We start from the raw sequence: 121,653 nt of genomic DNA on the forward strand, positions 1-121,653 counted from the left end.
TAAGTCTCGTATTCACATTCTATTCAGAGACAAGCATTTCAAATACTCTGAATCACGATTCAGGGGTCCCTCAACAATCCATATGATCACCCACAAAACTAATTTCAGTTTCCAGAAAACTCAGAAAGCGAAGCATTTCAAGCAAACATGGACCAAAACACAGAAAACCCAATTGAAGATCACTTTATGCAACTGCGAATCTAGGTGAGGAGCCTTTGGTGATGGACTCAGCGTCAGATTATACAGAAAAACTTCTGAGTTATGACTACCCACTACGAATCTACAATACATGAATTTTTTGTTTGATTGAAATTACGTTTTATTTTCAGAAATCGAAGAACTAAAGAAGAAAAACACAAACCTGGTGGAGAGGTCAAATTGTGAGAGGTTGATTGAGACTTGAGAGATGAGCTTTTTCGATCCGTTGAGATCAGGCAAGAGTTTATTGTTGACGCACTGGAGATGACGAACGACTTCGAGGGGGGTAAGAGACGGGGAGGCTGGAGGGAGGTAAGAGAGAAATTAGGTTTTAATCAATATTACAAAATTGCCCACGCTTCCTTCCGGCCTATTTGACGCTTCCAATTTGGAAGCTTGCGCTTCCATATCACTTCCAAACCACTTTTTTCTCGGAATCGCGCTTCCAGCCGCTTCCGGCGCGCTTCTGCCTCTGAAGCGCGAAGCGCGACTGCAAGCAAGCTTCTGTGCTTCTTAGGTTTTCTCTGCCTCTCTCCCAACATAGCAATCTAGATTGTGGCACAGGTATGAAAATCTTCCTCTAAATCACGAATTCATCTTTTTAATTTATTGACAATCCCCTCAACCTGAGAAACGAAAACAATAAGCCAATTGAGAAAACATTCGATTTTTCGAAAACCCTAGTTTGAAATTTGGGGCTAAAGCACACCAGCTCTCCATTTTTCTTGCAGAATGGTGTTCCAAATGATGTCGAGCAGCTATCCAGGTTGTGAAATTTTGCTGATTTGTTGTTGGGTTTTATTGAGATTTGAGAGGAACTGGGTTTGTTGCAACTAGGTCATAACATCTATGTTCTCGGAGTTTGTTGGATACGACGTATCATTTGTTTGTGGAATTTTGATTATTATGTTATGTATTCAAGGAAGTGTATGTATGTTTCAGATCTCTGGAGAGTTGCGTTCGATGGAGCAAAGGCAAGGTCATCCAAGATCTCTGTCTCAATTTGAAATATGTGGAATGTGGTGGAGTTGAAATCCAGTTACATTGGATTGATCTTCCTGGTTCCACGAGCTTATCCCTCTCTGTATGTATGTTTCTATCTTATATATTATATGGGATGCTTGCAAGCTTCTGCCTCCTCTCGAAAAATTGATATCAAAATGAAGTTATTTTCGTTCAGCTAAGGTTGGTTTGTTCATATTTATGTATTACAGAACCAGCAATGTCTGTACTTATTAGTTTAATGGTGGTTTTCAGCTTGGAGCTCATTAAGTAGTTTGAACAATTTGGGCTCTTGTTATCATAAATATTGAGTATGTTGCATGTATCCCTTTCATATGCTGCTGGGTACATCTCAAGCTTCTAGCTAATTCTCAAAGGAGACTATAGACCATTTTAATTAATAGGCCTTCTTTATACAAAATGCAAGTAGTTCATTAAACAAAAACAACAGTAAGAATGCTTCCTTGCTAATATTAAGTTTGGTGTCAATTCTAAAGTCCAAAGTAAGAATGCTTCTAGATGTACTACCTTGTTGAAACATTGACTTGGCTAACAATATATATAATCCCAGGAGACTGGGCTTAAAGTTCCCAACACTGTATATAATCCTAATTCTTGTTTATTAGGTTTTTGACCCAGTTTTCTTAGTTTCTTGTGTTGTTTCCTTGTAAACAGTATTTTACTTGTGAGGATATATGTTGTTTGTAAAGTTTGTACTTGTGAGAATGTATTTTTGAGGTTGCTAAATGTTGTCTCTATTGAATCTTACTGTAAATTTTATTTGATTTGCATGATTCAGTTGGAAAAGAATATTGTACAAACTAATGAAGAAGGGATTGCTAACCCTGTGAACCGGAAAACATGAGAAAATGTGTGTTGTTACTTTCTGCAGTACCTTATGCAATTTTGTGATTTTATCCTCTTTACAAAATTTGAGTATATATTCTGCTTGATTCTTTTGTTGATTCTGCAATTGCAGATTTCCGGGCTTTTTAGAGTCTTAAGAATTCATATCATCGAGAGTGATATATATGATAACTGAAGGCGTAGGGTGGTCTTCAATGAATTGATTGAGGCTTTGTTTATTTTGTAATGTTGACAGGTAAATGGGGAGGGTGTGACTGATTTTATAAGGTCAGTTGTTTTTGGCCACTAATACACCATCACACAATTTTATATTGAAGTGTAGCAAACAATTCGTTGGTTGTAAACGTTTACAGCACTATATATATAAATACAATTTATCTAACATACTCATAGACAGTAATACACATTAGACATTATTTGATTTATCTAACATTATTTTTTGTCACAGTTTCTCATCTCTTATGGGCTTATGGTTGCAGTATATTGAAGATGTGAAGGATGTGAAACTTAACTTCCACTATAGAACCATTAATAAAAGGTATGTTCAGTTGTATGATTAATTTGTAATGTTCCTTACCAGACTAGTATAAATCAGCAAGAAAGTGTTTCTTACCAGGTTAGAGTATTAGAACAAGTATATCTGAAGTGTTGTGATTCAAGTGTTAAGGTTTAATTAAATTAGTTCTCCTTTATTGTTTATAAAGAGACCTCTTTTAGGGAGTGAATGTAATACTGGATATTGTTGATGTATTATTGAGTAATAGAAGATTTCGATAGAAAATATGAGATTGTATTATTTTCTATCTTGATATTTTTATCATTTATTGATGTAGAGTTTGCAATTTAGTCCCTACCCAAGGTGTGTAACGACCCTAAAATTTCGAGCCTGAAAACTCAAAATTTCAAAGTCGTTAAACATCAAAACAATCTCAACAAATCGAAATTATTTAAAATGCCTCAGCGGATCATCTCTGAGTTCAAAATACAACTCAGTCAAACCGATTATTACAAACCAAATTTATAATTTGACATTACATAAGATGGAAATGTAATAATCCTCACAAACTCTCACAAAGCTCACAAGTAAATCCACTCCAATTCTCACACACAAATCCACGCTAGAAACCTCACCACAAACAGGATACGAACGACTTCGAGTCTCCGGAGTCGTCACTCAATCTCCACTAATCAGCACCTGCAGAATTATCCCCTGCACCATCGAATTGGCGCACCGGGACTGTAAACACAAACCCGGTAAGCTTATAGCTCGTATGAGTAAAATGACAATATAACTCGCATATCAATATATACGAAAAATCACAAATCAACAATTATAAATGCCCTCATGAGTCAATGGACGGCCCATCTGGTTGTCCCAAAAATATATGAAATGAAAGTGCTCATGAGAAATCGGGCAACCCTTCTGGTTACCCAAAAATATTTATAATACTGGCACTAATGAACGCTGGTACACATCCGTTACCCCTCACGTAGTACACCGCTGATATTGGGTAACCACCCGCTACCCAACATCCAAAACAATCTGAGTACTCATGAGCAGATAACCACCCGTTACCTCACATGTAGTACTACGGCAGACAGACTAGAGCTCTAACTGTATCGTAACTTTCGCCCGGACAAAGGCTAGGTTCCGACTTGCTAAACACGTACAATAATCTCACATCATATTGTACCAAAAATCAAGTCCGAAGACAAATCACATTTTTAACAATCTCCATGTTAAAATCACGTACAATAATCTCACATCATATTGTACAAATCAAAATCACATGCTCGATAAAATCTTGTCATCAAAATGACATCATCACAATAAAAATCATAACAGTATATTATATAGCAAACTATATACATATGTATTTATTTACCATTTATACAATATATATATATATAATCCACTATATCTTATACATGTTATAATTTTATAAACACGTCCGAAGACAAAACGTTTAACAAACTCCATATAAAAATTTCATGTTCGTCATCGAAATGACATATTTCAGATGAATTCATAACAGTATATAATATAGCAAACTATATATATATATAATCCACCATATTGTATACATGTCGTATTTCAATATTTAAAACTCTTGCAAAATCTTGGAATCACCGCAAGGGTAGATTTGTAAATATGTGAGATTTTACTCACCTTATCAACTCGAGCGTAATTCCACAATTACCGAAGATATTTCCTTTCCTTGATTTATTGATCACCTTGAAAAGATAAGAAGAGAATTTAGAAACATTTCGTAAACCTTTAAATGCCGAAACAGAAATAATCGGTTACTGTTCAGCAATTTTCGGTTTTACGAATTTATTATTACAGTACAAATACACAAATAATACGTATTTCTATACGTGTACATACTGTTTACGTATTTATGTACGTACGAATACTATTCAATGTAAATACTGTCTCAGTAAATAAAAATTACTGAATTACCCTTCTGAATTTACTTTTTACATTTATTGAATGTAATTTAAATGTACATTTACCGTAAGTAAATAAATTTTACATTTACCGTAAGTAATTAAAATTTACATTTACTGTACGTTAATATAAATTACCAAATTACCCCTTTTTCGGAAACACTGTTCACACCGCCGCACGTGGCGGCGCGTGGGGGTGCACGCGCCACCTCCGGTAGACCGCGCGTGCCGCTCACGCGCCGACACCCACCACGGCGAGCATCACGCCACCGCCGGGTCCAAACTCTTTTCCTCCTCCTCCTCTTTCTTCCCACCACCTCAGATCCTTCCTAAGCTAACCCACGCACTCCCACGCGCCGCCTCTAGGCGGCGGTAACCCCTCATCCTCCCACACCTCCGATCTTCTCCAATCAAACCACAAATTCATCAACAATCACAACCAACCATCAATTACATCAATCATACCTTAATCAAAGCTAACACCTCCGATTTGACGTCGTAAAGGCTCGGATCGCCGGTAGTACTTAAACTCTTCGGGAAGAACTCAGATCGATGGGTTTGGCCTCCAAGTTGAAGGCAGAGGGCACCAAGGCGAGGATCGGCGTCGAGAAGCCCTCCTCCGTGCTCGTGCGTCGCCGGAGATGATGGTTCGATCAGACTGACTGTGTTCGGTCCCTGTGAGTCGCGCCGAGCTTCACGGTGTCGCTGGAGACCGTGCCTTGCTCGGGGAATGGTCGCGTCGTGGTCGTGAGGCCGCTGATGCCGGTGGTGAGGACCACGTCTCCCTGAGAAGGGAGATCGGTGGTGAAGCCGAGAGGGAGAGAGCTCGGGGAGAGGCGAGAGAGAAGAGAGAGAAGAGGGGAAAGAGTGAGGGGGCGCGGGGTGAGGGTTTCCAGAAATGGAAACCCTAACTCCTATAATTAACTATTTATACTAGTTTTCAAATCGGAAACTAACTTTCGACGTTAATAACTTCCACATCCGATGTCCGATTCGAACGTGTCACATGTCCACACACTCGTATCGACGAGCTCTACAACGTTCGTGAAGGAAGTTTTCACAAACGATCGACGGAATAAAAGTCGATATATACGTTGCGGAAATGTAACGTTTTTCTAATTAAATGTTCCGAGAACGTTCCCGTTTTTTTCGTTTCGTAACATCGCAAAACAATCAAATTCGTTTAATTGAATTTCGCAACTTTATAGAATTCAAATCAAACCAATTATTGTTTTGAAAATTAGGATTATTACAAGGTGGGGGGAGCCAAAAGTAATAAAGAAAAATCAAGCAATGGGGATATTTATATGTCCCCAATTAGTGAAATGTATTTGCATAAATGTATGTATTTGTACTCTATTTTGTGGTATGAGAAATTATGAGACCCACACTTATATTTGGTGACACTTAAATTAATTGTTCCATTTAGCAATAAGAACACTAGCAAAAGACACATTTTAACATAAATGTCCCTATAGCTCAAATGACATAAATATGTCCCTATAGGTAGCAAATGAGACATTTGTTGTAGGAAAGGGGCTGACCAATGTAATTAACATTGACAGATGGAGAATTTCATTAAAATTAAAATTTAGAATTGAACTAACTTTATGTCATAAGCATAAGACTGGCATTACCTGACCTGTGGTTTCGTCAGTGATACTTCACGACACAACCACACTGTAGAGGGAACCTGAAGCTTACAAAAATGATGAGGCTGGAAACAAAGAACCTCAACCTACATCCTACCTTGAGGGAGAGGATATGCAATGTAGTGGAACTAATTAAACAAGTTCAGAGGAGCCTAGCTATATGCATGCTGAATTTTAAACTGTACACAATCAACGTGAATAGAAAAATTGGATTGAATAATTTACTCAGTTCATCAGTAGTTTTTTAGATGATAAAATCGAAATTATTCCACATCAAAGCATAGTCAATTAAGTGCAATTTTTAGTGTAATCATTAGTACAGACCAACCGACGATTCAGAATTGTATTTCTCTTCACGTACAGTTCATTATTGGCATGGTCAGTTTTAATTTTCAGGATCGAAAAAGATAAAAAGTGCGCATCCACTTACTTAACGTATAGTTCAAGAGTTCATTTCCAAAAAAAAAAAACGTATAGTTCAAGAGTTAATATTATTGAAGGATGACAGACAAGCCCCTCTTAGAATACTTAAATAGAATTTAAAACTACTGTTAATTAACTTTAAAGATTAAATTCCGATCCCTAATTTGCATTTAATTTTACAATACCTCCGGGCTCCATCTAACATTCTAACCCCTAACTGAAAACCAATTATTTAAGTTTATTATGTTGCATGATAAAACGTTCAAATATTAATTAATATTATTATTTTTCAAAATAAAAAATAATAATAGTGTGCTTCAATTGTATTTCTTTTCAAATTTTAGTATTGGCTTGGTTAGTTTTAATTTTCACGGTCAACAAGTTCTATTAATAATAGTAGCTGCAATTAGGCATTCACTCAAATGACATATAATTCAAATATTATTATTGTAATAACCCGAATTTTTAGAAACTAAATGTCGAGTATTTTCAAAGTGTTAAACTTGTGAAATTAATTCAAGACGACAATTGGAGATTTGCGACATTTTGAAACGAAAACGGAAACGTTCTCGGATCGTTTAATTAGAAAACTTAACGTTACCGCAACGTATAGATCGACTTTTATTCCGTCGCTCGGTTGCGAAAACTTCCTTCATGAAAGTCGTAGAACTCATCGATACGAATTCGTGGACACGACATGCGTTCGAACTGGACGTCGGACGCGAAAGTTATTAATGTCGGAAGTTCGTTTCCGATTTTGGAAATAGTATAAAAGTAAGGAGAGGAGATTAAAAATCAGAAAATCATATTTTTTCTAAAAATCAGCTCGGGTACTGTTCATCCAACCCAAAAACCTTCTCCGGCCGATTTCTCCACCATCCGACGTCGCATCGTGTCGTACCACCTATCAAACTGACGGGCTCGACGAGCTCCATCTTTTGGGCTACGCCTTGCACTCCAGCGACAACCACACACGGTGTAGCAATCGCCGGAAGTTACTGCTGTGGCGGCGTCGCCTCCTCCTACCATCATGGCTCGAGATTCTTGGGGGATTTTGCTTGTCTCAGTCCCAGCAACATTCCTGTAATAACCCTAAATTTCAATACATTATTTGAATTAATTTGAGTGCTCTAAAGACATGAATTTCAGTCTAAATAAATATGATTGTTTGCAAGCGTTACGAAACGGAAACGGAAACGTTCCGAGAACGTTTAATAAGAAAACGTTACGTTTCCGAACGAACTTATCGACTTTTATTTCGTCGCTCGGTTGTGAAAACTTTCTTCACGAAAGTTGTAGAGCTCGTCGATACGAGTTTGTGAGTATGTGACGCGTTCGAATCAGACGTCGTATGTAAAGGTTATTAACGATAGAAGTTAGTTTCCGATTTGGAAAGGGGTATAAAAAGGAAACTAATCAGAATAGGGTTTCCATTTTCAGAAACCCTATTCTCTCGCATACCCGCGCCTCCCTCGAACTCTCTCTCTCTTATCTCAAGTTCTCCCTCCCCCTCCGAAACGATCGATTGGCGATCTCGCCCTCCGGTGCACCGTGAGCCACACCGCCGTGCTCAGAAGGATCACGCGACCTTCCACCCTGGGCACCGCGCGACCTCCCCGCAGCAACCTTCAGGCTCACCACTGCTCGAGTCGACGTCGCCGACTTCTCACGCATCACCGACGACAAATCGTGTTCCATCGTTCGAATTAGGTAAGAAAATTAATGTAATCGAATTGTGGTTTGTGATTGTTGGATGTTTGGGTTGATTTGGGAGAATTTTTGGATTGATTGTGGAAGAATCGGAGGAGGAGGAAGGGGAGGATTACCGCCGCCTAGAGGCGGCGCGTGTGAGGGCGTGGGGTGGCCTGGAGGGGCGTGAGACAGAGGGAAGGAAGAAGGGAGGAAGGAGGATGATTTTGGGGCGGCGGTGGCATCACACGCGCCTTGGTTGGCGTCGGCGAGTGAGCCCCACGCGCAACCTGCCGGCGGGTGGCGCGTGTGCCCCACGCGCCGCCACGTGCGGCGGTGTGACAGTGTTTTCCGATAGGGGTATTTTGGTAATTTACTTAAATGTAAATGTAAATTTTATTTACTACGGTAAATGTAATTAAATTTTACCTTCGGTAAATGTAAATATAAATTACTTTCAGTAAAAGTAAAAAAAGTAATTTGTAAAAGGTAATTAGTAAATTTTATTTACTGAGATTGTATTTACATTTAAATAGTACGTATACGTACAAAAATACGTATTAATATTTATACGTACAAAAATACGTATTAATATTTATACGTACAGAAATACGTATATAATATTTATATGTATATAAATACGTATTAATATTTATACGTACAGAAATACGTATCTAATATTTATACGTACAGAAATATGTATATAGTATTTATACGTACAGAAATACGTATATAATATTTATACATACAGAAATACGTATTAACTGTATATTTGTACAGTAACCGTGAATATTAACACTGAACAGTAACTTCGTTAAACCGAAAATTGCTGAACAGTAACCGATTATTACTGTTTCGGCATTTAAAGGTTTACGAAACGATTCTAAATTCTTTTCTTATCTTTTCAAGGTGATCGTTAAATCAAGGAAAGGAATTATCTTCGGGAATTGTAGGATTACGCTCAAGTCAATAAGGTGAGTAAAATCTCACTGAATTACGAATCTACCCTCGTGGTGATTCAACATTTTGCAAGTGTGTTTATCAAATGAATTACAACATGTATATAATTTAGTGGACTACATATATACAGTATAATGGTAATAAGTATAGATATATATATAGTTCATTAAATTACGTACTGTTATTAATTCATTAAAAATAGTCATTTCGGTGACGGAAAATTGTGCATGAGTATGTGATTTAAATGGTACAATATGATGTGAGAATATTGTACGTAATTCTTCAGGTGTTTATGAAATATGACATGTATAGGATATAGTGGACTATGTATATATTGTATAAATGGTAAATAAATACGAATATATATAGTTTGCTATACAATATACTGTTATGATTTTTATTATGGTGATATCGTGAAAGTTTTAAAACGTACAATATGATGAGTGATTATTGTACATGATTTTATCACGGAGAATGTTAAAAATTGTGATTTGTCTTCGGACGTGATGTGTGGTACAATATGATGTGAGATTATTGTACATGTTCGGCAAGTCGGAACCTAGCCTTTGGCCGGGCGAAGGTTACGATACAGTTAGAGCTCTAGTCTGTCAGCCATAGTACTTCATGTGAGGTAACGGGTGGTTATCTACTCATGAGTACTCAGATTGTTTTGGATGTTGGGTAGCGGGTGGTTACCCAATATCAGCGTAGTACTGCATGTGAGGTAACGGATGGTTATCTGCTCATGGGTACTCAGATTGTTTTGGATGTTGGGTAGCGGGTGGCTATCCAATATCAGCGGTGTATTACGAGAGGGGTAACAGATGTGTACCAGCGTTCTTGGTACCCGTATTATAAATGCATTGGGTAACCAGAAGGGTTACTTAATTTTCTCATGAGCGTTTCATTTCATATTCTTTGGGACAACCAGATGGGCTGTCCATTTACTGATGAGGGCATTTATATTTGTTGTTTTGTGATTTTTCGTATATTTTGATATGCGAATTTTATTTTGATTTTACTCATACGAGCTATAAGCTTACCGGGTTTGTGTTTACAATCCCGGTGCACCAATTCGATGGTGTAGGGGATAATTCCGCATGTGCTGATTAGTGGAGGTTGAGTGACGACTACAGAGGCTTGAAGTCGTTCATATTCTACTTGCGGTGAGGTTTTTAGTGTGGACTTGTGTGTGAGAATTTGTGTAAATTTTATTTGTGAGATTTGTGAGTGATTTGTGAGGATTATTACATTTCCATTTTATGTATGGATTATAAATTTGGGTTGTAATAATTGGTTGTCTGAGTTGTATTGAGAACTCAGAATTGATCCGCTGTTACACTTTAATGATTTCGATTTATTGAGATTATTTTGTGTTTAACGACTTTAGAATTTCGAGTTTTTAAGCTCGAAATTTTGGGGTCGTTACAATTCCCACAAAAGGAATCGAGCCAAATAGAAGTGTAAGTACCCGAATTAAAATTTCAATTTCTAGGGTTTGTGAATAGTGCCGATTTTATGTTCTTCGTTGTTTGGACTGTTTAGACTCGGATTTAGACCTTGGTGTCAACTAGGAAGTTGTTGGAAATGTTGTTTAGGTTGTGGTGGTGAAATTTGGTGATGATTGGTGGCGGTCGGTGAACAGCAACGCCGAATGAATAGTATCCGCATGAATAGCGATCTGTAACAGTAACTGTGAATAGTGATCTGTAACAGTAACTGCGAATAGTGATCTGTAACAGTAACTGTGAATAGTGGTTTAGTAAAAACAGTGATTAGTAAACATGAACAGTGTTCCGTGAACAATGTTTTATGAACAACATTTAGCTGTGCTGAACTCGTCACCTGATATTTTTAGTATCATTTTCTAAGCATTTATCGTGCTATTAGGTGACTGACGAAACGAGTGAGGAAATTACTTTCAGGGTCGTGGAAGTTGCACGCAGGAAAGAAGGTGAGTAAAATCTCACATATTTACGAATCTACCCTTGCGGAGATTCAAGATTTTACAAGAGTTTTTAATATTGAATTACGACATGTATACGATATAGTGAATTATATATATATTGTATAAATGGTAATAAGTACATATATATATAGTTTGCTATATTATATACTGTTATAAATTCATTGGGATTTGTCATTTCGATGACGAGAATTAAATATTGAGCATGTGATTTAATTTGTACAATATGAGGTGTGATTATTGTACGTGGTTTTAACATGGTGTTTGTTAAAACGTTTTGTCTTCGGACGAGTTTTGTTTTCGAATGAGTTTTGTCTTCGGACGAGTTTTTGTCTTCAGACGTGTTTATGAAATATGACATGTATATGATATAATGGATTATATATATATATTGTATAAATGGTAAATATGTACATATATATATAGTTTGCTATATAATATACTGTTATGATTTTATCGTGATTTATGTCATTTTGATGTCGAGATTTATATATCGAGCATGTGATTTTGATTTGTACAATATGATGTGAGATTATTGTACGTGATTTTAACATGGAGATTGTTAAAATGTTGATTTGTCTTCGGACTTGATTTTTGGTACAATATGATGTGAGATTATTGTACGTGATTTTAACATGGAGATTGTTAAAATGTTGATTTGTCTTCGGACTTGATTTTTGGTACAATATGATATGAGATTATTGTACGTGATTTTAACATTGAGATTGTTAAAATGTTGATTTGTCTTCGGACTTGATTTGGTACAATATGATGTGAGATTATTGTACGTGTTTGGCAAGTCGGAACCTAGCCTTTGGCCGGGCGAAAGTTACGATACAGTTAGAGCTCTAGTCTGTCTGCCTTAGTACTGCATGTGAGGTAACGGGTGGTTATCGGCTCATGGGTACTCAGATTGTGGGATGTTGGGTAGCGAGTGGCTATCCAATATCAGCGGTGTACTACGAGAGGGGTAACAGATGTGTACCAGCGTTCTTGGTACCCGTATTATAAATGCATTTGGGTAACCAGATGGGTTACTTAATTTCTCATGAGCGCTTATTTTCATATTTTTTTGGGACAACCAGATGGGTCGTCCATTGACTCATGAGTGCATTTATATTTGTTTGATTTGTGGATTTTCGTATATATATTAATATGCGAGTTACATATTCATTTTGCTCATACGAGCTGTAAAGCTTACCGGGTTTGTGTTTACAATCCCGGTGCACCAATTCGATGGTGTAGTGGATAACTCCTCAGGTGTGGATTGGCGGGAATTGACGGACTGTTCAGAGGACTTGAAGTTATTTAACTCCAGCTTGTGTGAGGATTTTGCGTGACTATCTTGTGAGGTTGTTGTGAGGATTATACATTTCCATTTGTTATAATGTTGAATTATAATTTGGTTTGTAATAATCGGTTTGACTGAGTTGTATTTGAACTCAGAGATGATCCGCTGTGGCATTTTAAATGATTTCGATTTCATTGAAATTGTTTAGTGTTTAACGACTTTGAAATTTTGAGTTTTTAAGCTCTAAATTTTAAGGTCGTTACAATTATTACATATATTTTTTCAAAAGAGGGATGGATCTGAGCCTCTGAGGTTAGAGCTCTGAGGATAGAGCTCAGATCCAATCCTCAACTCATGTATTGAATCAACACTTTGTAATACGGGGACAAAGAACCAACACTTGTGCTACATGAACAGAAGCGTTAAGAACCTCGAAAGGTACATTCTTGAAGAGTTATTATTTTGTTATTGAAGCATGATTGAGGAACACGCCAAGCTTGGGAGACTTGAACTGAATTTTCATGAGTACTATAATTAAAGGTTAAATTCCTCAAATTTGCAATTAATTTTCAATAAATGTATACCAACTAACATCTAACTGGAAACTAAGTATTTAACTTATTTAAGTGAACTTATGTTTCATGATAAAATATTAATAGTGTTTATGGGGAAGTAAAATTGTCGATCACCCTTTATTTGTCCATCTTATACCCACATTCTAGATTAATGTCATGTGTCTTTCTTTAACTATGATCAAACTATGGTTATATGTATAATTTTAATAATAATAAATTCTATTTTGTTTTAATTTAATTTTTTGAATAACTTTTAGTTTTAATTTTAATTTTAATTTACATTTTATTTTTCTATATTTTCTGGGTATCCACGCCCTTGAACAACACATATGCAGTTCCTTAGCCTCTACTAAAAAATGTATGTACTTTTGTATGGATCCTTACTTTTATGTATTAGTCGTGGTTTGATGTTATTTTCTTACTTAATACATAATTCCTTCCATGCATCATTCAAAAAAAATTAAAAATTAAAAAAAAATAGACGGGAGAACATGTTTGATGCAACCTTGAATGAAGCTCAAATATAGAACTTTGTCTGTAGGCATGGTTCTTGAGACAAAAATATCAGACTAGCAAATGGTTTTGCATAAATGTGAGTTGAAGTTAAAGTCAAATTTAAAGATTGGTTAAAATTAAAATTAGAAGAAAATATAATATATTGTTGTTATTAAAATTATATATAGATAATTATGGTTTGATCTTAGTTAAAGAAATACACATGTCATGAAATTATGAGGTGGAAATAAGATAAGCAAATAAAGAGGTAGTCGGAAATTTTCTTTCGTACTTTTGAAGTTTAGCCCACTTGGTGGTGGTCGGTGAGGCCAGTGAAAAGTCTCAAACACGTACCGTTTCTTAGTGGTTGGTGTTAATGGGTTGATCATCCAATCTGGCTGTGATTGGCATTTGAACTCATGGTAACAGATTAAGAATGTAATAACGTAAACAATGCAGTAGAACAACCAATTGCTGATTTGCAGCAGTATCAACTGACTCGAGCATCGATCATAATACAAAATGTAGCATGATTTCATTGATTTGCTAACTACAATAGAAATTAACTGCCCATGGCTACACCGGACATCACTATTAGAAACTGGCCGGCACTCTTACGTAGAGATCCACTTCCGGAATTAGTCCCAAATTAGAAACAGATCCACTTCTAGATCGACATGGATCGAAATTAATATGGTCAAAGCGATAACAACGATCAACTGTGTCGGTGAACTGCCATCTTTATGAGTAGTACACTAGTACTGGATCGACTTGAGCAATCACCAAGATAGTAATGTCGATCCAAGTAAAACTATGCAAGGAAGAGACCAGGAAAAACATTTCTGATATTTCATAGGGTATAGTCGGTATACTCGATAAGAAATTTCAATACGTTAGAGTATATGTAGTAAAGTTAGGTCTGTGCATTTATATTTGTAATAAATGGTTGAAAGGTGTGGAATAATCTCCAAAACTATTTTTGTGGTTTGATTCATATCCTTGCACGATAGTCGCAACTATATATGTGCGTCTCTCAAGCTCACTTAATTACGCACTGTCTAGATCTTCTTATGGCTTCAGTTGCGTCTCATTCTAATGTTCATCTTATTACTTCTATTTATGAAAATGAATATGGCAACCATCCCAGTAATCCCACTGCAGTTGTGGAGGTTGAAACCGTTGCTAGAGGAGATACGGTAGTGAGAGAAGATTCCAGTCAAACCCGAAACCATATAATGATTCCACTGATCGAAAATGATGATGGAGGTCTCTTCTTGACATGGAAAGATTTGTGGGTGAGAGTAGCTTCAAATATAAATGGGAGAGTAAAGCATAGCAGTGATGCAAGAGGCTACAGATCAATCCTCCGAGGGTTAACCGGTTATGCAAAACCAGGGCAACTCTTGGCTATAATGGGTCCTTCTGGCTGTGGCAAATCTACTCTGCTTGATGCTTTAGCAGGTATTGATGTTTTGGAGCTGTCGATATATGCATGTATTGTAATAACCCTATTTTTCAAAACAATATTTGGTTTGATTTGAATTCTATAAAGTTGTGAAATTTAATTAAAAGGAATTTGATTGTTTGCGACTTTACGAAACGGAAACGGAAACGTTTAATTAGAAAAACGTAATGTTACCGCAACGTATATATCGATTTTTATTTCGTCGCTCGTTTGTGAAAACTTCCTTCACGGAAGTTGTAGAGCTCATCAATACGAGTTCGTGGACACGTCACGCGTTCGAATCGGACGTCGTACGTAAAAGTTATTAACGATAGAAGTTAGTTTCCGATTTAGAAAGGGGTATAAAAGGAAACTAATCAGAAGTAGGGTTTCCATTTTCGGAAACCCTCTTCTCTCTCCAAAACCCGCGCCTCCCTCCTTCTCTCTCACCTTCCCGAGCCTCTCTCCCTCCGAAAACCCCATCGTCGGCGATCTCCATCTCCAGGCTGTCGTGTTCTTCACCGCTACTCCCTACGGCTTCGCGAGGTCCACCTCACTAAACTCCAAGCTCGCCGCACCGCGCATCGCCGTCATGAGCTTTGTCGAGACAACCCGAAGCTCGGAGGTTACCCCCGCCACACCTCGCGTCTTCGCCAGCGAAGCAAGGGCACGGAGGAGGGCATCTCGACGCCGATCCTCGCCTTGGTGCCCTCTGCCTTCAACTTGGAGGCCAAACCCCATCGATCCGAGTTCTTCCTGAGGAATTGAAACCCCACCGGAGATCCGAGCCTTTCCGATGCCAAATCGGAGGTTTTAACTTCGATCAAGGTATGAATGGATGTGATTATTGGTTGTGTGTGTTTGTTGTTCAATTTTGGATGGTTTGAGAATGATTGTGGAGTAAGATCGGAGGAGAGGAGGAAATGAGGAACACCGCCGCCTTAGGCGGCGCGTGTGGGAGCATGAAATGGTGTAGGGGCAGCCTTGGGCCGTGCAGGGGTGGAGGAGGAAGAAAAAGAGAGATTTGGGACGGCGGTGGCGTCGGACGCGCCTTGGTTGGTATCGGCGCGTGGGACCCACGCGCTGCCACAGTGGCGCGTGAGCGCCACGCGCAGCCTGCCGGAGGTGGTGCGTGAATAGTGTTTCCGAATGGGTAAAAATGTAAATTTATTTTACGTACGGTAAAAATGTAAATTTAGTTTACGTACGGTAAGAATGTAAATTTATTTTTACGTACGGTCAATGTAAATCTATTTTACGTACGGTAAATGTAAATATAAATTACTTTTAGTAAATATAAAAAGTAATTTATAAAGGGTAATTCAGTCATTTTTATTTACTGAGACAGTATGTACATTTGAATAGTATTTATATGTACAAAAATACGCAAACCATATTACTCGTACATAAATACGTATTGGATGTGTATTTGTATAGTAACACATGAATAGTAAATACGTGAATAGTACACAATGAATAGTACTCAGTGAACAGTCAATTCGTAAAACCCAAAATTGCTGAACAGTAACCGATTATTACTGTTTTGGCATTTAAAGGTTTACGAAATGTTTCTAAATTCTTTTCTTATCTTTTCAAGGTGATCAATAAATCAAGGAAATGATTTATCTTCGGAAATTGTGGAATTACGCTCGAGTCGATAAGGTGAGTAAAATCTCACATATTTACGAATCTACCCTTGCGGTGAATTCAAGATTTTTACAAGAGTTTTAAATATTGAAATACGACATGTATATGATATAGTGGAATATATATATATTTGTATAAATGGTAAATAAGTACTTATATATATAGTTTGCTATATTATATACTGTTATAAATTCATTGTGAATAGGTCATTTCGATGACGAGAATTATATTGAGCATGTGATTTGAATTGTACAATATGATGTGTGATTATTGTACGTGATTTTAACATGAAGTTGTTAAAACGTTTTGTCTTCGGACGTGTTTATGAAATATGACATGTATAGGATATAGTGGATTATATATATATATATATTGTATAAATGGTAAATAAGTACAAATATATATAGTTTGCTATATAATATAATGTTATGATTTTATCGTATTTATAATGAGCATGTAATTTTGAATTGTACAATATGATGTGTGATTATTGTACGTGATTTTAACATGGAGATTGTTAAAATGTTGACTTGTCTTCGGACTTGATTTTTGGTACAATATGATGTGAGATTATTGTACGTGTTTGACAAGTCGGAACCTAGCCTTTGGCCGGGCGAAAGTTACGATATAGTTAGAGCTCTAGTCTGTCTGCCGGAGTACTGCATGTGAGGTAACGGGTGGTTTTCGGCTCATGAGTATTCAGATTGTTTTGGATGTTGGGTAGCGGGTGGTTACCCAATAACGGCGGTGTACTACGTGAGGGGTAACAGATGTGTACCAGCGTTCATTAGTACCCGTATTATAAATGTTTTTGGGTGACCAGAAGGGTTGCCCGATTTCTCATGAGCAATTCCATTTCGTATATTTTTTGGACAACCAGATGGGCCGTCCATTGACTCATGAGGACTTTTATATTTGTTGATTTTGATTTCTCGTATATATTGATATGCGGATTATATTTTCATTTTACTCATACGAGCTGTAAAGCTTACCGGGTTTGTGTTTACAATCCCGGTGCACCAATTCGATGGTGTAGTGGATAACTCCGCAGGTGTAGATTAGTGGGAATTGACGGACCGCTCAGAGGACTTGAAGTTATTTATCTCAAATTTGTGTGAGGATTTGGTGTGACTATCTTGTGAGGTTGTTGTAAGGATTATACATTTTCATTTGTTATAATGTTGAATTATAATTTGGTTTGTAATAATCGGTTTGACTGAGTTGTATTTTGAACTCAGAGATGATCCTCTGTGGCATTTTAAATGATTTCGATTTCATTGAGATTGCTTGGTGTTTAACGACTTTGAAATTGTGAGTTTTTATACTCGAAACTTTGGGGTCGTTACATGTATATTAGTATATATTAATATATGTTATACCGGGTTTTTTGGTTGCGGAGGTCCGCACCAAATGTTTTGGTGCGAATTTCTATTTTTACACCACTTTTTGATCGAATTTCTTTATCTCCACGTCTAATATCTATATAATATTATTTAGATTATCTATGTAAATTTTCAGCTAATTTAGTAATGATAGAGCGTTTTGTTAAAACGTCTATAATAAACCCTGTAAAACATCATCGTTAGTATAGAATAAGCAGGGATCGTTCTTTCCGGGGAATTGAAGGGAACTCTAAACTTTTAGTGTTAACAAATAATGGGGGGTTTGAGATTGATTATTAACTACTAAAATAAAACCTAAATTACTATTTACATTATCGACTTCTCTTTAACAAACTTAAACCAAATTTACCATTACACCACATAATTACAAGTTCGAACCTATCATGCATTCTAATTCGACCAATTACATACTTTTTAGACACCAATACAATTAGAGCCTTAGGGGATCATCTAATCATGCAAGATTTCAATTAACATTTAGATTGACTTAGGGCCTAATCTAAATTTGCATGCAATCAAATTCAATAACACTTAGAGTAGAAATCAAACAATATTACATTTAAGCACCAAATCTTTGTTGAAGACATGTTTCATGTGTTTAGGCGTCACCCACTATGGTTTCACATGAAAATTTCCAGAATTTTTATCACTTTTAATCAACACAAACCGAACCTACTTAGGGCATGATTCAATATGTGTCAATATGGTTGATGAATCTAGCACTCAAACACAATCTTAGGGAATGCATCCAAGCACTAAATTCATATGCACATATCTGAAAATTATCTAAAAGTATGAGAAGGATGATTAGAACACAACAATAGAAATACAAACTTCAATAATTATAAGAACATAAATTTGGTATAGTCTAAAAAAAATATCAAATACAATCTGAAAATTCTAAAACAAATACAAAACCAATATTTCCACATAAGTAACAACTTACAATCTTCATAGATAAAGAATTGTAGATTAACACAAATAGACGAAGCCATGGAAATGAGTTGCGAGAATCACACGTTGTAGGAACCTTGGAGGTGTGTCTTCAATAGTGAAAATCGGTGGAGATGATGATAGTTTTGGGGTGGACGACTTGGCTAATTTGTGAGGGAAATTTATGGTGGTGTTTTGGTAGAGTTTTGGCTCTTGAATGCTAATGAGAAGTTATCATATTTGAGAGGTGAAGCCATCTATATATAGAGGAAAGATTGAGGGTTTGAAATTGCTTCTTTCTTCCTATAATAATGCCATGCTTTAATCCCTTAAATCATGGAAAGTTTTATTCCCTAAAACATGTCATGCTTTAATCCCTAAAACATGTCATGTTTTAATCCCTAAAACATGTCATGTTTTATGTCTTTAATGATCATCTTCTATTTAATTGTTGCATGACCTGGCTCTATCTTTTTTTCTTTAATTATCTCTTCAATCCAATCTGAAAATAAGAAAATAAAATAAGTAAGAGATAATTAGTTTCAAAATCTAACAAGGATTCCTAGGCAAACTAGGACTCTAAACCAATTATGCGTTTTTAAACTCATGTAAGCACAAAAATGCATTAAATACCGCTCAAGACTCTTATTACGACTCAATGACTCAATAGTACAACAATAAGGGCTAAGAAAAGTACAAATTGAGATAAAAACATGTTAAGAATGTCACACAAAGTGCTCTTATCAAGTAATCGTTAAAACAAATATTATCTAAATACTAGATGATAGAGATGAGAAAATTTGATCAAAAAATAGTAAAAAAATGAAAATCCGCACCAAAACTATTGGTGCGGACCTCACAGCTAACAAAATATCATATGTTATACGCTTGATTATATAGGGAGCCGATGTTTTGTGCGGTGATCGTGAGATTATCTGCATGCTAGCATCACGCTCCCTTGTTTCAAAAAAGAAAAAAAAAGAAGCATTTGATCTTTTTAATTGAAGTTAAGAGAAACTTGCAAGATTTGTCCATATATATATATACTTGGTACAATTCAGTCAACTTAATTGGTATATTACAAATAATTTACTTGCAACTTTCATAGATTTTATTAAAATGAATCAAATTGGACCGAACGTACATTTGTTTTCGTTGAATACTGCATTTTGTTTCCAATAGTAAGAACATCTCCAACAATTTTAGCATTTTAGAGAAAAAGAGGGAATTTGCAGATTTTTGGCATTTTCTCACTCCAACAGTTTTTGCATCTCATTTTCTAAAATAGAGAAATTGATGAAAGAGAATGATTGATTCTCCAAATTTACAGCAATATGCAAATATATGGAGATAATATTTGTAATAAATTCTCACACATCCCAACACACAATAAATGATTTACTTGCGACATTCATAGATTTTATTAAAGTAAATAAATTGTACCGAATAGTCGGCTATTTTGTTTCTAATAGCAACTTAAGAATCTGATAAAAAAATCCAAGTTAAATTGTCTGCAGGTTATGTGCAAATTTAGTTATAACTTACATACATGATCATGTACACTCAGGTAGGTTGAGTTCAAACACAAGGCAAACAGGGGATATCCTTATAAACGGATGTAAACAAGCACTAGCTTATGGAACTTCGGTACGTAATTAAAGTAGCTATAAAAACTAACATCAATTACTTGAACACAAGGTTAACAATATTGATGATGATCAACTATGTGCCTCTGTATGTGTTATACAGACATATGTGACACAAGATGACACTCTGATGACCACATTGACCGTGAAAGAAGCTGTATACTACTCTGCTCAACTCCAGTTACCTGATTCAATGTCTCTGTTGATGAAGAAAGAGAGAGCACACATGATAATTAGAGAGATGGGTTTGCAAAACGTCATCAACACGAGGATCGGAGGTTGGGGAGCCAAGGGCCTCAGCGGTGGCGAGAGGAGAAGAGTCAGCATCTGCATTGAGCTTCTTACACAGCCAAAACTTCTGTTTTTAGATGAACCAACAAGCGGACTTGACAGCGCTGCGTCTTACTATGTGATGAGAAGAATCGCTGATCTCTGTCATAAACCGCCTCAGAGGACCATAGTTGCTTCCATCCATCAACCTAGCTCTGAGGTCTTTCAACTCTTTGACGATCTTTGTCTCCTGTCTGGTGGTGAGACTGTATATTTTGGTCCAGCTTCTGCAGCAAATCAAGTAAGTTCGTCAACTTCTCTCAATTGATAATTTGATCAATAATTAGTAACTACAATGCCCTGATTTCAGTTCACTATAGTTTTTTTCTGCACGTGGTTTTCCATGTCCAAGTCTCCTATATCCATCAGATCACTTCCTCAAGACCATAAACAAAGATTTTGAGCTGGTAAGTGTTAGAATAATTAGCTGTTAGCCTGATTAGCATAATTAAAGGAGAAAATCATGGGCATGATTTCCTCCGTGATTTGTGGGGAGTAGGTAGCCCGTGATTTGTGGGGAGTAGGTAGGTTAAAGATTGTTTATATAGAGATTACAAATCAAGTGTAATAAAATTAAGTGTGAAATAAACTTTCTATTTGGTATCAGAGCATTGCTCTGCTCTTTCTGGGTTTTTTTCTTGTTTTTACGTTTTTTGGTTTGAAGCTCGGCTGGTATCTTTCGTGGAGCACTGCCATCCACAACTCCTTCATTCAGCCTCAACTGCCCACACGTTGCGTGGAGCACAGCTGCGTTTAGCCCTACTGGAGCGCTGCCCACACGCAGCCCACACGCAGCTCTTGGTGGTTTTTAGTTGTTTCTGGGTTCTTTCCTCCTTCGAACCGTCGAGCCACCCTGCTATCGCTCACCCTCTGAAACTTCAAGGCCGCTGCTGCTCGCAACCTCCGCTCGACGACCTCCGCTATTCGGAACTCCAAGGAACCCGCTCGACGACCTCCCGACTCGGAACCTCCGCTCGACGACCTCCGCTACAAAGGACGATACCCCCGGGCTGACTCTCTACGACGCCGAACCCGCCGTCAAGACGTGGACCCCCAGTGCTGCCGCCGTCGACCCATGAAGCCCCGGTGAAGAAAAGGAGGTCGCAGCAGAGGAGCGCGACGGCGGAAATTTTTTTTTTGACGAAAACCCGGTCCTTATTCGCCCGACCCGGCCCGTCTTCGTCTGACCCGGTCCGGCCCTTATCCATCCGACCCGACCCGAGACCAGGATCCGACCCGAATTCTGTTAGTGTTTGTGTTGTCAGTGTAGGTGCACTGACAGTGCAGGTGCACCCGCGACAGGTTCAACTCCATTTTTATTCTATTGTGTTTCCGCTGCATCAATCCTGATTGTTTCTTTTCCAATGGGTTCTGGAGCCGGCACAAGGCGTTCTCAGTTCTATTATGTTCCTTGCTCTTATTGTCATGATACTAACCATGCTCGGGCAACATGTTGGAAGTTGTATCCACACCTTAGGCCTAAGCGGTCTAATTATCATCCCACGGCAAAAGCAGGAGAAGCAATACCTGCTGCATCCATAGCTGTTCGTAGTAAAATTGGTATGGCTTTAAATATTTCTAACTTTGTTGGTTTTGATACATGGATTATTGATTCTGGTGCATCTGATCATATGACTTATGACAAATCTTATTTTACCGTATTATCTCCTCCACTAGTACCATATGTTACTAATGCTAATGGTGAGGCATTCCCCGTATTAGGGAAAGGGTCAGTTCACATTACTCCCACAATAGAGCTTCACAATGTGCTGTATGTCCCTGCTTTATCTCATCATTTGATATCAGTTCCCCAATTGAACACTGATGCTAAGTGTTATGTGACATTTTTTTCCTATGTATGTGATATTTCAGGATCTTCTCACCGGGGAGTTAATTGGTCGGGGGTATCTGAGGGGCCGGTTATTTCATCTTAATCCGACATATGCGGGGGAGAAACCAGGGGCACAGTCTCAGACTGCTTTAATCTCCACTTCGGACAAGCTAAGTGAAATTTGGTTATGACATCGTCGCTTAGGGCATCCATCTTTTAGTGTTATGAAAAAATCTATGCCTACTTTGTTTATTAGTGTGGATGAGTCACTTTTACGTTGTGAGACATGTGTTTTGGGTAAAAGTCATAGATCTACATATTCCCCTAGTAATTCTCTTAAACGTACCCTTCCTTTTGACTTAATTCATTCTGATGTTTAGGGACCCTCTAAAGAATCTACTGTGTCCGGGATGCGGTATTATGTGTCATTTATTGACGATTGCACCCGTCTTTCGTGGATTGTTCTCCTCAAAAATAAAGATGAGGTTTTTCCAGCTTTTCGTGTCTTCCATACCTCTATCCAAACACAATATAATACCACCATTCGAGTTCTTCGTTCTGATAATGGGGAGGGGGGGAATATGTGAATCATGTCTTTCAGGAGTACTTTAACACAAACGAGATTGTTCATCAAACAACGTGTCCTTACACACCTGAGCAAAATGGGGTTTCTGAAAGAAAAAATCGTCATTTACTTGATATGGCTCGGTGTATCCTTTTTAGTGCCCACATGCCGAAATACCTTTGGGGTGATGCTGTCATTACTTCCGCCCACCTTATTAACCGTCTTCCATCTCGTGTCCTTCAAGGGAAAGTTCCCTATGAGATGCTTGCATCTCATGTCTCATTACCTTCTTTTCATAATCTTCCTGCTTGTGTTTTCGGTTGTGTTGCTTTTGTCCATCTTCCACCATATCAACGTTCTAAGTTGGATGCCCGGGCAGTTAAATGTGTGTTTGTTGGGTACGGAGAACATCAAAAAGGTTACCGGTGCTATCATCCTCCTACTCGGAAATACTATGTCACTATGGATGTTACCTTTTTTGAAGACATGAGTTATTTTCCCTCTTCTGATACTGCTCTTCAGGGGGATAATTCATATTTTGAAGAGTTATATCATGAAGAGGGGGAGACAAGTGAGACAGTCGATATGGGAACAGGTTCCGTTGAGATTACCAATGTGTCAGCCACACAGGCACCATCGGAGATCGTCACTCAAGAGATTCAAGCACCAGAAGCTGCCCCTCATGTCTCCCGTACAACTGTTTATACCCCTGACCAACGCTCTCCTGGTACAGAAGATCACTCGTCTGAGGTTAGTCATCCTATTGAGACCAATACTAGTGAGGCTAATAGTAGACAATATGTCTTGCCAAATAGGTCTACTCGGGGTCAGCCAACAAAAAAGTATGAACCCACCCTTCAAGCTAAAGCTAAGTATCCTGTGGCAAATTTTATGTCTACAAAAAGATTATCTAAGTCATATGAATCATTTGTGAATCAAATATCTACTGTATCAGTACCTAACAAAGTGCAGGATGCATTGGGAGATCCAAAATGGAGGAAAGCCATAGAGGAAGAAATTGAAGCATTACAAAAGAACAAAACTTGGGAGCGTGTATCTCCACCACATGACAAGAAGACTGTGGGATGTCGTTGGGTATTTACAGTAAAGCACAATCCAGATGGGTCAGTAAGCCGGTACAAAGCACGCCTAGTAGCAAAAGGATTCACCCAGACATATAGCATAGACTATGATGAGACATTTGCACCTGTTGCAAAGATAAACACCATTCGGGTATTACTCTCTCTTGCTGCTAGCTTAAATTGGCCACTCAGACAGTTCAATGTTAAGAATGCATTCCTTCATGGAGAACTTACAGAGGAAGTGTACATGGATCTTCCGCCTGGATATGTGGCCGCTTCTCCAAGTAACTTTGTTTGCAGATTGAGAAAGTCTTTGTATGGTCTTAAACAGTCACCTCGTGCTTGGTTTGGAAGATTCTCACAATTTATGAGGAAAATTGGCTACAGACAGAGTAATTCAGACCACACATTATTTCTCAAACATTACCAAAGGTAGGTAACATCCCTAATTATATATGTTGATGATATGATAGTTACTGGGAATGATACTGTTGAGGTGGATAGATTACAGAAACAACTAGCCACAGAGTTTGAAATGAAGGACCTAGGTACACTCAAATACTTCTTGGGCATTGAAGTAGCCCGGGGAAGTGATGGTATCTATCTGTGTCAAAGGAAGTACATCCTTGATCTATTAACAGAGACCGGTATGTTGGATTGTACTCCCATTGATACTCCTATTGAGCAGAACCATCAGTTAGCAGAATATCCAGATCAAGTTCCTACTGACAAACCTCGTTATCAAAGGCTAGTTGGACGCCTGATTTATTTATCACATACCAGACCAGATGTTGCGTATGCAGTAAGTGTAGTAAGTCAGTTCATGCATAATCCAAGTGAAGACCACATGGATGCTGTTGTAAGGATTTTGAGGTACTTGAAGTCAGCTCCAGGGAGAGGAATAATGTTCTCTAATCACAATAATATCCTTGAAGTTTGTGGCTTCACAGATGCAGACTGGGCTGGAAATATTACAGATCGGAGATCCACATCAGGGTACTTTACCTTTGTTTGGGGTAATCTTGTTACATGGAAGAGTAAGAAACAAAATGTGGTAGCTCGATCTAGTGTTGAAGCAGAATACATATGTATGGCTCAGGGAGTCTGGGAAATGTTATGGCTTAGACATCTGCTACAAGATTTGGGCATTAACCCGAAGTGTGCTATGCAGATGTACTGTGACAACAAGGCGACTATTGATATTTCACATAACCCTGTGCAACATGATCGTACAAAACATGTGGAGGTTGATCGCCACTTTATAAAGGAGAAGTTAGATGCGAAGATCATCAGTTTTCCTTTTGTTCTTACAGAAAAGCAACTTGCCGATATGCTCACAAAAGGAGTGTCTAAAAGGATTTTTTATGACTCACTTAGCAAGTTGGGCATGGTCGATGCCAACTTGAGGGGGAGTGTTAGCATAATTAGCTGTTAGCATGATTAGCATAATTAAAGGAGGAAATCATGGGCGTGATTTCCTCTGTGATTTGTGGGGTGTAGGTAGGCTAAAGATTGTTTATATAGAGATTACAAATCAAGTGTAATAAAATTAAGTGTGAAATAAACTTTCTATTGTAAGCATTCTTCTTATCACCTTTCTTGATCTGCTAGCTAGTGGCGGACTGTAATTGTTTGACTAGTAAATACAGAACGACAACTAAACCAAAAATAAAGTATATTGTAATCACAAGAAAATTATACACCATATATAATATTGACTGGTTCTACCTTTTTTTTTCAGCTCATCACACTATTACGAGTATCTACGCAGACACATTTAGGAAAGATAAAATGCTTGAAAATGTGGAAATTTCATGTTTGATTGGCATTTTGATACCTTTTTATGATTACATTTTGAATTTGAAACTAATTAGCTTCCAAACTAATTTCAGTAATTTGTACTCATACATTTTGTTACTATTATAAGGCAAAGAGTAATATTTTTTTCATTCTACGTGTATCAAGTAGCGATTTTCACAAAATGCTTTATACGCACATGCATGCAGGAGATCGAGCGCGGTTTAGCAGGAAGGACGCCCACGGAGGAAGCCATTCATACTCTGATGCAGTCATATAAAACTTCTGATATCTATTGCCAAATTCAGAGACAAATTGCTGAAATGTACAAGAAGGTAAGCTAAATAAATATGTGATGATCAATTAGTTCGTTATGGTCGACTGTTCCATACTTCAAAAAAATCGCATAAATGCCTCAATTGCAATATCAGCTAATAACTTTACTCTTCTGTGAATATACATGGAATACATTAAGGATTGTGAAGCATTAGAAGAAATAAGTCATGCTGGCTTTCTCACACAATGTCTCGTACTTACAAGGAGATCCTTTGTGAATATGTACCGAGATCGAGGCTACTATTGGTTGCGCCTTCCTATATACATAGCCCTAGCTGCCAGCCTCGGCACAATCTATTATAATCTTGGATACACTTATGAAGCAATTCAGGTAAGATATTGATGGAAAGATATAAATGATCGACTTTTTCAATTACTTGTACTAGGATGTAGGTTTGCATATATAATTGCTTCTGTCATTGTCATCATCAGGGGACTCCTCCCTGAGTCCCTGAAGCAAGGACTAAAATTTCAGCGAGAACGAAAATATTGAGGATAAAAAATTTGGAAATATCGATGAAAATTTCAAGGAAATTTTGATTTAAAAAATAATTAAGTAAATTGATGAAAATTTATATATAAACATGAAAATTTTGAATGAAACTTTTGAGAAATGTTTATTTGATCAATTATCTACTATATATCATAAGAAATTATTATATAACTATTAGTTTATAGTGAGTTATAGTAAGTTGAGGTGAAATAATCGTCAAACATTATTAAAAATTTACTTATAAAAAATATATATATATTTATCTAAAGGGAGGCTAGGTCGTCAAACTTTATTTACATATGATATATTAAACATGAAAATTACATGAGTGATTTAGAATCACATAAATGATCTATGAGGTATAAAATTTCACTATCTTCATTATGTCCTTGAATGAAACCTTGAGTATATTGTAAATAATAGTCATTAAATGATATCTCCTTATAATTTTGCATATACTGACTTATATGCCAACCATAAGGGTCGTGAGTGATTGACTGTGAATTGTGGTACTGGTAGTTCACGTTCGGATCAAGTATTTTTCGACTTTGACCATAACCATAGCTTTGTGAAGATTGTGCATCAGATTGTGTCCATATTTTTTTTTGGATAAGTGTAGAGAGGAACAACGTCCTCCTACGAAAATTTATTGAAAAGAAAAAAGATACAAAGAGGAAATTCAACCAAATGTTTTTACTTGATTGTGATCATATGTTTTCACTTGATTGCATCTCATTATAGAATACAAATGGTGGATAAGACATGTTGAATTTTCCCCATAAGGGTAAGGTCCATCATTGCTTCCTCCTAGACCAAAGAAGTTCAATTCTAGGTTTTATTTCAATTTTAGGTGAATATTGAAACATGAAATGCAATATATAATAAAAAGAGCCTTATATAACAATAAGTTGGTGTAGTATAGTTGATTATAACTTTGTGCTTGTAAAAGGATAGATCGGAGATTTGATTTTCCTAACTAATGATTATTTTATTTTATTTGAAGTTAACATGACACGTGGCGATATATGATAATATCGGGAAATTTCGAAAGTTTCCGGATATCTAGGGAAATTTCAAAAAATTTCATCGAAAAATACTTGGTATGTAACTGATATATCCATATGCCGAAAATGGAAATTTTCGCTAAAATATCGAGGAAATTATGAATATTTCGGTCATTGCCCTGAAGCGTATGATATAAACCCTGCAAAGGTTTCAACCCCATCTCCGATATATGATCGATGTATCAAGGAGAGTTGGGGAATTTGTTGCCGGAATTTATTTGCTATTCATACACATGTTTAAACAAATAAGAATGTCATGTATATATATATATATATATATATTCTGTGTCAGTTTGTCCCCGATTGGGCTATTTAGTTAGGGTTAATCGATCAATCAGGGAAAAGTTGCAGTAGGTACCTACACGGAGAACATAAATCATGCTAATTAATTAACAATTTTCTTCACCAACCTAGCTACGCCTATGAACGTTCTTCTTCTTTTTTTTCCTTTCTAAGTTATGTATGTGTGAATGTGTTTGATATACATTAAATTGTTTCAGGCACGAGGCTCTCTGCTAGCATTTGTGGCTACATTTCTAACCTTCATGGCCATCGGTGGGTTTCCTTCCTTTGTGGAAGACATGAAGGTATATATTCAACTATTCATACCATCTTCTGGCCACGATCAAACTAATAATGATCCACATTCCTTAGGAATATAAACATCTAGAGTCTTAAAAGACTTAAAGCATGACGTACGTGTGTATAAAATTCACTTACATTAACACCCATTAAATCACCTAACTTTTTCCTGATGCGAACTTAATTAACTTTGAGGAAAAATTATTTTGGTGTTACTGCATACAGGTATTTGAACGTGAAAGACTGAACGGCCATTATGGTGTTACTGCATTCGTCTTCGCCAACACATTTTCTTCGATGCCTATGTTGATGTTGGTTTCACTGATTCCTGGAGCAACAACCTATTATGTTGCTGGACTTCACAGAGGATTTGGGCACTTCTTCTACTTTGCTGCTACTCTATTTGCTAGCATGATGCTGGTTGAGAGCTTGATGATGATAGTTGCGAGCATCGTGCCGAATTTCCTTATGGGCATAATAACTGGTTCTGGATTGCAAGGCATTATGATGGTATGCGGCGGATTCTTCCGGCTACCAAATGATCTTCCAGATCTTGTGTGGAAGTACCCGTTGTACCACATTGCCTTTCACAAGTATGCATTCCAGGGCATGTTTAAGAATGAATTTGAAGACACCACATTTCCGAATGCTCATTTTAGAAGCGGTAGCTCTAAGTCGCTTAGTGGCGAGAGCATTTTAAGAGATATATGGCAGGTGGAAATGGGTTACTCTAAATGGGTCAATCTTGGTGTACTGTTAGCAATGATAGTTCTGTATCGCGTTTTATTCTTAGTTATTATCAAGATCACTGAGAAAGGAAAAACTATGACGTTAGCTCTTCTATCCGTGGCTCCCAAGCGAAGAATGCGCGTATTGGTGGATCCCTCCTCTATTCCGTGGCTCACGTCTATAAATTTTCAGTCAATTTGGTAATTGTTAAGTCACTCAAAACTGCGGTTTTTATTATACACATGAACGGTTTAAGTTCGGTAGATTTAATATGTTCATTGGTTTAACTTAGTTAGATACCTTAACAATTACCAAATTGACTGAAATTTTATAGAGGTGACCTATACGTTATTACCTAAGAATTGAACATGGAAGAATTGAACAGGGAAGATGTTTCACAACTTGATTAAAATGTTGATAAAAAATGAAAATTCGTACTTTATCTTAAAGTACGGACATCCACACCTGAAAACTTATATATATATATATATATATATATACATATATCTTTGTTTCTTCTTCTTTTTGGGAGAAGAAGTTGGTTGCAATTAGCTGTTTAATTTCTGTTTATCATGGGTGCATTTATATTGCATGTGGAGATTCATGAGGATAAGTAGCTGAGCTCCACCCAAACTATGTATGTACCTAAGTTACTGCCTACCCATGAATTAAAAGTCCTGAAGTAGTGATCACTAAAATAGCATGGTAGTAACTAGGGGTGGACACGGGTCCATTCGGTTCGGTTTTGGACAAAACCCATAACCCAACTCAAATTTTAAATTCGGTTCGGTTCGGTTCGGTTTTTCTATTTTAGAGACTGTGACCCACAACCCAACCCAACCCGTACGGTTCGGTTCGGTTCGGTTTTTTTTTTCGGTTTTACCCGTATGTAAAATACGTAATATTATATATTAATTTTAAAAGTACAAAATTTAACATAAAGATGAAAAACTAATAGTCTAATGATTATTTCATACCTAATTGACTTATGCCTCATCATTTAGCCCGTGGATCTGAAAAGCTCGCCGAGGCCCGCAAGCCCGATGGGTTTTTACCCGAAAACAACACTATTATGTCATAAGGGAAGACCCATTACCAATATGCGAACACTAAAAGTCATTTGCATATATGAAATCACCTAATTTTTGTCACCGATTGTGTGCGGTCGCACCAAAAAATTCCATTTGGCAAAGCCCCGGTCAATGAGGATTTTAATGTCAAAACGCCTTTTTTCTTGACCATAAGTATGGACGATCAATCAACATCCAAATCGGACGAAATTTTTACGGGTTCCCTAAATATATATACTGATCACATCTGCTGGTGTCGATCGACCATATTTCGAACTGGAGTTATCGTTTGCTGAAGTGTCCACTAATGTATCATACCTTTATATTAGATTTATAATAAAACTATCGCATTATGAAGCGACTATATGAAGTAAACTTTTAGGGATCGATCGACACCATCCGATGTGATCAGTATATATATTTAGTGACCATGTAAAAATTTCATCCAATTCGGACCTAGTTTGACCGTCAGAATTTCCGGTAAACTGAAAACACCACTAATTTGTCCTAAAGGAGAATCCATTACAAAGATGCGAGCGCCGAAGGCCGTTTGCATATCTGAAGTCACCTAATTTTTTTTACTTATCATGCGGGGTCGCACTGAAGAAATCTATTTGGCAAAGCCCCGGTCAATGAGGTTTTATTATGTGAAAACGCCTCTTTTTTTGTTGACCGTAAGTACGAACGGTCAAACCATGTCCAAAATGGACGAAATTTTTACGGGGTGCCTAAATATATATACCAATCACATCTGCTGGTGTCGATCGACCATATTTCGAATTAGAGTTGACGATCACCTAAGTGTCAACTAATGTATCATAACTTTTATATTAGGTTTAAAATAAAACTATCGCATTATGAAGCGACTATATGAATGAAACTTTTAGGGATCGATCGACACCAGCCGATGTGATCGTTATATATATTTAGTGACCCTATAAAAATTTAATCCAATTCGGACCTTATTTAACCGTCGGAATTTTTGGTAAATCGAAAATATCACTATTATGCCATAAGAGATGACCTATTACAAATATGCGAACGCCGAAAGCCGTTTGCATATCTAAAATCACCTAATTTTTGTTACTTATCATGCGGGGTCGCACTGAAGAAATCTATTTGGGAAAGCCCCGGTCAATGAGGTTTTATTATGTGAAAACGCCTCTTTTTTGGTTGACCGTAGGTACGAACGGTCAAACCATGTCCAAAATGGATGAAATTTTTACGGGGTCCCTAAATATATATACCAATTACATCTACTGGTGTCGATCGACCATATTTCGAATTAGAGTTGACGATCACCTAAGTGTCAACTAATGTATCATAACCTTTATATTAGGTTTAAAATAAAACTATCGCATTATGAAGCGACTATATGAAGGAAACTTCTAGGGATCGATCGATACCAGTCGATGTGATCGTTATATATATATAGTGACCCTATAAAAATTTCATCCAATTCGGACCTCATTTAACCGTCGGAATTTTTGGTAAATCGAAAACATCACTATTATGCCATAAGGGAGGACCTATTACAAATAGGTGAACGCTGAAAGCCATTTGCATATCTGAAATCACCTAATTTTTGTTACTTATCATGCGCGGTCGCACTAAAGAAATATATTTGGCAAAGTCCCGGTCAATAGGGTTTCAATATGTGAAAACGCCTCTTTTTTAGTTAACCGTAGGTACGAACGGTCAAACCATGTCCAAAATGGACGAAATTTTTACGGTGTCCCTAAATATATATACCAATCACATCTGCTGGTGTCGATCGACCATATTTCGAATTAGAGTTCACGATCACCTAAGTGTCAACTAATGTATCATAACCTTTATATTAGGTTTAAAATAAAACTATCGCATTATGAAGCGACTATATGAAGGAAACTTCTAGGGATCGATCGACACCAGCCGATGTAATCGGTATATATATTTAGTGACCCTATAAAAATTTTCATCCAATTCGGACCTCATTTAACCGTCAGAATTTTTTGTAAATCGAAAACACCACTATTATGCCATAAGGGAGGACCTATTACAAATATGCGAACGCCGAAAGCCGTTTGCATATCTGAAATCACCTAATTTTTGTTATCTATCATGCGCGGTCGCACTATAGAAATATATTTGGTAAAGCCCCGGTCAATAGGGTTTCAATATGTGAAAACGCCTCTTTTTTAGTTAACCGTAGGTACGAACGGTCAAACCATGTCCAAAACGGACGAAATTTTTACGGGTTCCCTAAATATATATACCAATCACATATGCTGGTGTCGATCGATCATATTTCGAATTAGAGTTGGCGATTTCATAAGTGTCAACTAATGTATCATAACATTTATATTAGGTTTAAAATAAAACTATCGCATTATGAAGAAAGCAAGACGGCTAAATAATGCGCCTCTTATACATTAGGTCAATTAGGTTAGAAATTATGTGCGCCTGTGAGGCCGACCACACTATTTTTTTATTAAAAAAATAATAATAATGTAAAATTATAAATATGACAAAATGATGTCGTTTTGTAACGTTGACCATTGACTTCGGGTTGTTCGGGTCGGTTCGGTTTCTAAGGGACTGAACCCAAAACCCAACCCAAATGGAATCGATTCGGTTCGGTTTTTTTATTTTCGGTTCGGTTTGATTCGGGTTTCGGTTTGTTCGGATTCGGTTTGGGTTCGGATCCGGTTTTTTTTCGGTTTTCGGGTCAGTTTGTCCACCCCTAGTAGTAACGTATTGTTTCTGCTCGGAACTGAAAAATATATTGTGTGAGGTCGTTCCGTCGTTCAGCAGTTCAGCTAATATTAGCACATAAATAAAGTTCCAACTTCATACTGAAATACATGCTTCAAAAATTCCAAAACGAAAACTCAATCATGTACGTTTTTACTGCTGACATTTTTTGTGTCTAGAGACTAGAGTCCAGACCACAGATTATTGGATATTTTCCATTACCTGGTTTTCTAGATCCTTTCACACGTTTTTGTTTCTTTTAATTTTGTGTAATATATATGTTTTTAGAATGTGTATGTGGCTATCATTCTGCCACGTGACCCAGGTGAAGGTTTACTAGGTGAGTGGAAGAATTTTTGGTAAAGGTATAACATACTACGTAGTTAGTGCATGTGATGTTGATTATTTATTCCCCAATGGATAACTTGACAAACGAATGCAGGCAAAAAAATAATAGAACACTCACGGGAAGCTCTATGGTTCTGAGAGAGCTGAGGGTGCATAAATTACGACAGAGACGACATATATGCAAATCATGTACAGTTCTTCTTGAAGCTCAATTATCAACACGCAGTCCCATACATAGAACAACATATTCTGATAATCAATCAACCTGAATACCTTTTGCCACAGGCTCCCACAGTATATCGATCTGATACACAATGAGAACCACCCAAATGAAAACATAATACAAATAACAGACGATAATTAAGTAAAACCATGAAGTACTTTTACTTCCAAAGTTTGATGATGAGCGGATCACATACGTACGCACATGCTATTATTACTACTGCCAAATATTACTGAAAACCCTAATTGAGCTTTAAAACCCTCGAACGACGTCGGGGAGACTCTGCAGCTTATGAAGGACACTTGAATCCATCGGGAGGAGTCTTCCCACAGTCGATGAGGACCTGAAGAGCAAGGGGTATGATGATGTTGATGTTTAGGAGCTTAAGCCTGATGGTGGTGCAGAGGCAAATGGCGGCGTCCAAATCTAGCAGTCCTCCAAGCACAGGACAGCAAGCATCTTTAGCACTACCCCCAATTCCGACGTGAATCAGCCCTCCGAGCACATCAACACAGGCCCCTAGCTTGAGAGCGTCGATGGGACATGTGTCTTTTGGTGGCGGAGGTGGATATGGTACTACTGAAGGGGGTGGCGGAGGGGGATATGGCACTACTGAAGGTGGTGGAGGAGGGCAGGGTGTTTCTATTGGTGGCCGCGGTGGCGGGCTAGGGTACACCGGTGGTGGGTATTTGGGGGGCTTGGGAGTAATTGGTGGGTACACAATTGGTGGTTTAGGGATGAAAGGTGGATGCACGATTGGCGGTTTTGGGATGAAGGGAGGGTGCACAATTGGTGGTTTTGGGATATAGGGTGGGTGGACAATTGGTGGTTGTGGGATGAAGGGTGGGTGGACAATTGGTGGTTTCGGGTAGTGTGGTGGTTGTGGTGTTGGTACATGGGGAGGTTTCACATGCGGTGGCTTCACTGGTGGTTTGGGAATGTAGGGAGGCTTCACGTGTGGCGGCTTCACCGGCGGTTTGGGAATGTATGGAGGCTTCACATGTGGTGGTTTTACTGGTGGTTTGGGAATGTAGGGAGGCTTCACATGGGGTGGTTTTACGGGTGGTTTGGGAATGTAGGGAGGCTTCACATGGGGTGGTTTTACGGGTGGTTTGGGAATGTATGGAGGCTTCACATGCGGTGGTTTTACGGGTGGTTTGGGAGTGTAGGGAGGCTTCACATGTGGTGGTTTTACTGGTGGTTTCACATGTGGTGGATGTGGTGTAGGGTGAACCGGTGGTTTGACATGAGGAGGATGTTTCGGAGGGAACTTCGGAGGGTATGTCGGTGGAGCACAGTAGGGAGCGTTTGCAAGAGAAGGGAGAAAACTTCCCAAGTTCAGAATCAGAACCAAGAGCAAGGCCAGAACATAGCTCGTTCCCATGTTCAATGCCTAGTTTAGAAGAGAAGGGTAAGCTAGATACTTGAAAACTGAGACCATGCAAGCCTTTCTTTTATAGAGTTTAGATCGATATTGTATTGTGCATGACAGAGTGAGAGTGAGAAAGTTGCCAATCATACTCCTGTTCCTTTCTGGTGAACTTTGTAAAATAACATTAATTAACTTCTGTGCATATATTAGTTTTTGTCAAATTATCATGATTTATTTGACCTAAAAGTCTCCAAAGTCCAACGTGAAGATCACAGCTAGCTATCCTTATATTGGTTTCATTTTCGAGTCAAGTATAGCAACTTGTAGCTACAGTTAAGTTTTGTCCAGAAAAAAATTGCTACTTTAAATTTTCGGACAAGAAGGAGAATCAAGAAAAGCTCGACTGGGATAGAGTAAGTTTTAACACGTAGTGGCTATTCAGCCCGTGATGCCAAACATGCATGCATGTGAAACTTTCAGTACTAACCAGCTAGCTAGCACACTTGCATATAAAAACTGGGTCTGAGACTGTGAGGGGAACAAAACGCGCTCAAGATTTTTCTACTTGAGGTTATGGACGGATTTTTTCTCCATGCCATTAATCGAATAAATCGACGCCTTGAATAGATCTAACCTCCTCTCTAGTCTTAAGTGTCACCAAAACCTAGAATAGACGCATGGGTTTGTATTTGGTGTCGACCAATAAACTCCAGAATTATAGTCAATTGTATAATTACAGAACTGTTCCTACAGTATTATCATACTTTCTCAATTTGAACTATACATGAACTTATAACAACTAGGTGAATTATAGTTTGCCGTCCCAAACTTTTACGTGGTTATACCCAAGGTTCAAAATATCGGTATCGGGGATATATCGTTTTTTTTTTTGAAAAAAATGAGATATCGGGGATATTAAAAAAAATATCGTTCCTCTTCCGAAATTATTTATTTATTATTGAATTACATACAAATAAATATAATTATTAATTTTATCTACTACCAGAAAGAGACTCTAGGTGCTTGAAAAGATGCACGTTGGTCAACAAAATTACAATACTTTGCTCAAGACCTACGAGCCATATAGTAATGGTTAACATGATAGTCATATATCACTTTTGAGCTACTAATAGTTTCTCCGAAAATGGGATAGTAAGGATAAACTCAACTCGATAATTGATTATAAACATCTCCAAATTGACCATAATTGTAAATAGAATGACCAGATTGATAGTTGACTTCATGTGATTCGTTTGACATTTCACTGTGCTATGTGCCTAAACTGATAGAATCAAAACTTAAGGCAACTGAACTAACATCAAATGAAATATTTTGATCATCAATGGCTCCTCTTGTCCTCCTACTGCACCTATTTTGCTGTTGCGCACCATGACCGCCTGCTCTAGATCCATGATTCTCATCTTGGGTAGCATGATCAAAATTACTTTCACAAGTAAACTGCTCAAATTCTCCACCTACATAAAATTGTCTATATTCAAACCTTATATCTCTACCACCACCTTGTCGACTTCCACCACCATCACCACCACCACCACTACCACCACCACCACCATCATCATCACTATATAAACTATCTGGAGTTGCTACACCGCCCCACATACTAGCATTATCAGAATCATCTCCCGGGTCTCCAACTTCATCAGATAATACCTTGTTTACATCAATTCTAAAATCAGTTACATTTTCTACGATATGTGGAGGAGGGTTGTCATTTTCAACATCGAGGTGTGCATGCATAATCCAATCATGAAGAAGATCAATGTCATTCTGAAGACGGTTCTTTTGCTTTGTATGAATAAGAGCAAAAGTACTTTACTTTCTTTCACAAGCAGAAGAGGAAGCCTTTTGTGCTAAATACGCATGTCAAATTTCAGTATTATCATCATTCCATGATGAGTTTACAGGTTGCTAGCAATCTATAAAGGTATGAGGGAACTTCTAGGAGACAAAGACTACAATGTGACTCATGTTTTCTTACTTTCCCCAATAGTGCTTAAGGAGAACACTCCTTATCTAGATATTATTTGAGAGGACGTCAAAGAGATAAAGATTACTACTCTTTCTATATTCCTCGAGGAGAACACTTGTTACTAAAATTATGGATATTCTCTTATGATCGTCATGAGAGTGTGAGACTATGTTGTGACCTTTTATTTTGGATTCTCTCAAGGACAAGGAGAGCACTGGTCACTGATATGGCTTGACTTTTAAGAGTTAAGACTTGAACTTTCACTACTCATCTCGATATCTTTTACAAAAAATTAAAAATTAGCCGATTGAATGGCTACTCTTCTAGTTTTATTTTATATATCTCTCGAGGCTCGAGGTGATTAATTAATCAAAAACTCCAAATTAAGGAGAGTCCGAGACATCCTCAAGATGAGTTAAATTTTTTTAAGTGAAAATTTTCAAATATTTCTCTAAAATATCGAAGATATATCGGATATATCGTAAATATCGGAGAAATATCGGAGATATTTTATGTTACTGAGAAATATCGCAGATACGGGAACAAATAAGATATTTACCCCTAAGATATATCGTTTTTTTTTTAAAGAGAGATATCGGAGGATATATCGGAAATATCGGGGAGATTTTGTTCCTTGGTCATGAGAGTATGAGACTATGTTGTGAGACTTGTGACCCTTTATTTTGGATTCTCTCAAGGACAAGGAGAGCACTTGTCACTGATATGGCTTGACTTTTAAGAGTTAAGACTTGAACTTTCACTACTCATCTCGATATCTTTTACACAAAATTAAAAATTAGCCGATTGAATGAATACTCTTTTAGTTTTATTTTTTATATCCCTCGAGGCTTGAGGTGATTAATTAATCAAAAACTCTAGGTCAAGGAGAGTCCCAGACATCCTCAAATTGAGTTAAATTTTTTTAAGTGAAAATTTTCAAATATTTCTCTAAAATATCGAAGATATATCGTAAATATCAGAGAAATTTTATGTTACTGTGAAATATCGCAGATACGGAAAAAATAAGATATTTACCCCTAAGATGTATCGTTTTTTTTTTTTTGAAAAAGAGAGATATCAGAGGATATATCGGAAATATCGGGGAGATTTTGTTCCTTGGTTATACCAGATAGTGGTCATAACTCATAACCGATATAATCTAGAAATCTGTACGTTGCATATTCTCAAGGGGATTAGGGGAGGATACGTATTCACATGCATGATGCATCTTCAAGATATCGAATCTCCATGTTTTCCGATTGCTGATTGCAAATGTCGTAGCAAAACATTAGGGCTGCGCTGTCATGTGCAAAACCATATATATATGCGCCTGCAAAAGAACTTACAATGGAGGATATAAGATTTATGAAATCATATCTTCTCATCTCAAAGTGAAGGCTTTAATTATGCAAACATCCCCATCAACTTTGATCAATCATCATAGAATTCTTGCCAATTAGTTAAAGGAGATTATCCTCTTGCATTAGTTACGACTTTATTGAGGATCCGAAAAGGTCCATCAACGTACGTTTCACTCCAAGCACATTGCGATATGTCTAACTAAAGTGGCTTATGGTATATAATTTAACTAGTTAATTGCCAAAGTAGCATGTATCACACTAAAGTGTAAGTACAAAATATGGTTTGATACTTTGTCGTATCACATATGCTTGATGTTCATCATACATGTTTAGTAGCATTCTTTAGTATGCCGTATATGCCTTACAGTAAATAACATGCATTGTGAATATTTTTCAGCACATCTAGCTAGTATGAATTGACAGTGTGTGGATCATGCCATCGTACGTAATGTCAACTTCATCCTAATGTACCAATTAAAATGGTGCAGGTATAGTGTACATGCATATGCACATTCCATTATACAGATATTGAGAGAGGAAAACATGGAGATAAAGACTACTTCACTTAGCTTTCAATTCCGTATAATATATTCCACATTCAATATTGGCAATTAGACAAATTCATAGGACCCCATCAGATTAAAGTCCGACGACTCTTTGGGAAAACCATATGTGTATGAGAATCAAAATTGAGATTGTCCGTCTTTATTTTTCTTTAGTCTATTTAGCTCGTACTTAATTGGATTTTTGATATATGCTCGAGTCATCCGTTGTAGAAGAACTGGCATCCATCAAAACCTGCCATATTGATCATAAAAATAAGGACTTGTTAGAATTCTTTGAAGTTTAGATTTTATGTCCATTTCTCCACAATGCAACAACCTCTTCCCCCACTTAGAAAGAGAGATAAAACAATTCAAATGTCGGGTTAAGAGTAACTAATATAATGCCCAGAGTTTGGCCACAAATCTATTGAAAAAGGCTTGAGATCAGTCAGATCACAATAATTTAAGTAATAACGAGCTAGTTTGAGCTTGTTTACTTGCTCTTGACAGTCCCGTAATTCCAGACACGCAAGTGTAAAAAGAAATGGTAAAAAAAAAAAAGTGAGTCGAACGGTCGAACCTATTGGCAAAAGATAATGGAAAATGATATGGATATATATACTGTGACATGCCAAAACCATTCTGTAATTCTATTTTTTTTCACCACGTACACTATCATATATATATATATATATATGAATCCAGAATGCATAAAAGAGAACCCTAATTTACGGGTTCTCTAATTGGGGTAGGAAGAAATTAAAAAGTAATTGAAGCAGCTCGCACGTCCAAATCAAAGTGCCAAGAGTTCCATAGTTTTCAATGCGAGATATTATTTACGCGTTAAACTTTGAAATGTGTCAAAACGCCGAAGTACCTAACGCTTTTATAATCACCAAATATCCAAATCTTAACCAAGCCAGGATATGATCTACCAAACCCTAACCGGTCTGCCAGATTCTTATCATGTATGTATAAACCTTTAAAATTGGGTACAGAGGCAGCAAACGTATCTGGGTTTTCTATCCAACACTCCACTTGTCCCTTATTATACTCCCTAACATGTAGTTTGGTATGGAGCTGTGTGGTGTCTGTTCCCTACAAATTCCTGACCTTATTTGGGTTATTTGGTTTCTGGGGAATCCGAAACCCTAAAATTAAATACACATAACGACGATGCCCGTTGACAATGGAGACTAATAATACAAATGAGAAATGGGCCTGCATGAATGGGACTTACTTGGATCAACGGTGACCAGCATGGCTGTCCCTCCAAAATCACAAGTGCCTCCGGCCACCTCTTCTCTGCCAGTAACTGTTGAACGCATACGATGCGTGGGATAGCAATGTAGCGGGTTGGTAGCACACTAGCACGATCCATTGGGCTGGATCGACTTGCAGTGAGTGCCTGACCCACATGCGTAGTCCATGGCTGCCTGGACTATGGGATCGGGCACGGTCGGCTTGGCTACACACCACACCGCAAACTGGGGCTTCTTTGGTGGTTGGGTATAATTTTTTGGTCCAGCTGGGGGGGGAAGGGGGCTGTAGGGGAGGGATTGACTGCTGGTGGGTCTAGTGGGCTTATGGGTGGAGTTGGTGGAATTATGGGTGGGCTTAGAGGATTGTTGGGTGCAGTTAGAATGATGCAGGGTTGGTGTGCGCTAGCCCCATTTTGAGGTGGGTAAGTTGGAGATAAAGTAGTACTAGGTGGTTGTGGATACACACAATAGGGAAGAAGAGGAGGGAGAGTTGCAGAAGGCAATGGGTTTGGTGCTGGTGATTCAGAAGGTGGAGAAGAGAATGGAGAGCTGCCTTGTACTACTGGTATGTCTATGTGGTTTGTTACTATAAGGTTCTTCATTGCTTGAGTAGTACTTCTGTGTTGTTCTGCTTTCTGGGTTTGTGATAAACTTCTTGCATCTGTTCTAAAACAATTCATAGAGAAAGTTGTAAAATTTGATCAAAGTTTGTAATTTTTTGCAAAATGTTGAGCTAATGATATGGGTGAATGGTAGTGGAGCAAATTTCTTACCACATGGAGTGCTTGAAGTTGTTGTGGAAATGAGGATGTAGAGGATTAGTATTAGGGACTCCATCCAGGAAAAGCTAAACTGATGAAAGCTGAAAAAAACCCAGAAGAACTAACTGATACTTGGGTTGATTAAGTCATCTCCCAAGCAAAGACTTGGGTAATAAATAGAGGAGAAATGTAGACGAAAATAGTAACCGAGGCTGAAGCCATAAAGTGAAATGATCAACCTAGAGAAGGTAGTAGATTCCAGATTCCTTTGTTCTTACTTTCTAGTATGACTAATATTTGTGTACAAGTGAATTTTCTGTCTTTGTGTCTTCCTTTGAATATACTCTTGCTTGGCAGTGGAGAAATATGAAAATTGGAATTTTCTGAACTTTATTTTGCTTGTTTTCTGCTCAAAGAGAACCCTCTCCCTTTTCATTGTAGGTTCCAAAATTTTCAACAAGATTTATGTAAAACTTAACCTAGAGAATTGTGGAAGCAGCTATATACTATCCTAGTAGTCTTGTTTAGCTCCCGCTCCCCTCTCAATAGTTTGAAATTTTAACGTATTTAGAAGATCAGCATGGTATGCTTCAATACATTGGATTTATACCGTAATATGCTAACATATTAAGATGAGTGGATACAATACATTGAATACGATATGAAGTTAGTGCTAGAGAGGTTAAATGGAATTTCAAAGTGTACATATGATGAGAAATACAATACTACCACCGCCCTGAACTTGAGAGTTTGAATCTTGGTCACATTTTACATTTCAGGAATCTGGGGTCATGCTTGTCTTCATACTTGACACCTAGGAGGTATTGTAAATAATTTGAAAGATTTGATACACACATGTGCATTACCACTCACAGACTAGGTAATTTGGAAAGAAAGTGCTTAAGAGACTTGTTACTGATTAGTATTGATCAAAGCTAATTGAAGCAAAATGTATCTTTGTTTATGCACTTTGCATGTTTTTAAACTAGATTTTTCTCCACATCCACTTGGACCGATTTTTAATGTTTAAATTAAGAGCAACTAACTCGCCATAAAAATACCGAGACACTTCCACATTCAACATGGAATCCTTTGCTGCATCTTCTTTTTCTTAAGTCCTTCACTTGTCAGGCTCAGTATAGTTTGTTTGTATTGTTGTGGATAACTTTGTAATGAAATCTTTTTGTCAGCCTGTTGATTTGTTGTTGGCACAGCCCTTGTCATCTATTTTCTGACTTCTGTTAGCACGAAACGTGCAAATAAATTTATCCTACTTTGTATTTGAGGTTTTGTATAGAGTTAAAGTTTGAACAAAATCATCATTCGTATTTGGCAATGGCATACCATTGCAACGACCCCTTGCCATCTATAAATTGAGGCTTAAAGTGTTCTTGTTATTAGATAGCCACTTTATCAAGATTCAGTTGTCATTACTTGGATGTTCTGGCTTTGAAGTTGGATAATTAAGAGGACTGTTACCAAACCCATTGCCATCTCTATTAATCTGTAATGCTTGGAATAAGATCTAGCTTCACTTGTGGCAAGGTAAATTCTTGAATTTAGATATTGCTTCTAAACTTGGATGAGATATTTGAACCCTTGGAAACGGTCGCCAACTCTAATGGCATTTATGATCCAGGCTTTAGAACCTTTTCTATTTGTGGAAAACTATTTATTTAGCTTCATTATTCAAAATGTACATCTTTGTTTTTTCATTCAAAGTTAACCATTACCACTAAACCCTTTTAGATAGTGTTACCGTTGGCAACGGTCACTGCCAATACAGTCATCTAGGCTTTAACTTATCCTGAATTTAACATCGATGTGGATTAGGTTCATGATTACTCAAATTTCGAAGTCTAAATCTAAATCTTATATCTGGATTTGAATAATAATGTGACTGTTGACGCAAACGGTTACTTGCCATCTTTAAGTTTCGCATGATTATCCTATATGGCCTGAAAAGGCATGCAATCCTGTGTTCAACATGACAATAAAACTTGCTTGTATATATAATCTGTTCAATTGTTCAAATTGGTCATCAGTTTGGAATTGCTAAGTTGCAGCCTTATTCAAAGCAATAATGAATATGGCTGCAGGACATATTCCAAAATTTAAAGTTACTGAGAATGGGATATTCATTCATAAGATTGTATGGACACCTCCATTCGCAGGGTCATGGAAATTAAACTACGCCTTTGCTTATAACCAGACTTCAAGAAAAGCTTTTGTTGGTTGTGTTATAAGGTATGAAAATGCAAATTTTAAAGCTCTGTTTGCAGGTTCCGCAGGTCAGGAGGCAAGGTCAACTACAGATGCTGCATTGATGGCCTTGAGTTCTGCTGTTGGCTTCGCAGCAAGTCAAGGTGCAGACTTCCTCGAAATAGAGGGAGAGAACGAATCTATATTCTCTTTGGTCACATCCCAGGTCCCTCCACAAGATGCAATGACAGCAGAGCTTCTTTTTAAGTGCCTAAAAGAGCTGGATAATTTGAGAAGGGTGGAGTTTTGCCATGTGATACCTGAAACCAATGAAGCGGCGAACCTCCTAGCCAGAATGGCTATGGAGACGGAGGAGAGCTGGTTCTTTGCACGTGATGCTCCCCCTGATATAGTTGCAAGTCTGGATGCTGATGTCAATGGTCGTTATGTGCCATGGGTGCATCCGAGATATCTGTGATTGCATTCTTTCAATAAGTTCGTCCTTCTCATTTTCGTAATAAAATTGGAGTATGTTAAGAATTATGAGGCTCCCTTTCCGGAGAGTACCTCAAGGATTCAAGAGTCGTTTCAATAAGTACTTTCAGTGTCACATATAGACCATCTTTCAAAAAAGTTGTAATCATCTAGCATACCTAGGTGACTACAAAAATCTGATTATCCTTTTCTTTTTGTTTGTGGTTCAATGCCATTTTCAATGTTAATTGAGTTCTTTCCCCTAAATATGTGTTTTTTTTCCTGATTAATAAGTGATAAGCAAACTGACTGTATTGCCTAGAATGAGTAATGACTGAGTTTAAACCTCTATATTATGATGCTACATATATTGATTGTGGAGCATTTTGACCAATTTAAGTTCCTTCTTGTTTTAGTTTTACCAATTAAGTCGACAAATTCGGATGTCATTCCGGCAGTGTCTTGTCTGGATTCCCAGGCTTGTTCTATATAATTTTTTTCTCGGAACTACCACCCCTTACCCGCACTAGGCCGGAATCTGGCAGACTTTGGTCATGATGCCTATGCCGGAACTGAAAAACGATAAAAAAAACATAAGAAAACTTGAATGTGTATGGGCTCAGTAATTTCTTGGGTTTACATAGAAGAATCACATGGGGCTAAATCAGGTTTGGTCCTAACGGCCGAAAAATAATTTCCACCTACTTTTAAATGCAAAGTCCCAATGCAACGGTAACTTTCCCCTTCTGTCTTCTTCCTCTTGCTTCTTTGATTTTAGACCCAACAAAACCAAACTTCCCCATCACAAAAGTTCATAGCTTTATTCCACAATGGAACTAGAAGAAGCAGATTCATTGCTCACTTCACTGAAACTACAACACCAGCAAGAACAAATAGAGAGGCTTATTGTTGTGAGTGGTCCTTGCAAGGTGGTTGAGTATTTGCAGCCTGTAATGTCAAAGGAGCTTCTCTGCAAGTTCCCAGACAACTCTGCCTTCGATTTCGACTACACGCAGAGCTCGATATGGTCTCCGCTGGTCCCCCGGGCTTACGCTCCGATGGATTTGGACTTGGATTTCGATTTCATGACCCCGAAAAGGCTCGCATTTGATCAAGTGGAGTCGGAGCCCAACAATCAAACTAGTAGCATCAAGAAAGTGGGTTCTAGTGGTAAGAAAAAGATGTGCACTGCTGGGTTTAATCTTAACTTGAGTGCATTGAAGAGGAAGAAGTGGAAAGGCAAGAAGAACAAGATGGCATTGGTGCCTGAATTTTCTCCAACTCCTGTTAACGGTAATTGTTACCCCATTGCCTCAAAGGTATTGCAATCTTCTCTGAGTTCTGTAAATCTTTGCTTTAGTTTTATTTATGCAATATATTTATCTCATTTAAGATGAAAGAATTTGAGTTAGAGAAGAGGTATTAGATCACTGAATTTGAGATTAGTCCCATTAGACGTTCTATGCAAGAAATAAGATTGAGGGAGTATTAAAGAGAGGGGTGAGATCTTAGGAGCTTTGGCAAGTAAAAGTTGAATTCTTTGTGGAAAATGTCAAAACTTAAGGATATCCAGTGAAAGAAACACCATTACTGTTTGGTGACTTGAGTGAGTTGTGTCCCAATGTTAGCATCAGTTTTGGGTTTCTTTGTAGTTTTAGCAGGTAACTGGGTATTCTTCTATTTGATCTGTTATTGGCTTCTAAACTGTAATTTGTTTTTTATTCAGGTATGGAATAAGGTTCTCAAAGCTGCCTCTAAGCACTTCAAGAAGAAGAAGAGAGATCCAATGGCCCATGTAAGGCTCTCCAATTATTTCAAAGAGGGAAATATCTGAAGCCCTTCCACTTCCACTCATATGTAATTCTTTATTGTTTCATTCCTTAATTTATTTAACTATTTATCTCTGTTGCCTGCATTTTAATAATATAAACATAACTTAGTACTTGGTATAAATGTCTGATCTCTATCATGAATGTCGCATAGTACTAGATATAAAAAATGATAAAAGTTTGCGGTACTGCAGAGCTCAAATTTAAGTGCTGTTAAGGTTTGCTAACATGGCCTGAATTAAGCTTCTAAAAGAAGCAGAAGAAGACCCACCATCATCAACAGCGTTCCTGCATTTTCGACTCATTTCCTGAACCCTCTTCCTAATCTCATTATCACCCTCCATCAAACGTCTTAGAGCTTTCTCAATCTCATCTGCTGTTACAAAATCACCATCCTTATTGTAAACAACTCTCAACTCCACCCCCAATCCCATATCCCTCGCCATTTGAAATGCATTGATCTGTTGCTCTGCATAAATCGGCCAAGTCACTATAGGTACACCAAACCATAGGCTCTCCAATATAGAGTTCCATCCACAATGCGACACAAATCCCCCGATTGCTTTATGGCCTAAGACCTCCGCTTGCGGCGCCCATCCACACAACATTCCTATATCTTTAGTCCTCTTAGAAAAATCTTGAGGCAAAAACTCGTCATAACTTGTGTATTCACCTACAATGGATTTAGTTTTAAAGAGAAAAATCAAAATTAAAATGCACAAAGACTTACCAACCATATAACATGTCGATAAAATTTACATGAAACTTTTGTGTCAAGTAAAATAGTAATTTGGTGATGAGAGATACGTCTAGACAAGGGTGTAATGAAAATTCGGACCATGCTCACCTGGAATTCCCAGCCTTCCTGTAGTTGGTCTTTGACGCACTGACCACAAGAACCTCTGGCCACTCTGCTCTAGACCAATTGCTATCTCTTTCAATTGGTTCTCATCAAAGCTCCCGGAGCTTCCAAAGCAGAGGAACACCACTGACTTAGGGGACTGATCATCAAGCCATTTCATGATCCCGTCAACTTTGGTCTGGTTAAACTGAATTTGATACTTACCTTTGATGTCAATTAAGGGCCCAATTGTGTAAACATGAGGCTGTGATTTACTTTGTTCATCTTCATCACCATCAAAAAGTGAGGAAACAGCATGGGATTCGAGCTCAACCGAACTGTTGATGATGATACCCTTGGTTTCCCTGAACCTCCTAGCATGGTTCACAAATGACATGTATCCACCCTTGTTGAACGCAAATGCAGGCAATGCACTTGTGGGGACAGGTTGGATATAACTCGGTATGATTGACTCGCAATCCGACTCATCAAATAACACGTCAGCTCGTTTAGGGAGGTACATCAACAAACCGAGATAAGCTGCACCGGAAGTGAAGAAAAGAAAAGATGGAACCTTGAGCTCGTTGCCTATGTCAATCATGGTGGTGCAGAACATGTCAATAACCATTCCAGCAACTTGAGACGTGTTTGGCAACACCCTGGTGAAAATAGTGTCTCTGACATGGCCCTTGTAGTTCTCAATGTAATCGGTAAGGTACTTTTCGGCAGAAACTCGCTCAGTTGGAGGATCGACGTTGGGAAGATAGATGAGTTTTATGTGGGGGTGGGAGGCTGCAGGAAGTGACTGATCCCCAGTAACTCCAAACGGCGACTTCATTACCAGAATTGTTACCGAGAATCGATGGCTTTGATCCAACAAACGAAAAGCAAACTCGATTGTTGATACTAGATGGCCTACAGCAGGTGTGGGAACGAAAACTAGCTCTGCTCTCTCCATTGGATTGAGATGATTGAGTGTATGGTGTAGTCCAAATGATAATAAGGCAATTAGGCAACAATGTTGTTCACTTGCTTCGACTATCACAACGTCGTGTTGCTTGCTACATCATTCATTTCATTTTGATCGGGTAGAGGATAGGGCTGGATAGCGGGCACAAAACGTCAACATTCTCGTGGTCCATAAGCAGAGCAACCCGAGGAGGGAAAACGTCATAGAGCCATATATCCTTCCACAAACACATGAACTCACCAGAACTACCAGCACAATAACTCTGTAAGTAGCTTTTAAACATGTTAGAGAATTGACAGAGCTGAGAGAAGAGCGAATTGAGTATGTGATTGTTGCGTATCTAAACTTCTAAGGCTCATGTGCTTTTATACATTAGAGAAAGGGGCTGGACTACCACGTTTGGATGGTACTAATTCCCAACATTTATTCTTAATCTAGTTTGACGCAAGATCTCAGAATTTATACCTAAACACAATTTAACATTTGCATACATAAATAATTTAGAACATGAACGTTATTTTCGTGTATGTAATAGTGTAATATACTGTTTCATATACATACAAGTTGGAATCTAACCATCCAAAGCTCAGTTGTGCTCAAGGCTTTGTGACAGAACCTTGATCAAGCTTCCAAGCGAAGAAGATGAAGAACCACCAACATCAACAGCCCTCCTACACATTCCACTCATTTCCTCAACCCTCTTCCTAATCTCACTACCACCAACCATCACACGGGTCACACCTCTCTCAATCTCATCAGCAGACACAATATCACCACTACCGTATACGTAATCTAATGTCAGCTCCACTGCCAACCCCAAATCCCTCACCATCAGAAAAGCATTGATTTGTTGCTCTGCATACAATGGCCAAGTCAGAATAGGCACACCATACCACAAACTCTCCAATATAGAGTTCCACCCACAATGTGACACAAATCCCCCGATTGCTTTGTGACCTAAAACCTCCACTTGTGGCGCCCATCCACATAACATTCCAACCCCTTTTGTCCTCTCCAAGAATCCCTGGGGCAAAAAATCTTCATAATTTGTATACTCACCTGTAATCAGTGTAACGTATTAAAATTCCCGACTGAGTTGAGTTAACACGATAGAAGTCATATGTTGAAATCTCGCTGACGTTTACGGTGTAGACAGAGTGAACAGTGAATGAAGTAGAGAAATTACTAGGTATGAAGTATAATTGTACACTGCACATTACTGGAAATATATGAAACGAACACGATATTTGAAGAATTTAAAGAAATCTCGAACTATTGATGCATGCTCACCTGGCATTTCAGTCTTTCCCTTGGGTGGTTTTTGACGTACGGACCACAAGAACCTGTGGCCACTATTCTCGAGTGCAATAGCCATTTCTTTCAGTTGGGCTTCATCGAAGCTTCCAAAGCTCCCAAAGCAAAGGAACACAACTGATTTTGGAGGCTGATCATCAAGCCATTTCATGATCTTGTCACGATCAGATCGAACTTGATGCTCAACCTTGGTGTCAATCAACGGTCCGACTGTGTAAACAGCCGGCCATGGCCGACTTTGATCACCTTCAGCCCCATTAAAAATTGAGCGAACCGCATGAGATTCGAGCTCAACCAAAGTGTTGAGGATGACGCCCTTGGTTTCTTTGAACCTCCTAGCATGGTCTGCAAATGAAGCGTAACCACCATCGTTCAACACAAATCCTGGCAATACATTCGTTGGAACGGTGTTGACATAGCTCGGTACAACCGAGTCGGGATCCGAGTGTTCATACACTCTACCGACTCGGTCGTACCGTTCGGAAAGGTAGAGCAACAACCCAAGAAAACTTGCCGCTGAAGTGAAGAAGAGAAAAGTTGGAACCTTGATCTCATCGGCTACGTCAATCATGGTGGTGCAGAACATGTCAATGACCACTCCAGCAATCTGAGTCGTGTTGGGTACCACCTGGTTGAGTATAGCGTCCTTAACATGGCTCTTGTAGCTCTGGACGTGATCGCTAACGTATTTTTCTGCGGAGCCGTGGTTGGTTGGGGGGTCTACGTTGGGAAGATGGATGAGTTTTATGTTGGAGTGGGAGGCTGTAGGAAATGACTGATCCGCTGTGGCACCAAATGGTGATTTCATCACAAGAATCGTCACAGAGAATTGATCGCATCGATCCAACAATCGTTTGGAGAACTCGATTGTGGATACTAGATGACCTGTAGCTGGTGTGGGAATGAACACCAGCTCTGCTTTCTTCATAATTCTACGTTTGGCGGAGATTTTAGGTCAGGCGCGTAGAAGCTTATAGAGATTTGCATGTGGCTGCACATATTCCGGCTTATGTATTACTAACGTCATAATAGAGATAAAGTTAGTACGACAACGACAAAGGACTTTCGTCAAATAAACGTTTTTACGCAACATTGACAGGTTTACGTGAAGTAGATTTGATCACTTATCCATATGAGTCATCGTTGTGTTATCTACTTGTCTCCATTCAATTATTGCTTCGGTGATATATAAATTGCTGCCAGTCTAACATGGGTACAACAAACACCAGTAATTCATAGACGTGAAGCTTCAAATGCTAAATTTGTTAATTATGGAAGATAATATTGGCTTCAAATGCTAAAGACCTGACCAATGTCCTTTGATGTTGAAAAGTCTTACTCGACTTTGTGTACGAGACTATTCTGGTAGCTGTTGCCGACTTCTGTATTGAAAGCAAATATAAGCAATTGTTTCAGTCCTGATTTATGCTGGGAATATTTTTTTTAATCTGGGTGGACGTAGTAGGCCGGGATAGTGATTTCCAATTAAGGTCCAGTCCATGCTTATCTCTGACATGTGGCTATGGTAAGGGAGGTGATGGACCGTGAGAGTGATATATAAGGAAGAGGGTGAAGGAAATGAGTTCAATGAGCAAGCGAGCCTTGATGTAATGCTAGATGGATCGACGATTGTCGCACAGTGCCATGCAGTATTTACGGTCTAAATTACCGTGTGTTCATATATTTTCACATCTTCTTTTGTTTTGTTCCTCTGAGTAACTAGTCCATTGCGACTGCGGCAACAAAATTCCTACCGGCCACCCCGAAGCCAAAACCATGCATGGCTTCCTTCCTCCGCTCTTCCTCTACCTCTCTCCACACCCACTCAAACAGTCAAACTCCCTTATACCCAACTCTCTTGACAATGTCTCTCGACTCTCTCCTAAACTTCCCACGTCCCTCATCATTGGATTCGTCTGCGACAACGCACATCCTTAGTGCTCTATTCCCACATGAAATTGTCCTCCTCCTCTTACACACTTAATCTTCCACCCTCAAAGCCTGCGCTTAAAAGTGTAAGCCCCAAATTTAACATGGGCGAGACTCTGCACTATCACATTCGCTAATGCATATGTAATCTTACTGTGTTGAAGCCTCTGATCACGCCAAGTATGATACAGTGCGTAAGGTGTTCGACAAAATGCCTGACAGAGAAATCTTAAGACTTAAGACTTAAGACTGAGAGGTATGAATGAGCTTTTTTCCGATGTTTTACCTGCTTTATCTGGCATAAGAGAGTATAATAATGACAATGTTCTATTTGATTTAGTTGTTAGATTCAGCTATCAGTATGCGACTGACATTGTGATCTCGGGCGATATTTATATATGCTGAGCTTGGTTTTCTCAATTTTCTCCAAGATGGTTCTTCTGTTTTATTCTTATTCGATAACAACCTTGCTTTCTGATTTTCTAATTGCAATACATAAGTTTACGAGATGTCAGTTGAAATTCATTTCCTCCATAAAATCCATAACTTGTTTCTTTACGTTGTAAGGCTTAGATCTACAGCTTTCTTAGATGAGGATGTCATGTAGATACCATATATAGCTCAAGTCCCATAAAATTATTGAGTTGCTCAAATTAATTATCTTAACAGTCAGACTGGTGCTGGAGTCCAAGTTGCATTTTATCTGTAACTGACAATGGAGTAGTCTGCAAAAGTTGTGGACAAACAGTCTTCTAGGAAAAGATTTTATACTAAGTGAGAAGTTGAGATTATTGTGGACAAAAACTCCCTCTTATTTCTCTCATTATATGGACACTGTAAATGATTGATGTTTGAGCACATGGTCTAGGACTATATATCAAATATCCTTATTCAGAGGCCTAACGTAATGCAATGTATAACTTTTCATTTTAGTTAGTAATCTTGATTTTTGATAACTATCACTATTAATCGAGTGATACGCCTGTTTGGATGTTCTGCTTATATCTAAAACTACATAGATTTCTATAAAAAAATGTCACAAGCATTTTGATATAGGTTTTTGGTGCTCCAATGTTAAATCAATTTGTTTGTAATAAACTGGTTAAACAGGTCGAGTTCTGATTCTTCTTCTTCTATTACATTTAGCTTTTTCAGACTGAAAAGATATTAAGACATGAAGGGCCGTAGTTCACACTATCAATTTTGTCTATCGTTTTATTCTTATTTAGAAACAACCCTGCACCCCATTTTTCATTTTAATGCACAAGCATATGAGTTGTCAGTAAGAAGTTCCTTCTGATTTTCCACCATTTCATTCTCCTATTCTTTCCTCTTTCTGTGAACATAAAATCCAGAACTTGATTTTATATGTTGTAGGGCGTAATTTAACAGTTTTCCCTACAAGAGAATATCATGTTTATCATGGCAAAGAACATCAAATTGCTTTCTTTTATGTTGAAGATAATGTTTCCCAGCATATCCCCTCATATTTATAGATACGTCTAGAACTTAAGCTCTGGTATTCCGGAGTCATCATCGTCTGGTAATCCAGGAGTCATCATCTCAGCTACTGCGTCTGGTACTTCAGCTGTCTGCTAGTGCCACAATGTATGACCACAACTCAAGAACCTTCTCTTTGATTTGATTTTCCACAATGTTGCTCCAGATAACTGAGTTTAGCCATTGCCAGCAAAGGAATGACATCCATTGCGTCTGGGGAATAACGAGAACTGATGGCATATAAACACCATCAAGACATAAGCATACTAGCTACTTGCAAAAACGTAGGCATATCAGGATTATCAGCTGAACCTAGCTGGTATGATATCTTCCTCTGTAATATAATCCCAATCCATATTCACAAGACTGAAAGTTGTAGTCATCATCTATATCGTACTATCTCCTTCATACTCAGATGAAGAGACCTGCAGAGTTGGTTCTCATTCCTGCCCCAGGAATTGGGCACATCTTGTCGGCGGTGGAGTTGGCAAAGGTCCTGATGGCTCGAGATGACCAAATTTTCATCACAGTTCTCATCATGAAGCTAGACCTTGACTCCAAGCCCAGTGAAATTGATGTTACTGATACAGGGAGTGAGACCGTATCAACTTCATCACCCTCCCAGAAGTCAACATAAGCACGGACGCCGATCCCAGCAACTTCCTCAAGTTATTTGTTGATAGTCACATACCTCACGTTAAAGATGCAGTCTCCAAGCTCAGCCAGTTTTAATTTGCGCCTAGACTTGCTAGGTTTGTTATTGATATGTTTTGTACCAGTTTTATAGACGTTGCCAATGAACTAGGGGTTCCTACATATGTGTTCTTCGCATCCAACGCAGGGTTTCTTAGGCTCGTGTTCCACCTCCAAATCCTTCATGATGAGTATAACGACGGCACCGATTTAAACGACTCGGATATGCTTTGTTGGTAGTGCCTGGTTTCGCCAACCCACTGCCGGCTAGTGCCTTACCCAAAACGTTTATGGACAAGAATAGCACGCTCTCATTCATCAACCATGCAAGAAGGTTTGAGCCACTACATCTGTTTGTCAATTGGTTTTAGATGTGAACCCCATATTATTTTATCATGGTATTAGAACGGGTTACCCACGTCCACGTGTGAAGCTTAAATAACCACACGCACTCCACGTTACTCAAAATATTGTTCACGTGTATGACTTGAAAATTTTCCACACGTGCGGGGGTTTGTTGAGAATATACATCACACATTAGGAATTGAGACCTAGCATGTGGGTTTATAAGGGTTTGAGTCACTCTATCTATTGCTAATTGGTTTTGAATGTGAACCTCAAATCACTTTATCATGGTATCAGATCGGGTTAACAACGTCTACGTGTGAAGCCTAAATGACCAGACATACCCACGTCACCGAAAATGTTGTCCACATGTATGACTTGAAAATTTACCACGTGTGGGGGCGTATTTGAGTACATTGGAAATTAAGACGTAGCTAGAAATGAAAGCCTCAAGGGTTCGCACTTGGGGCAGATAGCATCTTCAAGTAGCTTGATGAGCAGCCTCCATTGTCGGTTGTGTTCTTGCGAGTACCATGGGAAGTTTTGACGAGGACCAGGTTAAGGAGATAGCCTATGCCCTAGAGCACAATAGATATCGATTATTGTGGTCTCTGCGAGAGCCCCCAGCAAAGCTGAAGGTTGCTTACCCTCGTGAAGATGCAAATTACAAGGGAGTCTTGCCTGAAGGGTTCCTGATCGGACCACAGGGATTGGGAAGGGTTGTAGGATGGGCTCCTCAAGTGGCCATCTTGGCGCACCCTTCCATCGGAGGGTTCATATCTTATTGCGGGTGGAATTCTATGCTTGAGAGTCTTTGGTATGGTGTGTCTGTTGGCGCACTGCCAATGTATGCCGAGCAACACTTGAATGCATTTGAGATGGTGAGGGAATGGGGATTAGCAGTAGAAGTAAGTATGGTATATAAGAAGGGCAATTTGAATGAGCAAGATATAGAGAGAGGGATTAGGCAACTGATAGAGCTTGGTAGTGATACCAGGAAGAGGGTGAAGAAGATGAGTGAAATGAGCAACAAAGCCATGATGGATGGTGGTTCCTCTTAGGCCCAGTTTGACTCGAGGTGCGATTGAATAAATCTTCGTTTGTAAATTTACTCAGCATCAGTTTTTAAAAACTTCATTTTGTAGGTTTCATATTTTGTTTAAAAATTGCATTGTAGTTCGTGAACTTAAGAATCTTGGTCTGAGAATTTAAGTCTATAATCTGGGTCAAACTCAGTCTTACTCTTCGTTTGGGGCGTTTTATTGAGCATATTTTCCTTTGACTTGTTAGAATAAGAGATCATGTCCATGTCTCTAAGCAAATGTCGTCATGTAAGAGTTCCTATTTAACATCAATAAGCTTGGAAGATCGCACTTTAGGTAGCAAATGAGTACAGTATATGATCGGAACCTGCCTCTAAGCCTCTAGAATGGCTGAAATGGTTCTCTCCAGTTCCTGTGTAATCAGCAGTAGAAAAAAAATAACAACACCTAGTTCACTTGCCTCAGAAAATGGTTGCCCTAATTTTAGAGCCTCTTTACGATTCCAACTCTATATTTCATGTTGCATGTCATGTAGTGTTGTACCGTAAATTTTTCTAATCTATGCTGGAATGATCAAAAGTACTGATGTCAAAACTTTGAATGTCTTATGTGTATGTCATCGTGTTGGTACGTACATTCTGAAATTTTTGAAAGCCATGAAGCAAAATCCAAAATTCTGTTGCCGGAGAAAGTTCAGCCAAAATAGTAGTCAGAGGTCATTGCACGCATCTATCCTATCTACGACTTCTTGGGCACTAAGACACAATTTCGTTGTTTTGTTCTGCTTTGTTCTCCAATTGGTCGCTCCGTAGAGTAAAGTATAGTAAAATGAAACTGCTTGCTCTTCATTCAATGAGCTCCGAAGTCCAAACAACTGGCCTCAGTGAGCTAAGTGGTGACCTCACCTCAGAGTTTCAATTTATCTTTATGAATCACATCAACCGATCAAAGTAGATCTTCAAGAGGCAAGACAGTGCAGCAGCTAGTATTAAATACTTTAATAATATCTTGGCTATCCCCCACCTCGAAATGAGCCCATCGTAAAATTTTCCTCTCAAAAACGGCAAAGAGGAATCCCGTAGAATCTTTTACGCATTAAAAGCCAAGGACAGAAGAATTCTAGATCTGTTATAGTCTCCGTATGATCATATTGTCAAGCTTAATTTTGATTGCTCTGTTTGTTCACGTCTATTTACTATGGGCCGGCATGACCATTCGTGCCCACCCTATTAACTCTGCTACTGAAAGACTTAGTGATGCTTCAGTTCTTGTGAGAGAAGGTGCAACTTTGCGTGAAGGTTTACACACAGCGGCGCTCTCAAGAATTTCAAATTGGTGATCGTTGAAGGTGACTCTAACTACCCGCAGTTTGCTTTCTCTGTCCTCATCCTCTCTGATCCTCCTCTCTCAAATTATCAGATCAAAACCCAATAAATTCAAAGAACGAAACTAATCTGTTAATCAAAGAGAAACCCAATTCGATAATCAAACCCGAAGAATAAACACCAACTCTGAATTTCAGTTCAAATATAGATCAGTATAGATAGTATGGAAGGTATTGTCGTATTGATTCCATTGAATCCCATAAGCATCAGTAGAGGAGATCGGGGAAAAGCCAAACCTCGTTCTTTTGGAATAGAAATACGAACGAGCAAATCTTTAGGAATTGAAACACGACAAGCAAGGGTGTGCAGCGTTGCGTACGATGTGGCGGCGTCGACAAAGGTGTTGGGTGATATTTGAATTCTAGGGAATCAGATTAGAGAACACGAGATCGGACCTTTTGCTGGAGTAAACTGGGTTCTTGCCTCTCCGTTTTCCTCCTCACTCGCCTAGCCGTCGGACTCCAAACGAACCACTAACCACCCCAATTAAGATAAGAGGCTTGTCCACGTGTCTAATTAAACGGTCGAGATTTGACGGTGTGTGAACTTCTGTTTCCCCTATTATTGTACTCATCCACACACAAGTTTTACAATATGTGTATATATGGGCTTGTCATTTCCCACAACGATATCTACTTTTGCAAGCTAAGCTTGAGCAAATTAATTACCTCTCTTCTACCTCAGAGTCTCAGACTATTTCCAAATGAAGAAAGCTTCTGAGCTAATTTTCATACCAACCCCAGGTATTGGTCACATCGTTTCGACAGTTGAGATTGCAAAGCTCCTCATCTCTAGAGATGACAACCTCTTCATCACAATCCTCATCATGAGGTACCCCTTCACTACAGACGGCAGCGACGCCTACATCAAGTCCGTGGAAGACCCTTCGTTGAAGAGGCAGCGCATCAGGTTCGTCAACCTGCCACAAGAACAATTCCAAGGAACCGGCGCCACCGCCTTCTTCGCCTTCATCGACGGCCACAAGTCTCAAGTCAAAGATGCCGTCACTAAACTGCTCACTGTGACTGAATCCGAGCCTCGAATTGCCGGGTTTGTCATCGACATGTTCTGCACAGGGATGATTGACGCGGCTAACGAATTCGGGCTTCCTACCTACGTGTTCTACACCTCTGGGGCGGCGAATCTTGGGCTCGTCTTCCACCTCCAGTCCTTACGTGATGAACAGAACAAGGACTGCACGGAGTTTAAGGACTCGGACGCCGAGTTGGTCGTCCCGAGTTTCATCAACCCCTTGCCGGCTGCAAAAGTCTTGCCTGCTGTGATTCTCGAGAAGGACTCGTCCGACGTCTTCCTCAACTTTGCCAAAAGGTACAGAGAGACCAAGGGTATTTTAATTAACACGTTCCTTGAGCTCGAAGCTCACGCTCTTCAGTCTCTCAGTTCGAACGGTAAGATCCCTCCGGTGTACCCAGTCGGACCTATACTGAACGTTAAGGGTGATGACAGCCGAGCGGGCTCGGAGAAGTCGAAGCAGAAGTCGGATATCTTGGAGTGGCTTGATGAACAGCCTCCGTTATCTGTGGTGTACTTGTGCTTCGGGAGCATGGGATGCTTTGGAGAGGACCAAGTAAGAGAGATAGCTCACGCACTCGAGCAAGCTGGGTTTCGGTTCTTGTGGTCTCTACGTCAACCCTCAATGGAGAAGATTGTTTTCCCGACTGATTACACGGATTACAGTACAGTCTTGCCGGAAGGGTTTCTCGATCGGACGGCTAATATAGGGAAGGTCATAGGTTGGGCGCCGCAAGTAGCTATCTTGGCCCATCCAGCCGTCGGAGGGTTTGTGTCTCATTGTGGTTGGAACTCTACTCTGGAAAGTATTTGGTATGGTGTGCCGATTGCGGCTTGGCCTTTTTTTGCCGAACAACAAATGAATGCCTTTGAGTTAGTGAAGGAACTCAAACTAGCCTTTGAGATCGACATCGGCTATAGAAATGACAGTGGGTTGATTGTGAGTAGGAAAGACATAGAGAAAGGGATAAAGGAGGTAATGGTAAAAGATAGTGAACAAAGGAAGAGGGTGAAAGAAATGAGTCAAATGAGCAGGAAAGCTTTGCACGATGATGGTTCCTCGTACTCATCATTAGGTCGTTTTATTGATCAAATTCAAACCCCATGAACCTAGTTTTATGCTTGTTTTAACATGCTGTGAACAAATTTCTTGTATCATGGTCCTTTGTGTTGTATGTATTAGATCCTATTGTACAATTTAAGATTTACGGTTTAGACGATCATATGTATCATGTTACTTATATCCCGAACATGAAGTCCCATTTCAGAACATCTCATGTACATGTAGCTGTTCAACAGTTATAGTACGTTTCACTTTCACGTATACATGTTGTTGTTTGTGGAAAACTTAGCTACAACTGAACTGTTCATTCATTTCTTTTCCATTACTACGTACACTTTCGGAACCATATTGACATATTCATTCATTTTTTAACGTAAACCTACTTGATAGTTGGTACGCATCATTAATTTCTCGACGCACACTTGCGCACAACATTGATTTTTACCCAGTCCTACAAATTCAATTCATATATTGGAATAATTAATTTCTTGCAGAAATGTGTCGAGTGTCGACGACTTTTGACAAAGCTTTTGCTGACTTCAAATTTGTGGAAATTTCAGTAATTAAATGAATCTGATTTGTGATGCTTTTCTCAAATAGTGTACTGAGAGCAGACGAATCATTTGTGATACTAGGAAGATTGTCTGCGTTCTGCCGCGCGGTTAAGACCGCTGAAACTTAGGCTTTGTATCCTCATCAATTAGTAATTACATCCCCAACATTAACATGTTCATTCTCAAAATTACATTCCTCACAAAATTTCATTTCTTGCATGGCATCATTTTCCAGGTGCCATATTTGTAACTGAAAATATAATACGAAAATAAAAACAAACAACCAATTATAATCCAAAAAATTTCGAAAGTATTTCATCTTGATAAGTCACCTAAATAGTAATGTAAATAAGTTTAAAGTTGCGTATTTAATCTTGTAGGAATAAATTTATTGGATTCTAAACTTACATATAAACAGACTATCCGTATTCTGCATAGTATTTGAAGGCACTATTCTAAAAAATTCCTTCGAAAAATTCCTTCCTCAGATGAAGTCCTTGAATTTGAATTGATAGTTATAAATTTGCCTTCTTTTGTGCTTGTAATGTCTACACAGAAGCTGGGATCACTTTCTGTAAACACAGTTATATCATTCGTGTCATCAGATCCTAGTTTTGAGCAGAGAACTCTGCCAAAAGGCTAAAAAAAACAATATAACAAATTGGTAAAACCAAAAAAAAAATGGTAAAATCAAATTCTCAGCCAAAAGAAAAGAAGATACATTGCACTGATTGCAGAGATAAAACCTGCCGGTAACGTCGTTGATTCTCATCTGATAGTGTATAAAACAGAGTACTTCTATCCTCAGCGCAGGACAAGCTAACCACACCATTAATTTGTACTTTGGGAATGATACATCCACGTCTTAGGTCCATAATTTGAAGAATGAACTGTTCATCTCCCTTGATAAGTGTGTATGCTAGGAAATGGTGGTCAGGTGAAATTCGACATGTACCAACATGCGCATAACCTACATATATTGAACATTAAACTACAGTCAATCACTAATGTGGGTATCTTAGAAAATGTGCCTACTTATCACATAAAAAAGAAAGAAAGAAGCTTTCCATATTTCTTGGCAATTTCATTCCAGTCAAGCAAAACTTCCTCATTTCCAAATCCTCCTCTTGCAAAAAGAAGAAATCTCTTAATCCAACCATATTTTCCCACGTTTTAATCTTCTACAAAGAATCGGGAATTCTTTCCCCTTCGGAATGTACTGGTAATACTGTAAGAGGGTGTTTTGATCTGGCATTGAAGTTACCGTATTCAAGCATAAGATCTCATCCCTTTTATCTAAGTAAGTAGGAACTAGGCCCAGCAAACCCCGAATGATGGAGATCCAAAGGATTTTAACTGTTGTGTTCTTCCCGTAAGTGATTTTCATATTCACAGCAGTGTATATTGAGCAATAATGAGACTTATGCAAGGATGTGATGAATGAGTTGAATGCATGGAAGTCCAATGAGAGAGGAATCTAAGAATTGGTACATGGAAATTGGTTTCTTTGGGTAGAATAAGAGGCTTGGTTGTTTTATCCATCCTCTGTTGTATCATACTTCCCCTATTTAAAGTGGTGCAATTGGCTCTTTGTTTGAGTTATCGCTTCTACTTTTTTTTTTTAAACCCAGATTATAGATTATAAGTTCATAACCCTAGCTCATTCCCATTTTGGGCGGAACATATCTACTAATTCTTTGATTCTAGTTGGTAAGAGGGATCTTGAACTAAGAAATAGATTCTAGAAGCTAAAAAAGGGTATCCTGAGCAATTTCAATAATTAGGTTCATTGATATTCCTGGTATAGTAGATGCTATCACACATACAATCATATTCAATTCGATGGAATTGTTTGATCTTAAAGGGATCTTCTATAATTTCGCACGTGATGGATTATTTCTTGGTTTCGTCCAGTCATTAATAACTTGATTATTTTTATATAATAGTAGATAGAAACAACGCTTGTAAGGAATCATATTGAAACCAAGAAATATAGGCCAGCCAGCCATCCACACCAAAATAAATTAAGTTTTCCGAAAAAACCTGCTAGTGGAGGAAGACCTCCTAAGGATAAGAGACATAGGGCTAAAGAGAGAGCCAAAAAAGGATTTTTTTTTTTTTGCATATAATCTTGTATAATCTCGAATGTTATCAGTTCCGATACATAGACCAAATGATACAATACAAGCAAAAGTTCCCAGATTCACTGAGATATAGAATGTAATGACCCGATTTTTCGGGATCGATTATTTGAATTGGTAGAATTTTTATAAACTTTGTTCGATTAATAAAATTCATTTGTTTCGTTTTGCAACGTTGTAAAATCGAAAACGGAAACGTTATTGGAACTTTTAATTAGAAAAACGTTATGTTTCAACGACGCGAGAATCGACTTTTATTCCGTTGCTCGTTTGTGAACATTTCCTTCACAAAAGATGTAGATCTTGTCGATACGAGTTCGTAGACATGTCACACGTTCTAATCGGACGTCGTACGTAAAAGTTATGAACGACGGAAGTTAGTTTTCGATTTTGGAAGTGGGTATAAAAGTAAATTTATAGGAGTAGGGTTTCCATTTTTGGAAACCCTTTCTCTCTCCTCACCCCGCCTCCCTCTTCTCTCTCTCTCCCCGATCTCACTCTCTCTTCCTCTCAGAAACTTCACCGCCGGTGATCTCCTTCCCTGGGCCGCCGTGGCTCTCATCGCCGGCCTCTAGAGCATCGCACGGTCCTCCGCACCATAGCCCGAGGTCGACACGCCGTTTAGCGCCGCCATGAGTCCTCGCGCTCCAACCTATGGCCTGCGATCCCTCCGCCGCTGTCGAGCTCCACCTCTTGCGATCTTCCAGTAGTTCTCAAGCCCTACCGAGGTAAGGGTTGTGTGATTGGTTGATTTGTGTGTGATTTGGATGGATTTGTGGAGGATTGGAGGAGATCGGAGGAGGAGGGAAGGAAGGAGAATACCGCCGCCTTAGGCGGCGCGTGTGGGTGCGTGAGGAGGGTAGGAGGCGGTAGGAGGCCGTGGAGGAGAAGAGGAGGAAAAATGGAGAGGTTTGGCGACGGCGGTGGCGAGCTTCACGCCGGTTTTAGAATCGGTGCGTGGGCCCCACGCGCTGCCACAGTGAGTGGCGCGTGAGCGCCATGCGCGGTCGCCGGAAGTAGCGTGTGTACCCCACGCGCCGCCACATGAGGCGGCGCTTAAACAGTGATTTCAAAACAGTAATTTTGTTAAATTTATTTTTACGTACGGTGAATGTAAAAAATAATTTACGTACTAAAATGTGAAATTATTTTACGTACGGTAAATGTAAATGTAAATTACGTACAATAATTGTAAAAAGTAATTTTGAAGGGTGAATCAGTAATTATAATTTACTGAGACAGTATTTACGATTGAATAGTACATGGATGTACAAGAATACATAAATAATATGCATACGTATAGAAATACGTAAAATTATGTACTCATACAAGAATACGCAATTAATATGTATTTGTATAGTAATACATGAATAGTAACTACGTGAACAGTAAAATATTATTACTGTTTTGGCATTTAAGGTTTTACGTAACGATTCTAAATTCACTTTTTATCTTCTCTAGGTGATCGATACATCAAGTAAAGGATTCACTTTCGGAATCGTGGAAATTACGCTCAGGATTATAAGATGAGTAAAATCTCACAGTGACGAATCTACCCTTGCGGAGATTCATGAATATGCTAAATTTTAAAGAATGAAATATGATATGTATATGATATAGTGGATTGTGTATGTGTATAAATGGTAAAATAAGTACATATATATGGTTTGCTATATTATATACTGTCGTAATTTCCGTTGCGAATAAGTGCATTTGGTGTTGAGATTTATTTATTGATCATGTTGATTCGATTTGTACAATATCATGTGATGATTGTTGGTACGTGGTTTTAACATTGAGTTTTGTTAAAACGTTTTATGTCTTCAGACGTGTGTTATGTCTTCGGACGTGTTTTCTGTCTTCGGACGTGTTGGCATGTCGGAACCTAGCCTTGGCCGGACGAAAGTTACGATACAGTTAGAGCTTTAGTCTGTCTGCCGAGGTACTGCATGAGAGGTAACATATGAGTTATTGGCTTATGAGTACCCATATTTTGGATATTCGGTAGTAGTTGGTTGCCCAATGTCGGCGGCGTACTAACATGAGGGGTAATAGAGGTGTACCAGCGCTCATGAGTACCCGTATTATAAATTCATTTAGGTAAACAGAGGGGTTACCCAATTTCTCATGAGCATATATCTTTTGATATTTTAAACAACCAGATGAGCCGTCTAATGACTCATGAGTGCATTTATAATTGATGCTTTGTGAATTTTCATATATATATTTTTTATACGAGTTATATTGTTATTTTACTCATACGAGCTGCAAAACTTACCAGGTTTGTGTTTACAATCCCGGTGCACCTATTCGATGGGGTAGGGGATAATTCCGCAGGTGTGGATTAGCGGAAATCGACGGACAACTCTGAAGACTTGAAGTTGTTTTAGTTTAACTTGTGATGAGGATTTGAGAGGATTTTTACATTTCCATTTGATATTATATTGAATTATAAATTTGGTTTGTAGTAATCTATTTGACTGAGTTGTACTATGAACTCACTAATGATCTGTTGTGACATTAAAATGATTTCGATTTATTAAGATTGTTTTAGAGTTTTTTATGATTTCGAAATTTGAGTTTCATACTTGAAATTTTGGGGTCGTGACATAGAACAACATATAAGTTATCATGTTTGCATATCCACCATTTGAGTCTCCAACAATTATTCCAATAATTACATATCCAATTTGACCTATGGACGAATACGCAAGCATATGTTTCCTACATGTTTGAGTAATTGCAATGAGATTCCCCAATATCATGCTAAGAATATCTAGGATTTCCAGAAGAAGATGTCATTCGTTTGATGAGAAATAAAAGAGAATATCGCAAATTCGAGTGGCTGAAGCTAAAGTAGCTACTTTCGAAGTAATAGAAAGAAAAGCAACAACTGGAGTAGGAGAGTCATAGTCGAAAAGAGGATTCCTCAATTGGAATTCTGCTAAGCTGTTGAGAATATATTCCTCCATGATTCCTGTTGTTGGGATATTTCTTTTCTTGTTGGAAATTAGAGGTAATTGATTTATCTTTACTAGTAGTAGAAAATTAATTTTATATTGATTTAAAAGGTAGATTCGGGCTTGTTTTGCATATGATATTCATCTTTCTCATTAACCCATGTTAGAACTCAACCCATAAGACTTGAACTTTGGTCCCAAGTCTAAGATTATCTATGGGCTTTCATTCCAATGATGGGCCTTCCAATGATTTGTCTTTCCACACTACAACTCTCATGTAAGCCTCAAGCGTAATTTAGGTCTATATAAATTGTGCGTTAGGCATGAGCTGGATTTTGCTTGATATAGGGCTTTGTGTGACTTTATGACCGTTGTCCCGGGTTTTTGCATTTCAGGCCTTGATTTTAGGCTTGTGGAAAAAGAGATATCAACAAATACAAACTGCTTAAGTTTAACAAAATATTTCAACATCACCTTCAAAATTCTACACACTAACCACAACCAAAGCTTCCCCTATTCAGAACATTGAAATTTTCCTTCCCATACAGTTTATAACTCTCTCATATCTTCACAGCCTATCCTATATTATTTCAATTCGAACTCGAATGCAACAAAATGGTACTGATGCTTCATTAGTCATCATACAATGCAGGAACTCGAATGCAACAAAAGGCAACTGATGCTTCACAATGCAGAATCAAACTACTTCTTCCCAAAAAGATTTAAACTTTCTCATCAAGTTTGCACCGTTTTCTTATACTCTAACAATACAACATCACAAAACTCTTCTAAATGCAACAAATACAAAAAAGGTACCTCAGAAAAAAAAAACTAAAGCATAACTAAGAAATGGGCAAAGTGGGAAAATGAGCAAACCCAGGGTTTTAATGCAGAAGCACCTCGTATTTCTACTATAGAAGCACCCTCTTCATTTGCTATTTGTAAAAGCCAACAAAATTTAAAAAAAAATAATGAATAATATTTTGATGAATTCACCACGGAACACCAATATGCAGACCTAAAATCACAAATCAAACCCACTATTCCAACCAAAAGATCCAAGCAGTAGGCAAAAGAAAAAACCAAACCAAAAAGATAAATAAACACAAATCAAAGACAAACCTAAAATCAAGAACGAAGAAAAATCACATCTCCCCTCTCCTTACAACCAAATGGATGGAATCAATCTATATATTCTCGCTCTCCCTCAGTTTGTCCTCGATCTTTGCCGAAAGAAAAAGTTGTGGGAGCAGCAACATGCAACTACCTAGCTAGGTTTCTAACCCATTACCAGATTCATAAATCGCTGAGGTTTCTACCTGAATGTTATAGAAGATTCGAGATAGAGAGCGAAGCCGCGGAGAGCGAAAGCAAAGAAGAAAATCTAATGACACTATGACCGAATTTTATCCGTGGGTGAGTGGCAAGTCTGTAATTAAAACTGATGTGAGGGCAAAACCATAACTGAGAGCTTGTAAACAGTACACCGAATGTAAATAGTAAGCACCAGGTAGTATATAGTAAACTAGCCTCCGCGCCCGCGCTCGCGCGCGTGCCAGTGTGCGCTTTTGATGGTTTAAGTGAGATTGAATTGTGTTAAAAATAAATCATAATAATACATGTTTATCTTAAACAACATCAAATTGTATAAATTGCAATTACAGTCATAATACATTTTTCACATATAAATAAAACCTTAAAAACACAATAGACTACAAATGAAGAAAGTCATAGTTACTAAAAAAGCAAAATTTAAACAAAATAAGCCAAATTCAATACAAAGTCTAGCAAGAAACCCTTTTGATCAAACTTCTCCATGAGTTTCCAACCCAGAATATTCAAGATCCAAACTTTACAACCAAAATAAACGAACACAAACAATGCCACATCAAGTACCATTATTCCAACAACTATTCAACATACGAAATTGCAAAGAAGAGTATAAGCTAACTTACAGAGATTGAATTTATCTCAGTTGCTCTTACCTCCTCTACATGATGATAAGCTCAGACCTAAACAACTCATTTTGTTGTACTTCCTTCTTGTGGCTTGATCACAATTGCCATTCTTCTTCTGCTGAGATTAGAAAACACCACAATTAGCTATATGCTTCCTCAATTAATAATTTTTAATGTCAAATAAAAGCCTTATATCAAGTAAGACTGTGTCAAAATGAAGGAAAACATAAAAAGCTGATAACACATTAAGCTTTGCAAACTAACTCACAATCTATCTCATCGGAATAATCCAAGTTCATTGATAAGCCATTCTCATTACTATTGCTTGCACAAAGCCACTATCAACAGATAAGTACATCACAAATCAAGAAGGTACAATATCCAAAAGCAGAAAATTAATGCATATATAATATGCAAGTGAATGTAATATTAATGGCAAACAAAAAGAAGACTATCATAAACAGTTGCAGCTAATGTACCATTGCAGTGCACAAAGTAATCCTACAAACCTTCTTACAGAAAAAACGTGGAAAGAAATCCTACAAATTGCCTTATATCAATTCTAACAGCCCCATTACAATAAATAACTTATACTCTCACCCAACTTCACTACATGAATTCTCTGTCCAAGCTAAACTTAATAACATCATCTTATGGAATCTGAAAGATTAATTCTTTACTAAGTCCAAACTAATCTAACTAATGTAATCATAAAATCAGCCCTAATGCGATTTAACATGGACCCAGCCAACTGAAGCACAGAGACACACTCAAATCATAGCTAAAATCTAGCTCAGCTTAATCTAACTTCATATTAGAATTCAGTGATACATTGAATCCAGGAATTTAGAGAAACATACTTGGGATCTTCACTATGCCATTAATCTTGTAACCGTTAGCCGACCTGCAGAACAAAGCAAATTGATTCAAAAACCAAACTTTCGCTACCTGAAAAAAAATGGGTCCGGACCTCCTACGGGAATGATTTGGAAAATCCTAATAGAAATTTCCTATAGAGCAATTCCCTATCTAAAGAAACCAAAGTCAGAACTGTATGTACCAAATCAAAAGCAAATCAAAAACCTACCCAGAAACGAATCCAAAAATGGTCCTTGATATTGATCTCCGATCACCAAGAGCCAAACCCAATCGATTAGTAACAAATAAAAAGGAACAAAAGAGATCCCAAACTACTAACCCAGTCCTATGTACACGAAAATATCTTCATCTGATCGTTTTTTTCTTCATTTTTGAAGGCTTGAGAAGAGAGAGAGAGAGAGAGAGAGAGAGAGAGAGAGAGAGAGAGAGAGAGTCTAAACTCTAAACCGTCTAAGAAAACCCACTCCACAGGCACTCGTACTGCCCACGCATCATGAAGAAGAAGCTTGGAGTTTCCGCACAAACCTGGGTACTGCACCGCAAGCAAAAGGAAAGAAAATAATTCTCTCCCCTGATGTCGTTGCAGCAAACTAAAACCACACGTGTCGTGCTTCAATGACCATACTGCCCCTTTTCCTCATCTCCAACATCAACAAACAGAAGGGGTAAAATAGTCCGCACACTGTATCATGTGAACACTGTCTGTGGGTGTTTATTAGTAGAGATATAAATGGTCAATATTTCCACGTAATTTGACTAGAGAACTAAATTTTGACAAAGCTTTTGCGCGCTGACTTCAAATTTGTGGAAATTTCAGTAATTAAATGAACTATGATTTGTGGTACTTTCCTCAAATAGTGTAATGAGAGCAGACGAATCATTTGTCATATATGGATCTTCAATATTCCCACGTAATTTGACTAGAGAACCAAATCAAAATTGTTCTACTTTCGTAAAGTTTACACGCAAGTCGTTCATGGAGGTTTGTATCAACTTCAAGGTGAATATACTGCCGAAATAAATAAGAAATCTAAGAGCTTGAAAACTAGCCAGGGAATGTGCTCCTGTCAGCGAATAAGAAGTAAAAGAAAGACTCGTTTGAAATTAATGAAAATTTTCTTCAATACAATAAAAAATTATCCAAATTCTCAATTTTAGGCTCGCGTAGGGGCGCTTACGTTTTTTTTGCTTCCCTAAAAAAGAATATTTAAAAGTTGTAGGTAGAAAGTCTTGCTTCTCCTCTTTCTTTCGTTTCTCCGGGTGCCCCCCCCCCCCCGGCGGGCTTTTTTCTACAACGTAAGAAAATACTTACTTGTTTGCTAGTCTGGTCAAAAGTTGTATTTTCTTTTGCCTTGGTTCCCAAGTATTAATAGTCAAAGGAGTAATACTGAGAAAAATAGCATTTGGGCAATGACAGCAAAGACATGACCTCATAAAAATCACCAGATAAATATAAATAGACATATCTATCAGCTGAGCTTTTCATTACCATACGTCAATACCTTCACAGAAGTTAAATACAACTTCTGAGAACTATTTGCATCTCAACCTCCCAATGAAGCAATCTGCAGAGCTAGTGTTCATCCCATCACCAGGCATTGGCCACCTCGTGTCAACGGTGGAGGTCGCAAAGCTCCTGGTTCGAGATGACCAACTCTCCATCACCGTCCTCATCATAAAGTTTCCGTTCAGCTCAGACCCCATTGATCACTACATTGAGTCCTTCGCGGACTCTCCCATATCACAGCGGATCAAGTTCATCAACCTACCACAGCAAAACATCGACATGCAAGGTAATAGGACCATCAACTTCTTCAACTTCATTGACAATCAGCAGACCCACGTTAGAAATGTTGTCGCCAAACTCATCGAGTCCAAGCCCAAGACTCGACTCGCCGGGTTTGTCATTGACATGTTCTGTACCGCCATGATCAACGTCGCCAACGAATTTGCAGTGCCTACCTTCGTGTTCTTCACGTCCAGCGCGGCCTCGCTCGGGCTAATGTTCCACCTTCAAACACTTCGTGACGATCACAACCAGAACTGTATTGAGTTCAAGGACTCGACTGCAGAGTTGGTGATTCCAAGTTTCATTCACCCCTTGCCTGCTGCTAAAGTTCTACCCGGTATACTTTTTGAAAAGGAGGGCGGTGACGGATTCGTCAACTTGGCGAAAAGGTTTAGAGATGTCAAGGGTATTTTGATAAACACATTCTCGGAGCTGGAGTCGCATGCACTTCTATCTCTTAGCTCTGACGGTAAGATCCCACCGGTGTATCATGTAGGACCCGTACTCAACGTGGAGAGCGATGAGAAGAACGACCAAGTGGATTCGAAGCAGTCGAAGGAGAAGTCTGAAATCATGAAATGGCTCGATGATCAGCCTCCGTCGTCTGTAGTGTTTTTGTGCTTCGGGAGCATGGGAAGCTTCAGAGAAGAGCAGGTGAAAGAGATTGCCCGTGCATTAGAGCACGGTGGGTTTCGGTTTTTGTGGTCACTACGTCAACCACCACAAGAGGGAAAGGTCCTTCCCAGCGATTATGTCAATCACGAAGGGGTGTTACCGGAAGGCTTCCTTGATCGAACGGCGGGAGTCGGAAAAGTTATAGGGTGGGCGCCACAAGTTCCGATCTTAAGGCATCCAGCGGTGGGAGGTTTCGTCTCCCATTGTGGATGGAATTCCACCCTCGAGAGCTTGTGGTTTGGAGTGCCGGTGGCCACCTGGCCCTTATATGCCGAGCAACAACTAAATGCATTCAAGTTATTGAAGGAACTAAGGATAGCCGTGGAAATTGATATGAGTTACAGAAAGGATGGCCCAGTTGTTGTGAGTTCACAGAAAATTGAGAGCGGAATAAAGGATTTGATGGAGCTCGACAGTGATACAAGGAAAAGGGTGAAACAAATGAGTGATAATGGCAAGAAGGCTTTGATGGATGGGGGGTCATCTTATGCTTCGTTGGGACAGTTTCTTGATCAAATTTAAATTATGGGCTCATCTTTGGAATAAAAAAGCTGCTTTGACATGTAATTTTCTACTATGTCATGGAATCTTTACCATTTAGTGTGTCATATTGTTCGTACATCAAACTCATTTTGTTCCTCACCAATTTTATGATATTTAGTTACCATTGCACTGTTCATTTAATAGTTCTTTTTTCTCCCCAAAATAATAACCATTAATTTCATAAGCTACATACATCCATTTGTACTCTTTATTGAACGCTCGACGCCATTGAAATTTAGCAGGGCCATAAATTCAATTAAACCGTTTGTTAAGTTGGTGCATATATAAACGACAGTCTTCCTTGTTGTGAAGACTTTTAACTATTTTTTTGCTGAGTTAATTTCAGTGAAAGAAGAAGGCTTCTGACTTAATTTACTGATAATTATACTTCAATAAAAGGAAGAGCCTTTGTTATCAAATTGGGTGAGGAAGTAGATGTGCCGAAACTTGCAAGAACATTAATTACTAAATTTCTATTTTCTTTGTTCAAGGGCTAGATGAAAATACAATTTATCTATTACAATATTAAATTATCAAAACCAAAAAAAAACTGAATTTAATGTGTTTGGGCCGTGAATTTGGGTTATTGGCAGAGGCGTTCTAGGCCTATAGCTAGGGATGGCAATGTGCAGGGTATGGTCAGGGGATCGAAATACCATACACATACTCAATTTCAATTACATCCCCATACCTGTCACAATCCTCGTTAGAAAGTAATGAGTATTCCCCGTCTCCATACCCGCTGGAGATCCGTTTCTCATACCCGCCCCAATACCCGTTCATGACATTTTATTATATTATATAAAATTCATATGAAATATAGAAAAATGTAAGAATCTAAAATGAAAACTAAATATCATGATGATTTTTTTTTACATTAATCCAACTTAAACCAATACAAGTCTAGTTCAAAATAAAATAATAACTATAAAAAATTTATTTACATAAATATTAATTAATTAAATAATATTGAAACATATAAAATATATATTTTATTCTTATTGGGTGGGGATGGGGATGAAGATCAAATATCATCCCCGCCCGTTACCCGATTCCATATTTCGAATATAGATGATCCACATACTCATTCTTCGTTTTTTCCCATTACACAGCCTCATTAGGGTCGAATACCCGTGAATACCCTACCCGATGGGTAATATTGTCATCCCTACCTATAGCCAAGAAACATTTAGGAAAATTAAAAAACAAAAAATTACTTAGTGGTACTAGACTACATTTAAATTAACTAAAAATTCATTTTTCATATTTCTAATACAAATTAGGACATAAGCTATAGCGCAAAAAATAAGTAAAACAAAACTGCATTAATTAATTAATGCAAAAATATTCAAAATACCCTTATTTTTGTGAAAATTATCAAATGTCACTCCTAGATCTAACAAATTTCTATCTCTTTATTTTTTAGTTTTTTCGGCAAATTTTAGTTTTCCGGCCAAACCACCGGCAATTTGGAGATGAACCAATATATAAAATTGTTCCTTATGTCATGGGCTTTTATTTAAGTACCATATTGCATATGTTTTGAGAAATTCTAAAATTTTAAATTTTGCTCACCAAAAACCATAATAGCAGTTAGTTTTTCAGTCAACAGTAGCAGCTAGATTTATAGTTGACAGTAGCAAATACATTCCAAGTCGACAGTAGCAGTTAGATTCATAGTCGATAGTAGCATGTACCTTCCAAGTTGACAGTAGCAGTTGTCTTCTAGGTTGACAGTATCAGTTGGTTTTCATAGTCGACAGTAACAATTAGTTTTTATAATCGACCAGTGGTAGATAACATCTCCATTAATAGTAGCAAACACTATGGGTCAAAGATGGGTAAAAAAAGTAAAATATTTTATGACATGTGGCAACTTGCCATCATTTAGTCCTTATTTGTAAAATTTTGTTTTTATTTGCTTTATCAAATTAAGTAATGAGTTATTTGTAAACTAAATTGTTGTGTGATACTTTTGAGTTGTTTGTTAATTAAAAAACCCTCTAGCATTACTGAACAACACTACCATAACCACCATCAGTTAACCTTCACTCAACTTGACAAAGGAGGGTAGTAATCGCCAATTGACCGCAATCGGTCAAATAGCGGTCTAGGAACTTAAGCATGTATGAATACATTTTTAAGGTACTAATGTTAAAATATACAACTAAATATATCTCATTGTTACAGAAGAATATAATACGCATCAAAATAAGGAGAATCATCATCTTTATTATTTATAAAGAGGCCTTAAATATAGGTATTACATTGAGTATCCCGTAGAATAAGAGATTATATATCATTCCTTATCTAGACTAACCTATACTAATTAGGACAGGATACATCGGAATATTACAAAGAGTAATTCTCCTATAACACTCCCCCTTGTATCGCAATTCTAATGTGTCACGGTGCATAACTGTTGCCTCGGTAAAAACCTTGCCAAATAAAATAAAAACCTCTTGGGTAAAATAAAAAGCTTGGTCGAAGGGAAAAAAAAAAAAAGCACAACGCACCAACTACAATTGAAGATAACATGTGGTATAGACTCCCCCTGAAGTCTGCAAAACAACTCCCACTGATCGGTAAATCAATCTTGGAATTTATATAAATAACGTATACAAAATCTCTTCACATTCGTCAAAAGTAGCAATGGGTCAATAATTTGAATATCAAATATCGTCAAACATTCTTAAATCAAACATGTACACTTATCCGTACATGGATCAAAAGAAAGAGAATTGCATAACAACTCAAAATAAGAGTTTGCAATGAAAATCAGATTAACGTGTGGTATGACCGTCACAGACTTAAACAGTCATAAGTTCTTCGATACAATAGTTATAACTAAACCGTAAAACAGTTCTGGAAAGTAGACACTCGTGGCTTTCCAGTGATATGTGATTCCTTCAGAGCTAATCACAAAACTCTATCGAAGTTGACTCAGTTGCAAGTACCGGAAAGATCCATCATATTTTACTAAAATAGCTATAACTCACTCAATATTATAGATATGATCAAATGGTTGATATCCCTGAAAATTATACACATAGATCTTTCCAGTGGTACATAATTCACCATTTTATAAGGAGTGAGCTACCATATAGGTCCTATGGAAGTTGACATATGAATCTTGGCAGATTCTGTCATCGCTTCATTAAAGTGGCTTTTGTGTTAGGATATAGGATTTGATGTCATAACGTGTTGTGATCAACCATTAACATATGTGTGGGCACACTCGACCATCATCTTGACCTTACGAGTTTAAATCGAATGAGATGTCGAGTCAAATATATAACAACAAGTACATGCATATACATATCGTACTTAAATATGTTGAGTTTCATCTCTTAAGAGTTATCATCGTTCAAATGGCGGAAACACGTCTTCTCCTGACTTCGACTGATTCATGGAATATTTGTAGGCTTTAGTTTAATGTCATTACTGCCTTTAGCCAACCGATGAATACCATCATCAATAACAGTCATCACTTTCGAGACCTAGTATTCTCAAGATCATTTCATTCTAACTATAGCTGCATGCAATATTGCATATCCCCAGACAGTTATGGGTAAATTACTTATGTATAACGAAGACCCTAGTTATAAGCTATAACCGCTTAATTATCGCTCATGCTCATTCATTATGCAGAATAAACATGGGGTTACGGAATGTTCAATATATATTCCGGCTATGCAATAAAAAGTCTTCGAAGTGAATTCTCTTGCATCATCCAATTTAATAGACTTAATTGGATGGTCAAGGTGATGAGCCCTGCAGCTTCGAATTACAAATTTGGCTCTTAATTCATCAGGAGTCCATCACACTTCCTTTTAATATCCCTACCTTTATCAAGTTAACGTACTCCGTGGTCTGGAGACACTTGAATTAGGTTAAAACCAATCCATTGAAGATCCTTCTTTATATTTCTTAACTTATTCCCAACAGAGATGATATGTGACCACAAGCTGCAAATTCAGTTGTTTTGGAAAACACCGAACTGACAAGGTATTATGAGAACAAACTATCTCATATTTGATTCCAGGGTGTTTTGTCAAAGAGTTGCATCAAAAAGTGAGTCTAAACTCTTCTATTTCCTACTACGCCTAACAAAGGTATTAATGATAAGATTTACATGTGCAGTGTTGGCACTACCTGACCAATGACCTATCTATTTGTTAAAACTGAATCCTATGGCTTTCGAGGATGTGGCGGCGACCTGGGTCGACCATCATCATCAATTCTTGCCGGATAACACTTTTTATGCATGTCAATCTACAATGTTGGAATTTTGCTTCAACATAATATGTATGGTTCGACATCAAACTCATTTAACATTGTCATTCTTCGAGATCTCTCGTTTGGATTAGTATTGACATTGAGGCGTCCCCTAATGATAACCATTATTCAAGAAAACAGACGATTGAGTATCATTGATCATATATCAAGTTGTGCCATAACTGACATTCAATAAGTATTATCAAACCAAGTGGTCTCTCCACACTTACATGAGAGCCACGACCTAATGACCCCATTTACCACATTTGTGGAGTCACCAACAAAGAGTGACTACATGTCTATCTGTTGAACATCAATCCTTACAGGCATAGTTGCAGCATGTATCTCTAATCACATCACTTTCATTTATAGGACTATTATGAACATGATGAGGCACAGTGGGACAAACAACGATAAAACCAAGTCCTTAAACTTAAACATACTTGTTCTTCTCTCCCCCTAACGACAGGGAGACTGATTTATCAAAAGTGACTAAACGAGATCGCCTGTTAAGGTATTTCTATAAGCGGACATAGGTGGAAGTTCATGTCTTATTCAAAGAAAAAATTCAACATCAAATAACTCATCATTATGCGATTGTGGAGGCACAATTTGACACATAAAATATATGGACGATAAATCGTTAACATAATCCGTTAAACATGCATATTGTTAGACTTGAAACACTAACATGCGAATCGTTACAACCGTAACGTCAATTATGGTGATATGGATGGATACCGTAAAATAAGACATGCTACAACCCATAGCTTATGGTTTGAATTGTTGGTTTGTTGGAAGCATTGACACATCAACAACTAATACCGGACCTATGTTTTACACTTTCTTGAATGATTCACTGACTTTCCGAACCCCAAATACTATGAAATTTTAGAATCAAGTAAACATGGGTGTTAGGAATCAAATGCCACTAGTCTTACTACCGAAACCGGTCGAAAAAGCATTGAACAGGCTGGAAAACTCTCCGGAGGTCAGTGACCAATTGTGTCGAGCGGTTCACCATGTTCTAGATCTCCAAATACCCTCACATTTTTTATGGGTAAGTACCCTTAGATGTTAGGAATCAGTGGCCACAAGTAGCACCTCAATAGCCCACCGAACCGTAGGTGAACCAGTCCTCACAATGACAAGTCCGCAATTTTTAAATCTTGAATTTTTAGGCTTTTTCAACTTTTTGTCATTGTTTTGGGTGCTCCATAACATCTAAGTGTTATGGTTTGAGTTTAACCATGATATATGTATCACCACGATATATTTATTCTCAAAGTGAATCATTATAAGTCAATTTCGGCTTCCATCTTATGTCACAATGTCTTTAGCGTAAGAGGGTGTATGTCGCTCCTAAAGTTTGCTAAATAATAGCCTTAGAGATTGAGCATAGTCAATGAAGGATCATTGAGGGGTCTTATGCACTTATTGACACATAGATTACATCTTCATTCATTTGGAGAATTTTATTGATCCGTTTAACTTCTTTGCCTAAAAAAATAGCCTATACGAGTCACTGATTCATTATTTTGAATCATAGTAACGTGAAAGAATATAATTTACACTATTCTGACTCTTGAGATGCGCTCCGTCATTAGAAGCAATACATAAGAACTCTTTCACAATGAGTTTTGAAGTGATAATGTTGGCAAAAATATTATCTTCAAGTAGCTTATCGTTTCACCAATTTTTATATATGATATTGTTGTGAATTCATCAATTTAAACAACTACTATGACAAAAAAACATTTCATAGATTCAATTGCTCTCTTGATGCTAAAAGCATGTGACTTGAATCATAACGCCATATGACATATAAACTTGAGCACTAAACCACTCTTTGATTCTTTTATGATGATCTCGTCATCGTAGTCACAATAGATTAAAAACTAAATCCATTAATACCTTTCATTTAGCTATGCAAACAACGTCTCTCTAATATATTCATAAACAAGAATATAGATACAAGTAGTATTATGTTAGGACATATAAACATCAAATATAAAGCTCAGTAAGTGCACTGAGATAGTCTCAAATGGACGCTTAATGTTACATAAGGGTTTTAGACCCTCAAACCTCATTCAAAAATATTTTTGACATGCAAATATCATGCATATACACCATAGACCCAAATACAAGGATCGATGTTGCCTAAGCATGTAATACCCCGAATTTTCGTGTTCGAATTGTATGAATTCTCGGAAATTATTAAACTTAGAAAATTAAATAAATCACATTTTTCGCTTCACAACGATGTCAAAACGAGATGGAACCGTCTTCGGAAATTTAAATTGGAAAAACGTTACGTTTTGTGACTTGGGAGTTTACTTCAATTTTCGTCGTTCATTTCTGAAAACTTCCTTCACGAAAGTTGTAGAACTCGTCAATACAAGTTCGTAAACATGTCACACGTTCTAAAATTGGAAGTTTCGAAAAATGTATAAAAAGGAAGTTTGGGAAACCCTAATTTCTAAAATTGGAAATCAGATCATTTCTCTCTCTCCCCCCGCATCCCTCTCTCCCTCTCGACCCCGACCCCTCCCCTCTCGAAAATCTCTCGGTGATCTCGCCTCACCGGCCGCCGTGGCCCTCACCGCCGACCCCAAAGGCACCACAAGGCCTCCAGCTCCCACCCTCGGCCGCTACACGCCTCTGTTCGCCGTGCTGAAGCTCCCTCGCCGAATCGAAGATTCTGCAACTCGCCGCCGTCCAAGCTTCGTCTCCAGCAATGCAAGTGCTCGGGGATAACTCATCTCCACCGCTCCTCACCCCCCGGTGTCATCTGTAACTGATTTGGGGCCGAATCACGTCGCACTTCAAATCCACCACGAAACCAATCACCGGCGGCGTCTCGAGCTCCTCCGACGACTTCCCGGCGGTTCTAGGGCCCAGTTTAGGTACGAAAACATCCCTTTCCTTACGTACTACAATTTTGATGTTGGATTTGTTGTAATTGGAGATGTTTCGGAGGAGGAGGTGTGGGTGCGCGTGTCGACGTCTGTGGCGGCAGGTGGGAGGTTGTGGAGGCACAGGGAGACGGCATTACGCCGTGGAAGGGAAGAGGAGAAGAAAAGAGAGAGTTTTGGGCGGCGGTGGGCAAGCCACGCGCGCCGGTTTGGGCGCGTGAGCTCCACGCGCTACTACTGTGGGTGGCGCGTGAACAGTGTTTCAGAACAATATTTTTTTGTAAAAAGTAATTTTTGTATAGTAAATTGTAAAAAAGTAATTTATGTACAGTAAGAATGTAAAAGTAATTTACATACAATAATTATAAAAGTAATTTTCTGAATAGTAAATCAGTGATTAGTATTTACTAGAACAGTAATTACAATGAAACAATACATTGGTGTACAATAATACGTAAACAGTAAATACATGAACAGTAATACGTGAACATTAATTACGTAAAAACCGTAAATTGCTGAACAGTAAACAGTAGTACTGAGTCGACATTTGAGGTTTTACATAACGTTTCTAACCGCTTTATTATACAACTAGGTGATTAACAAAACAAGTGAAGGAATTGCTTTCAGTATTGTGGACATTACGCTCTGGAAAATAAGGTGAGTAAATCTCACTATGACAAGTCTACCCTTGGTGGTGATTCATATTTACATTTGATTTAAAAGACCGATGTAATAACCCGATTTTCGGAACGATATATTAGATTATTTCTAAAGTCATAAAGTTGTGAAAATCATAAATCGTGTTTGTTCCGCTTTGTGACGTCGGAAATCGAAAACGTAAACGTTATCGAAACGTTTATTTAGAAAAACATTACGTTTCAGCGACGTGAGAATCGATTTTAATTCCGTCGCTCTATTGTGAAAACTTCCTTCACGAAAGTTGTAGAGCTCGTCGATACTAGTTCATGGACGCGTCACGCGTTCGAGTCGGACGTCGGACGTGGAAGTTATTAACGTCGGAAGTTAGTTTCTGATTTTGGAAACGAGTATAAATAGACATTTTTCAGATTAAGGTTTCCATTATTGGAAACCCCTCTCTCTGCTCTCACCCGCCCCCTTTCTCTCTCTCCTTCGCGATTTTCCCTCTCTCGCCGTCCCTCACCTCCCACGCCGGCGATCTCCCTCCACACGTCTCCGTGCTCGACACCGCCGGTGTCATTGAGACCGCACGGCCACGACGCAGCGACCGGTGGTAGCGGCGACGCACCCCGAGTGGAGATTGAGAAACGCCGACGGAGCTTGACCACAGGATCGCCGATTCTAACGTTGCCGGCATCGCAGGAGCTCGGAGCCACCACCACGAGCTCACCCTCCTCCTCCTCGACACGAATCGACCCACGGTGAGACTCACTTCGAGCGGCGACGCCAGTGATCATCTCCTCTCGAATCTGAGACCATGTACGGTGGCGCGTGAACAGTGTTTCCGAATAGTAAAAAGTAATTTCAGAATGGTAAATCAGTAATACATATTTACTGAGACAGTATTTACATTTGAATAGTATTTGTACGTACAGAAATATGTAAACAATATTACACGTACAAGAATACGTAATTGATGTGTATCTGTACATAAAAATACGGGAATAGTAAATACATGAATAGTAACTCTGTGAACAGTAAATCCGTAAAACCATAAATTGCTGAACAGTAACGTATTTTTACTGTTTCGGCATTTAAAAGTTTACGTAACGATTCTAAATTCTTTTCTTATCTTTTCAAGGTGATCGATAAATCAAGAAAATGAATTACCTTCGGAAATTGTGGAATTACGCTCGAGTTGAGAAGCTGAGTAAAATCTCACTTATTTACGAATTTATCCTCGCGGAGATTCAAGATTATGCAGAATTTTAAAGAAGGAAATATGACATGTATTTGATATAGTGGAATATATATTTGTATAAATGGTAAATAGGTACATATATATATAGTTTGTTATATTATATACTGTTATAATTTCATTGTGAATATGTCATTTTGATGACGAGATTTATATACCGAGCATGTGATTTGAATTGTACAATATAATGAGATGATTATTGTACGTGGTTTTAACATTGAGAATTGTTAAAAACGTTTTTGTCTTCGGACATGATTTTGTCTTCGGACGTGATTTGTCTTCGGACGTGAATTGTCTTCGGATGAGATTTTGTCTTCGGACGTGATTTGTCTTCAGACATGATTTGTCTTCGGACGTGATTTGTCTTCGGACGTGTTTTGTCTTCAGACGTGTTTTGTCTTCGGACGTGATTTGTCTTCGGACGTGTTTATGTCTTCGGATGTGTTTGGCATGTCGGAACCTAGCCTTTGGCCGGGCGAAAGTTACGATAGAGCTCTAGTCTGTCTGTCAAAGTACTGCATGTGAGGTAACAGATGGGTTATCGGCTCATGAGTACTCATATTTTTGGACGTTGGGTAGCAGGAGGTTGCCCAATGTCGGCGGTGTACTACGTGAGGGGTAACAGAGGTATACCAGCGTTCATTAGTACCCGTATTATAAATGCATTTGGGTAAACAGAGGGGTTGCCCAATTTCTCATGAACACTTTCATTTTCATATTTTGGACAACCAGATGGGCCGTCCATTGACTCATGAGTGCATTTATATTTGATGTTTTTGTGGATTTCCGTATATATTGATATGCGAGTTTTATTGTTGGTTTTACTCATACGAGCTGTAAAGCTTACCGGGTTTGTGTTTACAATCCCGGTGCACCAATTCGATGGTGTAGTGGATAACTCCGCAGGTGTGGATTAGCGGGAATTGACGGACCGCTTAGAGGACTTGAAGATATTTAGTTCCAGCTTGTGTGAGGATTTTGTGTGACTTTCTTTTGAGGTTTTTGTGAGGATTATACATTTCCATTTGTTATAATGTCGAATTATAATTTGGTTTGTAATAATCGGTTTGACTAAGTTGTATTTTGAACTCAGAGATGATCTGCTGTAACATTTAAATGATTTCGATTCATTGAGATTGGTTAGTGTTTTTCATGACTTCGAAATTTGAGTTTCATGCTCGAAATTTTGGGGTCGTGACAACCGAACTATGACATGTATATGATATAGTGGGTTGTGTATGTGTATAATTGGTAAATACGATACATATATATATATATATATATATATATATGAGTTGCTATATTATATACTGTCACATTCTTGTCCCAAATGAGTTTTATTATTGCACCAATATTTATTTTAATTAAGCATGAGTCGTTTGGTTGTGATACAATAACATGTGAGGATTGTATTGTGCGTGGTTTTAACTTGAGTCATGTTAAAACATTTTGTTTCTGCCTTCGGATGTGTTTTTTGTCTTCAGAAATGTTGGCCGTATCGAAACCTAGCCTTAGCCGGGTGACAGTTACGATTCAATTAGAGTTCTAGTCTGTCTGCCGGGGTACTACATACAGGTAACAGATGGGTTATCTGGGTCTCATGAGTACTCATATTTTTGCGATATTGGGTGACAGATGGGTTGCCCAGTATCTGACGGTGTACTGCATGAGGGGTAACAAATGAGTACCTGAGTCTCATGAGTACCTGTATTATAAATGTAATTTGGGTAAACATATGTGTTGCCCAATGTCTCATGAGCACTTATATTTTCAGATATTATTAGACATCCAGATGGGTTGTCTTGTGACTTATGAGTGCATTTATAATTAAATGTTTTCAGTATTTTTCTCTTGTATACTATGCGTGTTATACTGTTGATTTACTCATACGAGCTGCAAAGCTTACCGGGTTTGTGTTTACAATCTCGGTGCACCTATTTGATGGTGGAGGCATTACTTATATGGTGAGAAATTTCAACTCTTTTCTGATCATAAGAGTTTGAAGTATATGTTCTCACATAATGAATTGAATATGAGGCAGAAGAGATTGATGGAACTCCTTAAGGATTATGACTTCACCTTAGAGTATCAACCTGGGAAAGCAAACGTGGTGGCATACGCCTTGAGTAGGAAACCAAGGGGTATGATAGCTTCCCTTATGGTTCAATAATGGATTATGCTCGAAACTGCATTTGAGTTTGATTTGGTACAATTAGGAAGAGAACCAAGGGTATTTCTTGATAGTGTCTCGGTGCAACCTACATTAATCTCAAGAATCATTCTAGGTCAGGTACAAGATAGATTTTCACAAGCTAAATTGGCAGACCTCGTAGTAGATTCACTGGATGAATGTCCATCCGAGTGGAGAGTTCGATCCGGTGGAGGTTTGAGGTTTGGGAGAAGATTGTGTGTCCCAGATTGTACGGATCTCAAGGAGGAGGTCCTTCGCGCAGCACACCGATCTCGTTATACAGTACATCCAGAGAGAACCAAGATGTACAAGGACATATGCAGGCAATTATAGTGGAACGGGATAAAGAAAGACGTGACCAAATTTGTATCAAAGTGCCTTACGTGTCAGCAAGTGAAGGCAGAACATCAACGAATTTCTGGCATGTTGAAACCATTGACCATTCCTCTTTGGAAGTGGGAACAAATATCTATGGACTTTGTGACTGGACTGCCTAAGTTCAAGAAAGATCACGATGCGATATGGGTGATTGTCGATCGATTGACGAAGTCAGCACATTTTCTTCCAGTATCAATGAAGTACTCAGTGGATGTGCTAGGGAAACTGTATGCGGATGAGATAATGAGACTTCATGGAGCCCATGTTTCTATTGTTTCTGACCGAGATGCACGTTTCACCTCGAAGTTCTGGGGTGGTTCACAGAAGGCTATGGGTACTACCTTGGATATGAGTACTGCATTTCATCCTCAAACTGATGGACAAACAGAAAGGGTGAATCAGGTGATGGAGGATATGTTGAGAGCTTGCATTCTTGACTTTAAATGAAGTTGGGAGGATCACCTGAGGTTGATTGAGTTTGCCTACAGCAATAGTTACCATTCTAGCATCAACATGACACCTTATGAGGATTTTTACGGTAGACCATGTAGATCACCTATATGTTGGGCCGAAGTTGGTGATGAAGCACTAATGTGTCCTGAGGTGGTTCAGGAAATCTCGATTATTCGAGATAGGATTCGAACAGCACAAAGTAGACAAAAGAGTTATGCAGACCTAAAGAGAAGATATGTCGAGTTCGAGATCGGTAATCACGTGTTCCTAAAAGTCTCACCCATGAGGGGCGTAGTGAGATTTGGCAAGAAATGAAAGTTAGCTCTGAGGTATGTTGGACCCTTTGAGATTCTTGAGAAGGTAGGAAAATTGGCCTATCGACTAGCTTTACCTACTAGCATGTCTGGCGTTCACAACGTCTTCCACATTTCCATAATAAGGAAGTATGTACCAGATGAGTCGCATGTGATTGATAACAGCTCCATAGAGGTGAGGGAGAATGCCACATTTGTGATTGAGCCGGTTCGTATTTGGATAGATCCACAAAGAAGCTTCGTAGGAAGGAGGTAGAGATAGTTAAAGTGTTGTGGAGTCACCATGATGAGGGCGATGCCTCTTGGGAGTTAGAGTCGGATATGAAGACAAGATATCCGCAGTTGTTTGCTGAGTAGAGCACTTGAATTTCGGGACGAAATTATTTTAAAGGGGGTAGAATGTAATACCCCAAATTTTTGGGTTCGAATTGTATGAATTCTTGGAAATTATTAAACTTGGAAAATTGAATAAATCGCCTTTTTCACTTACGACGATGTCAAAATGAAACGGAACCGTTTTCGGAAATTTAAATTGGAAAAACGTTATGTTTTGTGACTTGGGAGTTGAGTTCAATTTTCGTCATTCATTTCCAAAAACTTCCTTCACGGAAGTTGTAGAGCTTGTCAATACGAGTTCGTGGACACATCACGCGTTCTAATCGGACGTTGTTTATGAAAGTTATTAGCGACGGAAGTTAATTTCCAAAATTGGAAAAATGTATAAAAAGGAAGTTTGGGAAATCGTAGTTTCTAAAATTGGAAATCGGGCCATTTTTCGCTCTCTCCCCGCAACCCTCTCTCCCTCTCGACCCCGACCCCGATCCTCGCTAAAATCAGTCGGCGATCTCGCCTCACCGGCCACCGTGGCCCTCGCCACCGACCCCAAAGGCACCGCACGGCCTCCAGCTCCCACCCTCGGCTGCTATATGCCTCCGTTCGCCGCACCGAAGCTCCCTCGCCGAATCGAAGATTCTACAACTCGCCGTTGTCCGAGCTTCATCTCCGACGACACAAGCGCTCTGGAATAACTCCTCTCCACCGCTCCTCACCCCCCCTCCCCCCGGTGTTATCTGCAACCCATTTGGGGCCGAATCACGTCGCGCTTCAAATACACCACGGAACCAATCACCGGCGGCATCTCGAGCTCCTCCGACGACTTCCTGATAGGAGCACTTTATGCGACGTTCTTAACATGTTTTTACCTCAATCTGTACTTTGCTTAGCCCTTATTGTTGTACTATTGAGTCATTAAGTCGTAATAAGAGTCTTGGGCGGTATTGGATGCATTTTGTGCTTACATGAGTTAAAAACGCATAATTGGTCTAGAGTCCTAGTTTGACTAGGAATCCTTGTTAGGTTTTGAAACTAATTATCTCTTACTTATGATTTTATCTTCTTATTTTCAGATTTGATTGAAGAGATAATTAAAGAAAAAGAGATGAAGCCAAGTCATGCAACAATTAAATAGAAGATGATCATTAAAGGCATAAAACATGGGATGTTTTAGGGATTAAAGTATGTCATATTTTAGGGAACAAAACATGGCATGATATAAGGGATTAAAGCATTGCATTATAATATGAGGAAAGATGCAACTACCCTCATTCTTTCCTCTATATATACATGGCTTCATCTCTCAAATAAGAACACTTCTCATTAGCATTCAAGAGCCAAAACTCTACCAAAACACCACCATAAATTTTCCTAACAAATTAGTCAAGCCGTCCACCCAAAAACTATCATCATCTCTGCCGAGTTTCACTATTGAAGACACACCTCCAAGGTTCCTACAACGTGTGATTCTCGCAACTCATCTCCATGGCTTCGTCTATTTGTGTTAATCTACAATTCTTTGTCTATGAAGATTGTAAGTTGTTATTTATGTGGAAATATTGGTTTTGTATTTGTTTCAGAATTTTCAGATTGTATTTGATATTTTTTTTAGACTATACCGAATTTATGTTCCTATAATTATTGAAGTTTGTATTTCTATTGTTGTGTTCTAATCATCTTTCTCATACTTTTAGATAATTTTCAGATATGTGCATATGAATTTAGTGCTTGGATGAAGTTTGAGTGCTAGATTCATCAACCATATTGACACATATCAAATCATGGCCTAAGTAGGTTCGGTTTGTGTTGATTAAAAGTGGTAAAAAATTCTGGAAATTTGCATGTGAAACCATGGTGGGTGACGCCACACATGAAATATATCTCCAACAAAGATTTGGTGCTTAAATGTAATCTTGTTTGATTTCTACTCTAAGTGTTATTGAATTCGATTGCATGCAAATTTAGATTAGGCCCTAAGTCAATCTAAATATTAATTGAAATTTTGCATGATTAGATGATCCTCTAAGACTCTAATTGTATTGGTGTCTAAAAAGTATGTAATTTGTCGAATTAGAATGCATGATAGGTTCGAACTTGTAATTATGTGGTGTAATGGTAAATTTGGTTTAAGTTTGTTAAAGAGAAGTCGATCATGTAAATAATAATTTAGGTTTTATTTTAATAGTAAATAATCAATCTCAAATCCCCCATTATTTGTTAACACTAAAAGTTTAGAGTTCCATTCAATTCCCCGGACTGAACGATCCCTGCTTATTCTATACTAACAATGATGTTTTACAAGGTTTATTATAGACGTTTTAATTAATGCTCTATCACTTCCAAGCGGTCCTATTGCCCGGTCTAGGTATGAAAATGTTCCTCTCCTTACGTGCTACAATTTTGATGTTAGATTTGTTGTTATTGGAGATGGTTTCGGAGGAGGAGGTGTAGGTGCGCACGTCGCCGTCTTTGGTGGTGGGTGGAGGTTGTGGAGGCGTAGGGAGACGGCATTAGGCCGTAGAAGGGAGGAGGAGAAGAAAACAGAGAGTTTTGGGTGGCGGTGGGCAAGCTACGCGCGTCCGTTTGGGCGGCGCGTGAGTGCCACGCACATCTACCGGAAGGTGGTGCGTGAAAAGTGTTTCTGAACAGTATTTTTTGTAAAAAGTAGTTTTTGTACAGTAAATTGTAAAAATACTTTCTGTACAGGAACAATGTAAAAGTAATTTACGTATAGTATTTGTAAAAGTAATTTTCTAAATAGTAAATCAGTGATTAGTATTTACTGGAACAGTAATTACAATGAAACAGTACATTGGTGTACAATAATACGTGAACATTATTTAGAGCTCTTCAGACCTGTTTTCGGACGTGTTGGCAGTATCGGAACCTAGCCTTAGCCGGGTGACAGTTACGATTCAGTTAGAGTTCTAGTTTGTTTGCTGGTGTACTGCATAAGGGTGACAGATGAGTTACCTGGGTCTCATGAGTACCCATATTTTTATGATATTGGGTGACAAATTGTTGCCCAGTATCTGACGGTGTACTGCATGAGGGGTAACAGATGAGTACCTAGGTCTCATGAGTACCCGTATTATAAATGTAATTTGGGTAAACAGTTGGGTTGCCCAATGTCTCATGAGCACTTATGTTTTCATATATTATTAGATATCTAGATGGGTCGTCCTGTGACATATGAGTGCATTTATAATTAAATGTTTTCAGTATTTTTCTCTTGTATACTATGTGTGTTATATTGTTGATTTACTCATACGAGCTGCAAATCTTACCGGATTTGTGTTTACAATCCCGGTGCACCTATTCGATGGTGTGGGGGATAGTTCTGCAAGTGTGGATTAGCAGAATTGGAGGGTTTCTGAAGATTTCAAAGTTCATTATTTCTATTTGTGGTGAGGATTGAAATGATTTTACATTTCCATTCTTATAGTGTTTGAATTATAAACTGGTTTTGTAATAATCAAATCGACTGAGATGTACTATGAACTCAGTTACGATACGCTGTGACTATAAGATAATTTCAATTTATTTGAGATTCTTTTAGAGTTTTTCATAGCTTCGATTTTTGAGTTTAACACTTGAAATTTCGGGGTTGTGACAAGGCATACCTAAAAAGGGTTGTCGGCGTAAAACAAAAGAGTAAAAAAGGCTAAGGGTTCGTGAGGAGGCCGTGCGGGGGGCTGTGCAGGGGCTGCATGGGAGCTTGCAGAGGGCTTCGCAAGGGCCTCACAGGGGGCCTAGGTGCCAAGATAAGAGCTCGGCCAATTTTGATGTCATTAGGGGTAAAACCGGGCGGCGGACGGAACATCTTGGCGATACTACCAAGGTTGTAACTCGCGAACTGTTATAGTTTGCCACTCCCCTTATCTTGTAAGAGCGTTAGTTCGATTCAAAATTTGTGAAAACATCACCATATTTTAAAACAATGGAATATAGAGTGCATTACATGCAATGTTCTAAATATCGGGATATATCGGTGATATTTAGAAACCGATAGGATAAATGTCATATCGTCTCAATATATCGGTCAACTCAAAATATCGGGTCAACATGCGATATATCGGGTCAAACCGAGTTTTGCAATGCTCATGGCTCGGAGTCCTTTGGCGTTTTGCAATGCTAGTTTGCAAAGTGTTGATCAAAATCAATAGATGATGACCTAATTCGCCAAAGATTATGGAGAACAGAAACAGATGAATAATAACAACATCAAAGATTATATAAGTGTGCATTATGCCACACAAAGATCGTGTAAACCTGACTTATTCCACAGTTAAAACCGTAGACTTATGTAGGTAGTGTCATGTAGTATGTAATGTGTTACATTGCATTAACATATTGCTTTTGGTAATGAAACCATAAATGCATCGAGACATTCTCGTATGTTAATTTACTTAAACTACATGAGAATTTTATAGCCAATAATTGGATTGAAATCTTGATCATGAAATCAATTCAAAGTGTAACGACTAAGTAACTATAGTCACACTTGCGGAGTGAATATATTCACAAAAACTTGGGGAAATAGACGGATTTGTAGTCATTCAGACTATTAACTGAAGTATTTATGTTTCATTATTTTCACTTTATAACTGCAATGTTTAATTGCTTTAAAAATCCGTAATTGTGAGAGGATATTTTCGTGTTCTTCCATATAATGAGTGTCTTATTTCAAGACTTCTCATATCTAACTCTTGTATATTTTGACCATATTGTTTCTGTCTTTCAATGAAACGATGTTGCACCAAAGGAAATTAATCCGGACTAGGTGCATAAACACATCAAATATAAAAATGTCAAATTTCAGGCGCATGTTGTGGTCAACAAAAGGGAAGATTCATTATGTATCAATATATGATATAACTTCTCAGTACTGAATCAGAGGTCAATTCCCAAATTATGGTAACTCAACTCAATAAACCGTATGATGTAAGCGAAAATTTTAAAACATATATAAGTGAAAATTTTCGTCACAATGGTATAAGTGAAAATTTTCGTCACAAACCAATGATATAAGCGACAATTTCCGTTGCAAACTGATGTTTGTCCCTTTTTTAAAACATGTAGCTACACATAATGGATACGGATGGTAACAACAGCACTCCCAGCCGCTCCTAAAACTCGGTACCAGAGGAATTATATCCTTGTATACCACCCGAGAAAGCAAAAGAATTTGATTGAAAATGAAAGAGAGGTTGAAAGTCCCTGATGAAAAACAAAATTCAGAGGAATTTAAATTTGCATGAAAGCAACAATGTTTACTAAAACATATTGTTTGCCATATAAATAGCGTAATAGTTACTCTTGCTTAATTCCACGGTCATGCTTGAATCCACGAATATGTGTCGCGAAGTAACTCTCGCAATTCAATTTCGTATTGTCATGTGATAAATTTCACCAAAATGAAAACATATGGTTAGTTTAAATTCATCACATTAGAAAACCAGTAAAATTGAAATGAAAATTATTGTGACGAGTACAAAACACTTTTTACCTAAGGCAAAATTACCATGCCTTTATTACCATTTTACCATTTATCCAGAGGTGAAAATCCTTCAAATTGGGTCGGGTATGGGCAAACCTAATGGGTTGGACCCATGAATCTGGGTCGAGGGTAGAGACGCCAAGTGTCGGCGCTGGTTGGACGTTGCGCACATAAGGTAGGGGCGACGGTCGGGACGGCGTCACTAGGTTGACGACGATTGTTCTGGGTATGAGCACCGAGGCGACAGGACCGATCCGGTCTGGGCAAGGAGCGCATCGCTTCGTCGAGGGGTTCTACCGCCGATCTTTTCCGCAGAAGAGTGACGATGCAGCGGGTCGTCGATGAGAAGGAAATGGGGTGGGAGGTCCAATCAAGGCAGATCGGAGATTGAGATGTGGTGCCCAGATTAGAAATATGGGTGCCCAGTTGAAGTCCCAAATTTTTTTTCATGACCAAATGAATTTTAGTTGTCTTTTGCCAAATTTTATTTTCATGGTAGAAGAAATTTTTTTAGAAACTTGGGTTCTAGACCTAGGAACTGAGGGTTTAAACTACGTGCTGATAACGTGTTACAGAATAATATAATACGCATCAAAATCAGGAGAAGCATCATCTTTATTCATTGATAAGTAGGCCTTATATATAGGCATTACATTGAGTATTTCAGTATTTCGTAGAATAAGGGATTATATATCATTCTTTATCTAGACTAACTTATACTAATTAAAACAAGATACACTAGAAGATTACGAAGAGTAATTCTACTAAAACACTCATACATTTTTTGTTAGCATTTGTGATTTGTGTATATACTGTGATTGTAATATATATATATATATATACACAAACTACATATATTGGATAATGTACTTGGAACTTGTGTTATTAAGATAAATTAACGTGTGCTGAACATGGTATCCTATGTACCCTAATAAAATTAACTAGAGAATCACAATTAAAATGACTTAATACAGATTTATTTCAGACCCAAATATCTTTTTAATTAAATACAATAACTAATATGCTAACGAGTCGAACTCGCAACATTTCACTGATAAGAAAATACTTATGCCCCTAAAAAAAATATTTATGCCACTAGACAAATTGATAGGGCATGACCCAAATGTTTTTATATAAAGACATGCATTAACCAGATTTCAATGTATTTAACCAAAAAAAAAACCAGATTTCAATGTAAAGACAAGGTAAATTTACTATTCCATTGAAGTTCAATAAGCTGGAATGCTGGATAGCCTCTCTACCAAGTACCAACTGAGAAGGTCGCTGACTCACTAGTGAGCATATCCATGAAGCTTCGCAGCAACTGCATGCAACGTACGTAAGATGTGATCACCGCGATAAGCAGGTTCTGTATACTTTTCCGTTGATTTCCAAGTCTAAGTAGTCAATTATGGAAAATTCTAATATACGTCACTGATGCCTTGAATCGAAAAAGCATTTGGGCAATGACAGCAAAGGCATGACCTCACCTATATCCTCCGAAACTAAATAATTAAGTTTTCAGTGTTATTTATCTAAAGAACAAACCACATGCATGCAAATGCATATAAATATACATGTTCATCAGCTGAGCTTTTCATTCCAATACGGTAACGATCCTAAAATTTTGAGCCTAAAAACTCAAAATTTCAAAATCGTTAAACACCAAATAATCTCGATAAAATCGAAATCATTTAAAATGCCACAGCGGATCATCTCTGAGTTCAAAATACAACTCAGTCAAACTGATTATTACAAACCAAATTATAATTCAACATTATAACAAATGTAAATGTATAATCCTCACAACAACCTCACAAGATAGTCACACAAAATCCTCACACAAGCTGGAGATAAATAACTTCAAGTCCTCTGAGCGGTCCGTCAATTCCCGCTAATCCACACCTGCGGAGTTATCCACTACACCATCGAATTGGTGCACCGGGATTGTAAACACAAACCCGGTAAGCTTTACAGCTCGTATGAGTAAAATGAAAATATAACTCGCATATTAATATATATACAAAAATCCACAAATCAAACAAATATAAATGCACTCATGAGTCAATGGACGGCACATCTGGTTGTCCCAAAGAAATATGAAAAGAAGCGCTCATGAGAAATTAAGTAACCATTCTGGTTACCCAAATGCATTTATAATACGGGTACCAAGAACGCTGGTACACATCTGTTACCCCTCTCGTAATACACCGCCGATATTGGATAGCCACCCGCTACCCAACATCCAAAACAATCTGAGTACCCATGAGCAGATAACCACCCGTTACCTCACATGCAGTACTACGGCGGACAGACTAGAGCTCTAACTGTATCGTAACTTTCGCCCGGCCAAAGGCTAGGTTTCGACTTGCCAAACACGTACAATAATCTCACATCATATTGTACCAAACATCAGGTCCGAAGACAATTCACATTTTAACAATCTCAATGTTAAAATCACGTACAATAATCTCACATCATATTGTACAAATCAAAATCACATGCTCGTTATATCTTGTCATCAAAATGACATCATCACAATAAATCATAACAGTATATTATATAGCAAACTATATATATATATATATTTATTTACCATTTATACAATGCATATATATAATCCACTATATCATATACATATCATAATTTATAAACACGTCCGAAGACAAAACGTTTAACAAACCCCATTTTAAAATCACATGCACGTCATCGGAATGACATATTTCAAATGAATTCATAACAGTATATATTATAACAAACCATATATATATGTACTTATTACCATTTATACGATATATATATATATATATATATAATCCACTATATTGTATACATGTCGTATTTCAATATTTAAAACACTTGCAAAAATCGTGGAATTACCGCAAGGGTAGATTCGTAAATATGTGAGATTTTACTCACCTTCTTTCCTGTGTGCAACTTCCACGACCCTGAAAGTAATTTCCTCACTCGTTTCGTCAGTCACCTAATAGCACGATAAATGCTTAGAAAATGATACTTAAAATATCAGGTAACGAGTTCAGCACAGCTAAGTATTGTTCATAAAACATTGTTCACGGAACACTGTTCATGTTTACTAATCACTGTTTCCTACAAACCACTGTTCACAGTTACTGTTTTTACCAAAATATTGTTCACAGTTACTGTTTTTACCATACCACTGTTCAAATTACTGTTACCGTTCACTATTCACAGTCACTTTTCACAGTTACTGTTACAGATCACTATTCATAGTTACTATTCATTCGGCGTTACTGTTCACCGACCGCCACCAATCATCACCAAATTTCACCACCACAACCTAAACAACATTTCCAACAACTTCCTAGTTGACACCAAGGTCTAAATCCGAGTCTAAACAGTTCAAACAACGAAGAACATAAAATCGGCACTATTCATAAACCATAGAAATTGAAATTTTGATTCCTTTGGTGGGAATGTTGCTGGGACTGAGACAAGCAAAACCCCCCAAGAATCTCGAGCCATGGTGGCCGGAGGAGGCGACGCCGCCACAGCAGTAACTTTCGGCGGTTGCTACACCGTGTGTGGTTGTCGCCGGAGTGCAAGGCGTAGCCCAAAAGATGGAGCTCGTCGAGCCCGTCAGTTTGATAGGTGGCACGACACGAGGCGACGTCGGATGGTGGAGAAATCGGCCGGAGAAGGTTTTTGGGTCGGGTGAACAGTACCCGAGCTCGGGTGAACAGTACCCGAGCTGATTTTTAGAAAAAATCGGATTTTCTGATTTTTAATCTCCTCTTCTTCTTTTTATACTATTTCCAAAATCGGAAATGAACTTCCGACGTTAATAACTTTCGCGTCCGACGTCCGATTCGAACGCATGACGTGTCCACGAATTCGTATCGATGAGCTCTACGACTTTCGTGAAGGAAGTTTTCACAACCGAGCGACGGAATAAAAGTCGATCTATACGTTGCGGTAACGTTACGTTTTCTAATTAAACGATCCGAGAACGTTTCCGTTTTCGTTTCAAAATGTCGCAAACCTCCAATTGTCGTCTTGAATTAATTTCACAAGTTTAACACTTTGAAAATAATCGACATTTAGTTTCTAAAAATTCGGGTTATTACAAATACCTTCACACAAATTATTCCTTATTCTGAGATAGATAAACTCTTTGCATCCCAGTAATATCCCAAATGAAGCAATCTGCTGAGCTAGTGTTCATCCCATCCCCTGGCATTGGCCACCTCGTGTCGACGGTGGAGGTCGCAAAGCTCCTCCTGTCTCGAGATGACCAACTCTTCATCACCGTCCTCATCATCAAGTTTCCCTACAGCCTGGACTCCATTGAGGCCTACATTGAGTCCTTTGCGGACTCTTCCATATCACCAGCAGAATATGGAGGCACAAGGTAACAGCACCATCAACTTTTTCAGCTTCATTAACAATCACCAAGCACAGGTAAAAGATGTTGTCGCCAAACTCATCGAGTCCGAGACCAAGACTCGCGTCGTCGGGTTTGTCGTCGACACGTTATGTACATCTATGATGGACGTGGCCATTGAATTTGGCGTCCCTACCTACATTTTCTTCACTTCTGGTGCAGCCATGCTCGGGCTCATGTTCCACCTTCAAGAACTTCGTGATGACCACAGAAAAAGCTGCATTGAGTTCAAGGACTCGACTGTTGATTTGGTGGTTCCAAGTTATGCTAACCCCTTGCCTGCTGCTAGAGTATTACCCGGTGTTCTTTTCGACAAGGAGGCCGGCAACGGGTTTCTCCACGTAGCCAAGAGATTTAGAAATGTGAAGGGTATTCTGATCAATACATTCTCGGAGCTGGAATCTCATGCCGTTCTATCTCTTAGTTCCAATATACAGATTCCTCCGGTGTATACGGTGGGACCTATAATCAACGTCAAGAGTGATGACAATAACGATCAGCTGGATTCCAAACGGTCGAAGCAGAAGTCTAATATCTTCAAATGGCTCGATGATTAGCCTCAGTCGTCTGTTGTGTTTCTGTGCTTCGGGAGCATGGAAAGCTTCAGTGAAGAGCAGGTGAAAGAGATTGCGCGCGCATTGGAGCAAGGAGGGTTTCGGTTTTTGTGGTCACTACGTCAGCCTCTCCCCAAGGGAAAGATTGGTATCCCCGTAGACTACGCCGATCACGAAGGGGTGTTACCTGAAGGCTTCCTTGATCGAACAGCGGGAGTCGGAAAAGTTATAGGATGGGCGCCACAAGTTGCCATCTTAGCGCATCCAGCGGTGGGAGGCTTCGTCTCCCATTGTGGGTGGAACTCCACTCTCGAGAGCTTGTGGTTTGGAGTGCCACCTGGCCCTTATATGCCGAGCAACAACTAAATGCATTCCAACTAGTGACGGAACTGGGGATAGCCGTGGAAATTGATATGAGTTACAGAAAGGATGGCCCAGTTGTTATGAGTTCCCAAAAAATTGAGAGCGGAATCAAGGATTTGATGGAGCTCGATAGTGATATAAGGAAGAGGGTGAAACAAATGAGTGATGATAGCAAGAAGGCTTTGATGGATGGTGCTTCGTTGGGACGGTTTATTGATCAAATTTTAAGCTCATGAACAATCAATATTTAATTGGGGATATGGAAGCTTTCCTAGCAAAAAAGCTTTTGATTGTTTTATTTGATGATCGAATAACTACCATTTATCTTGTATGCTTTCATGAATTTAAGACTACTTTTTCATTTATATGATACATCCTTGTATTGGAGCATGATGAGATGAATAATGTTTTTGTTTTTGTTTTTGTTTCTGTTTAGTGAAACTGCATGTTCCTACTGTTTTTACTTACTAAGTGACTAAGTCCTTATTTTTAAACTTTTTAAATAGTGAGATACTTCAGAAATATAATTTTTTTAATAAACAGAAACCCACACCTTAAAAAAAGAAAATTAGAAGTTCAACAAAACAAAAGAGGTATTTGTATATTGATAACAGTACAAAATGATCTCTTTCAGGAAAATACAAGAGGATTATTCTTACACTAAAGCAGAGCAAAAGGGGTACGACTCCACTTTTTTTGGAATGCAAATTTGCACTCGTAGACACCATTGTGTGGCCATGATCCTCATACAAATTACGTCCTTCACTGATAACGTGTAAATTTTTACGTCCAAAAATTTTACTATTGTAATTATTTTATAAGTATGATCAGAAATAAAATATCAACGGTCAACTATAAGATTTAAGATCAACTCTACTAGAGAAACCCGTTAATGCTTGATGGAATGTCCGTAGACCAGTGAATCAGTGATGCTCAACTTTGTCAAGTGCATTGTTCGTAGTCAGTACATATTAGCGGTTGAAATTTTATACTAATGCATAGAATAATTTTCAAATAACATGTGCCCAGGAATTGATCGAGTTTGAGGCAGTGGTAAGGTCAAGCATCTGTAAAGAAGAAAAGTCAAATTATGCTGCAAGCTTTTCAACCTTACTGACGGCATCGGAAACTTCAAATTATGTATGAAAGATTGTTTGCCAAGAAAAATATATGTTGTTGGATGGAACAATCAAGTGAATCAACAAACAAATTAGCATTTAGCATTAGTATGAGCAACGCAATGACATCATATCAATACATAGATTGTTTGCCAAGTTGTTCTTATCATATATGTATACAAATAAGTACCTACTGCAGAGACGTATTAGAGTTGGCTTAGAACAATCTCAATATCCCAAAAATGGAGAAACCTGCAGAGCTCGTGTTCATCCCATCCCCTGGAATAGGCCACTTGGTTGCAACACTCGAGATTGCAAAGCTCCTAGTATCTCGAGACGAGAAAATCTCCATCACTTTCCTCATCATGCGGTTTCCCTCTCTTTCCAAAGACACTGATGCTTATGTCGAGTCGTTTGCAGACTCTTCTTCTCCTATATCACAACGCATCAAGTTCATATACCTCCCACAGTTCAGTATGGACAATACGAATGGACATGCCGGCACTACCTTGCTTGATTTCATTGAAAGTCAGCAACCTCATGCTAAAGACGCCGTCGCAAAACTAATCGAGCCCAAGACTCGGCTTGCGGGGTTCGTCGTCGATATGTTTTGTGCCTCTATGATCACCGTGGCCAATCATTTTGGGGTTCCTAGCTACGTGTTCTTCACCTCCAGCGCAGGCGCGCTCGGGTTATTTTACCACCTCCAAACGCTGCGCGATCAAGAGGGTATGAATTGCGCCGAGTACTTCAAGGACTCCGACGCTGAGTTGCTCGTCCCCAGTTTCGTCAATCCCTTGCCGGCTGCTAAAGTCCTACCTGGCAGGGTACTCGTGAAGGAAACAGCTGAATCATTCCTCAACATTATGAAAAGCTTTAGAGGTACAAAGGGTGTTCTGGTGAACACGTTCACAGACCTAGAACCGCATGCACTTCATGCTCTTTCATCTGATCCCGAGACCCCTCCCGTATATCCGATAGGTCCCGTACTTAACCTGAACAGTAATGAAAGTCGTGTGGATACTGACGAGGGCAAGCAGAAATCTGATATAATGAAATGGCTTGATGATCAGCCTCCGCTGTCTGTAGTGTTCTTGTGCTTTGGAAGCATGGGAAGCTTCGGGGAGGACCAAGTGAAAGAGATCGCCCATGCACTCGAGCACACAGGCCATCGGTTCTTATGGTCGTTACGCCAGCCCCCACCCAAGGGAAGATATGGTCTTCCAACTGAGTACGATGACTTCACCGGAGTCTTGCCGGAAGGGTTCCTCGATCGAACAGTTGGGATTGGAAAGGTCATAGGCTGGGCACCCCAAGTTGCCGTCTTGGCTCACCCATCGGTTGGCGGGTTTGTATCCCATTGTGGGTGGAATTCCACGCTTGAGAGTCTTTGGCATGGTGTGCCGGTTGCAACGTGGCCTTTGTACGCGGAGCAACAACTAAACGCATTTGAGCTGGTGAAGGAATTGGGATTGGCAGTCGAAATTGATATGAGCTATAGGAGCAATGGTTCCGTTGTTTTGAGCTCGAAGGAAATAGAGAGAGGAATAAGAGAGGTGATGGAACTAGACAGTGATATAAGAAAAAGAGTGAAACAAATGAGTGAAATGGGGAAGAAGGGTTTGATGGCCGGCGGGTCGTCATACTCTTCCTTGGGACATTTTATTGATCAGTTATAGTCCTTGATTATATTTGGGGTTTAAAATGCGTTAGGCCTTCCTTAAGGCTTTCAGATGTACTCCCATTCTTTGTGTTGGGTCTTATCAGTTGCTGGATTGAATAGCAGTTAATTATAAAATAATACTACATGCTTTATCTAGTACATGGGAAAGATTTCAACTGACTTGGTTCAAATTTCATCATTTAATCATCAATATCTTAGGCTTTCAGTATAACTGATCAATCTCTAAGATAGTTCCAAAAAAATCTTAGGCTTTCAGTATAGAGGATCCTCAATATCAAAACTGGTGAAAAGTTAAAGAATTACGTACTGTCCCATAATAGATGGTATTGTACTATAATGGATGGTTTGCAAGTGAAAATGTAAGTCACCGACTGTTTTGTTGGAAATGAATGCCTTTCTCCCAACATAAGCATCAAAGCGAGGAGTCGGCACCGATAATAAAGAGAAATGGGGCTTTGTAACTGAATTTTAAGAATTGCTTAAGGCCTAGACCATCTCATTCCAAAATGTCGATGTCGATTTTGTGTCGTTCCTTCACTCTTGGGAAAGGCCGGATATACCATGCGAGTTTTGCTTAATGGTAGATCAACTTAAGCCAAACAATGATCCATAAGTATATGGAAGACCAACCAGAAACAAAGGAAGCCAAGTATAATGTATTAATGTTCATCAGCTTTTGGACAAGAAATTCAACAAGTTTCTAAAATCCCTTTCTTATTTTGTAGAGTCGAAGTCGCACGAGTGAAAGGCTATTTTGTATGAGTTCTACATCACTAGAGTGGCAACGCCCTACTGGTTACTTGGGCCAACTTCTTTGATTGTACGTGATGCTTGTTTTCATCAAAACTGCTAAGGTTCGATCTAGTGTCATTATTAAAATAATAAGTAACCAACTGCTATAAGTTTCAAACTGGTACGGTAAAAGTATGTTTCATTTTTTTCACACAGACAGTTACAAAATTTGAAGTGCTTCCCAAATGTATGGCTCTGTGGCGAAACCATGGAGGAGAAACAATTTAAAGCGGTGCGGAAAAAGTTGACAAAACAAAAGCAATAGTCCCTATTCTAGCAAGAAATTTAACTGAACAAAAATGATTGACGGTGTTCCAGTTATGCCCATTTGGCAATAAGAGACATGCAACCAGCTCCAAAGAGAAGTGATACATTAGCCCCAACTTGAAGCTTTACATTCTTCTGCATTTTCGGGTTCATAAAATCAGCCGCTAGGAGATCAACCAGAGACATGTAGATTAAGATTCCGGCTGATGCTGCATTAAAAAGCCCTTCAAGTATGAGAGCGGTTGGACTGTTTTCCTCGTAAATGCTTGATATTCCAATACCAATCCCGATTCCGACGGGAGTTGTAAGCGAGAAGAACAACACCATGATTATAGTTGTCAATCGTGACTCTCTCGCCTGCAGCAAAATTAAAAGACAAAGTTTTAATTACTTGACCTTTTCAACTTGACTTGATAGCCATACATGTCGCTAAATCACTATACTTAACATCATTTTCCTACATATGTTGACTTGTGACTTATTTTCGCATAAATCGGCTGAATGAAAAAACAGAAGCTAGAATTAATGAGAAAAACGAAGATGCAGTTACTGAGGGAGAAGCTACCTGAGCTATGCAACCACCAAGTCCCATGCCTTCAAAAAATTGGTGGAATGTTAAAGCCGCAACAAGAGGTCGAATTGTTTCGGGACTTTCAGAAGCACCTAACGAAATTCCAATAATCACCGAGTGCACCACAATTCCCAACTCCAAAACCTGCATTATATATATGAACCAAAAGTATACATAAAACACAACAAATATTATCAAAATTATATATATAAGTAATTAAACAAAAAACTTCAAAGCGAAGTCAAGAGTAACCGAGTAATTAGGTACCTTTGAGATTACTCTGTGCCGAAGAAGTTGTGACTCGGCGGAATTGGTATCAAGTGAACCATGAGAATGGCCATGAGTCCCATGTGTATGAACATGTACGTGACCTTCATGCTCACCATCTTTCTCTTCATCTCCATTAACCTGATTCTGAGCATTTTTGAAGTGAGACCTGTTGAAGTAAGAAGTTGCAATGGAATCCACCATCAAAGTTCCAATGGCGGCCATCATGGCCACGAATCCAGTAAAGGGAAACTTCCCCCAAGGGTTATCTTTCAGGCAGGGCGACGTCAAGTTTTCAAAAGCATCCGGAAGCACGTGGATGAATCCGGTGGCCAATATGACGCCGGCTGCGAAGGCTTTGATGATGAAGAAGATATTCTTTTCCGGTTGTAAAGCCGGAATCGTCTTCCCTAGAATTGGGATACAAACGCCGACTGCACCAGCCACCAGTATGGAAGCGATTGCACCAAGTTTGTATTTTAAGGCTTCACTTTTGTTACCACCTTCATCTTCGGCTTCGCACGTACACTCTGCGGAAACAAAGGCTGGAAGTATAAGGAGGAGGCAAAAGAACGAGAGGAGGCCATTCTTTTGAAACTTCTTCATTGTCAAGGGGATAGTCCGACAGTGAAGGAAGACTCTTCTGTAAGAGCTAGGTTCAATCTCTTCCGATGTAACACTTAAGGGACCCGAGCTTTATAAAGAGATATGAAAAGGTCTGTGTGTTTCGAAGTTGTTTTTGATTTAAGAGATGGAATCAAAAAAAAAAATTATGAGCTCATGATACAAATAAAAATTACTACGCTTTGTGATTCTGAATCCTAATTCTAATTCTAAATAGAGTTTGCTTTGTGATACAGTTTGGGAATTTCCGAAAAGATATGAAAGGCAAGTATTTGAGTTGTGCGGAAACTCCCAAGTATTAATAACCAGTGTCGAAAGAATGTCGACATATCATGGAAAATTGGAGGGAAGCAAGAGTATTCACATAGAGATTAGAGAGTCAACTACTGAAATATGGGGTTGTGAAGAAAAAGTGACGAAACTATGTATTTTTCAATTGGATTTCAATATCCTAATTCTAATTCTAAATAGAGTTTGCTTTGTGATACAGTTTGGGAATTTCCGAAAAGATATGAAAGGCAAGTATTTGAGTTGTGCGGAAACTCCCAAGTATTAATATCCAGTGTCGAAAGAATGTCGACATATCATGGAAAATTGGAGGGAAGCAAGAGTATTCACATAGAGATTAGAGAGTCAACTACTGAAATATGGGGTTGTAAAGAAAAAGTGACGAAACTATGTATTTTTCAATTGGATTTCAATAGACAGTATTGAAGTTCGTTCCAATTTCTACAGTTTTTTCTTTATTTGATTCTTTTCTAATCGTTTTCCTAATTCTTAGAAACAAAGAAGATATTGTATCAATATGAACGAAAATTAAAAAGTAGCATTCGATCGAAGCCTTTGCGGCCGGTGTCATATTGGAAAAAAAAATTCAGTGCTTCCAGAAAATTACGTGACAATGTCTAGTGGTCTTCATCACCTGTTATATTTTGACATATAGATTTATTACACCAAAATTATAATTTTATATATTTTTATTATTTGTGAAATGACCTTCATGAGTATTGATCATTTTAAACTAAAATTTCGAGTTTTGAGTTTAGAGTTTAGAGTTTATGATATAGGGTTTATGATTTAGGGTATAAGGTTTAAGATTTAGGGTTTAGAGTTTATGGTTTAAGGTATATGGTTTTAGAGTTTAGCGTATTAGAATGTATGGTGTATGATTTTAGAAAGAAACTCAAAATAATGTTTGATAAAATAGCTTAAATATGATTTCTTTTAATTAAATTATAAATGTCAAATAGTGATTGAAAAATGAGTACCACTAGACATTTACACGTAGTTCTTCTGCATCAGTGCATCAGTTGCATGACCGTCCTAGCTACTTGCATCAGTTGACACTGAACACACCCACTAGGGATCCTGCTGTGACAAGTTTTTAAAATTATTATAGTATTGGTCGCTGAATAAGTACGTTCGTTGTTACTTGTTCGTTTCATTTCATACTAGATAAACAAAAGTTTTAATCTCTACGTGAACTGATTTACTTGTACAAAGCAGAATTATGCAAAAACAATCACAGTATCACACAATGACACGAACAATTTGCTTAATAGTATGCAAGTAAATAAAGTAATAAATCAATCTCTAGCTAGCTACGAATATGAAGAACCCACCATCAAAAGGATAGTCCTTATCTTTGTGGATGGGTCGATGGGATATGAACCAGAATACCAGATCATCAAGCCCCACACTCGCATTTGGTCCAAGTAAAAACCATTGATCGATCATCTCCAATCCATTCAAAAGATCACCTACAACTTCAAAATAATCGAGGACCGACGACCGAAGTGGGAAAGCGTGAAGATGAGCACAAAGAAGCAGCAAGCAGTTCAAAATAAGAGCTTGATCATCAAAATGTTGAATCATCAGAGTTGATCAATTGATCAAAGAGATAAGTTTCCATAGTATAGTGCTAGTCGTACAATATATTCTCCATTTCTTGTACTTTAATAAACTCTGGGTTGACTTGCCTACAGTTATATAAGCCAGTTTGTGCGCACTCTGCAGTCTGCACAAGCAAAACTTATATCTTGGCCTTAAATAATGGAGTTTTAGGACATAATTGTGAGAAGCCACATAACAGTTGTTTTACTCAGCTAGCTATATAGTAATCTCGTGCCTGAACATATTTCACAGGGTTCCAAATTGATCAGACTTGTAGAATTGTTTGAAAAAAAAATTAAAGCTTGATTTCGATTATTCAAAGAATGTTGACATAACCTGGACAATAAGACATGACGAGTAGCAACAGATATCATCTACAGTCTACGGACTGCATCAACTTGGACGGTAAACGATAGAATTTATGAAATTATGTGATAGTAAGAGTATGCCAGTTTGTGTTGATACAAAGTCATGAACAAGCGTGTATCCAAAAGAATTGTCATAAACAAGCCAACTAATAGCGACCCCTTATGACTAGGACGAACAAATCGTTTTCGATGAACATGCAAAGCTGACATAATCTACATCTTTTTTAACAGAGTATTGTGACTCTTAAGCTCGTGAAGAAAATCTACGGTTCAAGTATAGCCACAACAAAAGTTTGAAAAAGCGTTAGACAGTACGTAGGCAGACAACTACCTCTTAGCGCCAAGACAGCTTGGCGGCGCCTAGGCAGATTCAAATTATTAAATATTTATTTATTTTTATACATGTATTTAAACTAGAGTTTTTTGTTTAAAAAAGTCACATTTCACACATGTAATTAGAAAAAAATCGGTAGGATTTACAAATTATAAAAAAAAATCATCTTTTAAAAACTCTTAAAGCATTGCCAATAATTTTGTTAAATATTACAATATTGCCACTTAAAAAAAACACTTTTTTTTTCTTTGTTGGCTTCCTCTGCCGAGGCTCTCCAAGAACGAAGACAACAACGTCACAACCATAGCAATATGTACTAGATCGGACCAGAGAAGGCAGCCATGCGAGAAACCGAACTCGGCATTGTTGTAGGAAAAGAAGGTGGAGGCGGGATAGTCCGGGAAGAGTTCGGAGGCGACAGGAGGAAAGAGGACATGGCGGCGAACAGTCGGGTTCTGGGGTGGAGGATCTTGACGAGAGAGAGGAGGAGATGGATTATGGAGCCGCGAACAGTCAGGTTTTCCAGAAAAAGCTTGGTCACTGTACGCAAGGTGGAGATGAAAGGTGGAGGCGCCGGTTGGAGAAGATGCAGTTTTGGGTGCCCATAGCAATTCTATGGGTGCCCGTCATAATTACAAAATTTGACCCCTTTAGTTACAATGTCGCCCACATATAGCAGTCACAACGATTGTCACAGTGGGAGTCACACCACCTATCACACTACTTGTCACAGAACAATATTTGTGTGATAGGTACTGTGGCTGAGGGTGTGGCATCACATTAATATCGATATCTAGATGATATAAGTTGATTTGAGAAGTTTAAGATCGCATAACAGTAAACAAAGGTTCGTTATTTCTAGTCATTCTTCTTCTTCTTCTTCATCATCTTGTCACAATAGTCACATAAAATAGTGTGACAACGGGTGTAACAGTGCGATAGGTAGTGTGACAGCGGGTGTGATAGGTAGTGTGACAACGGGTGTGACAGCAGGTGTGCAGGTGTGATAGGTAGTATGACAACGGGTGTGACATCGAGTGTGACAGCGGGTGTGATATGTAGTCATTGTAGTGTGACAGCGGATGTGATAGGTAATGTGATAGTGGGTGTGATAAAAGGTGTGACAGGGGGTGTAACATGTAGTGTGGCACCGGATGTGACAACAAGTGTAACAGGTTGTGTGACAACGAGTGTTATAGGTAGTGTAACAGAAGGTGTGACAGTAGGTGTGATAGTAGTTGTGATAGATAGTGTGACAACGGCTGTGATATGCCGAGAGGAAATGTCTAAATATGCAAAATTATGAAAAAATTTAAAGGAGATTGGTATAAGTATGCTAAAGAATGAAGATAATAGAATTAGGGAACCTTGAGCTCCGATTTCGTCGGAATTTCTTGGAGTACCCCAATCGACGGCAGCAACCCTTTGCGAGGGTTGCGGCACCTTGTACTGTTGTTGGTTTGGAGTGGGTAGGGTATCAAATTAACGAGGGGAGATAGGTTTTTCCAACGATACCAACAACTCTCAAATTCATTACCGGACGACAAAGTTATGGCCGAAATTACAAGAAGAATGAAAAAGAATAAGATGATGAAAAAAAAAACTAAAATTATCTGTAAAATATTTAAAAAATGACTATTTTCTAATTTTTTTTTTTCTAAACTTAGTGTATTTTTTTATTTTTTCTAAACTTGTTGATTATTTTCTAATTTCTAATAAATTGAGATTACATTTTTATAATTGAGAAATCAGTAGTGACTTTTTTATAATTTAAGATGAGAAATTGTACTTTAATCTAATTTGACCCTTAAACTATTTATATGATTAAAAATATATAATAATGCTCAATATTAATTTTCAAAATAGTCTAAACTCAAAATTACTTAAGTTCAAAGTTCATAACCAAAAATATTAAAATAAAAAGTAAATTGTAAAACAAATGCAAAAATAAATCTCAAGTTTTTCTTCTCCAAATCTTTCACTAACTTCTTCGGTATCGGAATCAAACTCAATATTCATTTTTATTTCTTAATCTTTCATGTCATCATCCGAAATAAAATCTTCGTCATGAAATTCTTTTACTTCTACTGCGTTATAATTTCTAAAAGTTTACCGATTTTAACCACCACGGACCGCCGATGAACGCCATGGAACGTCGTAGACCACCTATGACTGCCAAGGAACGGCGTGGATCACCTATTCTTTTACTTCTATTGCGTTGTAATCTTTTTATTTCTAAAAGTCCACCGATTTTAACCACCACGGACTGCCGAGAAACGCCGTGGACCACCTATGACCGCCTAAGCGACCGCCAAATCTCTCGAATACTACGAATAATCGAATAGGCAAAAAACATGATGGTGACCCACTTCCTAACGCCGTGGTCCACCTATGACCACCTAGGTGGCCGCTTTTTAGAACAGTGGCCACAACAAGCAGAAAGGCAAAGATGAAAAGCATCAAATCTATAACTGGGTGCGAAATGATAAGGATACTCTAACCAGACTGAAGTCTGGGGATTAAAGGCTGAAATTACACCACAAGTATTTTTAGTGACTGGTGCTTCCCAGTGTAAATTCAGGAAATCATGTCTCACCACCAAAAAGAAATCGTATAGTAGTTTACAGAACTTCATGAACAAGCAGTGACAGTTCAGCAACCAATATATACTGCAAGCATGGAAAAGAGTCCCCTACTTCTTTTCTTTGTCACTATTTTATTTCTCCTCTTTTTCTTTCTGACTCTGTCCGTTACCACTGCCCTCTCTCTCATTATTTGAGTCTTTCCCATATACCTCTTCATAATACTCTTCATCGTCATAATATTCTTCCTCATCATAATCCTCTTCATCTTCATCATCGTAATATTCTTCAGCATCATCATCGGTAATCTCCTGACCATTCTCCAGCAGACCTGCTGACTGCTGCCCTCTCAATCGCTCTTGAAATCTATCTATAATGGCAGTGCCCTGAGATAATTCCACATTATGAGGCCAAGAATAGCAAAAATAACAACTTCTATATTGATAGATATCTGTTCATAGTGACTGGCTTACCATTTTATGGCAACCTTCTTCAAACATCTCAAGAAATCCAGCAACCCAGCGATCAGCATTTTCTACCCATTCATTACGATGCATAGCAACTGTTTGAATCTATAATCTCAAGTAAGATATATACAGCAGTCAAAAACATATACGAGCACTGGAGAATAGATAACAAAAGAACGAACTAGAGGTTAGCAACAACATCGTGATGGCTTGGAGCATGACAAATTAGATAAGAGGATTGTTCAGCCAGACTTAAAGTAACAGACTGAACTACATGATAATTCAATGTGTGAGTACAAATGCCTTGGAAGAAAGCACAAAAACCAAAATGAACCAGATAGGAAGTTGGGATGAAATGGAATCAAGAAATCTGAAAGATTGGAACTGGAAATTGATTGGTGATCAGGAACCCGTTAGGTTTATGCTACGGCACGATTCCTTCTGGACAAGAAAACAGAAACATTTTGTAGTTGTTTGCTTTCCTTTTCTCTACAGCATAAGAAACTACAAAATTAAACCTTTGTGTGTATCTGCGCGTCTGTATGCAGGTGTCACTCAAAAAGATTTAAACTCTTTGAGACTGAATTGGTAAACTTCAGAATAGCTGGACAGTGGACACAAAGAGGTTGTACAGTAGCTGGAAACTTTTCTATTCCCTCAAACTCTGTCCAGTCAGTCCTATAACTGTTTTCCTCTTGATGGAAAAACAAAACTTGCAGTGAGAGAAGTACTCAAAAAACACACCCCTCCTTGTAGAAAGAGAAGAATCAGGAGCTAACAAACAGGAAGATAGCAGCTTGACAAAAATAGAAAACAAACAATGAAAACACCTAATTATTCAAAGCACAGAAGCTGCAGCTCTCAAAATACAACTCAAAGTACTTCTTGTCTAAGTGCTTCATTCGTCAAAGATGCTCTTCAACAATAGATGTCATGCCTTGCATATAACAGCAGAGTCTACATTACGTCCAAGGGGGCATGCAATGAAAATGCTAAAATAAACCCTAATTGTGTTGGACATATCCAGAATTTAGATGTGGGGGTGGGCTAATTTAATGATGTTCCTCTCTGTTGGATGAAGCCCCAATAAAATCTCACTTTCGTTCATGTCTCCATAGTCTAATGTGCACGAGATAACTGGAAAGAAAAACGAAAAGAAGATAGAAGAGGAAATATGGAAGAAACCTAAATTATTTCTGCTTAAACTGGTGATCTGGTATGTGGGAACTTTATGACTTAACCAACTAGTCTGTGTGGTTATATGATGCATGTAACTATCTATACAAGTGTTCCAGAGAAATTTCCCTTGGGCTGCAGCCCAGGTAGCCTTGAGCACAGATATGTCCCTGGCTCTCACTAGGCTCATTAAGTTCATTAGCAATGAGAATTACTCCACAAACAAAATGAGTAAGCCAAGAAATGCAAAGTGAGAAGGAACAATATCAAAAGGAAAGAATCACAGGCATGGTTAAAATGAAACTGGGAACAGAAAACTGCCAATTTTCCCATAATAACATAACAGCCAGAATAATGAACATATACATACACTGAGTTGTACATTACACAAGACAGGACCCCAGAACCATAGAGACACTTTATTAGAAGGAACGAAGTTCATATCTTTAAGAAAAGTAAATTTCTAATAATGATGAGCTTAATCATGTCAAACAAAGTTACACTTAAGTTCCTTATTATTTCCTCACTGCCTGTGATTATGGCAACTTAAAAGAGCAAAAAAAAAAACGGTTTTGAGCCCGAATAAGTTCCTCTACCATAAAAAAATAGCAAAAAATCTAAAACTTGGCAAACCAGTAAATTAGGTATCAATAAATCTCATCATAAAAGAAATGCCACATGAAAAGTTGATAGTCCGCATAAAAAGACCGGCAATATCATTCAGTCTGTCTAACCCAAGTAACCCCATCCCAATCCTCCCATTACAAGCAGTAATTACAGAACAACATGGACATACCTTTTCTCCAACTTTTTCTTGTTGTTCCTTCACTTTCTCCTGTAACTTCTTCAATCTCATGTTCACCCTCAATCGTTTTTCCTGTAGATATCACGGGAAAACAAAGGAAAAGAACTCATAAGGAGACTACATTCAGATATACACTAATTAGTAAGCACATAACTAAAGTTCTTGCCTTCACGAAACTAACTCCAAGCTCTTTTCTAGTATACCCACGATCCAAGTTACGCAACACATACTGGTTATAATCTTTTACAATCCTCATTATAATGTCTGATGTCGATATCCCTTCAGTTCTTTTAGTCTCCTTAAACCTGCCAACTGCTTTGACCTAAGAAAAGGAAACTGTATAAATTTCATAAACGAGACTCCATAAAAATCTGCCACTTGTTGGGCAATGCTTCTTTTCTATGAGCACCAAACCATTGAATGATGAACATTGTCAAAGAATAATGCGACACGGGAACAAAAGAAATGTAACTTTTATCTGAAACTTACAAATTCATATACATCCTTTCCTGCTCCACTTGCATCAGCATAACTGTACAAGACTCATCAAAGAGTATAAACGATTGCATGGTCAGTGTCATTAAAATAATGAAACTGTGGAACATACACAACTACAATTGATACCAACATCTAAGTTATACCATAGCTTATAAAGAAACAGGAGAGCAGGATATTGAGTTAAAATCATGGCTTCAGAAATTAAAGTCAACAAGAAGCAGCATGGTTGAAAGTGAGAATTTCAAATATCCTTACGGTAGAGAGTCATGGGCTACATATTCGATATTATGTTTGTCAAGAAATTCTTGATTGATTACCCACGGTGCATCAGGAATGACTTCATCCACCCACCTACACAAATCAATTTGATTGTTTATGGTCTTGACCACACAACTCTATGGAATGAAAATCACACGATATATTATGTATACATGTATTAAAATGTCATCCTAATATATCCACAGAACCAAAAACATACTTTCCGGACAGGGTAGAGAACAGAAGATTTAGAGTGGTAGGAGAAACAATAAAGTAACAGAGAAACCATTATACTTGCAATGACGAAGAGATTCATATCGTTCGGACTCCGTCATAACAGTTTTCCCCTTATACTTGTGAGTGGTATCATCATTGCAAACACCAACGAGCAAATAGGTATTAGGGAACCTGAAGCCAGAATTTCAACTTGTAAGCAAAACACATCAATCTTAAAAAGTACCAATAGCAAGGCACACCTCCACCCACAAGGTACAGAGAATATCCCATTTTTTGCTCTCTACACTCTGCTGTAGTCCTGATATAATGCCTAGAACGAGTATCTTACATGTTCCCACCCTAAGAAGCATCCCCATACACATTCACATACTCGAAAATTACGATTTTAAACAAGCTTATACAACTCACATGAATCCAATAAGCCAATACAGCGCATTCACGTACAAACCTATAAAATGATTAATCACCACTCATCTTCAATTAATAAAGAATGAGATAAACCATAAACCAATGAAGAATCAAGCAAAATTCACAGGATAAGCAAACGATAACAGAAAAACAACAGATACCCAGATAATAAAACACAAAAAAGCTGCAAACTTCGCCAGAAAACAAAGTGAAGCCACCCAAATGAGAGCTACCCAGAATCGAGAACACAGCAATACATAAGAAAATGAAGAATAATAACGTACGATAATTTGGCTTGCTCAAGAGAGCGAGCATGGCCGAAGTGGAAGAGATCGTAGATCCCATCGGCGTATACGCGGACGAGACGGTTGTCGTCGGGATCGGAATTCCTAGTAGTAGTGGCGGTGGTGGGAGAAGTATCTTTGGGCTGAGCAGCAACCTCTGCCATGGATACAATCCAAACAGATTAAGAAGCTGAGTGTGTGTGGGGCTTCTTCACCACTTAAAGAAGCTGCTTCTGTGTTCTGCTTCTGCTTCTGCTTCTGCTTCCTCTATGAAGCTTCCGTTCTGAGTTTTCTTACATTGTGTATTTGTAATTTTGTATTCCCTTCCGCCCTGGTAAACTGTACAACCTCAGAATATGCGGTAATTCCGCATAGCGTACGTGCACCCTCTGCTGTTTGTCTGTTTTTTTTTTCTTTTGTTTTTTTATGAAAAATGTTTTAAATTGTTTTTTTATGTATATATAATCAAACGTGGGATTCTCAAGACTTTCTAATCAGAGATTAATTTATGAGGAGTCGTGTTAAACCGTTTTCTCTTCGTGAAGACCAAAATGAATTGTGATTTAAACTCCATATATTAAAAACAGTTGGATTCGAACTTAATTTAATTGGTATGAGGGTTACCTACGCCTGTTACTAACTTCACCATGTACGTGGTAGTTATGTTTCAAATTGTTAAAACACATTATTATAAACTTCAAAATATAATGCATATATGACGTGTATATTCTCTTCTAAGACAGAAAAAAAAAATAAGACGTGTAGACATCCTGAAGATTTCGTTTTAGGAGGGTGATATGCTTCTGGCATCCAACACGTACCTGGTATCCTCTTGTTAGTCATACCTTACCAAATACACAGTGATGTAAAAGTAGCCGAATTTCTCATATTTTCATTAATATTCCAGCAAATAATTGATCCCCCAAATTAATAATTCTACCTTTCATCTATGTTCCTGGGGCCAAGCTGAACAAAAGTGTAGTATGGGTGGTTATATTACGACCACATATACACATCGATATACTCATATCTTTGATATTTTGTGATACATCATCAACGTGGCCAAGTGCGAAACATCACTTTCTGCAAATGATCATTAGCAAAAAATGATTTTTTTTATCTATATTCTTGTAACGGAAACTCATTTTATCAACTAATTAGCATGTGAAGTTATGCATATGTATTTTCACAGTATGCTAATTTAAAATTGTGTTTAATGATTGACATATAAAAAAATAAATAGTAAAATTAGAACATAAAAAATAAAAATAAGTACTCATATTTAATTTATAAAAATTCTACTATAGCAATCGCACGCCGCTCTATCTAGGTCTCAAACCCTAGCCACCATATCAACGTCGTTTCCAACATTTTTCCACCACTACATCCATATCTCCTTACCCTAGACTTTCCCTCCTCCACTCAGGAGGATGTCACTGCGAGCTTTGCAGCCTTTCTTGCGCTTGCTAGTGATGAGGTTGTCGACATATCATATATGGACCATGGCACTGAACCTTTGCCTCCCACGAATGTTTTCCTTCTTGCAAAAACCCTCACCTCCAAATAGGTTAAACCTCATGATCTAAAGAGCCACTTCCGTCAAATTTGGCACCTCTGCAAGGGTTTCAAGGTTCATGCAAGAGGTTTAAATCTCTTTGTGTTCACCTTTTCCTAAGGATCGAAATACAGTTTTCTAGGGTGGCCCATCGTATTATCAATGAGCTCCAATGGTTATTCAGGATTATAATCAAATGGTATGAACTTGTATTAATTACTTCCTTATTACATCATGATCTGCTCTCTATATATAACCTAATCAACATTCCACAAATCCCTCAAATCACGCTAACATTCCTCCTCAAGTTGGCGCATACACATCAACCATGTCAAACTTGCTAAGTGAGTCATAAAAGGCCTTCTTAGACACTCTTTTTGTGAGCATATCGGCAAGTTTCTCTTCTGTATTAACAAAAGGAAAACTAATAATTTTTACGTATAGCTTCTCCTTTATAAAGTGACGATCAACATCCACATGTTTTGCACGATCATGTTGCACAGGATTCTGTGAGATATCAATAGCTGCCTTGTTGTCAAAGTACAGCTTCATAGCACACTTAGGCTTAATACCCAAGTCTTGTAGCAAATTTTAAGCCATAATAATTCGCACACTCCCTTAGTCATACCTCTGTATTCTACTTCAGCACTAGAGCGAGCTACCACTTTTTGTTTCTTCCTCTTCCATGTAACAAGATTACCCCCAACAAAGGTAAAGTACCCTGATGTGGATCTCCGATCTGTAATCTTTCCAGCCCAGTCTGCATCTGTGAAGCCACAAACCTCAAGGATATTATTGTGATTAGAGAACATTACTCATCTCCCTGGAGCTGACTTCAAGTACCTCAAAAACCTTACAACTGCATCCATGTGGTCCACACTGGGATTATGCATGAATTGACTAAATACACTTACTGTATACGCAACATCTGGTCTGGTATGTGATAAATAATTTAGACTTCCAACTAGCCTCTGATAACGAGGTTTTTCAGTAGGCACTTGATCTGGATACTCTGCTAATCGATGGTTCTGCTCAATAGGAGTATCAATAGGAGTGCAATCCAACATACTTGTCTCTATTAGTAGATCAAGGATGTACTTCCTCTGACATAGATAGATACCATCACTTCCACAGGCTACCTCAATGCCTAAGAAATATTTGAGTGTACCTAGGTCCTTCATCTCAAACTCAGTGGCTAGCTGTTTCTGTAATCTATCTACCTCAACAGTATCATTCCCAGTAACTATCATATCATCAACATATATAATTAGGGTTGTTACATTCCTTTGTTGATGTTTGAGAAATAACGTGTGGTCTGAATTACTCTGTTTGTAACCAATTTTTCTCATGAACTGTGAGAATCTTCCAAACCAAGCACAAGGTGATTGTTTAAGACCATACAAAGACTTTCTCAATCTGCATACAAAGTTACTTGGAGAAACAACCACATTGGTAATCTCAACAGAACCTGTCACCATATGTACTGGCTCACTTGTCTCCCCCTCTCCATGATACAACTCTTCAAAATATGAATTCTCCCCCTGAAGAGCAGTATCAAAAGAGGTAAAATAACTCATGTCCTCAAAAAAAGTAACATCCATAGCAACATAATACTTCCTGATAGGTGGATGATAGCACTGGTACCCTTTCTGATGTCCTCCATATCCAACAAACACATATTTAACGGCCCCGGCATCCAACTTAGATCTCTGATGTTGTGGAAGATGGACAAAAGCAACACAACCGAAAACACGGGCAGAAAGAGTGAGAAAAAGGGGTAATGAGACATGAGATGCAAGAACCTCATATGGAACGTTTCCCTGAAGGACACGAGATGGAAGACGATTAATGAGGTGGGCGAAAGTTATGACAGCATCACCCCAAAAGTATTTAGGCATATGGGCACTAAAAAGAATACAACGAGCCATATCAAGTAAATGACGATTTTTCCTTTCAAAAACACTATTTTGCTCAGGTATATAAGAACATGTTGTTTGATGAATAATTTCGTGTGTGGTAAAGAACGCCTGAAATACATGATTCACATATTCCTCCCCCCCCCCCCAATTATCAAAACAAAGAACTCTAATTGTGGCATTATATCGGGTTTGGACAGTGGTATAAAAGGCTTGAAAAGCTTAAAAAACCTCAGCTTTGGTTTTAAGAAGAACAATCCATGAAAGGCATGTGCAATCATCAATAAATGACATATAATACCGCATTCCGGACACAATAGACTCTTTGGAGGGTTCCCAAATATCATAATGAATTAATTCAAAAGGAATAGTACTTTATTAGAAGTACTAGGGGAATAAGTAGACTGATGTCTCTTGCCCAAAACACATGTCTCACAACGTAAAAAGACTCATCCACACTAAAAAAACAAAGTAGGCATGAATTTTTTCATAATACTAAAAGATTGATGCTCTAAGCGACAATGCCATAACCAAACTTCACTTAGTTTGTCAGAAATGAAGATTAAAGCGGTTCGAGACTGTGCTCTTGGTTTCTCCCCCGCATATGTCTTATCTAGATGAAACAACCTGCCCCTCAGATACCCCCGACCAATGAACTCCTCAGTGAGAAGATCCTGAAATATCACATATATAGGAAAAAATGTCACATAACACTTAGCGTCAGTGTTCAATTATGGGACAGAGAGAAAATGATGAGGTAAAACAAGTACATATAGCACATTATGAAGCTCTATTGTGAGAGTAATACGAACTGATCATGTCCCTAACACAGGGAAGGCCTCACCATTAGCATTAGTAAGATAGGGTACTGGTGGATGAGACAATATGGTAAAATAAGATTTGTCATAAGTCATATGATCAGAAGCACCAGAATCAATAATCCATGTATCAAAACCAACAAAGTTAGAAATATGTAAAGCCATACCAATTTTACCACGACCAGCTATGGATGCGGTAGGTGTAGCTCCTCCTGCTGTATGATGATCATGTCCAACTACACCATAGATATCTGATTCCTGGATGAATTGAATAGCTGCTTTCGCTTTGGGACGATAATTAGGCCTTTTAGGCCTAAGGTGTGTATACAACTTCCAACAGGTTGCACAATAAGAGCAAGGAGGGCGAGGTTGATTCCCGAAGCCTTGTGGTGGACCTTGCTGATGAAGTGGAGCCGAAGTGGCTAACGGAAGGGATGGTGCTGGAGATCTAGCATGAACAGTAAGGCTGGAAACTACAACTTTTGTCTGATGAAGACTCTCCTGCTGAGACTCATCCTTACAGATATATGTGAAAATTGTGATTAGACTAGGGGGTTCGATCTTTCTGAGCAATTCTCATTTCGCATTGTTATGCTTGGCATCAAGACCTCTCAGGAAATGGTGAACTCGCTTAAGCTCCTTCTCTTTTTGGTACCAAACAATATCCTCCTGATGCTTAATCATACAAGGACGTTTCATATCAATCTCAGCCCAAATATTTTTCAGTTTGGTGAAATATTGCACCACTGGTTGCCCATCATGTTGCATTGCCAAAGCTGTGCACTTTAACTCATGAACCTGTATGAAATCAGAGTCATTAGTATATAAGTCTTCTAGTGTTTGTCATATTGCATGCGTAGTAGTACATGCCTCGACCAGATCAACGATCTCGTCATTCATAGCTTTCCACAATACTGACATGACAAGACCATCATCGTCGTTCCACTTAGTGTAGGCAACAATATCATCTTTACTAGGAGCCGTAGTTACTCTGGTTACATGCCCCATCTTGTGCATGCCTCGAAGATGAGCGGCCATAATTCTCTTCCATTTACGAAAATTGGTTTCGTTGAGTTTGGCGCCCCCAAAGGAACCACTTTCAGAATTCTTGACAGATATTTCAAATTGTGGAACGTTATTGATCTGAGAACTTTCTGTGTCGTCTCCAGAACCCATTGAAATTCGAAAAATCAGGATTGATGCAGCGGAAATACAAATAAAAAAATCGGTTTTGAACCTGTCTTAGGTGCACATGCACAGTCGATGAACCTACACTGATAACCAAGACCACAAAATTTGAGTCGGACCAAGTCGGATGCGGGACGGATCCGGTCGAACTCGGGCCGCGTCGGTGTTAACGCGTGCCAGGTCGGGTCGAATGCGGGGCGGAAATTCGCTGATTTTTCTTGAAAAGGAGGACTTGTGAACGGAGAGGAGAGGAGCGTGACCACTGCAGATAGAGCACTAGAGAGAGAGACCACTGTCGTTGGTTAGTCGGAGCGGTGGGCAGAGGTGGGCTTCGTGAGAGCGGAGAGCGTGACGTCATCAGCGATAGGCGTCGTCGGACGTGACCACCAGAGCGAAGAGGAGACGGCCGTAGCAGGGGGGAAGCGGCAGAGATCCTCGTCGTCGAGCTACGTCCTCGTCGGATTCGGGTTGAGAACGTTCGCTACTCATCGTCCTCATCGGATACCTAGCTTTCACGGCCTCCGTGCTTCCGTGGTGGCGTCGTCGTCGGCAGCAAGATAGACGGTGGCAACCTAAAAAAAACAGAAAAAGACAGAGACTCGGCTCTGATACCAAATCAAATGGTATGAACTTGTATTAATTACTTACTTATTACATCATGATCTGCTCTCTATATATAACCTAATCAACATTCCACAAATTCCTCAAATCACGTCCGTGATTTCTGCGGTAAATCACGCTAACAAGTATGATGGGTTAGCTTCTCCTCAATCAATCCCTATGAATGTTCTTTACTTCTGGATCAGCCTCCAAGGCATTCTGCCGGCTCTAGAGAAGCCAAAGTATATCAGGAATGTGGCATATGTGGCTGCCGGCTGGTACGTTCATCCGTATTGATGATGATTTGTTGGAACAATTCCAACAAGTTAGGGTTAGGGTTTCTCGTTCCCTTAATCGGCATTTCTATCTGAAGAAAACCCTTAAGATAATTGAGGGTGTTGCTGAAGAAATCCAATTTCACTTCGAGCATCCGTATCCATGAAGATGCCTTCTGTTTCAAGTGGGGAGGAGAGGCCTCAACCTCTGTTACTCCAACTCCAAAACTCTCTCTCTCTCCAGTCTGCCAATAATTGGTCTGCAAGGTGGTACCTTTCATTTTGATGGCATGTTGAGAGTGTTGCTCCAATCCTGCTAAGATCTTTGTTTACACCTACACTGGTGTTACGTAAGCCTACTATTCTTCGTAATGAACTGTTGGTGCCTCCTTCGGATGCCTTGGCTCTTGCCCTGTCCCTACACAGGTTTCAGTGCCAGTAATTGTTGCTGGCACACCAACAAAGAAGTGTGACAGATCTGCATCACTGGAAGCCTCACACAAAAAAACAAAGCTTTTGTCATTAGCTCTGCAAGAAACTAAGAACAATGGCAAGAAGCAGAAAACTCCTGCTCTGAAATTAACTGTGAAGGCCTTTAGCTTAGTCGAAGCCCCTACTGGATAGCTAGTGTCTGCATCTGAGGATAGTGAGACAAAGAAAAGAAGGGGATGTCCCCCGCGTAAGAAGAACTCCCTAAAAGAGAAGAAAGATGAGGTCGCAGCACCTAGCTTGCTCTCTCTCAGTGCTCCAGCTCGCCCAAATGCAAAGGGTAAAGACAAAATTTAGATGTTTTTATGCATGCCTATTCTATTTGTGTTGGTTGTAGAATATGCTTTATCCTTTCAATCACGGCAATTTAGTTTTTTTTAGTGAATAGACCTATGCTATGTACTAATATTGAGATTTTCTCATAAGCTCTTGTCTACTCCTGTAATAACCCTAAATTTTCCATTTCATTATTTGATTTAAATTGAATTCTATAAAGTTATGAATTTCAGTTTATATGAATATAATTGTTTACAGCTTTACGGAACGGAAACGGAAACGTTATCGGAACGTTTGATTCGAAAAACGTTACGTTTCCGAACGATTTTATCGACTTTTATTCCGTCGCTCGGTTGCGAAAACTTTCTTCATGAAAGTTGTAGAGCTCGTCGATACGAGTTCGTATGTATGTGACGCATTCGAAACGGACATCGTACGTAAAAGTTATTCACGTTGGAAGTTAGTTTCCGATTTGGAAACTAGTATAAAAAGGAATTTTTTTAACTAGGGTTTCCATAACAGGAAACCCTTCATTCCGCCGCTCTCTCTCTCTCTCTCTCACCCCGAAACTTCTTCCTCTTCCTTCAGAAAATTCTTCGATCCAATCCGGCGAACCCCAGCCGACGTGTCCCTCACCGCCGACGCCAGCAGCCTCGCAACCTCGACGCAGCCCCCTCCAAGCCAGCCACGATCTCCAGCGCCGACGTGAAGCCTCGAGCGACTCGCAAGAACCGAACCCAGTCGGTCCAAACACTCCGACGAACTCCGACGCTCCCAAGGCCGAAATAGGTGAGGTTTTCATCGAATTTGATGTTGGGATGCTTGTTGTGTGAAATTGTGTTGATAGAGAACTATCAAGGAGTCTTGATAGAGAGCGTTGACCCTATATTGAGGGATGTTCAATGTTTAAATGTTGAGGACTAGATTTTAGTTATGCAACTAATCTAAGTTGAAGCCTAACAAGGTTGAGATATTATGTTCAGGTAAGAGATGTGTAGACCATAGGTTGGAGGTGGTTAACGAAAATTTTCGTGACTAGCATCTCTAACGCTATTGGTAACAGAGTGGTAGGGCGTATGATACGTCCATAAAGTGGTAATACAATTATTGAATTGAGATTCACATTTTGTCGACGTGACATTCCAAACTTGTTTTGGTTCGGCTATAGACAATTGATGTTACGCATTGTTCTTGGGTGAGCAAGAAATATAAGGTGATGGAGAAATCTCAATGTGACAATATGAATTAATTATTTGCTAGATGAGCATTTAAATGAGAACGCTGATCTTTCAGGATTAAATTATTTTGGTGTTGGGGATTGGAACTTCATAATGCCACAGGTCCAAATGAGACGCAATGGCGGTGAAGTAACTCTATTGAAGGTAAAGTATGAGATGACCTTAGCTTAATGATGTTTTAACGAATTGGTCGTGACATGTACCTTCTAACTGGTAAAGAAATGGTTGAGGACTAAATTTTTCTTTTCAAGTGCAAGTGGCGTTAGTGTTGGAGACTTAGAGGTTCTTTTCCTCTATACATCAGATTGTTTATTGTTGGATAAGGCGAAGTTGATTGAAGTGTTCAACAAGGGATAAATTTTACGATAAAGAGTAATCGATTATATTACTGCTTGCAGAGAAGTTATTTTGGCCGAATGCATTGGCCATGAGAGTCATGATAAAAGTAAAGAAACAACTGTTAGAGTGGTAGTGCGGCAACAATCTTGGGTTAGTCTGGAGGAGATGGTGGACCCAATATCAGGATTCAGATGTTGAATTGTTTACTGAATTTATTGTATTACGACTGTGGGAAAAATCAATATTATAGATGATGCCACTAGGGCGTTGTGTGGGACCATGTGTCATACATTTGAGGTATGCATGAACCAAGGGGTATAGTATATCTCAGTTGTGGTTGTGTTTATTCTGCACAGTAATTCCACCTAATTTTCATGTTCCACTATCGGGAGATAAATATTTTCTTTACCTGTCCTGCGACTTGTAGCATGTAGCTGTAACTTCTTTTCCGACGGTGAGCTTTGGTGAAGGTGGTATGATGCGTGGTGCATCTCTCTTGTGGTGGTGGTAGAATTTTCTACAGCCTTTTGCGTATATTAGTCGATTCTCTGGTGAACTGTTGAGAGTAATTATTAATCCAAGGTGGTGTTCTGTGGTGGTTGTGAACTCAATAAGTTAAGATTTCTTTATCGTGTTGCCGATACAAATATGGTACTTGAGTGGGTATCATGCACGACAACTTTTTATGGTTATAATAAGATGATCATGAAAGGAGATTATTTTGTTGATTCGAATGAATGGTGGGTTCGTCATTCTAGCGATGCATTGTAGTTAAGTCATGAAGGTGTTGTCGTGATAAAGCACGTTTATTTGAAAACCACTATGTGTGATGAAAGTAGTAGGCATGTGTTAATCATTAATTTGATTCATGTTAGATGCTGAGAGTGTTGACCATGCTTAGTGGTAGAAGCTAACTCATGACGTGAGGATAGTCTGTCAAATCGCAAGAGAGTGGTGAACTAGACAAAAGAGGGCGTCGACGCCTCCATGCTGAAAACATCATTATGTTTCGGGAGGATGATTATATTTTGAGTAGCTCACATGCGACTATTATTGTTAGGACATGTGACAGATTGTCTGATGGAGGAAGTTTGAGGTAACGGAAGATAGGTTGAGAGCTTGTATGCTGGATTTTAAGGTAGCTATGAAATCATTTGAGATTAATTGAGTTCGCCTACAACGACAGTTACCCTTCCAGCATCGGCATGGTACCCTATGAGGCACTTAAGGTAGACCATATCGATCACCTATCTGTTGGGCCAAAGTGGGGTGTAGTGACATTTGGCAAGAAGGGAAAATTGGCTCCGAGGTACGTTGGGCCCTTCGAGATACTTGAGAAGGTGGGCGAACTAGCTTACCGACTAGCTTTGCCTACTAGCATGTCGGGCGTTCACAACGTCTTCCACATTTCCATGCTGAGGAAGTATGTACCAGATGAGTCACACGTGATCGATCATAGCACCATTGAAGTGAAGGAAAATGCCACATTTGTGGTTGAGCCGGTTCGTATTCTGGATAGGTCCACAAAGAAGCTTCGGAGGAAAGACGTGGAGCTAGTCAAGGTATTGTGGAGTCACCATGATGAGGGTGATGCATCTTGGGAGCGAAAGTCAGACATGATGACCAGATATCTACAGTTGTTTGTTGAGTGAGCTCGAATTTCGGGACGAAATTCCTTTAAGGGGGGTAGATTGTAATAACCCTAAATTTTCCATTTCATTATTTGATTTAAATTGAATTCTATAAAGTTATGAATTTCAGTTTATATGAATATAATTGTTTACAGCTTTACGGAACGGAAACGGAAACGTTATCGGAACGTTTGATTCGAAAAACGTTACGTTTCCGAACGATTTTATCGACTTTTATTCCGTCGCTCGGTTGCGAAAACTTTCTTCATGAAAGTTGTAGAGCTCGTCGATACGAGTTCGTATGTATGTGACGCGTTCGAAACGGACATCGTACGTAAAAGTTATTCACGTCGGAAGTTAGTTTCCGATTTGGAAACTAGTATAAAAAGGAATTTTTTTTAACTAGGGTTTCCATAACAGGAAACCCTTCATTCCGCCGCTCTCTCTCTCTCTCTCACCCCGAAACTTCTTCCTCTTCCTTCAGAAAATTCTTCGATCCAATCCGGCGAACCCCAGCCGACGTGTCCCTCACCGCCGACGCCAGCAGCCTCGCAACCTCGACGCAGCCCCCTCCAAGCCAGCCACGATCTCCAGCGCCGACGTGAAGCCTCGAGCGACTCGCAAGAACCGAACCCAGTCGGTCCAAACACTCCGACGAACTCCGACGCTCCCAAGGCCGAAATAGGTGAGGTTTTCATCGAATTTGATGTTGGGATGCTTGTTGTGTGAAATTGTGTTGTTTTTGGTTTGATTGAGGGAGTTTTGGAGGAGATCGGAGGGGGAGGGATTTGGGGGAGATGCCGCCGCCAGGGGTGGCGCGTATGGGTGCGTGCAGGAGGTAGGGACGGCGGGGAAACCGTGGGGAGGGAGAGGGAAGGAAGAGGGTGGTTTTGGAGGCGGCGGTGGCGTGATACGCGCCGTGGTTAGCCTCGGCGCGTGGGCCCCACGCGCGGCCCGCCGGAGGTGGCGCGTGTACCCCACGCGCCGCCACGTGCGGCGGTGTGAAAGTGTTTCCGATAGGGGTATTTTGGTAATTTACTTAAATGTAAATGTAAATTTTATTTACTACGGTAAATGTAATTAAATTTTACCTTCGGTAAATGTAAATATAAATTACTTTCAGTAAATGTAAAAAGTAATTTGTAAAAGGGTAATTTAGTAAATTTTATTTACTGAGATTGTATTTACATTTAAATAGTACGTATACGTACAGAAATACGTATATAATATTTATACGTACAGAAATACGTATATAATATTTATACGTACAAAAATACGTATATAATATTTATACGTACAGAAATACGTATATAATATTTATACGTACAGAAATATGTATATAGTATTCATACGTACAGAAATACGTATATAGTATTCATACGTACAGAATACGTATTAATGGTATATTTGTACAGTAACCGTGAATAGTAACAGTGAACAGTAACCCTGAACAGTAACTTCGTAAAACCGAAAATTGCTTAACAGTATCAGATTATTACTGTTTCGGCATTTAAAGGTTTACGAAACGATTCTAAATGTTTTTCTTATCTTTTCAAGGTGATTGTTAAATCGAGGAAAGGAATTATCATCGGGAATTATCATCGGGAATTGTGGAATTACGCTCGAGTCGATAAGCTGAGTAAAATCTCACATATTTACGAATCTACCCTCGCGGTGATTCAAGATTTTGCAAGAGTATTTAATAATGAATTACAACATGTATACAATTTAGTGGATTACATATATACTGTATAATGGTAATAAGTACATATATATATAATTCATTATATTATATACTGTTATTAATTCATTAGAAATGGTCATTTCGATGACGGAAGTTTGTGTATTGAGCATGTGTGGTGAAATATGACATGTATAAGATATAGTGGACTATATATGTATTGTATAAATGGTAAATAAGTACGAATATATATAGTTTGCTATATAATATACTGTTATGATTTTATTGTGATTATATTGAGCATGTGATTTGAATTGTACAATATGATGTGAGATTATTGTACGTGATTTTTAACATTGAGATTGTTAAAATGTGAATTGTCTTCGGACCTGATTTTTGGTACAATATGATGTGAGATTATTGTACGTGTTTGGCAAGTCGAAACCTAGCCTTTGGCCGGGCGAAAGTTACGATACAGTTAGAGCTCTAGTCTGTCAGCCATAGTACTACATGTGAGGTAACGGGTGGTTATCTACTCATGAGTACTCAGATTTTTTTTGGATATTGGGTAGCGGGTGGTTGCCCAATATCAGCGTAGTACTGCATGTGAGGTAACGGGTGGTTATCTGCTCATGGGTACTCAGACTGATTTGGATGTTGGGTAGCGGGTGGCTATCCAATATCAGCGGTGTATTACGAGAGGGGTAACAAATGTGTACCAGCGTTCTTGGTACCCGTATTATAAATGCATTTAGGTAACCAGAAGGGTTACTTAATTTCTCATGAGCGTTTGATTTCATATTTCTTTGGGACAACCAGATGGGCCGTCCATTGACTCATGAGGGCATTTATATTGTTGATTGTGATTTTTCGTATATATTGATATGCGAACTGTATTGTCATTTTACTCATACGAGCTATAAGCTTACCGGGTTTGTGTTTACAATCTCGGTGCACCAATTCAATGGTGTAGGAGATAATTCCGCAGGTACTGATTAGCGGAGATTGAGTGACGACTCCGGAGATTCGAAGTCGTTCGTATCCTGTTCGTGGTGAGATTTCTGGCGTGGATTTGTGTATGAGAATTTGAGTGAATTTATTTGTGAGCTTTGTGAGAGTTTGTGAGGATTATTACATTTTCCATCATATTGTAATAATCGGTTTGACTGAGTTGTATTTGGAACTCAGAGATGATCCGCTGTGCACGTTAAATGATTTCAATTTCATCGAGATTGTTTGGTGTTTAACGACTTTGAAATTTTGAGTTTTTATGCTCAGAATTTCGGGGTCGTTACAACTCCTAGTGGTAGCGGAGGAGTATGTAATGGATATTCTGACATTTGCTGATTATAAAATCGTTGATGATTTTTCCTTTAAAAAAAGAACATAAAAAAATAGAAAAATTATTCATATTCTATAGGAAAGTTACAAGCCACTACGTAAAATGTGGCAGGTTATTTATACTCATAAGGTGTGTTGATGACTAGTTTATATATATGTTCTCTACTCTTTTGATTTACAGATATATAGTTACAGGCTTACAGCACACTATTTTTGAAAAATATTGAACAATAGAAAAGTTCTAAGCTCTTCGATGAGCCGGCCGGAACAAAAGAATCGAAACGTAGAATGTGTCACAAACTCACAATCACAGTTAGGAATACTTGTAAAATCCTGTTTTAATCAGTACTACGTACTATCCTTTTATTGGCTATGCTTGGTCTGGAACTGCATCAACAGCATGGCTGCACCTTTGTGAAATTATAATGCCCGTTTAATTTTGATCGAGCCAAAGATAGGAGGTGGCATCTGCTTCCAGCTGGGAAGGAACTCCAGGTGGAAATTCATTATTTTTCTGTTTATGATGCGTACGTACGTATGACGGTATGAGCATATGGGATGCTGAGTGCAGAAGCAAATCAAGCAATGGGTGAAAGATCATCATTTTTCTGTTTATGATGGGTCATTTTTCAGACTTATCGATATCATTCTGTGATTCAGCTACATTCAGGGGGGTCGATGAAAGGAAAGTAGCAGCTGGCTGGAGAATACGAGATTTTGGGACTGGTCGACAATTCGACGTACATATATATGTCGCATATATATATAGGCATCACTCACATCCATTTCTGGAGAAGTTAATTTGTTATTATCATTTATCAGTGACTGTTTGGGCC

At 38.5% G+C, this 121,653-nt stretch overlaps 11 protein-coding genes, 1 long non-coding RNA gene and 2 pseudogenes across 12 annotated transcripts; 7 read left to right on the plus strand and 7 right to left on the minus strand.

The window, feature by feature from the left end:
* Positions 1 to 14,591: 14,591 nt before the first annotated feature.
* On the plus strand, positions 14,592 to 29,655 carry LOC126797248 (ABC transporter G family member 1-like). Its single transcript, XM_050523907.1, has 8 exons — positions 14,592 to 15,030; positions 20,564 to 20,643; positions 20,746 to 21,213; positions 21,293 to 21,379; positions 26,457 to 26,582; positions 26,723 to 26,914; positions 28,641 to 28,727; positions 28,948 to 29,655. The coding sequence occupies exons 1-8, from the start codon at positions 14,592 to 14,594 to the stop codon at positions 29,653 to 29,655; spliced, it is 2,187 nt and encodes a 728-aa protein (XP_050379864.1).
* Positions 29,656 to 33,795: 4,140 nt separating this feature from the next.
* Positions 33,796 to 35,253, minus strand: LOC126798141 (36.4 kDa proline-rich protein-like). Its single transcript, XM_050524990.1, has one exon. It carries the CDS (start codon positions 35,210 to 35,212, stop codon positions 34,118 to 34,120), a length of 1,095 nt encoding a protein of 364 aa, XP_050380947.1. The 5' UTR covers positions 35,213 to 35,253; the 3' UTR covers positions 33,796 to 34,117.
* Positions 35,254 to 40,513: 5,260 nt separating this feature from the next.
* On the plus strand, positions 40,514 to 43,933 carry LOC126797249 (uncharacterized). The gene is made up of 4 exons (XM_050523908.1): positions 40,514 to 40,554; positions 40,625 to 40,733; positions 40,830 to 40,923; positions 43,402 to 43,933. Exons 1-4 carry the CDS (start codon positions 40,514 to 40,516, stop codon positions 43,797 to 43,799), a joined length of 642 nt encoding a protein of 213 aa, XP_050379865.1. The 3' UTR covers positions 43,800 to 43,933.
* A 629-nt stretch (positions 43,934 to 44,562) lies between these two features.
* Positions 44,563 to 45,761, plus strand: LOC126798988 (uncharacterized). Its single transcript, XM_050526090.1, has 2 exons — positions 44,563 to 45,114; positions 45,522 to 45,761. The coding sequence occupies exons 1-2, from the start codon at positions 44,626 to 44,628 to the stop codon at positions 45,627 to 45,629; spliced, it is 597 nt and encodes a 198-aa protein (XP_050382047.1). The 5' UTR covers positions 44,563 to 44,625; the 3' UTR covers positions 45,630 to 45,761.
* Positions 45,762 to 45,794: 33 nt separating this feature from the next.
* On the minus strand, positions 45,795 to 47,423 carry LOC126798987 (anthocyanidin 3-O-glucosyltransferase 2-like). The gene is made up of 2 exons (XM_050526089.1): positions 46,472 to 47,423; positions 45,795 to 46,297 (listed from the first exon to the last, which is right to left on the minus strand). The coding sequence occupies exons 1-2, from the start codon at positions 47,421 to 47,423 to the stop codon at positions 45,828 to 45,830; spliced, it is 1,422 nt and encodes a 473-aa protein (XP_050382046.1). The 3' UTR covers positions 45,795 to 45,827.
* Positions 47,424 to 47,563: 140 nt separating this feature from the next.
* LOC126798986 (anthocyanidin 3-O-glucosyltransferase 2-like) lies at positions 47,564 to 49,749 on the minus strand. The gene is made up of 3 exons (XM_050526088.1): positions 48,726 to 49,749; positions 48,012 to 48,494; positions 47,564 to 47,697 (listed from the first exon to the last, which is right to left on the minus strand). The coding sequence occupies exons 1-2, from the start codon at positions 49,675 to 49,677 to the stop codon at positions 48,022 to 48,024; spliced, it is 1,425 nt and encodes a 474-aa protein (XP_050382045.1). The 5' UTR covers positions 49,678 to 49,749; the 3' UTR covers positions 47,564 to 47,697; positions 48,012 to 48,021.
* Positions 49,750 to 52,593: 2,844 nt separating this feature from the next.
* LOC126797250 (UDP-glycosyltransferase 71A16-like) lies at positions 52,594 to 54,277 on the plus strand. The gene is given in 6 exon segments (XM_050523909.1): positions 52,594 to 52,774; positions 52,777 to 53,088; positions 53,091 to 53,205; positions 53,514 to 53,518; positions 53,671 to 53,739; positions 53,742 to 54,277. Coding segments are annotated over 6 exon segments (1,218 nt in total).
* A 1,220-nt stretch (positions 54,278 to 55,497) lies between these two features.
* On the plus strand, positions 55,498 to 57,994 carry LOC126800619 (UDP-glucose flavonoid 3-O-glucosyltransferase 6-like). The gene has a single exon (XM_050528010.1). It carries the CDS (start codon positions 56,348 to 56,350, stop codon positions 57,782 to 57,784), a length of 1,437 nt encoding a protein of 478 aa, XP_050383967.1. The 5' UTR covers positions 55,498 to 56,347; the 3' UTR covers positions 57,785 to 57,994.
* A 2,271-nt stretch (positions 57,995 to 60,265) lies between these two features.
* On the minus strand, positions 60,266 to 63,406 carry LOC126797251 (NAD(P)H-quinone oxidoreductase subunit 2 A, chloroplastic-like; annotated as a pseudogene).
* Positions 63,407 to 65,165: 1,759 nt separating this feature from the next.
* LOC126800622 (uncharacterized) lies at positions 65,166 to 66,761 on the minus strand. Its single transcript, XR_007672727.1, has 3 exons — positions 66,440 to 66,761; positions 66,213 to 66,256; positions 65,166 to 65,470 (listed from the first exon to the last, which is right to left on the minus strand). It is a non-coding gene; the product is annotated as an uncharacterized LOC126800622 (long non-coding RNA).
* Positions 66,762 to 67,728: 967 nt separating this feature from the next.
* On the plus strand, positions 67,729 to 69,374 carry LOC126800620 (UDP-glucose flavonoid 3-O-glucosyltransferase 6-like). The gene has a single exon (XM_050528011.1). The coding sequence runs from the start codon at positions 67,787 to 67,789 to the stop codon at positions 69,215 to 69,217; it is 1,431 nt and encodes a 476-aa protein (XP_050383968.1). The 5' UTR covers positions 67,729 to 67,786; the 3' UTR covers positions 69,218 to 69,374.
* A 22,298-nt stretch (positions 69,375 to 91,672) lies between these two features.
* Positions 91,673 to 95,779, plus strand: LOC126797253 (uncharacterized; annotated as a pseudogene).
* Positions 95,780 to 96,553: 774 nt separating this feature from the next.
* Positions 96,554 to 98,379, minus strand: LOC126800621 (zinc transporter 1-like). Its single transcript, XM_050528012.1, has 3 exons — positions 97,537 to 98,379; positions 97,264 to 97,413; positions 96,554 to 97,055 (listed from the first exon to the last, which is right to left on the minus strand). Exons 1-3 carry the CDS (start codon positions 98,140 to 98,142, stop codon positions 96,750 to 96,752), a joined length of 1,062 nt encoding a protein of 353 aa, XP_050383969.1. The 5' UTR covers positions 98,143 to 98,379; the 3' UTR covers positions 96,554 to 96,749.
* Positions 98,380 to 103,247: 4,868 nt separating this feature from the next.
* LOC126801138 (choline-phosphate cytidylyltransferase 1) lies at positions 103,248 to 107,730 on the minus strand. The gene is made up of 8 exons (XM_050528604.1): positions 107,471 to 107,730; positions 106,836 to 106,949; positions 106,539 to 106,634; positions 106,275 to 106,317; positions 105,952 to 106,107; positions 105,777 to 105,857; positions 103,811 to 103,909; positions 103,248 to 103,723 (listed from the first exon to the last, which is right to left on the minus strand). The coding sequence occupies exons 1-8, from the start codon at positions 107,632 to 107,634 to the stop codon at positions 103,472 to 103,474; spliced, it is 1,005 nt and encodes a 334-aa protein (XP_050384561.1). The 5' UTR covers positions 107,635 to 107,730; the 3' UTR covers positions 103,248 to 103,471.
* Between the last annotated feature and the right edge of the window lie 13,923 nt (positions 107,731 to 121,653).

Source organism: Argentina anserina, chromosome 6 (assembly GCF_933775445.1).
Source record: "Argentina anserina chromosome 6, drPotAnse1.1, whole genome shotgun sequence".
Classification (NCBI taxonomy): Eukaryota; Viridiplantae; Streptophyta; class Magnoliopsida; order Rosales; family Rosaceae; genus Argentina; species Argentina anserina.

Coding starts and splice junctions, on each gene's coding strand:
- LOC126798988 (XM_050526090.1), top strand. CDS start 44,626: ATGGAACTAGAAGAAGCAGATTCATTGCTCACTTCACTGAAACTACAA. Junction 45,115..45,521: donor GTTACCCCATTGCCTCAAAG/GTATTGCAATCT, acceptor TTTTTTATTCAG/GTATGGAATAAGGTTCTCAA.
- LOC126800619 (XM_050528010.1), top strand. CDS start 56,348: ATGAAGAAAGCTTCTGAGCTAATTTTCATACCAACCCCAGGTATTGGT.
- LOC126801138 (XM_050528604.1), bottom strand. CDS start 107,634: ATGGCAGAGGTTGCTGCTCAGCCCAAAGATACTTCTCCCACCACCGCC. Junction 106,108..106,274: donor GAAAGGATGTATATGAATTT/GTAAGTTTCAGA, acceptor TCCTTTTCTTAG/GTCAAAGCAGTTGGCAGGTT. Junction 105,858..105,951: donor TTGGAGTTAGTTTCGTGAAG/GCAAGAACTTTA, acceptor TGATATCTACAG/GAAAAACGATTGAGGGTGAA.
- LOC126798986 (XM_050526088.1), bottom strand. CDS start 49,677: ATGAAGAAAGCAGAGCTGGTGTTCATTCCCACACCAGCTACAGGTCAT. Junction 48,495..48,725: donor GGGAAAGACTGAAATGCCAG/GTGAGCATGCAT, acceptor CACTGATTACAG/GTGAGTATACAAATTATGAA.
- LOC126798987 (XM_050526089.1), bottom strand. CDS start 47,423: ATGGAGAGAGCAGAGCTAGTTTTCGTTCCCACACCTGCTGTAGGCCAT. Junction 46,298..46,471: donor AGGAAGGCTGGGAATTCCAG/GTGAGCATGGTC, acceptor AATCCATTGTAG/GTGAATACACAAGTTATGAC.
- LOC126800620 (XM_050528011.1), top strand. CDS start 67,787: ATGAAGCAATCTGCAGAGCTAGTGTTCATCCCATCACCAGGCATTGGC.
- LOC126797248 (XM_050523907.1), top strand. CDS start 14,592: ATGTGCGTCTCTCAAGCTCACTTAATTACGCACTGTCTAGATCTTCTT. Junction 21,380..26,456: donor TAAACAAAGATTTTGAGCTG/GTAAGTGTTAGA, acceptor ACATGCATGCAG/GAGATCGAGCGCGGTTTAGC. Junction 28,728..28,947: donor CCTTTGTGGAAGACATGAAG/GTATATATTCAA, acceptor TACTGCATACAG/GTATTTGAACGTGAAAGACT.
- LOC126798141 (XM_050524990.1), bottom strand. CDS start 35,212: ATGGGAACGAGCTATGTTCTGGCCTTGCTCTTGGTTCTGATTCTGAAC.
- LOC126800621 (XM_050528012.1), bottom strand. CDS start 98,142: ATGAAGAAGTTTCAAAAGAATGGCCTCCTCTCGTTCTTTTGCCTCCTC. Junction 97,414..97,536: donor GGCACAGAGTAATCTCAAAG/GTACCTAATTAC, acceptor TATATAATGCAG/GTTTTGGAGTTGGGAATTGT. Junction 97,056..97,263: donor TTGGTGGTTGCATAGCTCAG/GTAGCTTCTCCC, acceptor ATTTTGCTGCAG/GCGAGAGAGTCACGATTGAC.
- LOC126797249 (XM_050523908.1), top strand. CDS start 40,514: ATGCGTAGTCCATGGCTGCCTGGACTATGGGATCGGGCACG. Junction 40,555..40,624: donor GGACTATGGGATCGGGCACG/GTCGGCTTGGCT, acceptor TTTTTGGTCCAG/CTGGGGGGGGAAGGGGGCTG. Junction 40,924..43,401: donor AGAGCTGCCTTGTACTACTG/GTATGTCTATGT, acceptor CTCTGTTTGCAG/GTTCCGCAGGTCAGGAGGCA.